General features: G+C 45.8%; 1 protein-coding gene across 1 annotated transcript; it reads left to right on the forward strand.

Moving 5' to 3' along the window:
• The first annotated feature begins 2921 nt into the window (after positions 1-2921).
• On the forward strand, positions 2922-103049 carry Rgs22 (regulator of G protein signaling 22). The gene is given in 28 exon segments (XM_035449663.1): positions 2922-3050; positions 4727-4939; positions 14764-14826; positions 26479-26700; positions 29272-29357; positions 29989-30157; positions 32909-33038; positions 34279-34882; positions 36416-36577; positions 41252-41426; positions 45750-45887; positions 46025-46029; positions 48453-48558; positions 50392-50517; positions 51152-51253; positions 70849-71043; positions 73133-73225; positions 75151-75320; positions 76591-76753; positions 78128-78286; positions 83525-83593; positions 86322-86483; positions 92112-92291; positions 96577-96732; positions 99902-99997; positions 101463-101556; positions 101672-101755; positions 103039-103049. Coding segments are annotated over 28 exon segments (4062 nt in total).
• The last annotated feature ends 21951 nt before the right edge of the window (positions 103050-125000 follow it).

A 125000-nucleotide genomic window follows, 5' to 3' on the forward strand; every position in this document is an offset into this window, starting at 1 on the left:
CCCACAATGGGCTTGGTCCATCCACATCAATCATTAATTTAGAAAATGCCCTACGAGCCTGCCTATAGCCTGATCATATGGAGGCATTTTCTCAATTAGGCTCCTTCCCCTCTATCGACTCTAGCTTGTGTCAAGTTGACAAAAAACTAGCCACTACACCATTTTAGAGCAAGGGCTTTGGAATGTAAAAAATGTATTAACAGGTGTCTGTGTAATTTTTTTTTCCCTTTCTAGATCTGTTTTCTAAACGAGAAACTGAGAACTATGCTGAGGTGCTGTGCTATTTGGGTTCTTGTTCAGGGCTCCCAGTCAGAGGGGGAAATCCATGAGGCACTGTCCCTGTTACACAGATTAAGTTACCAATGTGGCTGTTTGACCAGCATTAACAAGCAGGGCTGTTCGCAGAACACAGTGTAGGTGACTGCCATGAATAGGAGTCAACAAGTAGCCTCTCCACAGCAGGTCTGTGGTATGAGTGTGGAACATTGAGAGAGGCCGGCAGGTGATGCAGCCTCCAGTGTCTGGTGGTGCCACAAAGTGCATGATCCAGTGACTTTTTTTTTTAAAGATTTTATTTATTTATTTAAATGTATACAACAGTCTGTCTCCATGTATGCCTGCGCACCAGAGGAGGGCACCAGATCTCATTACCGATGGTTGTGAACCACCATATGGTTGCTGGGAATTGAACTCAGGTCCTCTGGAAGAGCAGCCAGTGCTCTTAACCTCTGAGCCATCTCTCCAGCCCGATCCAGTGACTTTAATGCTACTGCGGCTTTAAGGTGTGTGGGTTTGCATTCCTGATACAAGAGCAAGGGGGACGCCCAGGACAGGAGCCCAAGGGAACAGACCTATGGGAGGAATTGCTTCCCAGCTGAGCCTAGAAGAACGCTCCTGGTAAAGAAAAGGCCAGGAGGGTTTGCCTAAAAACAAACAAACAAAACCCCCAAAACATAAGCCTGTTTGTGTACTGACTCTCAAGTTGGTATCTCAACGTTTTTCAGTTCCATGTCAATTGTAAACTCAAAATCTTGGTTTGGGGACTTTTTTCACCGTGGCCCACCACGGCTAATGACAATAACCCTCTGTTTGTTCAAAGATCTCTGAGAATCGTTCCGAAACACCTCTTTCCCACATCTTCTGGGCTCCATTCTTTAATATTTCTGTGTATGTGCCTAGGTACTCGGGCTACACCCCATGCGGGAGTTAGTGGAGGCCAGAAGAGGTGCAGGATCCCCAGGAGCTGGGGTTCTGAGCCACCAAGGAGGTTCTGGGGGCTGCGGCGGCCAAGCCATCCCTCGTGCTCTCCCTCAGCTCCTACCTGCCTGAGCCGGAGCTGTCCACATCCTCTCAACCCTCTCAGCAGCCCCCCAAGTGGCACTTTGATCATAAAAGTTAACGGATAAAGTCTTGCTGGGTCCACACAGACTCTGAGGAACCCCACCCCGCCATCACTCTTCACCTCACTGTGCCCCCCTCCCTCCCTCGGTTTCATCTGGCTTTCTGGTTTTGTCTGGCAAGGGCAGGGTTTCACTCTTGTCCCTTTCCCATGTCATACTGGAAGAGCAATAAATACAACCAGGCGAGCAGGTGCCCCGGCTTCCTCATGGCACAGGCATCCATTGTCTTAAGGGCATACAAACATACAAACCCGCCCCACACCGAGGAGGCAAATGTGGGGCCACTGACGTTTTTTAAGTAGGTCAGATTTGCACTCAGATAGCTGGTTTTGCTTTCCGCATGGATAATGGATTTAAGGAGAACTCCTAGCTGGAAGCAAAGACTGGAAGAGGGACAAGTTAGGAGGCTTTCACGGCACACCAGATGGGAGCCAGGGCTAACTAGGGCTGTGTGTGACGGCTAGTGGGAGTGGAGAGGAGGCTCCAAAACTAGAAATACTTTAAGGTAGAATTGGCTGAATCCAATGCTTTGCCCGAATATGGGGTTTGGAGGGGAAAACGCTGGCTTGAGTCACTTGGGAGATGTATCATTTAATGGTCACTGGTGTTTCCGTTGAAACCAGGTCTTGAACTGTGTAAGGACTCAGGCATTATGCTGGTCCGCCCCTGTCACCGGGCAGAATGCACTGGGGCAGACCGGACTTTTCCTGTGTCCCCTCTTCTCCTCTGCTGGGATTACAGGCCTGTGTCACCACGCCCGGCCCTCTCCTTCTGTTTTCCAGAACACACATTACAGGATAATCATAATTTGTGGTCCCCTGTTGGATGGGGTAACTTGTAAAGGTCAGAGTTGATGGAAAACTCTGCCGCGGTCCTAACACGGAGCCCAGGGCATTACCTTTTGGCACAGGCGTCTGACCAGGCCCAGGCGTGTGGCTCTACTAAGAAAGCGGGGGCCCGGCTCTCGGGGTCCTTCCCGGTGGTGGCGGCAGCAGCATCCGCTTCGTCCCAACCACCTGTCCTCCTCCTCCTCGGGAGCGGACTGCTGCCGTCTCCACAGTAACGGCCATTCCCCGGGCCGCCATCCCCAGCCCGGCCCGGCATTGTCCAGCTCCATGGCAACTCGGGCGCGCGGGCTGCAGCCAGCGCGCAGCCCCAGGCCGGGCCGCCGGGCGCCAGACGCTCCCCAACAGCGGGGTCCAGCAGCGAGCGAGCGGGTGCCCCGACCCCCGACGGCGGCGGGCGGCGGCGGCGGCGGCGGCGGCATGCCGGAGAAGCGGCTCTTGGCTGGTAGGTGGGACAGCCGCACGGCTCCCGTCCCTGGGCTGTTCGGCCTTGCCAGAGCCTCCGTTTGCAGCCAGAGGGGCCTTAGTCTAGCTCCGGGGTCACCGGGGTCACCGTGGGTTCCCAGCCAGGGTCCAGAGGGGCCTTTCCTCCCCACCGCCACCTCGAACCCTAGTTTAAAATCTAATCCATGTGCGTGCCGGTCAATGGGCATTTTACTGAGCTCACCCGCAGGGCATGTACAGCAGGGCGAGCGCGATCAGAGAATTTCATTTAGTCCAAAAGGAAGTCAGATGGATCCGAGTGCGAAAAAATTTAACGTCTTGTCTCGTTTCAGACCCTCCAGATATCACAGAAGAAGAATTTGTAAGTACAACTTAGAGGGGCTACTCGGATTTTGTTCTCACAGGAGAGATTGGATGGTGGAAGAAGCGTGCGCTTTTCCTTTTCGCCATTTCAGTGAACTGCGTGGCGAGGGCAACGCACAGGCCTTTTCCATCTTCTGCTGATTGGTGTGTGGATGCTAATCACTGCCAAGGCTGTTTCCTGTAAAAGACTTTTAATTTCTCCGTACTCTCTGTCTCCACCAGGGCAGGCTTGTCTCCATGGTTTTGTTGTGATGTGTTGGAACAGTTCCTGGTTGCAGTAAACATTAGTACATGGCACTGAAGAACCCGGTGGTTCACATTTATGATCCCAGCATCCGAGATGGGGGCAGGAGGATTGAGAGAGTTCAGGGTCATTCTTTGTGACACAGCAAGTTCAAGGCTACATAAGACCCTGTCTTAAAACAAACAAACAAAAAACTAAAACCTGGGCATGGTGGCACTTTAATCCCAGCACTTGGAAGGCAGAGACAGGAGGCAGATTTCTGTGAGTTGGAGGCCAGCATGGTCTACAGAGCAAGTTCCAGGACAGCCAGGACCCTGACACAAATAAACAAACAATAACCTCAATAAATAACAAAAACCAAATAAACGAAAACCCTGAAAATATCCAGCCAAACAAGTAAAACTGGAAACTTATAATTAATTGTTTTAAATGTTTCTATACATGAGACTCAGGTCGGAACTTTTGGAGAAACTGAGCATCCTAAATACTTGGAAATACAGGCATCATTTGGGAAGAGTGCTGTCTTTGAGTATATCTGATATAGCCTATTGCATATTTGAGGAACTCTCCCCAGGGGACAGACAGATGGACAGGAGCAAAGCTTATTCCCACCAAGGTCAGAGTCAGAGCTCTGACCACTTCCATTATCTCACTTCTCTTGTTGGCAGGTATCTTACTCTTGGCTTTTCGTTCAGCAAACAAGAGTGATTGTATATTCAAAGTATTGTCCCACATGCTGGGGCTAAGTCTCAAGATGTTTGCAGTCCAGTGGGGGCTAAGAGAGGGGCCCCCAAAGAGCAACTCCAAACGTCTATGCACACCAACATGCAGGGAGGCAGAGCAGGTCAGAAGTGCTCCATCGGATTGGCAAAGCCCATTTAGTGGGAAATTTAAATTATTCCAGGCACCGAGCCTGAGGCCCAGTGCAGCTTCAGCGGAGCCGGGTTTTTGAGCCAGCTCCCCCTTCCCATCACAGCTCCTGCCTGGGCGTCTTAAGAACACATAACATACCATCAAAGACAATCTTGCCTGCTCTGTTGGCACCCACTGTCTTCCTGTCCTCAGATCTGTCGTCTTCCGGTTTTCAGATATGTCCTCTTCCCCCATCCGGCTTCTCTTTTCCCGATCTTGTGAAACCTTTGGGATGGATCTGTTCTCCAGGGTTTTTTTGGGTGAGCCCCTCTTTTGTCCACACACCCCCAGCCCAAATGCCGGGACCCCTTTTAAATCAGGGTCTCACTATAGAACCCGTGCTGGCCTGGAACTCGCTGTGTATGCAGCTCAGGGTAACGTCAGACTTTCCATCCAGCTGCTCCAGCCTCCCCGCTGCTGGGATGGATTACAGATGTGTGCGCTACCACACCTGGGTGCAGACACCACTTCCGAGGCGCCCACATATCCGCTGAACTATCAGGTCTCTTCCTCCACAGACGGCCTCCCCCCACTCTCCAGCGTCCAGCTCCGCGTTTCCCTTCCTGTCTTGTGTTTTGGTGACTGGTACGCTGGGCATCGAGTCATCCAAGTTTGTCTTCTTCACCCCTGGATGGCAAGCATCCCCCTCCCTCTCTTGCGGTGTCTTCCTCCGCCTGGGAACACCTTTGCTCTGCTCGGTTGTCCTCAGAGTTCACCTGAAGTCCCAGCTGGTACCACCACGTCAGCATTCCAACCCTCAGCCATGGCTTTTCTGTGTCTAAAACGTAAGGTGCAAACTTGTGTTCTTCAGTTGTAACTGGACATGTGTCTTATCGCTCATCCCGTGGCTGCCATACTGCTGTTAACTCTTTCCAAATTTACCATGTTACCCCGCTGTAAGAAACTTGATTAACAGTGGGTATCCTTGAATGCCGGCCACAGACTAATTTTAACCTGTGAGGTGGAGACCATTTCCTAAGTCGCGTAGAAGAGGAAGGGAAAGTTCACAGAAGTTAACTGCCACTGCGGCCGGCTACCCAGTAGCCCACAGAGCCATTCCGGCACCCAGTCTTCCTTAACCTGGCCTCCCGACCCGGCCCCCAAGATAAATGTCACATCCACCCTGTTTTGAGTTTGCAAAGTATTTCCACATGCCGGGCCGGCCGCTGGCCCCAGCTAAGCTGCCCTGCAGCCTCCTGCCTTTGCCTCACTTTGACTGGGTTGCCCTTCCCCACCCATTTCACAATCTGGCACATTCCTTCAGGCCCAGCTCATCCCCACCAAACCTTCCCAGCCTAACATCCTGCAGACTGCCTTGGCGCTCTGGGCAGCTTCCCATGGAAGCCAGTTTGTGACCAGATTCTCAAATGCACATGCTCAAACCAAGTGTTGGCTACCTGTGAAATAACAAGCCTGCCTCGGACATCTCGGACATACGTTTGGCCCGTGCGATGGAGGTGTGTGTGTGTGTGCTCCTCAGTAAACCACACATTCTTAGAAAATGTGTGACAGAGACCCCCCCCCCAGGCTGTTTTTTGTTTTGTTTTGTTTTTTGTCCCTCCTGCAGTTAGTTAAACACAGTCGTGTAACTGAGTTCTGGCTGGTAGGTCGTGAATAGCAGAAGTGCTATGTCTGCCTCGGGAGGTCTGATGTTTACAGAGGTCAAGTGCCTGACCCCTTCATCACAGGCTTGTTACTGTGGATGGGCCACATTCGGACGCTGGGTTGTAGAGATTCTAACATGTATGCAAGTGTGGAAAGGGCTGGAGCTGAAGCAGTTACCTGGGATCCTGGGATGGCATCCTGAGGACAGCAGATTCACGTGATCACAGGGGACCTCCGTGTGACAGCCAGCACACTGCTTGCGATTACACAGATAACTTGCTCTGTCTTTTAAGAAGTGGCGTTTTGGTGTTCCCGTGTTTGTAATAACTTCTTTGTTATTTTCTCAACCAGTAATCTAAAACTACATTGTTGTTGTAGATGTCCATACAAAGAGCTTAACCTTCCACATGGGGTCTTTCACTTTCAAGGCCTAGGGTAACACGTTTGGAATCAACTTCTTGTCTGCCAGAGACGGTGTCTATATTTAAATGTCTGTTTTTAGGTGGCAGACTTGTTTGGGGGGCAGAGTCTTGCTATGTGGGGACCTGGCTAGCTTGGAATACTATATGTAGACTATACTGACCTCGGACTTGGTATGTAGCTGGCAGATCCTCCTGCCTCGACCTCAGACATGCTGGGTGGTAGGCATGAGTCATCATGACCAACTATTTAAACATTTTATGTATAAAATCTGAAGTTCCCTAACACAGCTGTGGGCTGGAACTACCCGGGCATCCCTTTCTCCCAAAGCACATGGGAACACAGAACACGTTACTCAGAGGGTTAATTTGGTTCGGTGAATCGTTTATTTATTTTAATTTTTGAGATGGAGTGTCAGGTCATCTAGGCTGGCCTCTAACTCTGTAAACGAGGATGACCTTGAACTCTTACCCTCCAGTCTCTGCCTTCCACGTGCTGTAGTCATAGGCACCAGCCACCACAACACCCCACTTAGCATCTTTATTGTGTCTGGAGGGGATTTGATAATTTTCTTTGTGGAAAAGAGCACAAAAAATTAATGTATTTTATGTCCTTTGCGGAGCATAAATGATGCCTGAGTTCTTGCAGAGAAATGATACAGATAAGCGATTGCCTCCCTCTCTGCTTATAGTGCATCCTCAGCTCCACAACACAAATCTCCCCGGCAAAGGGAGGCCTGAGTTCACATTGTCTCACGATATACACAGTGCACACACTGAGTCAAGTTTATGAGAGTTGCTCCTGAGCCAGGCGTGGTGGTATAAACTGTTAGTCCCAGCACTCGGAAGGCAGAGGCAGGTGGATCTCTGTGAGTTCAAGGCCACCCTGAGCTACGTGAAATCGGCCCAGTCTAAAAGAGAAGCAGAGCTCACACAAAGGTGATCTCAGCACTTGGGATCCCTTTAATCCCAGCACCAGAGAGGAATGTAAGGCGGGAGGAGACAGGAGCTCAGTGCAGTCTGAGGTTTGGTGGAGACAGAGGCAGTCTGGAGATGCAGTCTGAGGACAGGATCCCCCCTTTGGTCTGAGCATTGGTAGAGGTGAGAACTCTCCAGTGCCTTGGCCGATTTGCTTCTCTGATCTTCAGCTTAAACCCCAATATCTTGTCTCTGGGTTTTTAATATCAATACCAATTAGAATTTGTGCTATATGACTGAGAAACTGAATCCAACGTCAACACTACGGTGGCTTAAACAAGACCCTCATAATGACAACACAAGTTGACACGCCAGCATGAATTGGGGGGATCTCACAAGGTCCTGGTCCTGGATGGCTGCCAAGAGGTGGGGATAGTTTTTTTTCAGGGACAAGCACCTGACAGGTTATCCAGGCCCAACTGGCCAACCCTAAACACATACATATGAGCAACACAAATGGACTGGGTAGGTTGTGTATCTGTGTGTGTGTGTTGTGTAATAATAATAATTGAAGAAAAGATGAGTTTGAGAGGGAGTAGGAGAGCACAGAAGGTGAGGTCACACGGGACAGGGAGATTAAAAAATTATGTGAATATAGGATTTATGAAGGAAATTCTAAAAAAAAATAATTTAAAAAGGGACTTTAGCTTCGAACAGTATAGCATTTACTTGTGAAAACTGACTTATAGCTTGGATGTAATTACAGTAAACAGAGATTTCCAAAGCTTGAAAATGTCATCAGTATTTGGGGGTGGTTTGAGAGAGAATGGCCCCCAAAGGGAGCGGCACTATTAGGAGGTGTGGCCTTGTTGGAGGAAGTGTGTCACTGTGGAAGCAGGCTTTGAGGTCTCATACGCTCAAGCCCAGGCCCAGTGTCTCAGACCACTTCCTGTTGCCTGCCGATCAAGATGTAAGAACTCTCAGCTCCAGCACCATGTCTGCCTTGATGCCACCATGTCCCACCCAATTGCATGTTTTTCTTTATAAGAGTTGCTGTGGTCATGGCCATGGTGTCTCTTCACGGCAATAGAAGCCCTAACGAAGACATTATTTGAATGATATCTATCATCTGATACATAATCCCAGCCCCCAGGAAGACGACTGCATGGAATAATCCCTTAGTGTTTGTTTTTCAAATGGAACGTGGTGGGTACCCTCGGACTGGTAATGAATGACGTCACTTGGAAACCATGGAGTGTAGAGCAGGAATTGCTGGTCCTGTCTCCCTTCATCCCTCATTTCCTGAAGCCAGTGCAGAGCTCGGAGCTAGAGTACTGTGGGAGAGGCTTCTGGAAACTGAGATGATCCCGAAGGGCCTTTGGAAAGTGTTGCTATTGGAGACCACCCATCCCCATGGAGGTCCATGCTCAGGACAGGGATTCATCTGTAATGCTTTTTGGAACTGCAGAAACTTCTAGAAGATCCATAAATAATGTAGTCAATGGCTGTACTGTGTCCTGGGGACACACATTACCAGTGGAGAGATCCAAAAAAACAGCATTCCCTCTGACTGGAGAGACAGCTGTGCTGGTCGGTGTGTGTGTGTGTGTGTGTGTGTGTGTGTGTGTGTGTGTGAATTTGACACATGCTAGAGTCATCTGGGAAGAGGGAACTCAGTTGAGAAAGTGCCCACATCAGATTAGCCTGTAGACGCAGCTATGGGCCATCTTTTTTTGATTGATATTGCGGTTGAGGAGCCTAGCCCACTGTGTGTGGTGCCACCCCTGCCTGGGCAGGTGGTTCTGGGGTGTATAAGACAGCAAACTGAGCAAGTCAGCAGGACCAAGCCAGTAAGCAGTGCTCTTCCATGGCCTCTGTCTGCTTCAGTTCCTGTCTCCAGGTTCCTGGCTTGAATTCCTGCCGTCATGATGGACTGTGTGCTGGGATGGACCTAGGAACTGTAAGCCGAAATAAACCCGTTCCTCCCTATGTTGTTTTTGATCAGTGTTTTATCACAACACTGAAACAAAGCAAAGACATTAATCTTTCCAGAGAAGCATCAGTATGATAAGCAATCCCATGAATGTGTTGATTGCGCGGTTAAGACTTGGAGTCCTGGCGTCTGCCTTTCCGCCTTTAAAAGACGGAGAAAGTGAGAGCCGCCATGCCTGGTGAATTAGAATATCAGGCCGGAAGGGCTTTTTTATGCAGGGAGAAAGCCTTGGATGCTTGGGTTTAATCGAGTAACTAAAGTCTGCTCGCATGATTTGAGATCAGAATTAAAGATGGGTGGGAAGGAAGGAAATGTAGCCAGGACCACTGAGCCGGCCAAGACCGACGCGAGTTTGGTCCCTCGAACCTACACGGTGGGGGCACTAACCCCGAAAGCTGTGCCCTGACCTACACACACTAGATAAGAAACAGAATTGTGATGGAGTGATGCAGAGACAGAAACAACACAATTGCTTCCATCAACAACAGCCACCGCCTCTGGCAAGTGTGCACGAACTCCCGGGTCCACCCCTCCTCCCATAAGAAGCTTGGCAAGCCTGGACTAAAATTGGACGCGCTGACTTCACTTTCATGGGGGGGGGTACCTGTCGTGAAAGGAGGACAGTATTGAAGAGTGGCAAGTACTCCCTAACTGTCTGCCTCCCTCCTCCCTCTCCCCTCTCCCTCCCGCCCTCTCCCTGCCCTCTCTTCCTTCCTCCCTCCCTCCACCTCATACCTTATGCTGAGTCCATACCTGTGGAATGACCGTAATGGAGGAATTGAGTGTAACTCAGTTTTCTTGTTATTCCTTTAACCATCAATTTTGCTGGGTATTCGGAAGATACCAACCTGACTTAGGAAATTTAATTAATTTAAAAATGTCCAAGTAATAGGATTGTGGAAACTTAATGAGAAAAGCAGAGCTGTTAAACCAGATTAAAGGCTTTCGGTTTTTGTTTTGTTTTTTTCTTTTATAATTCAGGGCTTTGGGAGTAAAAAGGTTCTCAGATCTTCATAGGTTTAGGGCTTAGAAATGCCTCTCTGTGGTACAATTCTTGCCCAGCATACACAAGATTCTGTGTCCAATCCCAGCACCACACACACACACACACACACACACACACACACACACACACACACACACCACAAACATGCAGGACTGCCTGCTGATGTGACTAAATGTTTCCACACTGAACTAGTAACTATGGTGGGAAATTCACTCATTTAGAGCCACTGACTCCTGCCAAATGCCATAAGGCCAGAGCAGGTAGCACTCACAGTCTACACTTTTTCCACATGTCATAGCTGCCCCAAATCATAGTATTCAATATCCATAAGCATTAAGACATAGTATCACAAAAGAAATGCCAATTTTGATGCATTTGAACTGTTAGACCCCTGGAAAACTCAGGCCTCCGGGGTCTCAGCCCAGGACGGTGGTCACCCCAATCACCAGGCAGATTCGAAAGCTTGATGCAAACTGCATGAGGCTTTATTGTTGTTTAACGAGCTAACCGCATGTTAGCTCAGGTCTTTCACCCACCCGCCATGGCAGATGGCTAGAAAGACAGCTCGAAGGGGCTCCAGAGCGATCTTGTAGGGCAGCGTAAGGGGAGTGTCTAGGGGTACACACAGGCTCAGGATTACTGTGCCTCCAGGCTTGGAGGGCTTGCCCTGTGTTGATTGGTCAACTGGTGGTTATGGCCCATAGGCCCTCCCAGGGTGGTTGCTATGCTCTCTACGTCATTGCTGTGTGCTTGTCTGTAAAGCACACCCAGAGCCCTAAAGCATAGCACCACCAGCTAACTTCTAATTGGTTCCTTGCCACGAGGCAGGCATCTGACCTCCTAGTGACCAAGGCAAGGTCATAGTGAGCACGTGTTACTGTCATGGCTGCCGAAATGGGGGGCTGGTCCCTTCATTACCAATTTGTAAGATTAATATAAAATGTACATTTCCCTCTCCATGGATTCATGATCCCATGGCATAGTATTATCAAATTTGGTAACTTTTTAAAAATGACTTAACAGAATTTAATAAAATAAATTCCACCCGAAAGACATGGTTGTTGTTTTAAAGTTTTATTTCATTTGGAATTTTACCGCCACTACCCAAATTCGGCTGCTCTTAGCGTAACACAAATGCCTTCTTGAATGACACTGAAAATTACTGTTAGGAAGTGTTTCTCAAGCGTTAACTTGGTCCTTCACTCAATAAAGTTCAGAAGCTTGGAAATCCGTAAAGTTATCGTTCCAGTTCGCATCTTGTCAACTTGACACAAGCTAGAGTTGTCTAAGAAGGGGGGCCCTCAACTGAGAAATACCAGCATCAGACTGGCATGTGAGAGCCAGCCTCACGGGTGTCCCCATTGTAACTGATGGCTGATGAGGGAGGGCCCTGCTAACTGTTCACAGTGCCACCCTGCGTTCTGTAAGAAAGCAGGCTGAACAAGGCATGGGGAGCAAGCCAGTAAGAATCTCCCCTCCATGGCCTCTGTGTCAGTTCCTGCCCTGACTTCCTTCATACTGGACTCTAAGCTATAAGATGAAATAAACTCTCTTCTCCCAAGTTATTTTTGGCCATGATCTGTTGGGCCTAAAAAAGGCCCAGACCCAAGGCCTAGTGGAACTTTCTGAGCCTGGCCAGAGTTTGGAGACCTGTCTCTGAGCAATCACTTCCGAATAGGAGTGACTCAGCAAAACTGCCTCTGCCTGCTGGCATGGTGAGATATTATTGACCCTTACACCTTACGCATCCTGAGGTCCCCACCCACTTTCTCAACTCTTGAAGTGACCAGTTGGACCAGCCCTTCCCACAGCCCTGACTGCCGGAGCTATGGTCTTGATTACAGCAGTAAAAGCCAAACCTGGACAGTTATTTACCTTACGGCTTCCCTGGTTGGTGTCCACCTTGCTCTTGCTTCACAGACCTTTGCTGACCAGAACTCGGAGCCATGCTGCATTTACAGAGCCCTTGGTCCATCTGTTTTAATCACTTGGGGGGTCTTAGCAGACTAAACCCTGTGTTGATTAGTTGAGAGTTCTAATTGAAGGGACCTTCTCCCCTTTCGGCAGCCATAACAGCCGAACACGTGCTTCTATGACCTTGTCCTAGACACTAGAAAGTCAGATGCCTGCCTCATGACAAGGAACCAATCAGAAGTTAGCTGGTGGCGCTATGCTTTAGGGCTCTGGGTGTGCTTTATGGACAAGCACACAGCAATGACGTAGAGAGCATAGCAACCACCCTGGGAGGGCCTATGAGTAATAACAACCAGTTGACCAATCAACACAGGGCAAGCCCTCCAAGCCTGGAGGCACACCAATTGTAAACCTGTGCGTACCCCTAGACACTCTCCTTACGCTGCCCTTTAAGATCTCTTGGGAGGCCCTAGGAGCTGTCTTTTCTAGCCATCAGCCATGGCGGGTGGGTGAAAGACCTGAGCTAACATGGGGTTAGCTCATTAAATTACAATAAAGCCTCGAGCAGTTTGCAGCAAGCTCTCGAATCCGCTTGGTGATTGGGGTGACCGCAGTCGTGGCCTGGGACCCGGGATACCTGAGTTTTCGGGGGTCTAACATAATGAGCTCCCTGATACGAATCTTGAACAAAACTATTTATAATTCTGTTAAGATACTGCAGTTACTTAAAATTACCAAAAGCAAATCTATTTTCCAAAGCAGCTTTCCCTAAACTTTGTGTGTAGACCTGCTTCTTCAGCTTCATTGTTGTCTTCTTTCCTTCTTTCTCCTCGTCTCCTCCCCCATCTCCCCTAGTGTACACGTACAAGCACACATGCAAGTGAGTGTAGACCAGAGGTCAGTCGTGGGTGGTGGTCCTCAGAAGTTACCCGCCATTTTTATTTTTTTTGCTTTTTGTTTTTCCCTCTCTGCTCCTCCTCTTGTCCCCTCTGCCCTCCCACTTGCTCCTCCTCCCCTCTTCCCCACTTTCACCCCTCCCCCACTGAGATCTGGGCTGATGAGGCTGGCTGGCCAGAGAGCCCCAGGGATCCTCCTGTCTCTGCCTCCCCAGAGTTGGTATTACAAGGGCACAACCACCACGACCGAGAAGCAAGTTGGGAAGGGAACGGTTTAGTTGGCTCACACTTCCGCATCGCTGTTCATCACTGAAGGAAGTCAGGACAGGAACTCAAGCAGGGCAGGAGCCTGGAGGCAGGAGCTGATGCAGAGGCCATGGAGGGGGGCTGCCGACTGGTTGGCTTTTTCCCATGGCTTGCTCAACCCACCATTTTATAGAACCCAGGACCGGCAGCCCAAGGATGGCATCACCCACCATGGGCTGGGCCCTCGCCCAGTGATCACTAAATGAGAAAATGGACCTCATGGGGGCATTTCCTCAGCTGAGGCTCCTTCCTCTGATAACTCTAGCTTTTGTCAAGTTGACACACAAACAGCCAATACACACAGCAAGCCCTTTACCAACTGAGCTGTCTCTCCAGCCACTAGTTCACTAATTTTTAAAAATTAGCCAATACTTCATTAAAAAGAAGTTTGTCAGCAATATGGAAACAATAGCATTGTGTCATGTTTCAGCTTTCGTGTTAGATTTCCAAAGCTGGAATATAATTATGAGTAACAGAGTCACCACATGTACCGTTCAGCAGAGTGTGCCGCGATGTGCTCTTGACACAATGGAAATGATGGCTAATAAAATAAGGTGTTTTATGATTGGGAGAGCAGTTGTCGGCGGTTACTCATTTTGCCAGTTTCAAAAGTGGCAAGTGTGTTGGTGGATAAGACAGTTATAGGAAAAAAAAAGTATGCAATCCGTGCACAGAATACACGCAGTGGTGAAAGTATCTATGTTCAAAACCAAGTAGGACCCAGATCCTAAAAAGTGAATCTCAGGCTTACAGAGAAGAAATTGAATATTATGCTTAGCTTGTCATTTTAATTGATCAGCAAAGAATTTCACATCCTTAATTCTTTTCTAACCCCTAAGGCTTGCTACTGTCTTTAATGACTCTGCCTTCATTTTCACATATTTTAAATTTGTATTATTATTATTGTTGTTGTTGTTGTTGTTGTTGTGTGCCAAGGTGCACACGTGGAAGTCAGTGGACAACTATGGAGTCTGTTCTCCTTCTATCCCTGCAGGGGCTATGGGGATTGAATTCAGGTTATCAGGTTTTCGTGGCAAGAGTATTTACCCGTTCGGCCACCTCGTGACCTTCTGCCTCTGTTTTTATGAAGTGTACATTTTAAAAGTCCGAGAGTTTGCATCTATTGGTACTGAATTCACACGTAGTGCAACATTCTTCACGCCCCATTTGCTAGCTAGCTCCGGTAGCAAGGGCTTCTGAGAGAACAGTCCATCCTGTTTTCTTTTTGTTGAGGATGGTGGTGGCTGAGGCGAGGCTGAGTTGTCCAGTTTACTTGGAACTTACTACATAGGTGAGACTGGCTTTGAGCTCTCAATTCTGGGCCTCCTGAGTGCTCAGCTCACGTTGTAGCCCATTTTCCTGTCTCTTCCAGAGACTGTGCAAGGTTTATAGTGAGGGCTCGACGTGTAACTGGCTTAGAAAGTCTCAAATACCTAAGTCATCCTAATACATGCATGCTCCAAAACATTGCCTTAATACGTTTTTATGTTTTTTGCAGGAAAATTATTTGGCAACAGATGGCTTCCTTGTGGATTACTTTAATGAGTTCTTAAGCCTTCCTGTGAGTATATTATGATATTCTATTGAGTATATTACTATAGCAAAGTATTTTAAAATGATTAGTGTGTGAGTGAGTGTATTGTATGTGAGTGTATGTGTGTATATGCATGTGTGTGGATGTGTGTGCATATGTGTATCTGTGTTCATATGTGTGCGTGTGCACGAGCGTGTGCATGTGTGTGTGTGTGTGTGTGAGCCTGTGTGTGTGTGTGCACGCGCGTGTGTATGTGTAAGCCTGTGTGTGTGTGTGTGTGTGTGTGTATGTATGAGTATCTGTGTTCCTATGTATGAGTGTGTGTGTGTGTGTGTGTGTGTGTGTGTGTGAGTGTGTGTGTGTGTGTGTGTGTGAGTGTGTGTGTGTGTGTGTGTGTGTGTGTGTGCATACATGCATATATGGAGGTCAAAGGACAGCATTGTGGAGTCAGTTTTTTTCTTTCCACCTTACGTGGAATCTGGCGATGGAACTTAAGTTGTCAGGCTTGAGCAGCAGGCACCTTTACCATGGAGCCACCGACCAGCCCAAAGCAAAAACACTTTGACCACTGAGCTATCTTATCAGACATATTTACCAAATACAGTTTTTCTTAGATAAACCAAAGGGCTAGGTGAGACGGGGTATGCCTTTAACCCCAGCGCTCCGGAGGCAAAGGCAGGTAGATCTCTCTGAGCTTGAAGCCAGCCTGGCCTACATTGAAAGTCTCCCGGCCAGCCAGGGCTACACGGTGAACTCTGGTCTCAAAAATAAAAATCAAGGTAAAGACCAATTGCAGTAAGCTGCGGGTGTGGTTGATCACACTCAAACCCTGATAACCCAGCACTTTAAAGCCCGAGGCGGGAGAAACTGACATAAATAAAAAAATAAAGATCAATTAAGAAATTTTGCTCAGCTTCTATGTCTTTATAGTTAAACATTTGGGCTTGAATCCCATGTAGAAACATTCCCAGTGGAGAGAGCCAGAGTTGCCCTGAGCATCAAAAGACATCTGTGCAAAGCCTGACCCAGCTGCATTTGGCAGGATGTTAGACTCTGGGCAGGCTGACAGGACAATATCAAAATCTCAAGAAACTGCTTTACCCTTTCACTCTAGGTCATTATCGGCATCTTCTTGGGAAGGTATTGAAGGCAACTAGAGTTTGTATGCGTAGTAAACAAGACCCAGGGCACATAGGTGTATGCAGCTAATAGAGTTTCAGTCCAATAGCAGTGATGGGCACAGTAGGCATTAGGAGATTTGGGAAACACAACATGACAGTTTCTGCAAGGTCTCCCATTGTCCTGCAGAAATAAAGTCAGTGACAAATGACACTTCAGAGGAAGTTAGCAGTGCTCGGTATGGTTCATAAAAACATGAAAATTTGCTTCATTCAAATTTTTTACAAGCAAAGGGCTGGGAATGTAGCTCAGTTGATAAGAATGTTTACCCACCATGTACAAAACCCTGGATTTGATTCCCAACATCACCAAAAACAGGCACGGTGTTGTTGTTGTTGTTGTTGTTGGTGGTGGTGGTGATGTCGGTGGTGTCGGTGGTGGTGGTGGTGTCGGTGGTGGTGGTGGTGGTGGTGGTTGCAAGCCTGTAAAGCCAGCATTTGGGAGGTGAGATCAGCAGGATCAGATGTGCAAAGTCATCCTTAGAACCTGTCTCAAAATGAACAAACAAAGAAAGAACTTTAACCAGGAAAAAAATGGAACATAGAGAAGTCACACATAATTTTGAAGACTGGGCCATAAACCATGTTAAAGCCCAACCACTGACTGTGCCTGTTGAAGGGGGAAGAGCTGAGTGTCACGTTCTTGCTAGGTCTGTACCAACGACACGGAGGTGCATAGTGAGTCTGGGGCCTGCCCGAGACACAGAGACACAGAGACCTTAGAAGAAGGGATGGGCCAGGATAGCTCAGTGTTAGCGTGCTCGCCTAGCATGCTCACAGCTCAGGGACACTTCCCAGCACCTCACAGACCCCCAACCCCAAACCAACCAACCAACCAACCAACCAACCAACCAAGAAACAACATTAAATCTTAAATTTCAGTTTCTCAGTATTTATGTATTGGTACCAAGATTAGGGACTGTCTTGGTGCTTATTTGATCCAGGAAGTAAATGGTTTCCCTGCTGCCTCCAGGAAGTAAATGGGGTCCCTGCTGCATCCAGGAAGTAAATGGGTTCCCTGCCACATTCAGAAAGTCTGTATTAAACTGTAGAAGTCAACACAACAGTGACAGAAAACCGAAGCCAAGCACGATGGCTCATACCTGTAATCCCAGCTTCTTGTAAGGGTGAGGCAGGAGGATTGCCCTAAATTTGAGGCCAGCCTGGGCTACATAGTTTCAGACCCTGCCTTAAAAAAAAGGAAAAAGAAAATTTATAAAATTTATGGAAAAATTTGGCCATAGTCCTAGTTTGTGTGTTTCTTTTCAGGCCTTAGGTCAAGTGGCAGTGTGACATCCAAGCCCCCTATGCTGTGGAGCTGTGCTTTCCACCCCTCCACACACACACACACACACACACACACACACACACACACACAGAGAGAGAGAGAGAGAGAGAGAGAGAGAGAGAGAGAGAGAGAGAGAGAGAGGTCAACCCTTATTGGGTCCCGTGCAGCAACCTACCTGTGCTCCGTTTTGTCTTTCTCATTCCTTCTGCCTTTCCACTCCCAGCCGTCTTCATTTCTTCAGCTCTATTTGCCTGTTTTATATCCCTTAGTCAACCTGTCGATTGACAAATGAAGGAAGAAGCAGTCACAGATTTTCAGAGAGGGTTTGAGGGCAGGAAGGAGAAGAAACATGGATTCTGAGAGCAAGGGCCTGGCAGAGTTCTAGACAAGACTAGTAATTAGTGATGTTTTGTTTATGAGCACTTGGATAAGAATTGGAAGCCAGCCTGGGTTTACCAAGAGAACTTGGGTCAGGTATTGGTATTTTAGGCTCCTGTAAATACAGTGTATTACGGCTTCAGTGCAGTATTATAAAAATAATAAATTGCTCTCAACCATACTCGAGGCAGGATTCGGCCTTTCCATTTCCTGATCTTTTGGGTCCTAATTCTTCTCCAGGTTAACCAGCCTTCTTTGTGTTTCTAAAAACTGAATACGCCAAGTGTGTTGGATAGTTTGTTAACACAAGCTTAAGTCATCTGAGAGGAGGGAACCTCAATTAAGAAAATGGCTCCATAAGATCTGGCAGCAGGCAGGCCTGTAGGGCGTTTTCTTAGCAATTGATGTGGTAGTGCCATCCCCTAGGTTCTTTAAGAAAGCAGACTGAGAAAGCCATGGGAAGCAAGGCGGTAAGTAGCTCCCCTCCATGGCCTTGCATTGGCTCTTGTCTCTAGGATCCTGCCCTGTGTGAGTTCCTGCCTTGGCTTTCCTCAATGCAATGTTGTTAGTATTTAGGCATCTGTACTGGCTTGCCCGTGGGGTCCTGTCAGGATACGCCTTCAGCTGCAGCCACTAAGAGCACCCCCTGTGCACATTCACTTTGTTCCCCTTTAAAAGGGCCACGCCCACCTCCCATCCCCTTCCTTCCTTCCTTCCTTCCTTCCTTCCTTCCTTTTTCTTTCCCTCTTTCGGTCTGTCTATTCCCCCCCCCTCTCTCTCTGCCCCTCTTTCCTCTCTTCTACTGCTCCTGTCCCCGGAGGCTGGTCTGCCCCCTTCCACCCCTCTGCCTGAACCCTGTCACATGGCATCTTTCTCCTGAGAGCCACTTTTCTTAAACTACAACAACTGAGGACTCAGGATGTGAGAGCCAAATAAACCCCTCCCTCCCCAAGTTGCTTTTGGTCATGGTGTTTCATCACGGCCAGAGAAACCCTAACTAAGACACCAAGTGCTCCAGCCTGGAGCACTCATTCTCTGAGATATTTGTATCATGTTCTCCTTACATCACTTCTCTTACCCTCTTGCCATCTCCATCTGAGAAAATACCCCCAGTACACACTGCCCATAGTCCTTTATTCGCATACAAACCCTCGTCACTATCCGTGAAATTAATTTTCAAATGTTTGAACTGATTAACTGATTATAACCTGTAGGTTAATTCTTAATAGCCACCAGGCTGAAGGGAACATTCCTGTAGTGTGGAATTCAAGACTTTTGCAGTGTGGCCTCAGCTTAGCCTTCCCACCCAGACCCCCTGCACAGTGTTTGTGTCCTGCTGCCTTCTGTGTCATTTAAGCCACCAAGCCACGGGGACTCCACAGAGGAGCCCTGCGCAGCCCTCCCTGTAGTTAGGAAGGGTGTGGAAGAGCTGTCATTATTTCTGGCCCCTCCATTCCTGGACTGCTGGAAATGCCATAGACTTAACCTTTGTGTTTCTCTCTCTAAACATCTTACAAGATCGCCATGGAGCGATGTAGTGTGTGTGTGTGTGTGTGTGTGTGTGTGTGTGTGTGTGTGTGTATGTGACATACTAGAGTTTATTTTTCCTTTAACCTCAGGGACTCACCTCCCGACCCTGAACTACAGGAGGCAATCAGTTTGGTTGACCTGATGGATCCACGTCAGCCTGGGGCACTCTGTCACATCACACAGATCTGTCACTGGTTTTGCCTTTCAGAAATTGTTTTTATTAGAGACTTGGATGAAAAATTATAACCAATATTTTTCCAGTTTAAGCTCACTCAGCTAGTAAATGACATGGCCTACCCAAGGCCACATGGTCAGAAAGCTTTGAGTGCCCAGCTGTAGAACTCGGGACAGAACATATAAACAGATCGTGTGGATAACAGGCTGAAGCCTTATGCTTATTCTGATACATAAATGAAGGAAAACAAACAAAGCTAATGTGTTCTTAGGCTACATTAGCTGAAGTTTTGCTCAGATCAAGAACAATATTAGTTTGGAGCATAGGAGGAGGCAATGGGCAGTTTTTCCGGGGGGGAGGAGGTGGAATTGTTAGACCACATTTGGAATATTGTGTTGCGATCTTGGTCCCATATGTTAAGAGTTGCTTTGCCAAGCCAGTCTCAGGGAGACTCAGCCTGTGAACACGCAGGAAACCATGTCAGACGAGAAAGGATTGAAAGATGTGTTTAACCAGGCTAGGCAGAGGGATGGAAAGGGGCAGCCCTTTCAAATGTCTAAAGATGAAATCAAGGGAAACAAACGGGCTCACATTCTGTGAACCCAGAGGCAGGGCAGTGCCCCACTTACGAGAACCCAGTTTTCAAACAAAAAACTCGGGAAGTCGTAAACCTTCGTGTGTGTGGAGGTATTTAGGTGGAGGAAATGTGAGTATTGCATTGGAAGAGAGGGAGGGGGTGAGGTGGGGAGATAATATTTTTTTTTCTGTAAAATTTTCCCTAGAGATTTCTTTTTTTCTTTTTGTTTTTTCAAGACAGGGTTTCTCTGTGGATTTGGAGCCTGTCCTGGAACTAGCTCTTGTAGACCAGGCTGGTCTCGAACGCAGAGATCTGCCTGCCTCTGCCTCCCGAGTGCTAGGACTAAAGGTGTGGGCCACCACTGCCCAACCTTCCCTAGAGATTTCTATGACAGACATAAGAAAATCATAATATTGATGGATGTGGGATGAGTCTTAGCCCACATTCTTATTGTATAGAAAAAGAGTGTCATGTATCTATGTATCTATGTATGTATCTATGTATGTATGTATCTATCTATCTACCTATCTATATCTATCTATCTATATATCTATCTATCTATATATCTATCTGTATCAATTTATAGTCTGTTGACTACTATGATGGAAGGCCAGATTTACCCAAATGAAAACATGTGAATGTCTATTTCATCTTTATAATCAATACTGCAAATCGGCAAGCCAGGCCTCTCCTGCAATCTCCCCAGACCCCTCCAGGGTCATTCCTCTTTTATTTCTACATCTTCCATGTAAAATCTTTGAAATAGAGAATCCTTCTAGTCTACTCTCTCGCTCCCCTTCCTCTCCTGCCCCTTACCACCTTATACACAACCACAACCTAAGCCCGAGAATAGTCTCAGTCACAGTCTCAGAGGGGTCTTAGGTCGATCTAGACTTCCAGACCTTCTGAGGCCCCACCCCACCCTTGCAGGGACAAAGCCCAAGGCAAAGATGGGCCTACAAGCCGAGCCGAGTCAGCCGTTGGCTCCTCTTACACTCCCTTCCATCACACCACCACACTCTTGGGACCGGTTTCGAGATCCAGAACCCATGGCTGGTAGCCCACGTTGCTTTTGATGAGGGAAGTCCAGGACAGTTGCCTCTGTTATAAATGATCCTATGGCACTTTCCAAATCTCAGCTTTCATAACTTCATTCCGTTTGTTCTCCAGCCAAGTTCACTTTCAGATATTGTTTTCATTTGGTGTCTGGGAGGGTTTTTTTTTTTTTTTTCTCCCTGTCAACTCTTTACGGACAAGTGTTTGCTCATTAGGTTGTCTTCTGTGCTGTTGTGTGAAAACATTCTTCCCTTTGGTTTTGTTTTGTGTGTTTTATGCGCGGTGACTGTTGTGGGATTGAGTAGATGAGCCCACATAGATTTAGGTTGGTCCTCTGTGGGTGGTTTCAAATGTTTGTGACATTTATGGTTTGCAGAAGCTGAAGGGGTGGCCTGTTCTATACCCTCCTTGCAAGGATAGGTATGTCATATGCTTGCCAGACCATGCTTAGCTATGCACTTTTGGAATTTTACCATAACTTTTTTTTGGCCTGATTCTCCACACTTTTTTTTTAATCTGTAAACTATTATAATTTCTTGCAGCTTTATGAGTTATATGCTAGAAGGACTGTTGGGTGAGGGGGGATAGAGAAAGAATATAAATCCAAGAAATGAGTGGGCTGAGGAGAGATGGAGGGCTTGGGTCTTCCCTTGCCAAAATTTAAATACTCGGAGATTGGCTTTCAAAGGCATGTTGATGGAACTCTAGGTGACTGTTTAGTTCAGGGTTTATACCTATGGGTATTTTGATAGACCCTTAGCGCTAACATAACACACTCACATTACCTACCGTAACTCGTTTTGTTAACTAAGGATATTCTGTACACTCCATGGGGCACACCACTCCTTCCACCCCCTTGCTGAATGTCTGGTAAACAATTTATAGTTCAGCATCTGAAACATCAATAAAAGCTAGCTGGAGAGGAGTTGTTATTGGTAACCAACTTGTTACACTCGAGTAGTCAGATGGTTTTTATCCGCTGTTGAGGACTCATGTTTGAAATGCAGGCTTGGAGCTCAATTAGTAGAGACAGAGTCGGAGCGGGGAGAGACATGTATTAAATTAACCTAGTCATTAGTTTTTAATTTAAATACTGTTCAGCTAAATAATTTGGCACCAGTGAGTTCCAGTGGTGCTGGGCTGGCAGTTTGAACACACCACTAATTATTTACAGGTTTTTTTTTTTCTTTTCTTTTCCTCCCCCCCTCTTCTTTCCAGAGAAATGTGGAACCCGCAATTTATTGTGGTAAAAAAAAAATATTTTCATGCACTTGCTTTTTCTGTGAAAATATTTTTCGCACATGGATGACTAGTACCACAAAGCTAGCTCTCACCACCTCCAGGTCAATCCATTTTAGAACATTCCGAAAAGCGACACCCTTGAAACGAGAAAAATAAGTCAGTAAAGGGGTAATTAGTCCACAGGAGCTTGTCTGGGTCTGAGGCGCAAACTGAAGACTTTCCCATTGCAGGATAGAGATCTGTGCATTGTCAAAATCAGCTTTTGGGCGAGAACACAGTCCCCCCACTCTCCGAGCCTCTCCCCCCACTCTCTGAGCCTCGTACTGTTATTTCTGAACTCACTTTAGTAGTTTTGTAGGTAAGTTTAGAAATGGAGTTGTACTGAAGGCTTGTGGCTCTTTGTTTATCAATGACCAGTACCCCCACATACACGATGCCTTAGGAGAGTCAGCACAAGGGAATGGACGCATGCGTAGCCTCTGGAGTTTGTCCTAGCCCAGATCCTACCCGGCTTTAGCTGAAAGCTCTTCAGTAGCACCCTGACCACCTAAAGCAAAGGCCCTTAGACTCGAGGATCATTACAACTGCCGAAGGGAGGCCTCGGCTCCATCCTGATTCCGGCTCTAGGGAGAGGCCTGAGAGCTGATGCAACTGGTCAAGGAACCGTCTGGACCACCAGGAACTGTGGACCACTTCTGTTGTGAAGGGCAGCCTGCCGGGTGTTCTGATGGAAGCTCCACCCCAGCCCCTGGCACTCACAGACCCAAAGAGTCTGGGATGATTAGGTGGAAGCCACACCCCTTTCTCCCCAGACCCTGCCCTACTCAGAAAGCCCGTGTCAAACGTGTCAAACAACGGTGGCCCCTCCACCCCATACCCCTCCCAGGGCATTTCAAAGCCCCCTCCTCCTGCGTGGTTTCCCCTCGAGGTTTAGTCCCCTTCCCCTGGGGCCACCTGGGAATGCTTTGCTCAGATCAAACCTGGATTCATTAATTTTGTCTGATTGGCTTATTATTACATCAGCGGCAGCAGATTTCCAATAACCGGGGATTCAAAACTTATCCGTGGGTCCTTGATGTACTGGGCTTCTGCCCGCCCTCCAGGTTTATGCCCAATATTCCTGGCACCTACTAAGCTCCAGCAACGCCTTGTTGCTTGCAGTTCGCCCAGACTGGCCTGTTCTTTTGTGCTCCTGTATCTCAGGGTACTGACTCTTCCTTCTGATGAGTTCTTTTTCCTTTTTGTCTATCCGATGATGACTGACAGTTCATTCCGGGCATCCCTGTGTGCTACACACACTTCTCTCATGCTTCTTATGGGTTAATGCGGCACTGGAGCATACATGCTATGGTTGAGGTGGCGGCGCTTACACCCAGAGCAAAGACAGCTTCAAGACAGAAGGTGATTGTGTGTGTGTGTGTTGTGCCATCCCGTGAACATGTCTTCCTAGAGAGGTTCGAGGAATGAGAGTCTGCCATTCCCCTGTGGACCTCATCTTCCTTGCTTCTTAAAAACTGTAACTGTCCCTTCTTACACCAGGGGAAAATACTAATCCACCACCAGGGGCCCCCTAGAGTGCAGAGGCCTCCTCATTGATGTCCATGTTCAGGGGTCTGGATCAGTCCCGTGCTGGCCTCCCAGACAGCAGTCTGGGGTCCATGTGCTCCCCCTGGTTCAGGCCAGCTGTTCCTGTGGGTTTCACCAGCCTGGTACTGACCCCTTTGATCTTCATTCCTCCCTCTCTGCATCTAAGTTCCAGAGTTCAGTTCAGTGCATATCTGTGGGTGTCTGCCTCTGCTTCCATCAGCCACTGGGTGAGGGCTCTAGGATGGCATATAAAGTAGTCATCAGTCTCATCATAGGGGAAGGGCATTTAGGTTATCCTCACTCTCATTGCCTAGATTGTCAGTTTGTGTCATCCTTGTAGGTCTCTGGAAATCTCCCTAGAGCCAGATCTCTCCTTGGACCTAAAATGGCTCCCTCTGATATGGTGTCTCTCATCCTGCTCTCCTCTATTCTTCCCCCAACTCAACATTTCTGGTCCTCCATTTCCTCTTCTCCTCTCCTCTTCTCCTCCTCTCATTCTGGCAGCTCCCTCTCCCCTACCCTCATGCTCCCAATTAGCTAATAGATCCTGCCCCTTCCCATTCTCTGGGGTCCATGCATTTTTCCCTTAGAGTCCTTCTTGTTTCCTAGTTTCTTCGGTGAAGAGGATTGTAGGCTGGTAATCCTTTGCTCTATGTCTAAAATTCATATATGAGTGACTGGGTTACCTCACTCAGAATGGTTTCTTCTAGTTCCATTCATTTGCCTGCGAATTTCAAGATTCCGTTGCTTTTTTCTGCCGAGTAGTACTCCATTGTATAAATGTACCACATTTTCTCTATCCATTCTTCAGTTGAGGGGCATCTAGGTTACTTCCAGGAAAATGTGCTGTCTTCGGAACCACTCAGGCTTGTCTGTCTGGCTCAGACCTATCACTTCATAGCTCTGAATCCACGAGCTCCTCCTCAGCCATCAGCTGCATCAGTTTTCTGTAAACAGCCGTCTCAGGGATCGAATCGAAGCCCGGGTGACAGAGCATTAAGGTGTTTGTCACAGACATGGTAGCTCCCCAGCAAGCAATAGTCCAACCATATCTTCCTAGTAGTACCAAGCATTGGTTGTATGTGGGCTCAGCATCAGCATTGTTTGGACATTTGATTTTTTTTTTTTAAAGCAGGGATTGTTTCTTTCTTCATTGTGCTAACTAATTGGCATCCTTTACTTTGGATTTATCCCATCTTTGTGTTCATTTGGCTGCTATATGTCCAGGTGGAGACAGAAAAAAGTAGAGGAAACAGGCCCAGGACAAACAGGCTCTCCTGTTGCACAGACACTCAGGACTGGAAGAAATTTTTCCCAGAGGACCCTTCTTGCTACAGAGGTTCATTGCCCCGCCCCTGTGAGCGTGATGTCCGTCCCTCCACACTTACTGCATTCCCTTCACTTAACCAGATGCTTCTTGTCTCTGGTATTACCACAGACTTGTACATCTCCCTAGTCCAAGGGTACCATATCAAGAAATGTATTTTTGATATTTGGGTCCATGTGGTCTGTTTGAATCCTGTATTCAGAAGACAAATATAATAGTCATGAATAAAATTAAAGACACCTTACAGGTGATTTCTGGATTGCTAAGACTTACCGAGTTAGTTGTCACGTGGGAGTCAAGCTCTAAGGTGGTTTAGACTGTAGACTGGTTGGTGTCTTATGTCTGTTGTCTATGCATTAAATACCGTAGGATGGGCAACACTCTGGACTCTTGAGATGCGATACCAAATGGCATATATAACATAATTTTAATTTTAGCTCAAAGTTTACAAAGATACCCTGCAATTTATTGCATTGGTACTGTATGTAGAATATTTAGCAGCACTTTACTGGGGCACTTAGTGATCCATAGAAAAGAGTTTGATCCCATCTACCACGGGGCTGAGTGTCTGCAAATTACATGAGTTCACGGTCAGTTCACTGACAGTACCCTTAAATAAATGAATAGTGCAGAAAAGGGGCCCGATCCTAGATTTAAAGGACAGAATCAGAGAAGACATCACCAGTGTACTGTCAGTTCTCATGGAAATAAATGACCTAAAAATCTTTAACAATTTTACCCAGGTCAGAGAGCTATTTACCGACAAACTAGCAGTCACACTCAAGGCTTGCGGTGGTTGTATATTAACTAGCTGCCTTTAGAGTGCTTGCCGAGAGAAGCTCAGAATGCTAGACTCCCTCTTGTTCTTTGCCACTGTGTGAGGGATGGCGCTGAAATGGTCTTAAATGAAGAACATATTGTAGTTAATTGTCCCCTCTCAGGAAAGAGAAATTGTTAGCTTTCACGACTCCCAGGGCTAAAAGACAATAAGACTATCACTTTTCTTTTCTTCCTTCACTCTCTCTCACCCACCTCCTCCCATGAAGGTAATATCGCCTCAGGGAAGCCACGTGTGGGTTTTTCCTCTAGTTTGAAAGAACCACAGAGGTAAGATAATAACAATAGGATTTCTACCATAGCAGCCCTGGCACTTCTTTCCCTGCATAAATTCCTGGTACAGAACCCTTCAGTGGATCCCCCGCCCTCTAGCCAGGGGATTTCCAGGATTCTGAAAGGGACAAGAGATGATTGGGAGGAGATGAAATATTGACATCAGGTCCTCCTAGAGACAACGGATTTCTGCGTTTTAAATTTAAACATTTCTCATACTTTATGTTACAGACCTTTTCAGAGGCAATTAGATTTAACGTGGACTACGGAGTGTTTGAAGTGGTTAACAATGCACCCCAGCTTCTAGAAAAGCAACTGAAAAGAATTCTGCAAAGTCAAAAGCCTCGAAATCCCATCTATGATGTCATAAGGAAAGGGAAAAGTGATGCTAAGCCCTTTCGAAAGAATGTCCCCCGTGAAGACGAGACCATTAACATCACCTACACTATCATGGTAAGCCAGAGTGTTTGAGTCTTGCAAGATGAAGGAAGCCTTTTGTGAGCCAGAGAGATGGCTGGCTCAGCAGCTAGGGGCACTTGCTGCTCTTCCAGAGGGCCTGGCCCCATTCCCAACACCCACATGTGGCTCTCAGCTGTCTGCAGCTCCAGTTCCAGGGAATCCAGTGTCCTCTTCTGGCCTCTGTGGCACCAGGCAGGCACCCGGTGCACACACACGCATTCAGGGAAAACACTCATACACAGAAAATGAAAATAAACACTCATACACAGGCAATAAAATATAATTTTTTAAAGGAAGCGCTTGGTGAAATTGACATGGCACCACACTTACACACAGTCTTTAGGCACCACGTTATCTGTTCACACATAATGGACAGTTTAGGTGTTTTGTTGATTTTTATCAACCAACACGAGCATGGTCATGTGATTTGCCTTGGATGTATAAAATGCCAAGTGCATTGATGATAGTATAGATATGCAAACTTTATGGTTTCGTTTCCTTCTAGGAAATGCGTGTAGAAAGGAAACTTATTTCTTCTGGAGTTTTTATTTATTTATTTATTTTTATAATATTTATCCATTTATTTATTATGTATACAACACTCTGCTTCCATGGATATCTGCACACCAGCAGAGGGCACCAAATCTCATAACGGATGGTTGTGAGCCACCATGTGGTTGCTGGGAATTGAACTCAGATCCTCTGGAAGAGCAGCCAGTGATCTTAACCTCTGAGCCATCTCTCCAGCCCCATCTTGTAGGGTTTTTAACCAATCCTATTTAGAGTTGGGAGCTGAGAAGCCCGGGAAGCCCCGAGGTATCCACACCTGCAACTGTATCAGTTCTGTTAACTTAAGGTTTCCATCTTCTGCTTCAGGTCAGCAAACCTATATCCAAACCAGCTAAACTCACTAGCTCTGCTTCCTTGAAAAAAAAAAATCACACGCACCTTCAGCCATGCCTCCAGTAACTACTCCTTAGACTTACTGTGTGGATCAGGGACAATGACGGTGATTATTTGAAAATGCTATTTCAGGATGAAAAATGTGCCTACTCGTAGCTTCAGACAGCTCTACACCAATTCTCCCGCTACTAATTCAGACACATTCCTCTCCCTTTAACTTCTATCATAGTCAATGCTGATAATAATTACACGAAAGCATTGTAAGAAATTTAATTATGTAAATACATTAGCTAAGAGTTTTCTAACTAGGTATGCAAATATTTAGTAGCAACAGTAATCAGTAACACATCACTAATTACATTAAACTTATGTAGTTTAATCATCCCAATTAAAAATTAGAGTCAGTAATCCCAGCAATCGGGAGGCAGAGGCAGGCGGATCTCTGTGAGTTCAAGACCAGCCTGGTTTCCAGAGCGAGTTCCAGGACAGCCTCCAAAGCCACAGAGAAACCCGGCCTCAAAAAAACAAACAAACAAAAAACCCAAACAAACAAACAAAAAATTAGAGTCAGATGGGATTAAAAAAGAAGGCTCAATTATTTGCTGTCTAAAACAAACCAACCTCAAATATCAAATAAACATATTAGAAGTAAGAAAGTATATGACATATAATTGCTAATTAAAAGAAAGCTAGGGTGATTATATTAGTACCAAAGTAGACTTCAGAACAAGGACCCCTGCTGTGGATAAAGAGGGATACTGCACACTATTAAAATGTCAGTTCATAGAAAAATACAACCAGCTTTAAATGTGTGTACCTAATAAGTGCTAATCAAACATAAGGAGGAAGTAGCCAAAACTGCAGTAAGGCTTGAGATCAAAACATTGCTGTTATAATCAGGAGAAACAGTGGATCCTAAGGACTCGAAAGTTCTGTATCTCACTAGCAGTGAAGCCAACCTGTTGATGCTGATGGAAACTTCGCCCCCCAAAGCCACAGGGCATGCTCTTAACCGAGTACACTTGGAGTGACGATCGAGACAGATGTTATTCTGGAATCAAGGTTATAATAACTAAAATATATGAAATTAGCAAAATACCATTGATCACCCCAGAATTAAACCACAAGTCAATAACAAAAATATGGAAAAATCTCTAAATACTTAAATAATTAGGCAACACACTTCTAAACATCCCATAAGTCAAAAGATAAGTCTCAAAGAAAACAAGAAACCAAACTGTCACAGTTTGGGATGCAGCTAAATTAGTCATTAGAAGGAGGTTTATAAATTAACTAATAGGAAATCAAAATAAAAATTCCAAGCATTGCTGTCAGTGATCTGTCTTCTACCATGGGAAACAAGGAAGAGAAAAGTTAACTGAGGCCCAAGGTAAAGAAGAAATAGAATAGTCATGAACTTCTGAGCCTCCTGTTCTGGACCACAGGCTTGCACATGCTGTGACTACAGCCATGCACCACCATGCACATGCTGTGACTACGGCCATGCACCACCATGCACATGCTGTGACTACAGCCATGCACCACCATGCACATGCCTGTGCTGGGAATTGAACCCAGGCTTTTGTGCATCCTAGGCAAGTACTCCACAAACTGTTGCAATGGCAACCTGAAAATGACTTTCTCCTTGTGTTTTCTTAATAGTGCCTCAACCGAGAGCAAGGTATTAAGTGGATCAAAAGAAAAAGACTTCCGGCATTTCTGGAAAGTGATTGCTACTTTGAATACAGGTATCACGCTGCCATCTGACTGTTTTTTTGTTTTTAATGCCTGTTTGCTTCACAGAAAGTTATTTTTTTTTATGATATTGATTAGAGTTTGGATACTATCTGCCATAGAATAGGAGTGATTGGCAAAGATCATACAACTTTTCTAAAGAAATTTCACAGTTGTATCTCTTTGATCATTTTACCTTAAAAATTAGCTGTCCCTCATAGTGGCATCTGTGTGAAAACAGAGGGAATGTTAGTGTAACACTAAAAACCAAATGTGGGGGACTAGAGAGACCTCAGCAGTTAGGAGCGCTTGTTCCTGCAGAAGACCCACACAGTGGTTCACAACCATCCCTGACTGCCGTCCCAGGGAATTTGATGGCCCCTCATGAACTCCACGGGTACCAGGCATGCACATGGCACATGTTCATATATACAGGCAAATATAAAAATAAATGAATCTTTAAAAACATTTTAAAACCACAGAACATCTGTGTGGGACTGAGGGTCCCCTTTTAAAGTGTAAACATGGAAACGTTTTACCAAAATTTGACTAAAATTCCAACTCTGGTTAGAAAAATACTTTTATATAAAACACAAATGGAAACAGAATACTTGCCTTTGTTAGTCTGTGATTTCTACAATCCAGGTTAGCCAAATTGATCTCTCAAGCAACGTGGAGCAGCTCAGGCATGAATTTCATAGTAGGCACAAGCATTCCCCCCTGGGCCCTGAGAAAACCACCTACTCCACCTCCTCCTAGCATCGAAGAGGAGAACATCCTGATCATGAAAAAGTTCTACGTTTCTCTCGGCCAGGTGAGATGACGCTTTTCATGACTCAGCACATAGAAACCTTTTGTCTCAGCGTCAAGAGAAATCGATTACTCTTGACGACCCCAAAGCAGAGTCAGGTTTTCTTATGGGTTTACGCTGACTCATTCGATGCGCAGAAATGCAAATGCAAATAGAAGACCTTTCCTTATGTATGGGGAGCAGCAAATGAGATTTGAGACGCTTGCTCCACACCACCTAAGAAGAAAGGGCACACACACTATATTCTGAATTTGTTATTATAGCAGTTCAACAAAGATGTCAAGCATTGTCTAGATAATACTTAGTTGTAAAAATGCATTGCTATTTAATTATTATCAGACACATTTCTCTCCCGTAATTGCTTAAGCGTGGGGGGGGGGCAGTCATTGTGAGTGATTTAAATAGACATGACTTATAATCAATTGTCCTTTAAGATTGTCCATAATACAGTGAGAATTTGCGTTTTATTTATTTATTTATTTATTTATTTATTTATTTATTTATTGCCTCCAATTACGAGATCTTTCCTCTTGCAATATGCCCAGGACACACAAGTGTATGTGAAATCTGGACTGGTAGGTGTGTGGCCCATGGGTGCCACTCTCTTATTCTTCGTCTATGTCAGACATTGCCAATCAGTTGTGGCCTTTTTTTTTTTTTTTTTTTTTACCTGCTGAGCTACAGTTAGGCTTCAATTTTTATCAACAGAGTGTTCTAGACCCCCAGTTAGAGAGATCAGATGGAGTTGGTGGTGCACACCTTCGATCCCAGCACTGGGGAGGCAGAGGCAGATGGATCTCTGTGAGTTTGAGGCCAGCCTGGTCTACAGAATGAGTTCCAGGACAAATCAAGCGTACACAGAGAAACCCTGTCTCGAAAAACAACAACAGACGGGAAGCCAGCTATTTAGCCTTCTATGCTGCAATAGATATGTCTACGTTGTTTGAACACACATTGTTCATTTTGCTCTGTCACACCTAGTCACTCTTGTAGTCTGGGCATTCCTATCCAGCAATATTTACCAAGTGCCAAGAAATACACCGGTTCCCGGTACCCTTTCTCTGCTGAACCATGCTTGATTATGTGTTAAAGACTCACTTTCTGTGGTACTCATTCTCAGTACATTATGGAAACGTCAGAGGTGCCATGAAATGTCTGTTGATAGAGCCAATGAACCTCCAAGGGGAACTCACTTTTTGACAAGGGAACAGCTTAGCACGTAGACAGTGAGAATCTGGGCTGATAAACGGTTCTCTCTCTTACAACTTCGACTGCAAATTATCCATCTGCAAATAAGACTGCAAATAAGATTTTGTTTATTTATTATGTATAGTTTTCTGCCTGCATGCCAGTAGAGGGCACCAGATCTCATAGCGGATTGTTGTGAGCCACCATGTGGTTGCTGGGAATTGAACTCAGGACCTCTGGAAGAACAGTCAGTGCTCCTAACCACTGAGCCATCTCTCCAGCCCTAGACCCATTTCTTAAAAGCACCAAGTGGGATAATCAGGCTGACTGCTCACTTCTTCCACCCTTTTAACAAATGGAATAGAGTAGGGGCTCAAGCTAATGTTGAATGAATTTGTAATTACTAACAATAAATGACTTGGATATGAGCGAGCTGTAGCAGCTCACCTGTATCCTACAACTTGGGATGCTGAGGTACGAGGATCTCAAGTTGAGTGTAAGGCCAGCCTGGGCTACCTCGTTAGTTTGGGACCATCCAGAGCAATATGTAGAGATCCACTATTTCACAAAATCCGTCAATAAAGAACCAAACAAAAGCGAGGGCGGCGGCGCTGCACTAGAGTCTTCTTCATGGTCTGGACCCTTACAGACACAGTGGCCACAGAAGCTTCCCCTCATTTCCTTCTCATGCTTTGTCTTGTTGTGTGGCCTGATTTGCCCCGTGGAAAGTGTACAATAGACAAGGGATCCTAGCTCCTTTATGTGAGCTGTGCCTTTCCTGTGTGTGGCAGACTGGAAAAAGGGGAAATGAGACGCATGCTGGGCAGCCCCTCTCCTTCCTGAGATCTCCTGAGAATGGTGGACTGCAGGACAGACAGAGAGAGTGATGGACAGAAGGACAGAGTGTGGTAGACAGAAGGACAGAGAGAGAGAGAGTGGTGGACGGGACAGAGAGAGAGAGTGGTGGACAGAAGGACAGAGAGAGAGTGTGGTGGACAGAAGGACAGAGTGTGGTGGACAGAAGGACAGAGAGAGAGAGGTGGACAGAAGGACAGAGAGAGAGAGAGGTGGACAGCAGGACAGACAGTGTGGTGGACAGCAGGACAGAGAGAGAGTGGTGGGCGTCTGGGCAGAGGAGTTGCGGTATGGAGGTGTCAGGCACAGGTGTGCAAATATGAAAAAGAATGAACTGATATTTATTTCCTCCCCACCCTGTCCTTAGGGTTTTTTATTGGTGTGTATATATGCATGTTTGTCTGTGTGCGTGTTTGTGGTGGAGTTGTTACAGGTGACTGGGAGCCGCTCTGTGTGCTAGGAACTGAATTTGGGTCTCTATAAGAACAGCCAGTCTTCTTCATGGCAGAGCTGCCTCTCCAGCCTCCATTCTCTAATCTGCCGAGTTTTTAGTACAATTTTCTTTTTTTTATAAAAGATCTTCCTTCAGACATTAGGTCCCACAAATTGAATTATAGAGTTTTTTTTTTTTTTTTTTTTTTTTTTTTTTTTTTTCAGTTTTGACTGTCAGAATCCCAGTAAGGTATTGTTAAGCTGTCTCTTTCTCCCTAGGCCTCCTGTACGCAAACAAAAGATTGGTTTACTCTGGCAAAGCAGAGTGAGAGGACAGTCATGAGTTTTTCGTTGCCCTGCTGTGTATCCCACCACAAAATTTCGCAACCAGGTCTTTCTTCCATCTCTGGTAAGCAACGACAAGGCCCCGTCTGCTGTAATCGTGCAGTTCAGAGTTGAGGGACCACCTCCCTTGCACTTCCTGTGGGGTTTTGTGTGTTTGTGTGTTGCTGCTTAGCTTGACTGTTGTTATTGTCGGTCGTTGTTTTTGAAGCTGAGTCTCCTCATGTAGCCCAGGCTGGTTTCAGACTCAATCCTGCTGCTTCAGTGTCCTAGGTACCAGGATTGCCGATGTATGCCTGGCTCGATTCTATTACTTCAAGACGTGGGCAGGATATTCAGAACCGAATTCCCGATATGTACTGGTCATGCAATTGTGTTTGCTGCGACAGGGTCACACTGTGCCCTCCAGGCTAACTGCAGACTCCCTAGGTGGCTCTGACTGGCTCTTAGCTGCATGGCAGGCCATGCACAACTCTCAGCTGCATGGCGGGCTTTCCTGAGCATGCACAGCTCTTAGCTGCAGGGTCCTTGTGGTAAGTCACTCCACTTGGAAACTTTGGAGTCGAGTGCTGGCATCCCTTCACACATTTACAGATGGGAGGTGGGGGGGAGTTGTTAAACCCATTTTCAATAAAAAATTCGTAATGTAAGGTTTTTAGTCCATGGAGATTTCAAATCCGGTGACAGAAAGTGGTCACCAAAGAGCTGTGGATTGGGCAGGATAGGAATGACACGTGAAACTTTCATATTTCCCTGAATTCTGAAAGAGAAAATGAGAACTAAAACTGTATTTTTTTGTGTGTAAGTGTGTGATCTTTTATAAGTCCTTACATTGTCACTTTAATGATAAGAATTAGATGCATGAGAGTTATTAAAGCCTTCTTATAAATATTTAGCCCAAGCTGGGCAGTGGTGGCACACGCCTTTAATCCACTTGGGAGGCAGAGGCAGGTGGATCTCTGGGAGTTCGAGGCCAGCCTTGTCTACAAAGCTAGACAGAGAAACACTGTCTTGATAAACCAAAAGAAGAAGAAGAAGAAGAAGAAGAAGAAGAAGAAGAAGAAGAAGAAGAAGAAGAAGAAGAAGAAGAAGAAGAAGAAGAAGAAGACGACGACAAATTTAGTCCATCTGCAGGAGGGCAAAGTTAAGTCCTGATGGCAGTTTTCCCCTCATGGCCTCCCAGCACGGCTTGAGAATCCTTCTGAAGCTACTGGTCCATGCGATCGCCCCATTTCCTATGGCACCCATCTAACACCAGAAGAGCGTGTGCCACAGCTGACCTATTATCCTTTTATAATTTAATACAGAGAGTTTAATCTACGAAGATGGAGTGCACCCCAGGACAATAAGGAGAACATCTAAAATGGGCCCCGAATCAGAAGAAGAAGAAGAAGGGTCCATCTCAATAAAAGACAGCCCTTCCCAAGCCCTTCTGAGGATATACCTAGAGAAGAGGGTCATCCAGGAGAAGACGTTGCACTTTGCCAACGTGGACGAGTTTCTCAACGCCTACATAATCTTCATCTTGAGAGAAGCCATGAAGAAAATCAGCGACCATTCCTTAAGCAGCACCTCGGACTACACCAACTTCTACAACATATCCCGGGTGGTATTTGACAAAACGGAGCCGGCGCCTAGCAAGAAGGCCGTAAGTTCACCCCCAAACGAAACAGCAGACCAAGTCTCAGAAGAGAAACTGGAAAAAGTAAGCTTGAGTTCCAAGAGCGAAAGCACTGCATCAGAGAGCAGGGCCGACTGGTGTATTTCCCACAGAACCTACGACATTGGCAACAGAAAGGAGTTTGAAAGATTTAAGAAGTTTCTAAAGGGGACATCAGGAGAAAGGTACTGGTGGTTGTGGATGGACATTGAGAGGCTGAAAGTTCTCAAGGACCAGGGAAGACATCAAAGGTATTTCCCTTTTTATCCTTTTCGATAGCTTTAAAAAGCAAATTGTAGAATATTTGTTTGAGTTACTCAAGCACAAATATTTAATATTAAAATTGTAGTTTATGTATCAGAAGGGATAAAAAACGCTATTTATGATGATAAACTTTTGATATCACAAGTTTTCTGATTTCATAGCTCAACGATACCAGGGCTGGGGAGGTGGCCCAGTGGTTAGAACTCTGGCTGTTCTTGCAAAGGACCCAGGTTCAGTTCCCAGCACCCACATGGTGGCTCATGACCACCCATAATTCCAATTCCAGGGGATCTGTTGCCTTCTTCTGAACAGTATGGGCACCAGACACAAGATGCCAGCCAAACACTCAAAACACATAAAATAAGTGAAACTAATAAATAAATAGGATAGCAATAATAGTTATTTGGGAATGATGTTTCTTCGCATAAGTTCCAGACCTGCTCTAAAATTATTCTACTTTTTATAGTGTCATAATTTTATAAAAATTTTATGCAACAAATAATTTATCAGCTGTATGACCACATTCATAGTAGACAGGTACAGATGTCAGTGTGTGGGCCTCTTGTCCTAGCAGCCTGCCTGGCTAACACATCCCGTGGTTTTAGGTCAGATGCCACGCGTCTGTCTGTCTGTCTGTCTGTCTGTCTGTCTGGAGTCTCTTCTGAAGGTATAATGGGGCTCAGCTCTGCATTCAGCTGGCTCCATATGCTTCGGGTTACTGTGAGCGTTCATCCCTACAGGACACCGCTTTAGGGAAGTCTGTATGCCTGTTGCTCCTGACCCAAGCTGAAGCACCTTAGACTGCATTTCATCTTAAGGGCTTGGTGGAGATCAACTAGTGACAGAGTTATTATAGTTGTTAGGATAACATTTAGGTCACAGAGCTTATGCTTTGAACAGGGCTCCACAATGGTTGATGCTATGAGCTGACTTGAGCCATGTTTGTAAGGCATATCAGGAGAGGCATAGGCAAGAAACCTTGGGATTTTCAGGACCAATCCCACAGACTTCCGTTGTCCCCATAATGAATCCCTCCCGAAGCAGCAGTTCTACTATGGCAATCTATTTCTTTGCATTTTCCAGTTTATGGAGGAGGTGGCCTGTGCTCCTTGGTTTATGGTCCCTTCCTCTATATTCAAAGCCAGCGGCATGGCATCTTAGCTCCTTTCTGATGTCTCCCTTATGTCTTCACGGCTCTGGCCTCACGGTGTCCCTTGGGGCTGTTGAGTCCCAGGGTGATTTCCCTCTAGTCCTCGCTTACCCACGTGTGCTGCTTTTTTTTCTTTTTACTATTACAGGTAACAAAGTTACAAATTTTAGAGATTTGGTGTGCACAACTCTACAAATCTATCCAGCTTTTTTGAGAAAAGCAAACACCCTGAAAAAAATCTATGTCTACAAAAACCCTTTAGTACTCTGTAATGAATGTCGGTCTGAGGTCTTTATTACTTGTCCAAAACATTTACATGTGGGAAATTAAACATTATATTGACATGTCTATAACTGTGCTTTCTCTTAAGACATCTTGAGAAAATGAAAAAATGCTACCTTTTGAGCAGTGGGGAGCTCTACCTTTCCACAGAAATCCTGTCAAAGTTTAAGCTGCTGCACGGATCCCTGTGGACAGAAGAACACTTGAAAAAAATCCAGATTGAGGTGCTAAAACCTCTTCTTCTGTATTGGTAAGGAAAATGATGTGAGTTAAAGTTATTTCTGTTTACTTTTCTTAGGCTAGTTAAATATAACACTATGGAAACTTAAAGTGATGAGTGTATCTTTGCTTTTCTTTGAAAAGTCTCTACCTTTTAGATGCTTCAGGTGCTGGTTTGAATGAGAATGGCCCCCCTAGGCTCATACATTTATATGCTTAGTCACCAGGAGTGAAACTATTCAAAAAGATTATAAGGATTAGGAGGTGTGGCCTAATCCTTGGAGGAAGTCAGGGTCAGACTCTTTCTCTCAGTCTGTGGATCATGAGGGAAACAGACTAACCTCTAACACTGTAAGTGAGCCGCCAACTAAATGCTTTCTTCTATAAAAGTTGCTGTGGTCATGGTGTGTCTTCACAGCAACGGAACATGACTAAGACAGACGTTGGTACCAGGAATGGGGGGTTTCTGTGATTGGCCCACTCTTGCTGCTTGCTGGTGGGCCGTTGAATGCTTTAAGCAGGGCTTAAGGGGCCATGCTAGTAGGAGTGTGGAAGACAGTGGTTCTGAGAGTGTAGATTGCGTAGACTAAGATGGCCCTGCCCAAGAGGGTTCAGAGAAGAAGAATATTAGTAAGTAGCCTAGAGACTGTTCTTGTGATATTTTTGGCAAAGAATGTGGCTGCTTTTTGTCCTTGTCCCAGAAATCTGCCTGAGGTCAAGTTGAAGAGTTTTGTATTACTGGTGTTGGTAGAGTAGGTTTCAAGGCAGCCCACTATTGACTGTGTCATGGATGTTAGCAATCACTTGTATGCAGATCTATAATGAGAAGGAGCAAGCTGAAGAAAGAGAAATACAAGACGTACAGTTTGAGGAGAGGGGGGGAACCAGAAAGTATAATGGAACAAAGTCCATGTTCAATGAGGTAAAAAGCTTAAAGAAAAGCCTGGTGCTAAATGGAATAAAGGGAGTGGTGACATCAGGGCAAGACCCCACCCATCTCAGCTTCCAACTTGTGAAAAAGAATTAAAGAACAATGTGAGCAATGAAGAAAACCAACAACAACAGAAAGCTAACGAAGACGTAGGTTCCACAGGGAAGGCCACGTCCCAGTCCCAGCAAGCAGCAGAACTCGGCAGCTCTGGCCTCATGGTTCTGGGTTAAGAGTTGAGGATTTAAGAAAAAGGGTTGTGGGATTTACCTCTGTAGCTAAGTGAAACCACTGAGGCCATGTGTGGAAGGGGTGTCCCCGCGTGGAGGCCTAGAGAGGCCATTGTGTGAAGCTGCGAAGGTGAATTCTGGGTTCTGTTTGAGACCCCCAAGATGTCATAGAAACCAGAGTCCTGGGACACTTGCTGAGGACAGTTTCAGACCGAGCGTAGAACCGGCACAAGAGAGAGAAACAGGCTGCAGTTATCAAAGCTGGGAAGCGTTGCAGACCTGAAGAGCCTTTTGGCGTAAGACACAGAGATGCAGAAAGTAGAATTTGTCCTGTGGTTTTCGGTCTTGCCTTGATCCAGTATTTCCTCCCTATGCTGCCTTCTCTTTCTTTTAGAATGGTAAAGTGTATCCCGTGGCGTTATATGCTTGAAGTACGCAATCTGCTTTTTTATTTTGATTTTACAGGGGATTACAGTTAAGAGATTGCATGAACTCCAGAAGAGACTGTGAAGTTTAAAACTGTGTTTAGACTGAGACAGACTCTGGGGACTTTTGGAGTTGCACTATGATCCGGCTACAAGCCTATGGGGGCCAGGGAGTGGACCTTGGTGGCTTGAGTAAGAATGGCCCCCGTGGGCTCTTATATTTGAATGCCTGACTAGCAGTTGAAAGGATTAGGATTTGGAGGTGTGACCTTGTCGGAGGAAGTGTGCCACTGGGGGTGTACACTTTGAGGTTTCCAAATCCCATGCTAGGCCCAGGCATTCCCCCCCACCCCCATTGATTAGTATGTAGCTCTCAAGGACCAGTTCTGCCTGCATGCTGCCATGCTTCCTGCCGTGATGGTAACGGACAGAGCCTCTGGCACTGTAAGCCAGCCCCCAATTAAGTGCCTTCCTTTATAAGAATTGCTGTGGTCATAATGTCTCTTCACAGCAATAGAAACCCTGACAAAGGTCCTTGGTGTGCTTGGGTGTCTCTAAATTCGTGGCAAGTTTCGCAGTGCTGTCAGCAGAGGGTGTGTGTGGCCCAGATTAAAGGTGGATCTTCCCATCCCTAAGGTCTGGATTGGAAGTGAGTCTTCACACTTCAAATGACTTAATTAGGAAAAAAATAATCTCACTTTCCTCTTGTGGCCACCACTGGATCAAAGCTGCCAAAATGACGTTCACCCCTTTGTGACTTCTGACCGAAGCTAGAACGGCAAACGGCATTGCGATGCATCTTCCCTGCTTTCCACAGAGCTGAGACAGAAGTGCCGCACTAGATCCGAGCCCATTCAAAAGGATTGCGAAGTTCAGATTGTCCAAGGGCACCGCAAAGGCCAACAGATAGGCAAAGTGCTCCAAGGGCACGGGAAGGAATATGTAGTCTACACTGAACAAGCGCAGGGAGCAAAGGCTAACGCCACAGCTGTCCGTGTGGGTATCAGGCCCAGCCAGGTGGTCATCACCAGCTAAAGCTGGACAAAGACAGAAAAGAGATACTGGGGGCAGAAGCCAGGACTCAGCAGCAGGAAAAGAGAAGGACACATACAAGGAAGAAATGAATGAGAAGATGCAGGGTTGGAGGGGGGTCTCACACACAACTTTAACACTGCTTAAGTAAAGAGCAAAACAAACAAACAAACAAACAAAAAAAAAAAACAAACCCTTACCGGTGTACCCACCCACCTGGGTATTAGTTCATTCCAGATGTAGCCAAGTCGACAACCAAAGAAGTACAGTATCAAAATGAGTAAAACCAACATTGGCGTGCCTAACTTTTCCACATCCCATGAATTTTACGGGCACCCATTTCTGCCTGTGCATTTAGTTTCTGCCAAAGTCAAGACATGGGACCTCCACAAGCACGCCTTGCACTGCCTGCCATCTCAGCACCCACACCAACCTCCCCAGCTCCCGGGAGCCATCAGTACAAACCGTCTAATGTGGAATCTTTGGGCGCAAGCTTTTCAGGTTCAACATCAACGTCTCAAGGTGTAGCCAAGCCGTGCGCATTAACAACGTTCTCTGCTTTCTCCTGAGTGGTTTATCCATTGTATGTCTGTCCAGCTACTCACTGAAAAACATTGGAGAGTTGTTTATGGTTTCACACACACACACACACACACACACACACACACACACACACACACACACACACGTCCACGAGCACACATAAAATCCTTGGATGTTATTTGTAAGTATCTTCTGATCACAAGACCTTAAGAACAAAGACATGTAAAACCAGCGTGCATGAGAGCTTGCATGATGATGGTGTCTTAAGTAACACAATACTGCTTTAGAACACACTGTCCTACTGTACTGGAGTTCATAGAGTGGCTGGCTCATCAAAGATCTCTGCTGGGAGTAGAATAAGAGCCAGTTACATGGTGAGGGCAGCAGAGGAGTGGACCCAAATGAATAGACTTTAATGTGAATCAAGAGATTAAGGTGTCTGGATTCCCTGGAGGCCGGAAGGGTCTCGTGGACCCACTCCCTGGGATGCTTAGACGAGATGCTTCCAGGTCCAAAGGTGCAAGTCCTGAAGCACACTGTGGAGTGGGCGTGCCCACACTGACTGCAGGGTTTTCCGCTCTTAAACCAAATGTGGCCTTTGGATTCTCTCCGCTCCTAACAGGTCCACCCCGGGAACACCTTCTCTCCTCCCATTTTAAAGGGAAGCCATTTTCCGTCAGTCTCCAGAATGTGAACTAGGAATTAGTCCTCAGGCTTGCCATCAGGTGAACCCTGGTCTAAAGAACAATTTAGCCATAGGCCTGACAGCTGGAGTTAGCCGTGATTACCACAAAGGGTTTTCACACTGACTGGCTACTAGGACATTCTTCCAACTGAGTACAAGCTCCGCCCTGTGCCAAATAGTCTTTCCCCTGGGTTTCTGATGCAGAGTCCATCTTTCATTTGTATAAATTGTTGTAAAATTAATTTAAAGTGTAAGACTTGAAAAATATGTAAATGTGCAGGATAGCCCACTTTAGTAGCTTTCTTGAACATTCTAAAATGCTTCTATTTTTAGCCAGACATGGTGGTGTATGCCTTTAATCCTGGCACTGGGGAGGCAGAAGAAGGTGGATCTTTTCAAGTTCCAGGACAACCTGGAATTTATAAAGAGACCTTGTCTCAAAAAAAAAAATTAAAACTAAAAAATAAAATGAGATGTTTATATATTTTTAAGCATTAACTTAATTTTACCAGTTTTTATTTGATATTATAGATAAATACCAAACTATCACAGCACATTTTATGTTATTTTTAAATCCCTTAATAGTTTTATGTATTCCTTTTTCTTACCAAGCAGATAATAATTTTAATATTATGAGCTTTCTAATGTGTATTACCTTTTTCTATAAGCGAATTAAATACAATGAAATAACATATAGAAAAATATTTTTTAAGATGAACCAGCAGAAAAAGAGAGAGTGACAGAAGGGACTAATAACCCTGATAACTATGGGGCTTGTAGGATTTTGATTGTGAGATTTATCATAGTTCCATCTTAACATATTGAATCTTCAGTCGTTTTTTTTTTTTTCCCCAATAAACAGGGCACCAAGATTTTGTGTGACTCATTCATCTTCAACAAAAAATGCTAGTGCTGAACTGAAATTCTGGCGCCTTCGGCAACAGAAACCAAGGGAAGATGTTGACCCTTTCCCGCAGATGGCAACCCTCCTGCCATTAAGGCCAAAGTCTTGCATCCCACAGGTCACCGAGGTCCAGGTAGGGTGTCCAGTGCACGAACCGGTCTTTATTCGCTACAGGGTTCATATCTCTCCTTGGGCCGTTTGTCAACTGCTGTGGTTCGAATGTGACCGGAACCCTACAGGGTTACATGTTTGAGTACTTTGTCCCCACTTGGCACTGTCTGGGAAGGTCAGGAAACCTTCGGAGGTGTGGCCACACCGTAGGAAGTGTGTCACTGGCGCTGGATCCTGAAGCCTTATGGCTTTCCGATCACACTCTGCTCCCCGGAGGCGGATGCAGTGTGATCAGCCGGCTGCCTGTTCCCACCACCACCACGAGGATGAAGTGAATCGCTCCGGAGGAGCCGTGAGACCGAACACAGCCTCCCCTTCCTTAAGTAGTAGCCATTATTAGCTTAATGCATCAGAACAATGCCAAGTGACCAAGGCGGCCACCGACCCTGGCACTCGTCACAAGCTCTTGCTGTCACAACGGCGGTATATACACCCCCCTCAGGTAGGAAGGAGGGGGAGAGAGATCCCTTTACACATACAACCGTGCCACCCACTTGTCTGCTGGAAGTTCTCCAGAGGCCTCCACCTCCACCAAGAACAGAATCTGAAAACCGGCAACGCCGTGGAGGCCCCTGCTAGCCTCGCCACCTCATTTCCCCAGATTCTCCTCTAATTTACTCCAAACCAGCCAGCCGCACTGGTTCCTTTGCTTGTCCTTGAACATGAAGTAGAACCACAGGACCTGTTCCCTGGGCTTGATGCAGCCAGCACCCGTCCCCACAGCCAGGCGCCCCACCTCTCACACCCCCTAGATGGCAGTGCAGCCATCACCTGGTGAGAGAGGCCGCGCCCCGCGTAAGCTCTCACACATAGAACAGTATACCGCCTTCCATCCTTATCGGTGCCCTTGGCTCTACCTTGCCCTGTCGTGTCTACAGCCACACGATTCACCCCTTGACTGCCTTTTACCCTCCTCCTAGACTAGAAGGGAATTCTCTGTGCTGAGTACGTAGCCCTAGAACAAGCTGGCGTAGAACAGTTGCTCAGTAAGCAGCACCCCAAAAACCAGAGGAAGGGAGCTGGGCACATGGCAGAGAATAAATAAGAGGGCAATTGAAGGAAATAGCAAGTAACCTCAGTGATAAAGCACCCCCCCCATACACCCATCTTCACCATGTAAGGGTCATGGCAGAATATTCTGTTATCGTCACACAAAACTGCCCCAGGACTGTTTGAGAGTCGGAATGTCTTGTTTCAAAGCTCAGCAAGTTACAGAAAACATCTTATATGTTTCACTTCCACGCACAGTAGTTCAGCACCGTCAGCACGGTCACGGTTTTTGTTTCCCTGTGGTTCCAGAACTCCGGGCACACCTCTAGCAATCTCCCCAAGAACTTGTAAAGTCGTACCAGGGCCTGGGCCCTTACTTCACAGGCTGATGTAACTGGCCTGGAGAAGTCTGGGTCCCTCTGAAACCAATGAGTTGGCTTAGGACCTACATCCCCAACCCCACGAGAACATGAGAATTAAATCCTGTGTTTTCATAAAATTCCAGGTGATGCAAGTGTTCAGCATTGCTGCTAACAGGTGGCTTTTAGTGTCACCTGTGCAGACAGAGATCCCTGGGTTTCACCACAGATCGAGATTCAGTGGGACTTGGGTTTCCAATTCCCTGTCCTGGCGATGTTCTCGCCACTAGACACCACACTCTCCACCATTTTCTTACCCATTTCATTGTTTTCTTAGCCAATTCCCCCCACCGCCTTTTTCTTGTTTTTCTTTTTCTGCTTTATCTTGACTTGCTTTGTGCCTCGAGGCCCTACCACACACCTGTATTCTGAGTGTCCGAGTCAACCCGTGCAGTTGGGGTAACCCCGGCTCTAGGTAAAGACGAGTCTTGGAGGCATAGTCCAGTGAGCATGCTGTCTGATGACTCAGATAAGCATTGTCAAATGGAGCGGCTGTGGAGGAGAAAGAAAAAAAAAACAAAAACAACAACAACAAAAAAACATGAGTGACAGGCGAAGAAACTCCAGTGAGTGAGCAGTGTCCGAGCAGTGGGCAGAGTTTGTTGTGTGTGAAATGTACACCAGGCTTGCCTGCCGCTCGATTCTCTATGCTCTTCCTGAGGTGAGCACCGTCACCACGTGGCGTGTCCTGATCCCGCCCGAAGTGCTCTGTCACTCCTTGGCAGGAAGGTCCCTGAGCGGTAGAACCTTTAAAACCAGAAAAATATGATCTCTTTTTAGTGTGTAGCCCTACACATTTGGCAGATACGGTGTGTGAGCCTAACACACTCAAAGTGAAGGGCGGGTCCTCTTCTGTGTTTAGTGTGGCTCATTAGTTTTCCTCCATCATTTACTCTGACTATTCTTTTCTTATTTAAATTACATTTGTTTGTTCGCTTTGTGTGTGTGTGTGTGTGTGTGTGTGTGTGTGAGAGAGAGAGAGAGAGAGAGAGAGTTGTGTGTGTGTGAGAGAGAGAGAGAGAGTTGTGTGTTTGTGTGTGTGTGTGTGAGAGAGAGTTGTGTGTGTGTGTGTGTGTGTGTGTGTGAGAGAGAGAGAGTTATGTGTGTGTGTGTGTGAGAGAGAGAGAGGGAGAGAGAGTTGTGTGTGTGTGTGTGTGTGTGTGTGTGTGTGTGTGTGTGTGTGCGCATGAACACACTTGTGCTCATGTAATGCCAAGGTGCACAGGTGGGGACGTCAGAGAACAACTTGGGGACTATGTGGGTCCCCAGGATGGAACTCAAGCTGGCCCTGAGTTGATGGAACTGTCAGGCCTGGCATAAGCACCCCTACCCGCTGAGCCATCCCTCTGACTTTTTACAGCTGTCAGTGAAGCAACAAAGCTCAATTTGAAAGACTTGAACTTATGGGCTGGAGCAACGGCTCAGTGATTAAGAGCACTGGCTGCTCTTCCAGAGGTCCTGGGTTCAGTTCTCAGTACCTAGCTCATAACTGTCTGTAACTCCAGCTTCTGACCTGACAGACCCGACCCGCCCCCCACACACACTTTAAAAAAAAAAAAAAAACGTATGGCCCAGACATGATGATGTATACCTTAAGTTCTAGCCTTTAGGAGACAGAGGCAGGTAGAAAACTCTATGAATTTGAGGCCAGCCTGATCTCCATAGTGAGTTCCAAAACAGTCAGGTCTACATGGCAAGACCCTGCCTCTAATAAGTGAATAAAAGCAATTCCATAGCATGGGGGCTACTCTGCCTCCCTCCTCCACCCCAGACCCTGGAAGCTACTGCTCTGTTTCCTGTTTCTATAAATTCAGGCATATTTATAGAATATACATGTAATTACAGTCTCATTAACAGTTGCTTAACACCTAAAACTGCGATGCTTTGTTTGAGACGGGGGACTCGCTGTGTAGCCCAGGCTGGCCTTGAACTTGTGACCTCCGTGCCTCAGTCTCCCGAGTGCTGGGACTACAGACAGGCACCAGCCTTAACCTGAGGCTCCACCAGCGAAGAGCATCTTTGCCCGTTTCCCAAGGCCCGGTCTCTTTCCCATCCCTGACTCATCCTCCCTTTTGTGAGTGGTCCCCTGCCACGCCCCACTCTGTATTCTCCCTCCAGGGTGTCTCTTGGGGCTTGCCCGAGAGCCCCCCAGCTGCCCTTGGTGCACAGTCTACCTTATACTTTTGTTGAAAAAAATACATTTGATTAATTTTGTATGTACGGTATTATGTTTGCATGTATGGTTGTGTACTATGGGCATGACCTCTCCCCACAGACACCAGAAGAGAGCTTCAAATCCCTTGGGACTAGAATTACAGACAGTTGCGAGCCACCACGTGGGTGCTGGGAATTGAACCTGCGCCCTCTGGAAGAGCAGTCAGTTAAGATCAGCTCATAACTATTGAGCTATCGTCTCTCCTGCTCCTACCATTAGAAACCTTTATGAAGAGGAAAAAAAATAACTATAACCATAAAATGTCCCTAAAAGGGCAGACACAGTACTATTAAGCCATAGAGCCCTTGTTCCAGCAAAGCAAACGTCTTTATTTTCTTTCCCTGCCCCACCTCTTTCTGGGGCTCTCCCTCACAGTCTTAAACCTATCCACGAGAAGGGATGGCTGCCAAGTTCCTTCCCCAGGAAGGAGTCTGCCTCCATGGTCCTGGAAGTAAGGACCTAGCCAGTCTCTGGCTCCTCATATAGCCTGAGTTGCTGTTGTATTTCACTCTGCCTGTCCCATAAAACCCTCGTGTGTTTTGGACGCTTAGTAGGCAGTAGAGTTCGGGTTAGATTAAAACTAGCTTGAGGTGTATGTGCGGAGCTTCATTCTCGGTTTCGCTTTGCCCATTTTCCATCTCATCGTCATCTCACTTTTTAGGGAGATGAAGTCAGTTTATTTCAACAAGCCAAATCTCCTAACAAATTGTCGAGAGTAAGCACGGGGACTCAAAAGATGGGGAAGAGCGAGCCATTGTATCGGATCCCTTCTAAGGACGACAGCCTTGAGAAAGGGTAGGTGCCCTCTTTTTAATGCCAAGTGCTTTGGGTCACTGGTTTGCAATATGAATTCCTAAGATTCAGTAACATGTGTCAAGGCTTGTGACTGACCTGCCTACTCTAAGTTAGAAGAATCCCAGATTAATACATCCAAAGAGGCGGTGCCTGGGTCCAGCCACAGGCAGGGCTTCTAACTGACCTCCTACTACGTGTTTGGCTCTGCTGTGATCCACTTCTTCTCAAGTCTGAGAACCCTTAAGACCCTGAAGAGCACTGGTGCCATCTAACACACACCGCACCGACTTTCTACTTTGTGTTTCCCTCTGCATATTGTTCTGGAGTTCCAGTGGGACTTTTTTTCCTTATTGTGAAGAATATCCTTGGATATCAGCTTTGGACAATTCTTTTAGTAATTTATCACTTGACATTTATTCTTTTATATAAACTGAAGTAAAATTCACATAACAATAAAGTTTAGCAACTTAAATGATGTCAAACAGATATGGATGCAGCCTGGTTTTCAGTGTATTTGGATGATTCCCATGAGAGCTGTCCAAGTCAATTCATGTATCCCACAAAGCTGTAATGCAGTGTAATACACCATAGGTTATTATTATTTTTTTTTGATTTGCACGCATTTCTGATTTGCATGAACCTGGGCACGGTGGCACATGCCTATAGTCCCAGCACTCAGGAGGATGGTAGGTTTTAAGCCAACGTGGGCTACGTGGTAAGACCTCATCTTAAACACTAAAAATGAGACATGGAGAGAGAAATAAGAGTAACAGGTCAGCGTTACACAGCTCCTTGCCATCTCAGAGGCTGACATGGGGTGGAGCCTGGATCTGAACCGGGCTGCTCGATACTTTGATTATAGAAGTTTCTCTTAGTCAGCACAGAGCCGCACAGCTGATGGAAGTGCTCAGCCCTACAGGGGATGTTTATCAACCCCCACCAGACACGAAGAACACCGGGAAGAGGAGGCAGAAGGGATGGGAGGCCTGGAGGGTGGGAAGGAGCACTGTAGTGCCTTCTTCTAGGCATGACCTGAACTCTCACCAGCAGTGGTCACATGATCAGGCCAGCCACAGTCCCCCCACATAGATGAAGGCCACAGTCACCTGATCACCCGTCTCAGCCTTTGTTGAGGAGCTATCATCAGTTGCAGCTGCTGGGGGAGAGAAAAATCTTCTTTGAAGGTGTAACCCCTGGTGGGTGTGGACGCCTCACACCCACATACAGAAGGGTAGCCCTAACCGGACTTAACGAGGGAAAACCAAGACGTGAGTAATGAGGGGGAGGACTCGGGGGAAGCTTAAGGAGATACATGGAAGGTGGGGATGACTTTCACCGTGTACAAGTATGAAGTTTGCAGAGTAAATACTTAATAAAATAGACTAAGGTTTTTGTTATTGATTAGTTCACCTCTCTGAGAATTATATACATTTACACTATTGGTTTCAGATTTGCTTGAGCACAGTAAAAGTGCTTTGTGACTAATTATTAGAGAGAGAGAGAGAGAGAGAGAGAGAGAGAGAGAGAGAGAGAGGAGAGAGACAGAGAGAGGAGAGAGACAGAGAGAGAGGAGAGAGACAGAGAGAGGAGAGAGAGAGAGAGAGAGAGAGAGAGAGAGAGAGAGAGAGAGAGAGAGAGGAAAGAGAAGGGAAAGAATAGCATGCCAGGTGTCACAGTGCACTCTGTGAGTTGGAGACCAGCCTAATGTACACAGAGAATTCTAGGCCAACCAAGACTACACAGTGAGACCCTGCCTCAAAGAAACAAACAAACAAAGCAAAAATGCTAAAAAGAGAACAATAGTCTAAAGTCACTGGATGTGGAGGTTTAGTTCAAGGTTTGATTTTCTTTTAAATTTTTTTTAAAGGCTATTTTGAATGAAATGTTTTGTTTTCGTTCTGGCCATTGGTTTTACTTATTTATTTTTGGTTTTTCAAGACAGGGTTTCTCTGTGTAGCTTTGGATCCTGTCCTGGCACTCACTCTGTAGACCAGGCTGGCCTCGAACTCACAGAGATCCGCCTGCCTCTGCCTCCCGAGTGCTGGGATTAAAGGTGTGTACCACCAATGCCACCCGGCTGTTCTAGCCATTGTTAGTGTGCAAAAATAACTTTTTAAAAATTTTTTTAGATTTATTTATTTATTTTACGTATATGAGTGCTCTGTCTATAGCATGATCCCGCTACAGATGGTTGTGAGGCACCAAGTGGTTGCTGGGAATTGAACTCAGGACCTCTGGAAGAGCAGCCGGTGCTCTTAACCTCTGAGCCATCTCTCCAGCCCAAAGATAACTGTTTTTTGTGAGTTTAGTTTATATCCTGTAGAGACTGTGTGTTATCTGAGAGGAAAAACATTTTTAACATTCCTTGTCGCCCCCCCCACAACCCCCAAGTGGAGACACCTTTTGTTTCTTTCCTCACTCTTGCTGTCCACAGTTTCCCCGTCAAGTCTGATATTGTCTATGTGTTTCTCATCCAGGCTTTAGCACTCAGAGGAAGTTCTCCGATGCCACAGATTGACAGCACTCATGCTTGCTAACTGACCCATTTATTCTCACACCTGTAACCTAGGTTAAAGTTGGGCAACACAGTTGTTCGCTTGACATCTTTCACTGACATCTCTGAATGTCTGAAACCCCAGCTGGAAAGAAGATATACTTACACAGAGGAGCCTAATGTAAGTGTTTTAAGGGCTGAATAACCATGTTCCTTATTTAATCAACCAATGCCCCTGATTTTAGAGTTTGGAAACACTTATTATACTTTTTTTCTCTATTAAACAACACCTTTTGTGGTTTTTAGTTGCAAAGGAATTTACCCACATCTCCCTCCCTTCTCTGCCTCTCTCTCTCCTCTCTCTCTCTCTCTCTCTTTCTCTCTCTTCTTTTGCTTTTTCATTACAATATTTTTCTGTGTAGCCCTGACTGTCTATAGACCAGGCTGGCTGCCTCTGCCTTGTAAGTGCTGGTGATCTCTCTTTTCAAAAATAGTTGTTATGACCTAGATTGATTCTATGATTCTACCTCAGACACAAAATAAGACCCTTTAGTATTCCTGTTCTGTTATTACAATAACTCTGGATGTCATGTCTTAGAAATCTCTCTCTCTCTCTCTCTCTTTTTTATGAAGGCAGAGCGTCTTAGTTAGGGTTTCTATTGCTGTGAAGAGACACTATGACCACAGCAACTCTTATCAAGGAAAACACTTAACTGGGGATGGCTTACAGTTTCAGAGGTTGAGTCCCTTATCATCATGGTGGGACATGGCGGCGTGCAGGCAGACACGGTGCTGGAGAAGGAGCTGCATCCTGATACACAGGCGACAGGAAGTAAACTGAGACACTGGGTGTGGCTTGAGCATATATGACACTTCAGAGCCCGCCCCCACAGTGACACACTTCTTCCAACAAAGTCACACCTCCCAATAGTGCCATTCCCTGAGCCTATGTGGGCCGTTACATTCAAACTACCACACTGGGGGTTCCAGAGTGTAGCTACTTTGACAGCAAGCATCTACCACAGGGGAATTAGATGAAGACTCAGATGAAGCTCTCATGTGCCCTGAGAATTCTACCGACATTATCTAAACACTCAGTTATGTTTTGCATACTTCTTTTATTTTAAGTAAATAGTTCTCTCTCTCTCTCTCTCTCTCTCTCTCTCTCTCTCTCTCTCTTTTTACCAGCTAAAATAAGGATATTTTAGTTTCAAATGCTTTTAGTTAGCCATTAAAAACAAACAAACAAACAGTATGTTCTCAGCTCAGAATTTTTTCTATCAGGCAGAGGCAGTGTGATGAAGAGAGTAAAAAAAGCCTCGCTTAAACCTGTCCCCTATGTGTTTGCCTGGGGAGCACAAAGAAGTCTGAGTCCCATAAAACAGCGCCGAGTTTGCATGAACGACCCATTCCTGGGCATATTCTGGAGTCACTTGTGTGACTGAGAAATAGCCAGCTCTCCGTGTGTCAATGCTGCTAACGTTGTTGGCAGAGAAGCCATAAACAGCCGGGTTTTATGAGAACTTCATTGCCATTTCCACTCTGAAGGCCATGACCTGTGTGGGTGAGACTGTCCAAAGAGCCCCCTCCCCCAGCACTGAGAGGCCTTGAGATGGTTCTTTTTATAACCCACTTGGAGTTAGAACAGCAGCACCTCAAGGCTAAAATAACAGTAAATATGTAGGAAACAGGCCACCAATGGAGACTTGGAAGGCTCCCCAACGGAGCCAATGCGCCCGCCCGAAACATGAAAGTAATTGAGGTCAGGGAGGCTACTCTTGACATCGTGCTTGGAATCGGGCGCTGGTTTATAACAGAACGGATTCTCCCGCCATGACTGAGTTCCACAAATGAATCTTACACGACAGTCAGATGCAAGCATTAATTACATATATGCTACACACATAAAAATGACAGCCCAGCTGCATCTCTGAAGCCCACTTGTACAGTGCTGTAAAGAATCACACTGTGTTCATGGGGATAATGAACTTTTGTCTCGTGTTTTGCTATCCAGGTTAAAGCTACGTTTGGTAGTAGAGCCTTGGGAGGCTTTAACATGGAAAACTTGTTACAGTCTTTGTATGTCGAAAATAGAGCTGGATTCTTCTTCACTAAGTTCTGCGAGAATTCAGGGAACAAGGTAGAGAATAATTATTTTAAGTCTGGATTTATTGTTTTACTTGATTTAAAGATAAGTGGCATTGAAATAACTTGGTGTTCATAATCTCAATTTACTATGCCATACTTAGTTTATTTCTATTAATGCTTGATTCTTAATAATTTTAACAACCATAAATTATAATGCATAGCGATAAAATGATTTTCAGTAATGTTTTTTAAATTACAACTGATATTTGTATGACCCAAATGAAGAGTGATTAATTGCCTTAGTAGTTAATATTTAGTTGTGATATGATACCCATTTGCCCATATGTTGATATGCCAGACTGTGCTGTCTGTCATGCCACAAATCCATGTTCTTTACCTGTCAACCAGAATGCTTGCACTTTTTGTATTCATCGCTATTTTTAAACATTTACTATTTTAATGACCAACTCTATGGGAGGGTTGCGTGCAAATAATACAGTGTTCAACTGACAACAGGCATAAATACCTTGCCCATTGCCAGTTTGCGGTAAAAGACTGAGACCAGCTTAAGCTGGATGTGATTTGTGGTAGCAGTAAGGACGTAGCGTGTATAGACATGTAGGGAATTAGAGCTCCAAGGGCCTCACTGACTGGCTGTGATGATTTCTGTACTTCTCCATCCGCAGCTGTGGAAGAACAGTGTGTACTTTTGGTTTGACCTACAGGCTTATCATCAGCTGTTCTACCAAGATACACTTCACCCTTTCAAAGTTTGCAAGCAAGCCCAAGTAAGTAGCAAATAGCACTGCTCTATGCAAAGCCGTGAGTACGCAGGAAAATAAAAATTGTGTCCGGGCCTCAGACTAGAGAGAGCTGGGTTGCTCAGGGCTCAGATCATTTCCCCAGGAATACTCCATGGTTTATAACCTGATCCATGCGTCTTCCGTTTTTATCTGTTTGATCTGGTCTGCTTTATCGTCTTTACCTGCCAACTACTTGTTCTTCCCATAAAAGAATGTCTGCTCTGCTCTCCTTCCCCCGCCAGCTAGCATACTTTTTGGGTTTGCCTGTCGGGGACTGTGAGGGGATGTGTAAGTGAGTCACTGTGGTGACCAGGAGCCACAGTCGTGGCTAGAGTTCCCTGAGCCCCCTGCGGATGTCAGCTGTTGGATGTGTGCTGGGCCGTGGCTGGCACGGGGCTGTGTGTGCATGTGCAGGCCCCATGTAGGCGTCTGGGCTTCCATCTACATGCCATGTGAGATAGACCCTCAGAGGGTGGAGGAGAGAGCATTTCAAGACCACCCTGAAGCAGGGTAGGGAAGGAGTAAAAAAAAAAAAAAAAAAAAAAAAAAAAAAAAAAAAAAAAAAAAAACTGGAAGAGAACGAACAGAAGATCTCTGCAAATGGGGACAGAGAGAGCAGCTTCTTGCAGGGGGCAGTGGCAGGAGGTAGAGATGGGAACAGAATTATGACTCGAGCTGGCTTTTTTGGGTTTTATTCTTAGGCTCTTCAGATCTTTTATGGAGTAAGGTCTCCCAGGATTAGACAACCGCAAACCACTTCTCTATCTGTTGATCACTTGGTGATTCTTATAACCCTAAATAACCCATCCCAGAGGATCCTACCGCCAAATGCTGCTCAGGGAGTTAGTTTCACCCTGTTATTTATTATCCCAGAGTCTTGCTCAGGACACCAGAGTGCACTGCTGGATGTCTGGCTGCTCCCACCCCACCCCCTCAAGTCCAGAGTGAGCAGCTCTGCTTTGTAGCCCCAGTGACAGCTTTGTTCTTCTTGCCGTGAGAATAAGGACCGCGGCGGCCCCAACATAGCCCAGATGTCTCCACGAAATCATGAAATGAATCTCTACTTTACCAGGACCCTTTTCTGAGACCACACAGCTCTGCTTGTTAACTCTCTACCTGTAATTCACTGTTGACCCTCCTCCCCTAACCCATTGCCCCCCCCCCCGTCTGCTGTGGGACCATCTGTTATTTTTATTATGTTTCCACTACTCAAAGAATCCTCCTCCCATAAAGACTACAGCTGCCCAGTGATGTGGGGTTGCTTGTGTGTTGATATTCAGCCAGACGTCGTATATGCATGAAGGAGGAGGTTCTGTTCTGGCTTCATAGGCTTCCTGGTTCTTGGCAATGCTGCCATCAGCTACCTCTACCTGGTTCGGAAACTGGACTGTTTGGGTTGTTTTAAAAACAGAACGCTCTATTTGGGGATTGCCAGGACCGAGAAGTTTCCCCCAAGGTAGTCAAGGCAGGAATTGGAAGAGCAGGACAGTGTAGAACACCCCGGGTACCTTTGGTTTTGAATAGGTGGAAACACAAGGAGAGAATTCTTTTTTTTTTTTTTTTAATGTATTTCAATCTTGTACCTATAGTTGTTTCACTGTTTTTATTCCCGGGGGGGGGGGGGGGAGAACTGCTATCTCAACCAGTTTGGGTTTTATTATGCAAAGCTTTTGTTCTTCCAGATACACGAATTGTCTGTGACATTATTGTATTATGCATTTGTTTTACAGTATGAACTATGACCCAGTTAATGACAATAGGAATATTGTATGGCTTTCTTCAAAGATTCATTTATAATATGGATCTTTGGAATGACAATGCCACCAAGGGAATATATTCATCTGCCAATACATGATGAATGTGTCATGAACTTGATTTTATATCCTTTTCCTGTGTCTGCCAAGTCACACACTAAGAGACTAAGAGTTGCTGCCAAAGGACCTGTGTGATCTTTTTCTGTATGCATAGCTTTATTATTCCAATTAGCAGTATAGGAACAGTAGTAGATAGATAGGGGAGAACCAATAATAAGGATTTAGCATGACTCATGAGCTCAAAAGTTCGAACTAATGTTTTGGGCATGCCGCTAGGATCTCCCTACTCAACTTCAAGAGAACATAGTCAACAATTAGAAAGGAACGGTGGTCATGGCATTGTTCAGGTACAACCCCTGCCTCTAGAGGGCCACACAGCACTGACTGGATTTGTTGACTAGAGCCTGCACTTTTCTTCACTTTGCATGCTTGCTTTAGTGAGAGGATTGACAACAGAGCACTGCCTCCTCCCTCGACTTGTCTTAAGTCTTTCTAAGGACATGTATGTTGCAATAAAAGCTGCACTTAGGATCTACTACCCTAGCTACTATCTAGCATAAATACTGATTTTTAAAAATATAACAAATACATATACGATAGATTCATATTAGATATGCTTATAAACATATATGCACGTTTACAATTCTAGAGGTGGGTGGGAGCTGGGAGAGTGGAGCAGATAAATGAGGCAGACTCAAGTCTCATGCAATGGTCAGCTTTATTCAGAGTATCAGACAGTTTGCACTCTGAGGGTTAAGAGGAGTCGCGTGAGTAAAGAGACTGATCCACAAGGACAAGCTACACGCAGCAAAAAACATGCTTTTTCCACAGAGGCATATAAACAAGTAACAATAGCCAGTTGTAATGAATAATATGAATTAAAAAAATCACTCCTATCTGTTACAGCAGGGAGGGACAAGAAAGCAAATCCAAGACCAATTCCACGTGTTTGAAGAAACTGAGGTCACAAGTCCCTTGTCTTGGTTTCTCAGAGTTTTCTCCACAAGCTCTCAGAAGTCACCTCACACAGCTTCATTCGTGGACAAAGTTCCGACACATACACACCAACACACATTAGATTCAGGAAAATAAGAAACGGGAGCTGGGAATTTGGCTCACTGGCGAGTGCTTGCCCAGCATGTGTGAGACCTGGGTTCAGTCTCCAGCACTATAATCAATATGTAAAACTTAAGTTTGTAGAATCAGAAAAGAAGGCAGTTAAAGTAAAATCACAGATTTCATTTGCCTGCAAGTGTCCATTTTATCCTGACGACTTAGCTCCCTATGGGCTTAAAGACTTGATGGTTTTGTCTGCCGTCGGCACATACTGATTCTATAATAACAGACGTAACTGTGACATTTCCGTAAGTGTGTATCATGTATTTTGACCCTATCCACCCCCACTGCCCTGTCTTGTCCCCTCCGTCTCCAGTGGTTCCCTCCTCCTTCCCCACCACAGACTGTTTCCTGTCAGCCCCGGGAAGGTGTCACAGTGTTCAGTTGCGGTGCTAAAGGATCTGCTGCTGCTGTTGTTGTAGGGTGGAGGACGCCTTTTCCTACTTACTACCTTACAGCCTTTCCCCCGACTTTAGCGCTCGGGGTTTGACCGTAGTGTGTTCACCGCCATGCTCTGTCTTAGGCTTCAGTTGCTTCTGACATCTCAGGAATCTTGTCTTTGCAAGTTCTGCACTGTCCTCACTGACAGGTCTTGCAGTGTTTACACCTGGGCGTTTTCTGCTGTTGTGGATCCCCCACCCGAACCCTGCTCATAAAACATGTTGTTTTCGTTTTTTGCTATGCAACCCACCCATTGAGTTAGATTACGTTTTTCATTCATAAGGCTTTTTTGTTGTTGTTGTTGTTTATTTGGGTGTTATTGCTTGTTTGTTTGTTTTTGAGACCATATAGTCTTAGCTGGCCTATAACTTACTATGTAGAACTCTTAAGAGATCTGCCCCCCTCCGCCTGGGATTAAAAGCTGGTGCCGCCATGCCCAGCTATGATTTTTATTCTTAAACGTTATATTTGTGTGTTATAATTCTTCCCGGTATTTCCTTTTGTTCCATGCACTTTTAAATTTCTTTGTCTCGTCTTTAATCATTAGTCTCTAGCTGTATTAGTTATTCCTGAATGATGGCTTTACCACAAACTCCGTGGCTCAGAAAAATCACACATTTGTTCTATCAGTTTTTGTGGGCCAGGTGCCGTTAATCCCAGCTCTGAGAAGCAGAGGTAGGTGGATCTCTGTGAGTTCAAGGCCAAAATGGTCTACAGAGTGAGTTCTAGCAGAACTGAACTACATAATGGGACCTTATCTCAAAAGTGAGAAGGGGGCGGTGGGAGGGGAGGGAAAGCGTGGGTATCAAGAGCCACTGTGTTTCTAGGGGCCACCCTAGAGGCTGGCTGCCACACTGCTCAACGATTCTATGACCTGCAGTTCTTGGAAGAACTAATTTTTAGTTCTGCTGACACAGTGGATTCTTCCCTTGTATGTTTAGTAATTTTGAAGCATGAGCTCTTTAGAGTGTGTGTGTGTGTGTGTGTGTGTGTGTGTGTGTGTGTGTGTGTGTGTGTGTGTGTGTGTGTGTGTGTGTGTGTGTGTGTGTGTGTGTTTCTTCTGCTGGGCACATTTCAAATGCTAATTTCTTATCTTGGAGAGATGTGAACGCAGACAATGTGTCAATTGGAAAACCAGGCTCAGGCCAGGGTAAACAGTAACAAGTTCTCAGGGAAGGCGATTGCTTTTCTCTTTCAGAAAGCAAGGTGGAGCCGGGCGCTTCTGTTTTGTTTCCTAGGCTCAGTAGATACAAAGAATCTTGTACGAGGGGCTTGCTGTGGCTACTAAAAAAGAAAACGTGTGACTTGTCCTTCTGAGACTCTTTTTGGCATGCTGGCAGCTCAGATGACTTGAAAAGCCTCCAGAAAATGTAACAAACACGCATGGCAGAAATAGCAAGTGAGAAAGTCTCCCAGGCAGAGGGAAGGGGTACATTGAAAACCTGGCAATTAGCGTGAGTGGACAATAAGATAGTACAAACCCAGAGCCACAGGACACGGGGCAGGTGACACTGCTTACTACCTTAGCCTCTGCTACAACTTGTTCTGAGTTAGGATACAGTGTGATGGAAACACACTCTGTTAAGAGTCTCTCTCGGGGCATTTCCTGTGAGACCCTGTCTCCTTGTAATGTCAGAAGCTACACCCGAAAAGTCTCACCAACACGACTGCCTAAACACAAGCAGAACAAGGACAATAACAATATGTTTGCCAAGGGGACTACACAAAGAACTACAGGGCACTAACGAATGCCAAGAGCTGCAAACGCAGTGCTCCCCAGGGAAGAACACATCAACTGGTCATCTAATACCAGAGTCAGCCCTGAAACGTACATTCGAGTAGCCTTATACAGACTGGGCAGGGTGGAGTTGTGTATCTAAGAATACATATGTATGTACATTGTACATATACATAGCTGTATTTAACAACAATTAAGATGAATAAAGAGACCATGAATTTGAAACCGAGTAAAGATATATGCCCACATGGGAGGGTCTGGAGAGAGAAAAGAGATGGTGTGGAGGGGGAAATGATGTATTTATATTATTATAATTTTTTTAAAGAGTAAAAGGGAGTGTTTCACACTCGGGGGTCCTCCCAATACAAGAATGAGAACCTTGTTCTTGGGGACGCTTGCTCTCTCAGGAGGCAGCGGCTGCTGAAGTAATCTGGTTGTGTTGGAAACAAACCTGACACAGCGGAGTAAGCGGGGAGAGGAGATAATTCTCTTCCTTTACTGGTAGGTAACAGTTGGTGATTTTAAAACACTTTAATAATTTTTAAAATAAGTCTTCGGGAACACATCAGGAATGAGGGACCTATTTCACGTTCTCTAATTTCTGAGCCAGACACGCCTCTCCTTTTAGTCGTATTTAGCACAAAATAAATCTCTCTCTTGATGACAACCCCTTACACACACACACACACACACACACACAAAACCAGTTCTTTTCCATTTAGCTCATAGGAACAGCTCCGGAACAGCTTCTTTCCGACCACAACTAGGTTCCATCTTGATAACTGGAAGTCCCACCCCTGACACTTCCCTCCATCCACCGATGTGACAGCACTCTCTGGCCCAGTTGTGTGGCAAGAAATTGACTTGCTGCTGTTCCACACTTTCCTTCAACGATGTCCCTTAAGAGACCCAGTAAACAGGTCAGTGCACAGGACTCTGGGGTTCAGAACACTGTCTTCAACTCTGAGCGAGGAGGACTAGGTTGGAGTTGGCTGTCTTCCTTCATCTCTTCCCCTACGTCACCTTTCGAGACAGGGCCTCTCACTGAACTTGAAGACCCCCGGTTAGCTACCAGGATCTGACCATCCGCATACCCCAGCGCTGGAATTATGGATGTTTGCTGTCACAATGGGCACTGGGATCTGAACACAGGTCTTCAAGGCCCCGTGATGTGAATTTCGCTGACGGCCACCTCCCCCCCCCCCAGCTGTACCTCCACCCATTTGTGTTTTCAACATTCACGAGAGAAAGGAAACAAAAGCGGAGTGGATAAATGTCACGAGACCTACATGCATGCGCTGGTGACCTTAGGAATCCTTAGTTGTGACACAGCTCGGAAATTGTGTACTGCCATTTTTATATCATTTCCCATGGGTGTCGTGAGACAGTATGGATCCAATGGCCACACTTGATTGCACAGTGTAACCTGCCTGGGGATTCCTCAAGTGTTCATGTGTCTGTCCCCACTGCTCTGCTCCCACTCTCCAACTGCAGCAACAGGTGACCAAGACAAACGGAAGAGTGGAGTGATGTCTTGTTTATGCTCTAACAAATAAAGCTTGCCTGAAGATCAGAGGGCGAAGCTAGCCACTAGTTAACCATAGAGGTCTGGAGGTCTGTACAGACAGACAGGCAGGCATATGTCTGGGCAGAGAGAGGAAGTGATAAGGCAGCAGGAGACAGGAGCTCAGTCTCTTCCCGGCTGGAAGCTGAGTAGCTGAGATGGCTGTGGTTTTGCTCCTCCATCTCTCTGATCTCTCAGCATTTTCCCCTATATCTGACTCTGGGCTTTTATAGTAATTACGATTAGAACTCGTGCTACAGAATAACAAATTAGACCAGCAGTTGCATGCGTCATTCCTAGCCTAGAAACTTATACTGGTGTGCCCACAAATACCTACTTTTAGCCGGGCTCTGGCCTGAGCAGGGAACCAGTGGGTGAACGAAGCAGGCACCGCTGCCAGACCCCAGACCTCTCTGCCCCTTCTAGTTTTCAGGGAGACATTGAAAGTTCAGAGAAGAGGACCAGGCCGACCTTTTCCTCTTAAAGCTTGCATCGTCCTGGCAACATTTTCCAGGGACATACTAGCTAACTTCACGTTTTACCCAAACCTTGGGTGCCCCTAACCACAAACTCATTTGGAAATTTTTTTTTTTAAAAAAGGTGACGTAAGAGGGGCTGTATGGAAGATGAGCCTCCACTGCTCCCCACCATCCATTAGGGTAATTGTTTAACTCCCCTAGGTGTTTACAGGACTTAGACACTTCCGGGTGGTCCCCATGCGTTCATTAAAGAGCTATGAGCTAAGTGCTCCTCTAGGCAGGCCTGTATTTCCAGGTGCGCAAGCAGCAATTGCCAAGCTTCCCGGTCTCCAAGATGGATGGACAGGGGCGAGGTGTAGGCGAAGCTGTAGCCACGCCTACTTAGGGGCTGGCTACAGGTGTGCCTGACCACGCCCTCGGGCTGTAGCCATCCTCCTTAGAGCTTTATGGTCAATTTCAGTGTCTCTCCCTAGTGCTGCTGGGCAATTACTCTCGAGCTTTGTTACACTGCTTGTTTTAGTTACAGAGAGAAGGGATCCCACTGAAGCAGGCAGGTTGGCTCCTGGACACTGTGAACCACTGAGCAGAGTCAGAGGGTTCTTGGTTTACCTCTTTTTTTTTTTTTTTTTTTTTTTTTTTTTTTGCTGGTGAAGTGGCTTCAGGCCGAGCGTGTACAGCCACCAGCCCTGTGTCTCACAGTCACCACTCATTTCCCAGTCATCCTGCGGGTGTTTGTACCAGCGGCCTAAGTTGCAGCCTGAAGATCCCACACACATTATAGATCAGAAAAACCAACCCGCATCCCAAAGAGTTTCTCTAACCTTCTTATCCAAGGAAGGCCAGGACCTAAACTTCTCCTTCTCTGGACCCTAGATGTCAGTTACATGTGTCAGCTATGTAAATGCTTACTGCCTCTTAGGTTCTATGATAATAGCTGATTTAATTCTTGACAAACCCGAGAGGTGGTTTCTTTGGTGCCCCCTCCCCCCGCCCCAGTCCTGTAGATTAGAAAACTAAGACTTTCCTAAGGGCATTCCCTAGCAGTTGGTAATCCTGGAATTAGAACTGTTAGGACTCCAGATACTTCTTATACTGACTGTACTGTTTTACTGTTGTTATTTTTATTATTAATTTCCTCTGCAAAGATGTCTACTGTCCTGCTTAACCTTTCACTTTAACGTTCTAAAAAATATCCTTGTGAATAATTAAGTGTTAAATTTCACCACTGAGGTTTTCCCCATTAGACCCGTGAGTCTGTGAAGATAATCCCATTCTCTGTATCTACCTTGGATGGTCGGAACTATAAGTGGCTTGTGTTAATAAGTGAGATAATCTATTGGCATGCTTGCATTTTCAGCAACATGCTATGTATTTTTCTATGAATATCACTGCCCATTTTTCAACAACTTTTTTTTTTTTTTTTTTTTTTTGTAAAACGGTTTAATGATCTGTCATATCCCACCACCCACCTTCAACAGCCGTCCCCAGCCTGGCCTTCCAGATGCCACATTTCTACTCCAAGTCTGACCCTAACGAGTTGATGGGAACAATAGTGACATCCCACCCGTCCATTCTCATCTCACTTTGAAACATAGACCATATATAATAATTCAAAATGACTATGAGAGGTTGTCTAGAGATAGGATAGTCTCACTGGCTGCCTCTGACCAACTGTCCCAGAGCATCTAAGAAAGGACATTGCAGTCAAGAGGAGACTGGGCTAGCAGTGACATCCCCCAAAGGAAAATGTCACAGAAGCAGAGCTTGACTGTGTGTGTCCCCAGCTCACCGGCCTGAGACCTCTGCTACTCAGCCTGACCCACTGACCGGAGAGAATATCCCTAGGGCTCTCCAATGGACAGGCAAACTGCTGCGTGCACGTTTGCGCTCTGAGGTTGTCAACACAGCTGCTCGATGACAGCTTTTCTCGTCATGGCCGCTTGGTAGCTTGGTAGTCTGCTGTCCTGTATTGGTCTAGCGCTTTGCTAGGATGGATCGAAACAAGTTTTTTGTAGTTTTTTTTTTTTTTTTAACAACAACAAAAAGTGACTATAATCATGTTCTTTTTTTATCATTTTTTAATTTGAATTAGAAACAAGATTGTTTTACATGACAATCCCAGTTCCCTTCTCCCTCCCCTCCTCCCCTACCACCACCCCCACTAAAACCCTACCTATCCCATACCCTTTCTTCTATTCTTCCCCTGACTCAGCCTTTCTGCTCCCTCATGACCTCTGCATCCTTCCTCTTCCCCCCTTCTCATTCTCGTAGCTCCCTCCCCCCTCTTCCCGTGCTCTCAATTTGCTCAGGGGATCTTGGCCCTTTCCCCTTCTCCAGGGGACCATGTATGTCTCTCTTAGGGTCTTCCTTGTTTACTAGTTTCTCTTATAATCATGTTCTTAATGAATTACTCTTCACTGATTTCTATATTTATTTTTAGAGGTTAAGTATCTCCCCTAAATACATTCTGCTTTTGTTAAAGTTTTTTTTTTTAAGATTTATTTATGTATTATGTATACAGTGTTCTGTCGGCATGTACCCCTGCAGGCCAGAAGAGGGTGCCAGATCTCATTACAGTTGGTTGTGAGCCACCATGTGGTTGCTGGGAATTGAACTCAGGACCTCTGAAAGAGCAGCCAGTGCTCTTAACCTCTGAACCATCTCTCCAGCCCCATTAAAGTTATTTTTAATAAAAAAAATTGAGATGATAAAATCCTTGGGAGGTTTAGATTGCCCTTGACTGGTGGGAATTTTCTTAGCTGTTCATCTATTTTACTCCATTGTGTACTTGATTAATCGGTTCTGCTCAAAACGTCTTAAGCAATGACCGGTCAGTTTTAAAACTCCAATCCATTTTGTCCCTGGAGTTTATGGTTTGTTTCTGGCTTTCTTAACATGTTCTGATTTTTTTTCACTCTGTCCAAACTGGTTCAAGCTAGTGTCTGTCTGAAGGCCTATTGGCACTTTCTGAAATTCTGCGGCTCTGAGTTCTCGTTAGGAAGGGCTGGGCAGTGGCCAGGGACTCTCAGTGAGTTGTCGTCACGCTGTCATCTCTGGGTGAGATCCTGTCAGGCAGCAGTTGGCCTCTCGGGCGCAGTATGTTGCAACCCCCAGATGCCCATCCTCGGGATTCCTAAGTGAACAGTGCAGAGCTCTTCTCATGCGAGCCCATCTGTACAAAGCTTCATGTGCAACTTATCCTCTGGGTGGCACGGCCTCTTGGTAATGTCTCTGAGCTCCTAGTAGGATTTGAGAAGTCATTAAAAACCATCATTTTTTCCTCCTTTTGCAGAAGAAAAAAAAAAAGATTGGATGGCTTGGATCTGCTTGTTGTTTTCTTTCTCCGCCTCATATGAGCTCAGACCACAAGACGCTGTGTCCACTAGAGCTGCGGATGGTTCTAAAAGCAGACTTCTCTCTTGCCCTGTTTTGTGGTTTCTGGAAGGAAGCATCCAGCATGGGGCATTCATGTCCCTGATATAAACATCCCCAGGGACGCCTTTTGCCTTTAGCTTTGGAGAACTGTTTCACCTCAGGGTTTTATGTAAGTTCCAAGAGCAGAGTTATCGAGCCCCGTCGAGAGGTTCCTGGTTCCCCTGCCGTTGGTCCTCGAGCACAGCTGTGTGTTTGGCTGTCACAGTTGAGCACAAAAGCTGCAGTGAAGTGACTTGGATCTCTAGGCAAGCCGAGCTCCGAGCTAAGACCCAATAATATGAGTTTTATTTCTCCACATGTGTTGCTGTTTCCTCTTCAGAGCTGTTCCTTATACTTCCTCAGGAGGACAAACTGACAAGTGCACCCCCCTGAACATCCTGACCCCCTGACTCATCTATCACACTCTAGTCATGTTCCCCGTGTCAAGTTCAGCCTGGCCCTTCTGAACACTGCTCAGAATGTGAAGACAAATTTAAAGCAACACTCATTAGCTTTCCTGCAGACAGCTTCGCTCTGATGAAACTAAGAGGAATGTATTTGTATTCCATACTTTCAAAACTGGGTGGGGGGGGGGTTAATCAAACAGCCCATGAGGAAAATGTTATAGATTGGCGTGTGCCTGTGGGATATTCTAGCTTTGTGGCTTTGCCTCCAGTAAACATAAGAGCTAGCTGACGTCACCGGCTGTCTGCACCCCCAACCCCATCTTATCCCTTGTAGTGGTCATGGTAGAAAAAGAGAATCTTTGCGTTTTAGTCAGGGTGTCACGGTGAATGTTTAGCAGCAAAGTGTGGAGGGTAGTCCCGGTCTGTAGCACGTGCTAATCTCTGGGTGGAAATAACTCTCAGCGCAGGCGATTCTGAGCTCCTGATATGACAGGGTAGAATAGAGCTGGGCAGAGACGGGCAGTCGCCACCATCACATAGTGTTTCCACCAGCTAGTGCTGCACCAGTAAATGACATTGCAGTCCTGAACGTCATCGAGACAGCATCGCTGGGAAGCATTCAGTTTTAAGTGTTCATCTTCCTTGATTTTAATATAATTTCTATAATTAGGAAGTTATATAATTTAACTTTTGACAATGACTAAATTTCATAGGTCGTTCACAAAATTTCCGACCGTTTGTTGTTTAGCTCCCATGAGCTAGGACAGGGCAGCATACGTTCTGATGATGGAGAGAGAGAACAATGGAGAAGTGTCATCCTTGTCTTCTCCGTGGTAAGTTTCGACAACATTGGAACTGAAAGCCCCTACCCTCCACCTTCAGAATTTCTCCCGAATTTTAGAAACTGCTCAGATCCCCCTTGCTTGTACCTCTCAAAGACGGCATCTTACCTCTGCTCCAGAATTAGAAAGTCCCCCATAGTTTGCTTAGTTTAAACTTGAAAAGAAGCTGATTTAAAAAAAAATCAAAACTGTGCAAACAATCTTTGTACATTCCCACAGCCCAGAGGTTCCCCTTCTTTTATCTTTACAGTACAGGAAGAGGTAGCTCGGGCTTTGAAGGTGCCTCCTTTCCTCTGGGGACTGGTAGGTTCGGTCGACACTGCCTTGCCAGTCTGTCTGGCAAACCCCAGTGGACCTGCCTAGCAAATGGAAAAGCAACTGCAGACAGACCTTTATTTCTGATATGCCTTTTGGTAGGTAGTTATCTTGGAAAACTCCTAGAAGAATGTGGAAGGTACATGTTAAAATGCCTTCTGCTGACCTTATTATAGTCAAGTAACTGAGCCAAGAAAAAAATGGGCCTTCCCATGTGACAACATGCTGAAACATAAATGGTTCCTCCTAACCTCTGAATCACTTCAGCTGATTATGCTGAAAATCTGTTGGCTATTACTTTTTAAGTCAGCACCCCGTAACTCTACGTGTTTATGGGTACATGGTGATTTGATGTGTGCATACCTAATGTATTGAACAAAGCGGGCTAATAAGTGTGCCCATCATCTCACACCCTTACCATCAAAGGACAGTCTACGTAAGTGTAAGTGTCCTCATGCCCGCCTGCCCGGCTCATCCACCAGATGTCCCATAAGCCGGCATCAAGGTCTCCCAGTATGTAGTTCTGGAAGCGTCTTCCAGTTTTCAATTTTTCTAGTTCCTTCTCTCACTTCCAGTCCCGGCCTGGTGGTGACAGTCAAACATCAGGCAAGGAGTGCAGCCAGGCAGTCTCATCAAGACCCACACACCCCGTCATTAAATGAACACATCAAAAGGAAACACTTTTTGCGAAGCCAACAGCTGCATCGTAGCAGGGCGAACCCGCACATGTGTTACCGTGCTTGGTGGTATTCTTGACTTTTGCCTTTTAAGGCCGCACAGAAATTGTTGTTGTTTTCATTGGAACGCAGATGAGCGCCTGGCTGCAGCTCATCAGGCAGCCCGAGCTTATGGGAAGTTTCCTTCCCAAGGACTGTTCACCTTCCGCACACTCCATGCTCCATTCGTGTGCACATAGCCCACGCCTAGAGCGTCACTGGAGACTCACTCCACAGCTGTCATCAGCTAGTAGTTGGTACAAACAAAAACCCAGCTATCACAGACCACTGTGGAATGTCACACAGTTTCTTTGCTATTCACATTGTTAAAGAAAAGGAAAAGGGACATGTTCAGAAAGCCCGGCACTCTCGTCTGCCAGGTGTGCTTGTCCAGGCTTGAAGGTCTAAGGAGAAAAGGCTGGTGTGGTGAAGACAAGTCTTTGTGTGTTATGGTGTATTGATCCAGGGCCTTACAAATGGCAGGCAAATACCACATCCACAGAACCAAAAATTTTCAGTTGGTGATACTTCATCTAGCATGCAAAATGTCACAGGCTCAGAAAAGTTCACCGGCAGGTGTCGTCATTTGCTTGCTCCATCTCCCATGTAGTGCACTGTTGAGGGTACAGAGTGTCATCTCCAGCGAAGACCTGAGATTTCCTTAGCCAGAAATGCAAACATTTCTCTTTATGTATGATGCCAAAATAAGGAACGCATATGAAATAATTTAAATTAAATGGGTGCAGTGGGTGTACCCTTACTTATTCAGCACCCAGGAAGCAGAGACAGGAGATTGTAAATTCAAGGCCAGCCTGGGCTGCGCAGTGAGGTCTTTTCTCATCACCCCCAAAGTAAGTTAAATATAATTTTCATTTATTGCCCATTAAAAAGCAAAAATAACTTATCAAACATTGTTTGTGTCTTCCACGCCCTTTTTTAAAAAATTGGTTTTGGTCTTTGTTTCTTTGGGTTCTCCTTGCCACCCCTCTTCCTCCTCTCTTGAGTTCTTCTTCTGCGTCCTTGTCCTGTTGGCAGCGAAACAGTCTTATTAAGAGTTCACTCAACAAGGCAAGAAAATAGACTGCCAGAATTTCCAAACTGTGAAAGGTTTTTTCTCCCCCCCCCCCACCTCGTCCCATTTGATATACTCGCCAAGAAAGTGAGTCAGAGATGCAGGTGTCCAGAGGTGTGGGCAGGCCGCCCGGCCTGTGCTTCCTGATTATATAACCTCTGAGGGCCTCCAAGAGAGATGGAGCTGAGGGCTGTGCTGTGTGCAGTGCCAGGCAGCCAGACCACAGACAGGCGATGCTTGTATCCCTCCTGGCCCGGGGAAAGCATCGTACGCTAATGTTTAAATTGGAATCATGTCTGCCACAGGTGTGTGTGTGTGTGTGTGTGTGTGTGTGTGTGTGTGTGTGTGTGAATCTCTGCTTTACGGTTGACGAGAGTGGCCTCGAAAGAACACGAAGGGAGCATTTTCTCTCTGACAGGAGCTGTGTTGTTATTTATTCTGTGGTTAAAAAAGAGTCAGGAGGCCAGAGAAGCAGCAAACGGCCCGAGATACTGTAATAACGTCTCTAACTCACAAGTAAATAAGGTGTTCCAGGAAATACCTTGTATTTCATCAAATTGTTAGGTAGCATCAACTTCAAGCTATTTCATCTACAAAATATATGAAGGTGCTTAACTTTTTTTTATTATGTATGTTGTTTTATCATATATATCTATATATGAGTATCCTATATTTGTTATATGTCATCAAGTTGTTCCTTGGTTATTAGAAAGACATTTTACGATTTTTTTAAAGATTTTATTTATTTATTATGTATACAACATTCTGCTTCCATGCATATCTGCACACCAGAAGAGGGCGCCAGATCTCATAACGGATGGTTGTGAGCCACCATGTGGTTGCTGGGAATTGAACTCAGGATCTCTGGAAGAGCAGTCGGTGCTCTTAACCTCTGAGCCATCTCTCCAGCCCCCGACAATTTTAATTTTTTAAAAGGTCCATTTCCTTTTGTGTTTACGAATGCTTGTTTGCATGATGCGTGAGCACCACACGCACTCCTGGGGCTCTCGGAGGGCAGAAGAGGGTGCTGGATATGAGGTGCCATGTAGGTGCTGGGGACCGAACTCGGCTCCTCCAAAGAGCAACAATCGGTTTTAACCATCGAGCCATCTCTCCAGCCTGGTAGTCCGATCTTAACGCTGGAAGTCAGCCAGAGTTACCGTTAAGTTTACTTCGTTTCCTGAGGTTGTGGAACACTTTCCCTAGAGCGTAACATGGCCGTTGTTACCTCGCATTATGGCTGTGACTGCGGCCTTGATCAGGCCTGTGAACGTACCCTGGTGGGAGGAGGAGGAGTAAAGGAGGGTCATTAGACTCTAACCTGAAATTCTAGCCGCTCCCTCCTGACCCTCCCGGCAATGTGCAACGCTCCCCCAATTATATGAGGCTTTGGGAAGTGCTGCATTTTATATAGGAGGTGGAAAATTAGCTAAAGGGGCGGGGGCTCTACATACGCAGCTTCCGGGAGGTAGGAGTCACCCATGTTGGCAGGGGACTTTGCAGTGACATGAGGTCAACCACACACCTGTGAGTGATCCCTCACCTACTCTCCAGTAAGTAGGCCCAATAACAGTGGCTGCCAAGCTGGACCTGGGCACGATCGTCCCTCTTCTGCCTGCCATTGGCACGCTCATCTAGAATGAGTATGCATTTCCTTATTTCTCCCCCAGGAAAACTAATGCCCTGCCCTTTAAGCATTGACAACCGAGTCCTTGTCTTCATCCCCTTGTCGGCCTTTGCCTCCATCACCGTGGAGAGCTGAGGAAGCACAGGGACAGCTCCGCAGAAGACAGTAAACGTGTTGACCATGACTTGGGAGCAGGTGCCAGGAGGTGGGTGGCCTCTTTAAGGCCCTGCCCTAACACCTAACACCCTCTACTTGCTTGATTCTAAAACAAAGATACAAAGAATCAAGGAGCCGGAGTGAACCTTGCTGCTCTTGAGAGGATTATCCTGTTCATCATAGGCGCTGATACTTGAACAAGGCGAATAATAAAACTGTATCCTGAGGTCCCAGTTAGGAAAGGAAGAGGGAGGGAGAATAAGTACCCCCGGTAGGAGCCGTCTTCCAGCAGAGACGCCTCTCACAGTCTTTCTGTCGTCTTCCAATGTCTGCCTTAATCTCTTCCTTCCCTGTTTTATAAAGTTTCAATTACAGAAGTCTTTGACATCCTTGGCTAGGGATATTAAAGGGCATTGTTAGGCTATTCTGAATAAGATTGCTTTCCCGATGAAGTCTAAGAGCTCTTCTGTGCTGGTCTGCACTCTGTCACTTTGCTGAGAATGTAATAGGTTCTGAGAGTCCTCTGGTGAAACCTTTAGCATCTCTGAGACATCTCACCCAAGTCCATGTGATCGGCGATCTCAATTAATTGAGGTATTTCTCTGTTTTTTGATGGGATGGCTGGTCAGTTGGTGAGAGTGATGACCCAGGACTTTTGTGCTCGGGTCAGTCTGTGACTTGACTTCTAGTAGTGTTTTTGTTTCTTATGGAACTGACAGCATTAGTGTTTTATGCATGTCTGTTAGACTTATAGTGTCCTCTCCATCCCCACTCAGTCACGAGTAGGGACCCTTCGTCTTTTCTCACCTGCTTTGAAGTCTGTGTTGTTGGACTTGGTTCCTAGGTCTGTTTGCTTGGAAACCTTTTTTCCATCCATTTATTCTAAGGTAGTGTCTGTCTTTTGTGATGAGGTGCATTTCTTGGAGGCAACAAAAGAGATGGCTCCCAATTTTCGACCTTATCTCCTAGTGCCTTTTGACTGAGAAATCAAGACCATTAGTATTCAGAACTATTACTAAAAGGTATGCATTAATTCCTGTCAGATTTTTGGTTTTATAGTATTGGGCTTTTTTTTTCCCCTCTTGCTTTACTATTATTCTAGTGTGGTGTGTGGTTTATTTTTTCCTACAGCTTCCTGGATGGATGTTTTTTCTCTTAATTATGTAGGATTCCTTTTAGTATCGTTAGTATAGCTGGCTAAGTGGTCATACACTTTTTTTTTTTTTGATCATTGAAAGTTGTTATTTTTCCTTCAGCTGTGATGGATTTGCCTGGTATAGCTGTCTGTGTAGGCAGTTGCCTTTAGAACTTGAGTTCCACCTGTCCAGACTCTCTGAGCTTTGGAAGTTTCAGTCAACGAATGTACTGTTATTTGGATGGACTTGCCTTTGTGTGTGTGATGTGGTGTTTCTCTTGCAACTTTTAACCATATTCTCTTTGTTCTGTATATTCAAGACTTTGGTTATAATATGAGGAGGGAGGTGTTGCTTTGTTTGTTTGTTTGTTTGTTTGTTTGTTTTGCCTTATCTCTTTGCTGTCCTAACTGTCTCCAGTACTAGACTGGCATCTCTCTTCGTACTGGGATATCATCTGTTTCAAAACATCTTTGAAAATGTTTTCTCTGCCCTCAGAGCAAGATTCTCCTTCTGTGCTCAGTTTGTAGATATTTTCAGAGACCCTGTATGTCTAGACATTTGCACAGATGCCCTCTTTTTCCTTTGTCTTTGTCTGCATTGTGACAATCCCCTTCTTCCCCTTTGCTTTCAGGCTTGGGTATTCTGACCTCCTTGGCCTGTTCTGCTGCTGTGACCTCCCAGATGCCTGTTGACCTCCTGCTTTTTACTTCCAGCATTTCGGGTTGGTTTTTCTTCATCATTTCTGTCTCTTTGCTGAATTCTTCTTTTCAATCATCCACCACCGTTTGCATCTTTGCACATATCTATAATAATTTTTAGCTCTGTCTGGGATATCATCTAACTCTCCCCCACCCCCAGATGCCACCGCTGTGGGGCTAATAATTTTGGGGAGAGTTATACTGACTTGGTTTTTCATGTCTCTTATGCTCCTGTGTTGGGATTTACACATGAGGTCCTTATTTTGTTGCCTGCTTTATGTTTTCATCAGCTATATTTTTTTCTGTTGAAGTATTTACAATGTTCACATGGGACTTGGCCGTTGGTGGTGTGTCCTTCAGAAAATAAATTGCTTAGTTGAGGAGCTCAGGGTGTCTGGTGTAAGCTTTATATCATTCCCCATGTAGGATAGCTGGGAAGGCAACCACAGCTTCTTGTTAGCTCAGCTGTGTGGATATTGTACTAGCCGGTTAGCAAGTGTGGCCCCTTTGACGTAAGCCACTGTTGGAGGCAAACACTCAAGGATAGTGTGGAGTGGGCTTGGGTTCTAGTCACTGACTTGAGTGGTAGGAGAGCAAGGTGGCCAAGCGTGAGGACCAAGGATTGACTCTGAAAAAGAATTGAGTTGGGTAAAGTTGGAGGGAGGTAGAAGCTGGGACACTCTTAGGGCCAAAGATTTAGAGACTGTTAAGTCTCTGGCAGGTACAACTAGGAAAAAAGTGGAGGGGTAAGAATTAAAGAAGGAAGAAAAGACTTAGGAATAAGAGCTGGGTCTGTGAGGTGGCCGGTGAGTATGGTAAAGAATGCCTTATAGCCAACAAGGTGGAGAACATGAGCAGCTGTCATAAAGCCTGACTGAGCAACATGCGAGCAAAAGCAAAATCGCCATGAGAAATGAATGCAAGAAAGAGTGGAAATTGGATAGTAGAAAATAAGGAATAAAAATACTTCCAGTGTTAACTGTTGTCAGCTCTGCTGAGGTGGAATTTCTCGGTTCCCTCTGGATCTCTGGCAGGTTCCAAGTGGTGCCATGTGGGGGACAGGAGAGGAGGAGCCATTGGTCTCTGCAGCCCCAGAGTTCCTGGGGTTCTGCATGAGAAGGGGTGAGGCCGGATGGATGTCCTTTCCTGGCAGTTGCCCTTGGATTCCTGTACCTCTTCTGGCCTCTTCTAATTCTGCTGCCTGAGGTGTAGGTCAGTGGCAGAATGCTCGCCTAGCATGCAGGATTCATTCTGTAAGAAACCCGAGGAAAGTCCAGCACTGTCAAGGGTGATTTCAGTTGTTGTGGCCCGGCATGTTTCAGCCTCAAACCACTGCGTGGGGGAGCATGGACTTGGGGATTCCTAGTAACCCCATGTCGATAAAGACCAGACACAGGCATCTTGTCATCTTTAGAGAGCTCTCAGTCCCATGCTGCAAAACTGGAGTCTCTTCTTTATTCAGCATCTTCCCAGTTGTTTCCTAACTGTGCTTCCCTGACCCTGAGACCGCTTCTCTTCCATCTTGCTAGACCCTATCAGTAGATCTCTCTCAATGGTTCCCCCCCCCCCCGCCAGATACCTCCTCACTCTCTCTATCCTCACTTGTCCCGTATACTTAGCCCTCAGCCTTGGTGCAGGCCTCTTCAAATGCTTAGTTCTGTAGAGACCCAAAACTATGGGACATTCTCCGCTGAGGCTATGTCATTCAATAGCAGATTAGCTAGCATCTGCAACAATTGTAGACCGGAGCTCCCAGGTTACCATAACTGGAGGTTTGGACCTCCAGAAATCCTCTAATGGAATTTTCCTGGCTCCCGACAGTCAGTCAATCATAGCGTATCTTTACACTCTTGTTATCTGTGTGTGTGGGGGGGGGGGGATGACTAGTTGTCAATTTTTTGCAAAAAAAAAAAAAAAAAAGGAGAGCATTCTTTTGGACAAATAAGTTACCATACCATGTGTAGTGTTTGCCATCTTTGCCGATGAGTTTGCTAACTGTTGTGGCTTCTCACAACACCCTCTCTGTCCCACCCTCTCTCTCTCAGTATCTTTTTGCCACTTACATTGCTCCGTCAGCCACCCTCGACATAGGACTTGACCCGGAAGAGAGGAAGGACATTTACCTAAGGATACAGCCACCATTCGAGGACCTTTTTGACACAGCGGAAGAATATATCCTCCTCATCCTTCTGGAACCCTGGACACAGATGGTGATGTCAGACCAAGTGGCTTATGCACAGGTACCACAGCCCGGAGGACATTGCTTGCAGGAGAGGGCTCAAGCATGGCCTACGGCCCCGGGTGGGCCAGGGCTCTGCAGTCAGGATTGGGGAAGACCCCAGGCACAGGCAGGGCAAATGCCTATTAACCCCGTTCATTTTTTTATCTTCCTCGTTTTGTTTCTTGTCAGTTTCCCTATTGTCTTCTAACAAAAGCCTTGATCTCTGCCTCTCTCGGCTCTCTGTAAAAATGTGTCAGAAGAGAAATGTGAGCTTTTACTTTGTGCAAGCAGCCAGATTGGTGTCATCCTTTACTGACATTTCCCAGCAGTGGTCTTAAGGCAAATGGGAAAAACCCATTTTATTTTCTGCTGGATGGGTTACAGGAAGTATCTCCCACCTCCACCCCGTAGAAAATCTAACTGCTTCCCATGTATCATGAAAAGCTGACCCACTGACTTCAGCGTTTCTATCTAAAGTACCAGGTGTTCATCAGATCGTAACATTTGACTGGATAAGTTTGTACACAGCATTTGACATTCCAAAAAAATGTCATTTTAAACCTCAGCACTGGGATATTTTCATGATTATCATTGATGGTTAGAGGAAATCTCTTTAGATATTTCTTTTGAATCACAAATAAAAACTGTCCCTGGGTATTTTTTTTTTTCATTAGGTAAAAATGCATGTAAGGCCACTGTTGGGGTCAGAGGCCACTGCTGAATTCCTGTTTTTTATTAATATCTACCCAAGGACTTGAGCTGTCTACCAAGAAGGGTCAATTAAACAATTATGATAAAATTAACACAGAAACACTTTGCATAGACTCACCTCATTGGAGTGTGACTGAAACAATTCTATAACCCAAATAAATTCTTAGTTCCCTTCATTCCTTAATTCTTGCAGGTCTAAAAAAATTAGCATACTATCCTTTCTACTATAGAAATGTAGAGATTACACTAGAAAAATTAGAATATCGTGTGATATTTTAAAAGCCTCTCTCAACTTACATTTGCAATATATAACACACTTCTCAGAAGAAATGTGAAGTCTGCAATGCGATCCTGTAATTGCAAAACAAATTTGGAAGTATAATTGCCCTGAACCAAAACATTTTGGCACTAGCCAATGAATCTTATAAAAACATGTAAGACGGCTTATATACTGTTGGTTCTAACAATTAAAGGGAAAGCATTCATCTTAGTTCTAGAATATTTCTTACCTTCGATCCAGAGGGTTATTCTAAAAGCCTGGCTGACTGAACGATGTGAACTCGTTCCCCAGAAGGACTTCCAAGCAGACTATCAAAGCTAGCTAGCCGCTAAATACGGAAAGTTCCCAGGCACCTAGCCAGCCAAACTTGACTGGTTTTTCCCTGCCATAGAGAATTGGAGAGTGTTTTTATTCTCCTGTCTGTAGAGAGTGAGGATTTATATGTCAGGAAGACAGACCTGCTATGAGCAGTAATTTGACGGACTGCTTCCTCTTTTTTTTTTTTTTTTTTTTTTTTTTAAGATTTCATTTATTTATAGTGTATACAACATTCTGCCTCCATGTATGCCTGCATGCCAGAAGAGGGCACCAGATCTCATTCAAGGTGGTTGTGAGCCACCATGTGGTTGCTGGGAATTGAACACGGGACCTCTGGAAGAGCAACCAATGCTCTTAACCTCTGAGCCACCTCTCCAGCCCTGCTTCCTCTTTTGCTATAGCAATAAAAAACACTTAGGAACACCAGTAAACAACGCTGCCCCTTCTTGTTCTCCTGCTAAGTATTTGGTTCCTACACTGACTGGCAGCCTCTGTGACTCACTCTCTTAGGTTGATCAGAAACTGAAAATGTGGTCAACATAGTTACATTGTCTGTGTGTGCCCAGGGAGGGGCGTGGTGTGCACTGACCGCAACCGTGTCATTAAATACAAAGTATTCATTCTTTGTTGTATACATCCATCCCCCGTCACTTCATTGTGGCCAATCTCGTGACTTCATTGTGGCTAATGTTTTAAGTGAAGCAGGGCTTTCTGCTCCCACCTCAAAAGCCATTTGGCTCTGTCCCCCATTTTTCATATAGTGCCTTCTACTAGTATCGTAAGCTTTGCTGGTTTTTAGGTGGAACTACAAGAAGAGACTCGGCAGCTGGATTCCACATACTTCAGAAAGCTGCACGCTTTGCATAAAGAAGCAGTTCTCAAGAAGGGTGAGGTAAGGTGTTCCGTGTTTAGAAAATCGCCAGTTAGAATCCCAGAGACAGTCACCGCCCTGCACACTGCTGGTAAGCCATCGAGATGTATATTAGTTAAACAGGCACCACCCTGCTGCCCCTCCCTCTGGCGTGCTCGCTACACTTGACAGGCCGGGGTGTTATAACGACACATTCAACATCGCTGGAAAAACCAGGTTGGTAAATCGACAGAGGGACTTTCCTAAGACCGGAAACTTAAGCCTTAAACCGCATGGCGATCCCTTAATTGGTACCCATCATTTTCTGCATGTCGGTAACTGTATTTGTCCTCAAATTACAGGAGTTCAGTTGCATGTTCTAAACAGAAACTGCCATGCCTGTAGCAACAGATTTTTAAAAATAAGGAAAATAATTGCAAATGTCAGTAAAGAGATCATAGGGTTGGTTAGGGTATTGACTCTTATTTTTACTTGCAAAATTATGAAATTTATTTGTTGGTTGGTTGGTTGGTTTTGAGACAGTCCGCTGTAAACCACAGTGGCTTTCACCTAGTGTGTTGCTGAGGAGGGCCTTGCTCTCATCCTCCTCTTGACACTGCCTCTCGTATGTGCCTCCACGCCCAGCTCAGATTTTCAAGTTTGTATTGATTAGATAAATCTTGATCGTCCCATAAAAACCATAAAATTAATGTATGCATCTACGTGAAAGTTGCAGTTAATTGACCTATTCAGGACATACAGTTATATAAAAATATATGGAAGAAAACCACTAATGTCAAGCTGGGCGTTGGTGGCGCAACCTCCTAACGTTAATCCCAGCACACGGGAGGCAGAGGCAGGCCGATCTCTGGTCTGAGACCAGCCCGGTCGACAGAGTGAGTTCCAGGACAGCCAGGGCCACAAAAACACAGCCCGTGACAAAGCAAAAACCAACCCTCCAACTCATAACCTGTGATCTTACTTAGGTAACATTACATATATGCACATACGTGTACAAGTGCAAAAAGAGTTCACCAAACTGAGAGAGACAGACAGGAGAGAGAGAGTTATGAACAGTGGGTTTTGGGTTATTTTTAGTTTCTTTTTTTGTGTTTAACTGAAGGTTTTACTTTTATATAAATGTTTCTCAAAAACAATAGTTTTTTTCTTTTTTCTTTTTGGTTTTTCGAGACAGGGTTTCTCTGTGTAGCTTTGGAGCCTGTCCTGGCACTCGCTCTGGAGACCAGGCTGGCCTCGAACTCACAGAGATCCGCCTGCCTCTGCCTCCCCAGTGCTGGGATTAAAGGCGTGCACCACACATATGTAGTTTATTTACATGTGTGAACTTATATAAATGTACATATAATTTATATGTAAATGTTATACACAGAGAGACTGAGAGACTCTATATGGTGATGGTAGTTATCTCTTGGTGGTAATATCATTTTATGATTTTGTTTTTATTACAAAAGGCATTTCCCCTTCATTAAGAAATCAAAGTAATGTTTTGAAAGCAAATATTTTGTACACCCAGGCAGCCATGTGAACTTGCGCTCATACACAGTTGCACATAGAGTACTTTGCTCATGTCTATCAATGTTTACTAGCATTCATTAAAAAGGGATGGAGTAACTGAGCTCTGAAATATACTTTTGGGTTACTTCAGTGTGTTTGACAAGACTCCTTGGTATTTCTATCAAACAAATGACTTTCATATTGCTGCAACAATCTTAGGAACTACTCAAAATTCTCTGGAAAAGGCAAAAAAAAAAAAAAAAAAGATGGTGGAGTAAAAAGAAAGAGGAGAAAATTTGAGAGTCCGAGAATGAACATCCAGTGTGTTTATCCAATTCTACCCGTTGTTAACTGGCCTAGGCCCAGGAGATAATTCTTATTTCAGTTCTCTGTTTAAAACTGTAGACAATTTGTTGCATTTAAGAGAGTCTTGTGAAGTGTTTTGTCACCAGGACACCACTGGATCTGTGGCTGGTATGCTGTCACTGTCTGAAATCTCTAAACACATGGAGTACTGGAGTAACGTCCCCGAGGAATACAAGAATTTCACCTTTAACGACCTACTGAACAACAAACTGGAATTTGAGCATTTCCGCCAGTTTTTAGAGTCTCATTCTTCAAGGTGAGGAAAAAGCTCGTTTTAAATATATTTCTCAATTTTTAAAAAAATCCCCTTTTAATACTGGTTTTGATCTATGCTATATTAGTGGCTTAGTATTAGGTCTTTACCTATGTCAGTGAGAGCTGAAGAACAAAAATCTGCTTAGATGATTCTCACGACACGAAGCTGCGTTAACACCCTCTCCCCCTACACACAGATACACACACAGACACACACACACACAGACACACACACACACACAGACACACACACACAAACACACACACAGACACACACACACATACACACACACATACAGACACACAGACACACACACAGACATACACACACATACAGACACACAGACACACACACACACAGACATACACACACACAGACACATACACACACACAGACACACACACACAGACACATACACACACACAGACACACACACACAGACACACACACACAGACACACAGACACACACACAGACACACACACAGACACACACACAGACACACACAGAACACACACACACACACACACACAGACACACACACACAGACACACACACACACACACACAGACACACACACACAGACACACACACAGACACACAGACACACACACCCTGGTGTTACTTTCAGCAATCATGCAATGTTTGTTGATGTTTTTAGCGCTAGCTAGCTTGAAACACTTTTTATGCTTTTCTTTTCCTGCTGCTCCCATTAGCATTTCTGGGAAGTGTCTCTTATATTTCACTAATTATTGTAAGAGTTTACAATCTTACTAACTAATATATAAATCACACATTGTAACTTTGGAAATTTGTGTTCCATAAACTAAAATATTGATCATATTTTTCTCTCTCACATTCAAAGAAACTGGTCTGAACTCAGGGCCAAACTGCACCACTTCTCCTCATCTTGGTGAGGAGTATTCTAAATTTGTCTCATCGTTAAATAACCATGATATATATATATATATGTGGGACTTTCCCCATATTTGAAATCGGAGCTACTAGTCCAACGTTAAATGACAGCTCTGAGACACCACCAGTAAAGAGATGCATTTGCGACCCTGGTACCCCATGCCTGATGTTGTTTGTTTAGAAGGATTAAGACTGTATCGACAGTGGAGCCCGCTTCACACTGGGCTTAGAGTGAGGGTGTCATGCAGTCGCTAGTCCTCCATCTGACCAGACAGCCATGTCCTGACTGTCAACAGCTTGGCTGGTGTCTAATTGAATTTAGAGGAATAACTAAGAAGGAGTGTGCTTTCTTCCAGCATGGACCTCTCTTGTTGGGTAGATATTGAGCAGTTCCGAAGAATCCTTTTTAAAGACCAAAGGCAAAGAGAGGCAAAATCTATATACATTAAAAACAAATACCTTAATAAGAAATATTTCTTCGGCCCCAAAAGCCCAGCTTCTTTGAACCAGCAGAACCAGGTATGTGCTTCTTTGAAATGTAAAAGCAATCTTGTCTCTTGGCCAACAGCGTGGCATTCTCTTTTTGGGTAGACACTTTGGTTTAGATATTTGTGAGTGTCTATAGGCATCTAAAGTTCACTCAAGTATTACATGTCCTAAAATATATTATTTTAAAAGTTACTTTATTGGCTAAGATGTCATTCATCTAGGTTGGTAATTAGGGGCAGTGTTCATAAGTTTGGGGGTACAATCACGGCTTCACACATGCCGTTAGTATGTCACACACTGTTTTAGGTGCTCAGGACCAAGTGTGAAACCATGTGGACAAGGGCCTTACATCTTCCAGCAGTAGAAAACAGTCGTTATCCACCAATGAGCCTAACCGATACCTCTGATTTCTTCCCTCCGCTGCCGTTACTCAAAAGGATTTTGTTCTCAGAAAACACTGTTCATGATTACATCACCCTAGAATAGTTGTTTTTTTCTTTGTTTTTGTTTTTGTTTTTGTTTTCTCAGACAATGTCTCTCTCCATAGCCCTGGCTGTCCTGGAACTCACTCTGTAGACCAGGCTGGTCTCGAACTCACAGAGATCGCCTGCCTCTGCCTCCCGAGTCCTGGGATTAAAGGCATGCGGCCACCGAGGCCTGGCTTATTTTCACAATTCTATTGATCAAAGGTTGACTAAGTAAAGAGGGCTCATCCCAGTGAGCAGAGCATCGATGGCACACAGAAACAGGTGGAGACCCCAATGATTTGCTGCCAGCAGCAGCCGTGGTTGAGGCTCTCGGCTGCCACGGGAAGACTCAGGCCACTGACTCATGTTTTGTCGGCACGGCACGGCTGGCTGTACAAGCCAGGAGAGATTAGTCCTCCCTCCAGCTGCCGCCTCCTCTGTGCTCTGTGTGTCGTCAGGAGCACCTGTGAGGCAGTCACCCGGCCGGCTGCCACCTGCCCTGTGCAGGCCCAGCAACCCGTCAGCCTAGGGTCTGGGTCAGGATCCCGCTAACTAATGCCTCGCCTACAAAAAGAAAGACGTTTCCACACTCGGGTGATAAAGAACATTAGGTATAGAGTAGAACTCGGAAGAGCAGCACCCACCACCCCGTGTCACGGCCACCCAGGCCGTGGAGGGAAACAGGCTTCGTGCCTGGGAGCCAGGGTGGAGCTCGGGGGCACGGAAAAGAAACCAGCACAAAACTGAAGTCAGCCTCACTCACTCCTGTGCTTTCCTCAATATCCCACAGGAAGGAAAACCACACGCTAGCCACCCGCCCCCCCCCCCCCCCAGCTTAGGCATGACACAGAACGGCGGCGGCACCTGCCCAGTCCGAACAAGTGACTGTTAGCGGTTAAAAGCCTGTGGCCCCCCCGTCCTGTCTTTGCACTCCTAGATCATGCTGCTGAGCGGCGGCTGGGGGAGTATCCTGCATGAGCAGCTGGAGGCGTCTGTGCTGGTGGAAATCCAGAAGCACGTTCTCAACAGGCTGGAAAACGTGTGGCTGCCCCTGTTTCTCACAAGTGAGGAGTTCGCCTCCCGTCAGAAGGTGAAGGTAGGTGTCAGCCGCCGGCAGGGCCCGGCCAAACCTGCACCAAACCTGCACCGCCAGTGAGTATGATTGTGAGTGTTAAAAGCCGCTCCCCGGGCTCCCCCGGCTCCCCTTCCTCCTCCCCCTCCTCCCCCTCTTCCTCCTCCTCTTATGCCTCCTCCTCCTCATCTGAGTTTGATTAGTTTCCTCGTTGTAGAAATAAAAAAAAAACTGTCAGCCGCAGCTGCACGAGGCCTCGCGTGGCAGCGTCTGCCGTAATCCCGTGCTCTGGAGGTGGAGGCAGGGGGATTGCTGCAAGTCACAGGCCCAGATGCAACTACAGAACGACGCCACGCACTGCGGCAACAGCAGCACTAACGTGTGCCTGGTCTCTTAGCGTGGCCCCCGGCAAGGAGAACAGACTTACACATCACCTCGAGTGCACACGGGTTCTGTTTGTGTTGTTGTTTGGTTTGGGTTTTTTGTCGTTCAGTTTTTTATTTTTGTTTTTGTTTTAGAAGCAGGGTCTTTGTACACACCCCTGGAACTCACAGTCTTGTACCGCCATGCCTGGCCGACAGCTGGTGTCTTTCATGTTATTAAGTTTTCACGCAGATGAATAAGAATATACCAAGAGCACTCACTACAGTGTCACGTGGGAGAATAGTTAAACACGTTAACAGTGACTCCGTTCTATGGAGAGCTCTTCAGAATTCCACATAAAATAAGATAATAAATGGGATTTTGATATAGAAATGAGTTGCCCATATGTACTGACATGTCCACGTGTATGGCAGATGTCCATATGTACTGACAGATGTCCACATGTATGACAGATGTCCACATATATGACAGATGCCCACACACACTGACAGATGTCCACACGCACTGACAGATGTCCACACGCACTGACAGATGTCCACACGCACTGACAGATGTCCACATATATGACAGATGCCCACACACACTGACAGATGTCCACACGCACTGACAGATGTCCACACGCACTGACATGTCCACACGCACTGACAGATGTCCACATGCACTGACAGATGTCCACACGCACTGACAGATGTCCACATGCACTGACAGATGCCCACATGTATGACAGATGTCCACATATATGACAGATGCCCACACACACTGACAGATGTCCACACGCACTGACAGATGTCCACACGCACTGACATGTCCACACGCACTGACAGATGTCCACATGCACTGACAGATGCCCACATGCACTGACAGATGTCCACACGCACTGACAGATGTCCACATGTATGACAGATGTCCACACGCACTGACAGATGTCCACATGCACTGACAGATGTCCACACGCACTGACATGTCCACACGCACTGACAGATGTCCACACGCACTGACAGATGTCCACATGCACTGACAGATGCCCACATGTATGACAGATGTCCACACGCACTGACAGATGTCCACACGCACTGACAGATGTCCACACGCACTGACAGATGCCCACATGCAATGACAGATGTCTACATGCACTGACAGATGTCCACACGCACTGACAGATGTCCACATGCACTGACAGATGCCCACATGTATGACAGATGTCCACACGCACTGACAGATGTCCACACGCACTGACAGATGTCCACACGCACTGACAGATGTCCACACGCACTGACAGATGTCCACATGTATGACAGATGTCCACACGCACTGACAGATGCCCACATGCAATGACAGATGTCTACATGCACTGACAGATGTCCACACGCACTGACAGATGTCCACATGCACTGACAGATGCCCACATGTATGACAGATGTCCACACGCACTGACAGATGTCCACACGCACTGACAGATGTCCACACGCACTGACAGATGTCCACATGTATGACAGATGTCCACACGCACTGACAGATGCCCACATGCAATGACAGATGTCTACATGCACTGACAGATGTCCACACGCACTGACAGATGCCCACATGCAATGACAGATGTCTACATGCACTGACAGATGTCCACACGCACTGACAGATGTCCACACGCACTGACAGATGTCCACACGCACTGACAGATGTCCACACGCACTGACAGATGTCCACACGCACTGACAGATGCCCACATGCAATGACAGATGTCTACATGCACTGACAGATGTCCACACGCACTGACAGATGTCCACATGCACTGACAGATGCCCACATGTATGACAGATGTCCACACGCACTGACAGATGTCCACACGCACTGACAGATGTCCACACGCACTGACAGATGTCCACATGTATGACAGATGTCCACACGCACTGACAGATGCCCACATGCAATGACAGATGTCTACATGCACTGACAGATGTCCACACGCACTGACTTGTTCACATGCACTGACAGATGTCCACACGCACTGACAGATGTCCACACACACTGACAGATGTCCACATGTATGACAGATGTCCACACGCACTGACAGATGTCCACACGCACTGACAGATGTCCACACGCACTGACAGATGTCCACACGCACTGACAGATGTCCACACACACTGACAGATGCCCACACGCACTGACAGATGTCCACATGCACTGACAGATGCCCACATGTATGACAGATGTCCACACGCACTGACAGATGTCCACACGCACTGACAGATGTCCACACGCACTGACAGATGTCCACATGTATGACAGATGTCCACACGCACTGACAGATGCCCACATGCAATGACAGATGTCTACATGCACTGACAGATGTCCACACGCACTGACAGATGTCCACATGCACTGACAGATGCCCACATGTATGACAGATGTCCACACGCACTGACAGATGTCCACACGCACTGACAGATGTCCACATGTATGACAGATGTCCACACGCACTGACAGATGCCCACATGCAATGACAGATGTCTACATGCACTGACAGATGTCCACACGCACTGACTTGTTCACATGCACTGACAGATGTCCACACGCACTGACAGATGTCCACACACACTGACAGATGTCCACATGTATGACAGATGTCCACACGCACTGACAGATGTCCACACGCACTGACAGATGTCCACACGCACTGACAGATGTCCACACGCACTGACAGATGCCCACATGCACTGACAGATGTCCACACGCACTGACAGATGTCCACACGCACTGACAGATGTCCACACTCACTGACAGATGTCCAGACGCACTGACAGATGTCCACATGCACTGACAGATGTCCACACGCACTGACATGTCCACACGCACTGACAGATGTCCACACGCACTGACAGATGTCCACATGCACTGACAGATGCCCACATGCACTGACAGATGTCCACATGCACTGACAGATGTCCACATGTATGACAGATGTCCACACGCACTGACAGATGCCCACATGCAATGACAGATGTCTACATGCACTGACAGATGTCCACACGCACTGACTTGTTCACATGCACTGACAGATGTCCACACGCACTGACTTGTTCACATGCACTGACAGATGTCCACACGCACTGACAGATGTCCACACGCACTGACATGTCCACACACACTGACAGATGTCCACACGCACTGACAGATGTCCACACGCACTGACATGCCCGCATGTATGACAGGTGTTCCTTAGTGAGGACTAAGAAGGTGCAGGCAGTGTGTAGGACATGAGTGTGCTATGTCCACTTCTGCAGGAACATCTTCATACACATAGCTATGCACAACCATGTGCCGCAGCTGTGGATGTCTGTGTGTGTGACAAAATGTCCGGGAAGATCCCCCTCCCGAAGAACACGTCTGGGAAGTGAGGACTTTTACCTGGTCACCTGCTCTGCTTTGATTTTATTTGTACAAAGCACGTATGACTTAGGCAGTCATAGGTTGGCTGCCTAAGAAGAGGTTGGCCGGTCACGTGTAGTTTTAATTTTCAAACATGAATACTAATCAGGAAAAAAACGAAAAATATTCCTCTGTGTCCCTCTCGGTCTGTCAAGCTCTTTGGGGCCTATTGATCTGGACATGGCCTGGGTCTTTCTAGCCGAGCACTTTAGGGGGAAACAGTGTCGTTAGAACACGGTTCATAGCCCAGGGATGAGCTAACTCGATAAGCTTTGGGGAGACACAGCAAACCGATTCCAGCAGTGAGAACCCTGAACACACGAGGCTGGCATTTGTTTCTCACACACTCGAGGGAGGAACTGACATCTGAGCTCTGGGAACCGAGTGGGAAAAACCGGGTCTCCTTCCCCTGACACGGGCATGGCCTGAGCTCCATGCAGAGCTTGCCTGGCACACAGGGGGCCCCGGGTTCAGATGTAGCTGGTTTGGTTTCCACACCCCGCCCTTTCAGATGAGCTGCTGGGAAACGAACAAAACACACAGCACAGATGGGGCAGGAGTTGCTCCCCAGAGAGGGCGACATCACGACAACCCCAACCACAGCTGTCCCTTGGTGTCCAGAGAGGACCCAGAGACTAAAAACCTGAATGCTGTAAACTGAGGCTGTATTTACATATGGCTGCACACATTTCTCCAGCTACTTTATTTCATCATTAGATTACTCATGAAATCGTGATGCAATTAAATGCTAAATAAATCTAGAATAATAAACATAAGGGAAGCTGCCTGTTCGTACTCGGCACAGATGCAGTTTTTCTTTTTCTTTTCTTTTTTTCTTTTCTTTCTTTCTTTCTTTTTTTTCTTTTTCTTTTTCTTTTTCTTTTTTTTTTTTGGTTTTTTGAGACAGGGTTTCTCTGTGTAGCTTTGGAGCCTATCCTGGCACTCGCTCTGGAGACCAGGCTGGCCTCGAACTCATAGAGATCCACCTGCCTCTGCCTCCCGAGTGCTGGGATTAAAGGCGTGCGCCGCCAACACCTGGCTGAGATGCAGTTTTCTCATATGAATATTTTGCATCTCAGGTTAGTGGAATCCACAGGTGAAGAACCAGCAGATAGGGAAGGCAGCCGTACCTTCTGTATTCCTGCAAATTATGGGTCTCTTCTGAAATCACTTATGGAAAATGGAAAATGGCTAGAAAACAGCACAACGCCTGTGAGGCTGTCACTAACTCCACAGTGTCAGTTCTCACGCAAGCCCACGTGACACTGTCACCTCCATTTGGAGCAGCGCGGTTAGGTGGCGGTGCAGCTGAGGAAACTGCAGGGTTTAGCTTCTCCAGAGCGACACTTGGCTACCTAAGCTGACCTTTGCCTTAAGCTGCTAAAAACTAAACAGTTCACACTTTGTCTGCTCTGGATACATTGATAAAGTAATTGATTCTGCTTTTAGATACAGATGAAGGACATAGCGGACGAACTTTTGCTGCAGAGGCCTGACAGGAAAATTGGAGTTTGGAAGGCAAGTAATTATATTCTCTCTCATAAATCCTTCTCTGTCAAAGTAGCACACACACACACACACACACACACACACACACACGCGCGCGCGCGCGCGCGCACGCGCACGCGCACACACACACAGACACTGTCTCTCATATACACACACATTCATGTACACACTCTCACACACACACTTATACATACACTCATACACTCACACACACATACACACACACTGATATACACACTCATTCTCACACACATGCTCTCTCGTACACACTCATGTATTACAAGCTATAATTTTCATACACAATTACATTACACACTCACATATATACTCTCTCTCTCTCTCTCTCTCACACACACACACACACACACACTAACAGTCATATACTAACTCACCCTCACATTCTCTCTCTCTGTCGTTCCTGACCCTCACTCTTTAAACCTCCGACTGATGGCCGTTGTGTTCCCATTGGTAGATGGAACTTGAGGGAAAGGGCAACCCCGCAGAGCTCCTGACCTCTCAGCCGTGGAGCACACAATTGACCTTAAAACACTCACTTTCTGCCCTGAGGCCCTAGGTTTGGTCCCCAACACTGGTGTGGATGGACAGACACACACCTATTTAATTGTATGTGTCGTGTTGGACAAGCTGTGCTTACAGAGTTTGGGGGTCTAGTGTCAGGAGAGTGGATCACACAGAAGGGATGAGCCGCAAGAAGCAAGACCGGCAGGCTAAGTCACCCTTCATTACCCCTGTGCTCCAAACTGCAGCTGAGCTTGGAAGCAACTGTGATTTTGGAGATTATTACAATCTCTGTAATGCGATGCTTTAGTAGATGGTACATTATGCTTCTTAGCAAGTGCAGCAAGCACATTCCTGTTAGTGAGTCTATAAGTTCCTGAGGATTTAGCCTCTGGAGGCCATGAAAATCGAGACCCAGGTAACCCCTCCAAATTAGCGAGCAAAGTGTAAAGGTTTATCCGCATATCAGAGGAATTTGTTGGGGAGCCGACTTCTTCGTCTTCCTCTCTCAAAGGGAGGCGCTCTTTTGAAAGGTTTGTTTTTGTCATTTTTTTTTATTGAAGTACTAAGTACAATGAGCTTATAGTTTATATTACTGTGAATTATATTTTGCATTATTTTCTATTTATTTAATTTACAGGTTTTGGTTAAATGGCTAAGTTTTAGTGTCTTAAGAAGCAGGTCTTAAAACAGTCTTTGTTGAGTGGGTTTTAAATAAACATCCCACTCTAATCCATGGTTGTTCCTGTTTATAGGGTTGTAATCTTAATGTGGACCAGATGTTGAGAGCCTTGAGTTTTTGTCCAGAGAATGTGGCATGTGCCTCCCTAAACAGTGATAGGCATCTGTGTCCTGTGTCTGGGAGAGTGCCACCACCCAGACTGCCTGGACTTGCCATCTTTCGGTCCCAGCTCAGGGCCCTTCTCGGTCCAGGCTGCCCCACTCCAGGCAGAATTCATTACTCTTGCCTTGGTGTTCCCAGGGCATTTCTTGCAAAAACTCTCTCAAACATTCATATCATATGCAGGGTCACATGTGATTTGTTTCAAGCAACTTATTTAGGCCTTGTCAGTAGTGGCATTTACTCATTGGTGCAATTTGTACGTTGGCCTAAAACGTTGCCTTTGGAACGATGCTTCCTTGTATGGTTATCTACTGACATCAGGATCGAAATCTATCTTCAATATATAAATTTGGCAAATTTAATAAAAATCTATTTATACTTTTTGAATCTGAGGGAGCAAAAGAGATTGAGTGTGTGACTTTAAATGGGCAAAATATTTTCAAAAGTTTATTTTAAAATTGTTACAATTTAAAATGGATGTAGATAAAATACCTTTAAGCATTATTAAAAACATCATGGGTAGCTCTAGATTTTATGATATGTAAAGTAAATAATCAGGAGAATTTCATTATTTAAAAACAAACAAACAAACAAACAAACAAACAAACACAATCCCAGCACTCAGGAGGCAGAGGCAGGCAAACCTCTGTGAAGGTGAAGCCAGCCTGGGCTTCCTAGTGAGTTCCTGGCTAGTCAGGGCTGCATGGTGAGGCTCTGTGTCAAAATAAGAAAAAGAATTATTAGTAGTCTCAGTCAGAGTAAAGTTCAATAGTAGAGCACTTGCCTTGCATGCACGAGGCCCTGGTATCCATCCCTAACAGCTTAACATTAATATTTTAATAAGTAATAATCATTAATTGCTATTGTAAATTAGTGTAATTGTTCATTAGAATTCATAGTTTACTGAAATGGTTTAAAAGCATGTCATATAAAAACATGATCTCACCAGGATAGAATTAGAGTAAAGTTTCAACTTAAATTATAGAATTACTTGACTTTTCTTAAAAATATTATAATCTGGAAGAATAAAAAGAAATAATTAAAATTATGCATTAATCATAATCATAGCATTATAATTACTCTGTTCTCCCCCCCCCCACTGGTCACGAGCAAAGTGTAATGGCCGTTAAAATGTTCTAACAATATTGTTACGTGTAAATCACTCAGTAATTTCTTCTTTCTAGTTTCTAAAACTAATGGAGCCATTTAAAAAGAGACAACAGAGTCAGAGGGGAAAGCTGTCAGAATCTATTATAGCCACACCACAAATTTCAGTAGCCAAATCAAAAGAAATGGAAGTTGTTGGTTTTAGTCTAATTAACGACTTGATGGCTGCTTTTGGAACACGCCTGATTTCCTGTATTGTTTGGACAGCCTGTGGAGAGTAAGTGGCTATCTTCATCCTGTGAGATTATTGCCTTCCGAAAAGCGTTACTGAATCCAATCACTGCAAGGCAGTTCCAGCGATTTGTGGCCCTGAAAGGAGATTTACTGGAAAATGGAGTACTTTTTTGGCAAGAAGTACAAAAGTTTAAGGTATTGTATTGGGAACTGGAGAAAACCACTTTGGCTCAAAAAGACGGAGCATTAAGATAGGAGGTGCATGTCTGTATCATATGGATTTGTATAATATCTTCCAGTATCGCCAGTGTCCTTCCTGTGATGTTCAAACATTGACATACTCACTGTCCACTGTCTAGAGACACTTCCTGCTACATAACAAAGAGTATGGATGAGCCCCCCCCCATGATATTATTTGTGCTTTGGAGAGCAGGCCGTGTGTCTGGTACATTTCTGAAGAGTGTTTTAACTACACCTCTCCACCTCATGCATCTGTCAATGCAACACACACGTTTTCCCCCCTCTGGAGACGTTCCTAGTTGCTATATCCATAGAACAAAGACCTTCTTACAAGAATTCTTCCTAATCAAGTGTACAGTGATAATAACTAAGTTTACTGCTTTACTGGTGGAGTGGCAGGGACAAGCGAAGCTCTTCTAGAAACAGCGGCCACATTCAGAGCCAAAGAGGTAAAGGGCCGGCTTAGGTATAGAGGAAGCTTAGTTTCAGGCTTGGAAGTCTCCATTTAATCACATAGAATATGTGCCTTGGATAAGAGAAGGAGACTTCCTTCGTTTTACTGTCTAGACATGCCTGGGTGGTATCCAGCCCCTACCTAAATACTTCCAGGGGTGGGGGCTGCTTTCCCAGCAAGCAGTTTATTCTATCTCACTGCAAAAGTGCGTAAAAAGAATACATTTAATTGGGACAATGATTTCTGTTGGCTCATTGTGTCTTGAGCAACACTAATGAGTTATTCAATGAATGTTTAGTTGTTCCGTAAAAATCCAAGTTTTCTCCAGTGTACCGTGAACTTAGCCTTGTTGTTCCTGTTCTCCATTTTATATCTCTTCTGCAATATAGCTGCAAACTCGTGGTGATGTTCCTCCTTCAGCCTTGGGTGGTTTGAATAAGAACGGCCCACATAGGCTCATACATTTGAATGCTTTAGTCACCAGGAAGTTATGTTACCTGAGAAGGATTAGAAGGTGTGACCTCCAGCAAGGTACAGCCTTGCTGGAGGAAGTGTGTCACTAAGAGTGGGTTCTGAGGTTTCAAAAACCCATGCCAGGCTCAGGGTCTCCCCCACCGGCTCTTTGCTTGAGGATCAGGATGTAGCTCTCAGCTATTGCTCCAGTGCCTGCCTGCCTGCCTGCCTGCCATTTTCCATACTGTGATGAGAATGAACTAAAGAAACTGTAATCAAGCCCCCAACCAGTGCTTTCTTTTGTAAGAGTTGCCTTGCTCGTGGTGTCTCTGTAGAGTCACTGGATTAAGACAGAACTTGGTACCAGGATTGGGGTATTGCTGTGACAGCCTGACCACACTCACTGCCTGTTGGCTGAACGCAAACTTCGCAACTTTAGATTATCAAAGTAGTTTAATGCTGTAAGTGGGGGCTAATGGTCATGCTAGTAGGAGCATGGAAGACAGGGGTGCCGAGAGCAGTGTGGATGGTGATGGCCCCATTCAAGAGGTTTCAGAAGAGACAAACATTAGCAAGTAGCCTAGAGTCCATTTTGTGTGTGTGTGTGTGTGTGTGTGTGTGTGTGTGTGTGTGTGTGTGTGTGGTATTTTTGCCAAGAATGTGGCTGCTTTCTGCCCTTGTCCAAAAAAAAAATCTGCCTTAGACTAAATTGAAGAGTTTTGTATTAATGGCATTGACAGAGGAGATTTCAAGACAGCCTAGTATTGACTGTGTCATGCGGTTATCAGTGGCCAGTCTTATGCAGATCTGCAATGACAAGGAACACCAGGCAGTGTAACAGAGGCCTGACTCATGAATTCCAGAGGGAGGCTTGAGAGTCACTTAAAAGACTCTTCTTAGGGTCATTTGCTCTCTGAGTTGAGGATCTGTGGTTCTGGTCAGCTGAGGCTAACAAGTCAGCTGTTAGTAACAAGAGACCTGAACCGAAGTGAAACCTTTGCTTTACTGGAACAATTGAGGATGGTCAGCTGGGGATGATACACTAGAGGGCTTAAGAGACTGGGATCGCTGAGGAAAAGTCTTCTGGGAAGTGTTTCCTCAGAGTCAGCATTCAGAAACTGTGTTGTTGTGATGGCCACCAAACTTGGTAGTGTAAGCGTCACCCAGATGGTACTGGCTTTGAAGGCGTGAAGGAGTTTGGCGCTGTGTGATGGGGCTGGAGTGCCTGAAGAGAGCCTACGAGGGGCTATTGGTGAAACTGCAGCCCATTTTCAACAGAAGACTCCAGCGTTTTGGAGATGCTACTACCAAGGGATGACAACCAAGAAAAGCTGTAGGTACGGAGTAGAGCCAGATGGAACTCGGAAGACAAGCTGTGTGTGATGTAGAGAGTGGAGCCAGCTGTGAGGTTAACAGTCGTGCCCTGACTTTTATGTCAGCATGACCAAAAACACTTGAGGGAGCATCTTAGCGAGAGAGTGGGCCCCATCCTCACCACCTCCCAGTAATGGCTTTGTACTCTGGATCCACAAGGCTGCTGCCCTCACGATCTAAGTATCTTTGGGACAACTGTCACAGACACCCAGAGCTCTCCTTTAGCAATCAATCCCTTAGGTGTTTCTCAGTCCAATCAAGTTGACAGAACTAATTGTCACAAGGACTATAAATTTTCTCACCCCCGAAAAGCACAACTATCAAGTGTGCCAGGCATTATGCTCTTATTATAGGAGTAAAAACGTGAGTGGTGTGCACTCACCTTCCTGGGGGCAGTGGCACCTGTGGAAACAATACTAGGAAGGAGTGTTAGTTACGACCATGTTCTGATGCTGTGAGGTTTCAGCTCAGGGTAGGCGATGGCTGAGATGGAGAGACGGTAGGTCTCAGGAAGGCCTCAGCGGAAGTGCCGGTGTCTGCATCAGGTCTTGAGGGAGTGAGACAGCTCAAATGTCTTGCTGGACTAACTCTTAAATAGCTGCCTTTGAAAACATGTTTGGAGGTCCTAGCAGGGCAGTGCAACTAATCTTATGCCCTTGATGGAAGAATGACCGTCTTCCACAAAGGACCACACAGCTTTGGGAGAGACACATGGAGTAATCGTGGAGGAAAGGGATGTTCCTCACCCCCACCCCCAACCAGCCAGACCTGCCAAATCAACCCCGGCAGTCAGTGGGGTGACGGATATCACAGTCAGGTTGCCTTGACACCCGAGGCTTACTCTTGGTGTTTCCCATCTGCCAGGGGTCATTTTAATGCTTTTCTTGTGGCCATGGGTTGATTATTCACAAGAAGCCTATGATATCAAGGGTGTTATAGTTAGCATTTTACAGGTGAAGATGCTAAAACACAGAGAAGCTAAGAAACTTCCACTAGGAGGTAGCTTGTGTAGTGTTAGATCTGGAATTTCAGCCCAGCGGCTGTGTTTCTGAAGCCCACGCCATTCGCCACAAAGCTGTGCTGCGTCCAAGTAGTGGCATTGGAAACAGGCAAAGAGACAGCTCAGGTAATCTTGGCCAAACGGTGTTCTAGATGGTGAAAAATCAGAAAGAACCAAGTCTACAACAGGATATTGGGCACTCAATGGAGATGCTGATTCATCTCTATAGTCAATGGAAACCATTTAGGAGAATGATTAGTGATGTAAAACGCTGTTTATCTATTGATTTCTCTAAAGCTAGTAACTGAGCAACAATATGACTCTAGACAAAATTTGTGTTTATGTGACTATCTGTAGAGAAAAGAGTTGGAAGGATGTATTCCAGTCTCTCAAGTTTTTTGGTTGACTCCATCTCTTGACACAAGGGCTAAGCTGAAGGCTAAGGGTACAACAATGACCAAACAAACAGTGTTCCCTCTCAGACCCACAGTGTCTAAAGAGAGACAGATGATTGGATAGACAGGACACTTTCAAGGCCCAGGATGTTAGGGAAGAGAGTAAGATGATGACATGTCTATTGGCTAAGGGGTCACAGAAAGCTTACTAACAGGAAGCATTCTTAACCCTAGTAATAGGTGAGAGTTAACGGGGCAGGAGCCTTTATTCCCAGCACTCGGGAGGCAGAGGCAGGGGAATCTCTGTGAGTTTGAGGCCGGCATGGTCTACAGAGTGAGTTCCAGCACAGCCAGGGCTACATAGTAAGATCCTGTCTCAGAAAAAAAAAAAAAAGGAAATTGGGAAAAATCAATTATGATTCTAACTTCTATCCCATTAGTTAGAATTAATATTCTGTAACATTGCAATTTTGTTTTTACTTCACAAGCTTATATTCCATAATTATAATCAAGTTCACCAAGTGACTATACAGTAACCTTACAAGTAATGGTGAACAGTGAATATTTGGTAATATTCCAGATTTATGCAGTTTGAATATAAGCAGCAGAGTATGTTGCTTAAAATGTAATATTAATATCAAGCTTTTTTCCCCCTACATAATATATGGTAAACCCTACATAACATTTCACATAACTGGTGCCAAAGGTTTTCTTTCTTTAATATCCCAAGACATCTCTTTCAACGATCCGTGTTCACTGAGCCAATGTTAGCTCATCTCTGGCCTACAGTTAGAAGTTTCCAAAATTTGTTTGCTTTCAGCTGATTTACAGAGCAAAAATTCTGGCACACACACACACACACACACACACACACACACACACACACACACACAAATGCTGTAATTCAAGCCAAGCTGTCTATTTAAAAAGTACTGTCTCCAACTGTGACTTTAAAACTAGAATACTTTAGTGTACTATCACTACTTTTAAAACCCTTCTAAAAGGAATGGTGTGGTGACGTTATGGTTGAAACATGGAATACCCCCCAGGGGCTTGTGTGGCATGTGTGACTACTTGGTCATGGGGGGACGGGGGGGGGGGCGGCATGACCTTGAAGGACACATGCCTCAACCCTGGTCCCCCTTCCTCTTGCTTCCCATCCTCCAAGAGGTGAGAAAACTCGGTCACATGCTCTGCCTACAGGAGGGTCTGCTTCCCTGGCACCCCCAGAATCCACCCAGCCAAGGGTTATAGTCTGGAACCTCTGGAGCTATGCACCAAATAGAGGCACCCTCCCCCCCACCCACACACACACCCCGTACACAGCAAAGTTGCTTTTCCCCGGATTTGTTAACAGTGACTTAAGAGCAACTCATGCAGATGGGATGACTGGAGCACTATGGATCCTAAGTCACTGTAGGGGCAGCAGGCAGGCTTCCGCCAGCCTTCAGTGGCAGCGGGCAGTGGGGGGAAGCTTTCACACCCACCTGTGACCTGGTAGGTGCAGATCCTCAGGGTCCAGCTAGGATTCCGTCACAGCATCCGAGCAACAGGCTTTCATGTGTGTCTCCTCTAGGGAGGCTGACCCCGGCCCGGCTCAGCGCCTGGCGTGTAGCAGGTACCCAATGTGCGGCTTAGCTGCTGACGAATCATACCAGGTGTCAACACTGCCCGTGACTAGGGAAACAAACGACAGAATTAAACGAAAGCGAGGCACACGCACCAACACGTTAGGCTCCCAGAGTCTAAAGGAAAGGGTCTTTATTAAAGATAGTTCTGACATGTCGCTGTGCCCTCACAAGCCCAAGCTGAGGGGTATATACTGTAAAATGCTCTGAAAAATCACCAATTGCATCCTGCGTTGTCCCTCCTCCCCCCTCCTCTTCCTCCTCTTCCTCCTCCTCCAGGACTTGTGCCACTCACACTGTGATGAATCCATCATCCAGCAAAAGATCACGACCATCATCAATTGTTTCATCAACTCCTGCATCCCGCCAGCCCTGCAGATAGACATCCCAATCGAGCAGGCCCAGAAGATAATTGAACACAGGAAGGAGCTGGGACCATACGTGTTCCGAGAGGCACAGGTAATAGCCAAGGGCGACGGCTGAGCACGTGTGGAAACACTCCAGCAGTCAAGGTATTCTTTAACGCTTTTGCGTCGCTGGTGTGTGGCAAGATTTTAATCTCCCCAGTACTAGGATTTGCTCTCTCTAATGTAGATGTCTTTTGCCTACGCCACTAAAATACACGCAACCAGTAACTTAGAGAAACGAACTAAACGATACACTCTGACTTCTCTCACAGCTCCTCTTCTTATCTACAAATTGTAAAACTACTCCAGGTAATTCCTCCTTCCTTCCCCACCATTCACGATCCCCCCTTTAAAACATCTGCTACCACAAAAAACGTGTAAGATACGTGTGTCTTAAAATCTGTGTGCTTTTAAAGACTGAAGTATTCGCATCGCCCATAAAGTAAGTGAGAGGAGATTTAAGCGCTCAGCCGGCGGATAGTGGAACACTCGTGAAAGGAAAACCTGCCTCTTTGTACCTGCTCAAGTTACTTCTCCTTAAGTTAAAATAATAGAAAACATTGGCTTGGTGGGCATAACTTATTTGCATTTTGAAAAACCCTTTTAGTGATGTTGTTCCTAAAAAAAAAAAAAAAAAGAAGAACGATTAAGAAAAATAAGTTACAATAGGGGTAACGAGAAAGGGCCATGTCACAGACTAAGTGACATGAAACGGATCTGGGGTGTGATTGCCCCGGAGCATGGAAAGAGGTCATGATCCCTAGCATCCATTTATATAAGCCAGCTGTGTCCGAGCCCTCTGAGGGACTGAAAGTGGACTCACCATCCAAACTACTTGTTAAGACAGGCAGAGGGGCGACTGAGGGTGTGCAAGAGAGAAACAGAAAGCACAGCCCCCAAACTGTAGCCTCTGCTAAGATCTCAGGACTTCGCCTCGCCGCCGTGCAGTCCTCACAGACCAGAACAAGACTTTTGCGTGTCCCATCCGGGGTGTGAGTGTAGGGATCCAGAGCGGGACCCGTGTCCTCAGGCTTACAATGTCTGTCTCAGAGGTTAGAACATCTGAAAACACACAAGGAGTCTTCGTGTGAGGTCCCCTTTCCTCGAATCCGTAATTGTTCTTGTTTACCGAGGGGCAGGCCTGAGAGTGGCATCCCTTACTCCACAGATGCGAGCCCGAGGTCTGGTTGGTCATCCTCATGGCCTTCCTCTCCTTCACTGCTTTAGCTTAACATTGAGCGATCCTTAAAACTTAGTCATGAGTCTCCCCTGGGTGACATACTACCAATTTCCTCACCTCCTTGCCACCTCAGATCTGCAAAACCTCCCGTGTGTGGGCTGTCTCCAGCCAACATGCTGCACGCAAAGCGCTGTCCCCAAGATCACACAATATCTACCCCCTGCTTGAAGTGCTCTGCTGGCTCCCTGCCGCCCGTGGAGCGAAGTCAGTTTGCTACACACCTGTAGCTACATCTCTTACCTCCCCTCCTCTCTTCCCCAGGGTCTCTGAAACAGCTGCAGTTCCACAAGTGGCCCTTTCTGTCTTCAGTCCTGAGCAGTGCCATCCTCTCCCCTTGTGTTTGTCCCCGTCAAAAGACGGATAACACTAAATACAAAGTAGATTGTATGTTTCTTATTCATCTTTGTGGTCCCAATGGCCCGAGTAGGTATTTCTGACCTTACGGGTGTGGGATTTGTCATGACTGAAGAGGGTAAAGTCAGCTTGGAAATGAGAGCAAAGTGGCACCAAAGGGCCGAAGTCATGCACTAAAAGCTGCTCTTCTACCTTGCATCAGTCTGGCCTGTCTGTCCCCACACCCACTGCCAGCAGCCTTATGGTTTCCCCATCTGCTGGCAGTAAGCATGGTAGTCCTATATACATTAACATATCTTCAAATCTCTACATCTTTCAATTTCTGCAGGTACAGGGGAATGTGTATTAATAACCAATACTAGCTTCAAATATCAACTGTGTGTTGGGGGATTATAGCACTTTTAATACCCTCCACTGAAAGCCTGGGTCCTGCTAGAGTAACATTCACAAGAAATGCTACTGTATGACATGCACATATCTGAGGTGAGAGAATGCCTCGGGTTTTACAGAGACAACGTGAGAAGCGGTGTCAGCAGATGCCAACTACTAAGACAAGCGTTCAAGCTGAAGAGACTCACAACATGCATCATATCTACACACACGCACACACACACACCCACACCCACACACGCACGCACGCACACACACGCACGCACACACACACACACACACACACACACACACACACACACCTCATACAACATGCTTTTATCATATTCGCAAACTCCCTCAACTCTTTTGAGATCCAGCCCCCTTGTCTATCCACCCAACATCTCTCTCTCTCTCTCTCTCTCTCTCTCTCTCTCTCTCTCTCTCTCTCTCAGCCCATCCTGACCAAATTTGTGTTGCCCAAACGATCTGGGTGTATGGCCCTCAGCTGAAGTACGGTCACATTAGAAGTCACTCCCTTCTTAGAGAAAGCTGGCTCCCCCCTCCAGGAGATGACAGCTGCCAATAGCTCCATCTCCTGGGGCGGGATTGTGCCTGAATTTGGTCTGGCCTGGGCTCACACAGATGCTGTGTGCGCTTGTCACAACTGACGTGAGTTCACCCTTGCCTGCTCTGTCCAGAAGACGCCGTTCACTTGTGATCATCACGGCCTCTGGCTGTCGTATTCTTTCTGCCCCCTTTGTAGGAGGCGGTGTGGCATGTATGTTCCACTTAGGGGTATGCATTCTAGAGTTTCTTACTCTCTGCACCTTGGACGGTTTTGGATTTGGTGCCAATCACCACCCCACCGCAAATAGAAGCTCCCATGACGAGGCTTGGGAGAGGCAAGAATCCATGGGTTTAAAGATGTCGTTCAGAATCAGTTTAGTACTTTGTCCCTAAGGCATCCATGGACGTGGGTTTCCAAATTTTTATATTCGTGCTCCCAAGAAGCTACAGAATGCAGTAACATTTTACATTTTAAAAGGAGTGAACAGTAGCCGGGCGTTGGTGATTGTACACCTTTGATCCCAGCACTTGGAAAGCAGAGGCAGGTGGATCTCTGTGAGTTTGAGACCAGCCTGGTCTACAGAGTGAGTTCCAGGGCAGCCTCCAAAGCTACACAGAGAAACCCTGTCTAGAAAAACCAAAACAAAACTAAAAACAAAACAAAAAACACTCTTTGCTAGGTGGTGGTGCATGCCTTGGCCAGCCTGGAAAACAAAGCAACTTCTAGGACACCCAGGACTGTTACACAGACAAACCCTGTCTTGAAAAAGAAAAAGAGTAAAAGAATGAATAATAGCTGGGGGTGGCAGTAGCACTGGCCTTTAATCCCAGCACAGAGGCAGGCCCATCTCTGTGAGTTCAAGGCCAGCCTGGTCTACAGAGTGAGTTCCAGGACATCCATTCCAGGATACAGAAGAACCAAAATAAAGAAAAAGAAAAGAAGTAGTGAATAAGAAATTACACTCATGCCTAGAAAACATGAGTAGTGACTTTTGCTAAATCAGGATTCAAGCATTAACTTTGGGGAAAAAAATATCGTCTTTTACCCTAAGAGTTGGCTTGGAGCCTAATGGGATGGCTCATTTTTTTCCAAGGCATTCGGTAAAAGCCACTCTCAGCCATAAGATGTTGGGCTTGATTTGATGTGGCAGGTCCTGCCTTCTCGGAAGTAATGTATGCCTCTGGAGCTAATGTAAAACCTCGGCATGGGAATTACAGCAGCTACTCGTATCTCCATAAATATCACAATTAATCACTTAACGTGCAGTGTCCTCATGGTGGGGGGGGGGGAGAGTCTGGGATGCCACATTGCTTTTTAAAGGTTACGTCTTCTTGCTCTCACATAAAAGAGATTGTATCATTTAAAAGTCTCTCAAGATTTATTTTTAGATCTGCAGCTCTGTTTAAGAGCCTTTCCGGAGGCAAAATGCTATTTCCTTTCTCCAAAAAGACGGAGAAGGGCTCGGGGGAGTTTCCCTTGAAGAACTGAGTACTGGGACAGTTAACATAAGACTTACAGAGCACGGTCGACCAAGCAGGGCAGACTAAAAAGAAAACACGGACTTCTTAGTGAAAAGACCTAATGGGGTCTTTCTGAATGCGATCAGTTGGTCAGGGAAACATAATGATACAGTCACTTTTCAGGGGACCCTGTGGGCGTTTTAAAGGACTTGACATTGGTGCACGAAGCCTGCAGACAATAAGGCGGAGGGGTTGCGGCGTGTATTAAGGTTGCAGAAGTTAAATCAATTCGCTACATTTGTAGAAAATTGTCATCTGAGGCACACTCTTCTTTTTAACGCAGATGACGATTTTCGGGGTTCTGTTTAAGTTCTGGCCGCAGTTCTGTGAGTTTCGGAAGAATCTAACAGATGAAAAAATCATGAGCGTTTTAGAGAGAAGACAAGAATATAAGCAGAAAAAGAAATTGTCAGAGACAGACGAGGACAAGATCGGGAAGGTAAGACCGAATCCACTCTAGACGCAGTCGCACTTGTAAAAGATAAGGTGGCATGCATGACTTCTAGAAGAATGTGGGCCGGGGAATCGAAAGAGGAGTTATGGACACAGGCTTTAGTGACTTAAAGCTTCTCAGACAGTTGGTGAGTTTCCCAAAATTGACGTCAGACAGTTCCCTTCTTCATGAAGGCTTTCTTAATGCCTCTAGACAACACCGGCAGCTTCCATCCACTGGAGTGATGCTCCTCTTGTGTGTGTGTGTGTGTGTGTGTGTGTGTGTTATGTATGCATATGTGTGTGGAGGGTGCCTGTGTGTGCGAGAGAGACAGAGGCATATGTGTGTGCTGTGTGTATATGTATGTGTGTGTGTGGGGGTGCCTGTGTGAGAGACAGAGAGAGGCACATGTGTGTGACGTATGCATATGTGTGAAGGAGATGCCTGTGCACACACATGCAGACTCCAGAGCAGGAACTCCTGTCCTTCTCCATCTCTCTGTGCTCTGTGACCAAGGGACAGGATTCCTCAGTGAACCTGGAAGTAGCCTGGCCCAGTGATCCTCTGGTCCCCATGCCCACAGCTCTGGGGTTACAGGGGACCTGACCACAGCCATCTTTTAGGCCACAGTGTGCACGTGGAGATCAGAGGACAACTTGTGAGAATAGGCTCTCTCCTCCCACTATGTGAGCCCCAAAGGTCAAATTCAAGAAAGTGATCGGGCCTGGCAGCCAGGGCCTTCACCCACTGAGAAAGTTCACTTCTTCCATTTTTTTTTAAAGATTTTATTTATTTATTATGTATACAACATTCTGCTTCCATGTATATCTGCACACCAGAAGAGGGCACCAGATCTCATAACGGATGGTTGTGAGCCACCATGTGGTTGCTGGGAATTGAACTCAGGACCTCTGGAAGAGCAGTCAGTGCTCTTAACCTCTGAGCCATCTCTCCAGCCCCCACTTCTTCCATTTTTATAAGAGCTCAAACTCGTTACCAGGCTTGTGTGGCAAGAAAATTTACCTGCTAAGCCAGCTCTCCAGCCCCCCCACCCCTGCTTCCTTTAAATACTCATATACGGTAAATACATTGTTACCACTTACTAGTAACCGCAAACTTCACACTGGTATTTTTTTTTTAATAAGAAGAAACTAAAGGTATTAATAAAAAGGAAGACCAACGTAGTAGCAGATATTTGTTTCAAATTCTTACCACCAATGAAGGCAGATGAGTAAATGCTAGAAAAGTGAGTATAGGTGGCCTATGACTTTTTGTAATGTGAAATGGTACACTGAAAATAATCTGCTACTTTGCAATAGATAAAAGACTTTTCTGTGGGCATGACTCCCAACCTTTAATGTCAACTTCACCTATCAACTAGTAGTAATAGTATCTGTCTTAAAAAAAATTAGTATTTGTCTTACGTGACTCGAGGGAAACTAATTGGCATGGTATGTGTGAAAGGCCATTCAACCGTGTAATCATCAGGTATTATTTGCTCATTTGAGACCACACAGCCCAGTAGGTAAGGAGCCTTCGGCAGGACTAACTGGCTTCGACTCCTAGCTCTATTGTTCGTTCTAGTCCCTTTAGGTGTATCTTCTTTTAATTATTATTTAAAAAAAATTTATGTGTATGTTTGTGTGTGTGTGTGTATGCCACGTGTGTGTGCAGGTCCCTGTGAAGACTGGAAAAGAGATTTGCAATCCCTGGTGCTGGGGTTACAGTCTATTCTGAGCCACCTGCCATGGGTGCTGGGAACTGAAGCTGGGTCTCTTGAAGAGCACCAAGTGCCACTCCTCCGGCCCCAGCTCCGCTGCCTTAAGCAAAGCAGTTTACTTTCCCAACTTTTCATCTTGTCAGCAAATGGAGACAGTCACAACACTTGCATCAAAGAGGCTTGAAAGGTTATATGCAGCCCAGTAAATCACACATAAAGACCGGCCGTCTTAATATGCACTGTGATCTTTATATCAAAATGGCCTCAACTGTATCTCCCATTTTCTCGAGAGAAGTTAAATTGAGAGAGACCACCGGGAGAATGTGATGGAAGAAGACTTAAAAAAAAAAAAAGTTGTGTTGAGCTTAACATCCAATTTAACACCAAGATCATAAAAACAGTGCCACATCAATTTGTAACTAAATACAAACTTGAAGCTTTGGGGCCAGGCACGATGGCCCAGCCAGTGACGTTCTGCTGTGAGTTCAGTCCCCAGCTCCATGTGAATAAGCAAGGCATGGTGCCATGGACTTTTGTAACCCAGCGCTGGGATTCAGAGACGGGAGGGTCCCCAGGGCTCACTGGGCAGCCACCTACTCTACCTTATAAATGAAAGACCCTGTCCCACAAAATGGCGTGTTGAGAAGCAGCACCCCCGGCTGCTCTCTGGCCTCCGTATCCAGGTGTATCCACATCCTTATGAACACACTCCTACACAGATAACGTGTCTCTAGGAAACTACTATACGTGAGAGAAATCATCATCAAAATGAACACAGCTATTGATTACTGATTGGTTTCTAAAGTACCAAGTTGGAAACAACCTTAGTTCCCACCCAAAAGGATGAAGGTAGACGTCAGGCACCCTCTACTCATCCATTGAATGTGACGGCATAGTTATTGTTTACGTTGCCGTGCAGCAACTATCCGAGGGCGTGGGACCGTTCAGCCACTGTAATATATTCAATGTATTCATTTTGCCACACAACAAATGCCTCAGTGCTGCCTGTGACAGACACTGTTCTGCAAACACATAGTGGTAAGCAATGCGAGGCCTATCCTGTATTCTATGTATTTCTTCATATTGGGACATTTCCCCGGTGTATCTACACGAAAAAAAGAAAAGCGGGGGGCACACACCGCTTGATTCCATTTGTATGTGGATTATAATTTTATGCCCATGCATTTTCCCCAGCGGAAAATCTGGCTGCATGTTCTCGAGAACTAGACTCCTCTTTTGCCGCTTGGATTTTTGTATTCTACCTTCCTTATCCGTCCCGTTCAGTTTTAAATGTTTTTTTTACAGTGACGTGGCGAAATGAAAGATCACAGCCACCGGCTTGAAACTACAAGAGCAGTACTCACAGCGAACCAATTTCTTTGTGCAATACTATAACTTCGTAAGGTCTCGTTCTTTTCCGTTTTGGGATAACTTAGTTTTGTTTTTTCCTCACAGGCTGGACTCAAGCAGTACACTAGCACTACAGGCTCCCTAACCAAAGTTCCTATCACCAGCGAGTCCTTTCTAGGCCTGCATGCCTATGGCCGACAGGTGAGACGCCAGGGCCCACCTCCTCTCCAGAGCAGTGGCCACAGTGACTCGGTCACTCAGCAGCGGGAGGTTGCATGTGTGACGGGCTAAAGGTGGGCTCCAAGAGTAGGGCTGGCCAGCGTACGGTATAGGCATGGAAATGGGCTACAATAGGTAACCCTGGAAACCAGTGTCCTCCAGCCTTCAGAGAACATGCAGGCTACCGGGTCATGAACAGTATAATGAAGGAGAGCTGTGTTCCTACGGGTTTTGGAAGTTTCCCCCTCAGAGCATGCTGGGAATTGAAGTCCTGGGCCCAGTATGTACTAGGCACGTGGTCCCCCACTGAGTCCTTCCTCAGCTCACAAGGGTTTAACTTGAAGACAGCCAAGTGACAGTCCTCCTGGAGAGAAGGATATGTATGTGACAACCACCATAGATGAGTGTGTTGAGTTCGTATATGGCCGAGAACGCTAACCGCTTAGTCAGTTTATTAATTCTGTGTAGTGCGCACCCACCACCTAGTATCTTTGCATTCTTATGTTTGCCGCCAGTGCCTTCATATCAACTCCCGAAACACGAGTTTAGTTTGTATCCACTTTCAATGACTTGTATTCAAAAATGTTTGCACTAACTCATAAAACAGTCTTTCCTACATGTAGAAATGCCACATGAGTCATTGCCCCACCGAGATAACTGATAGGCTATAAAACTCACGGAAGAAGAGAAATGGCTGCTCTTGTAGAGAGGTGTGCTGGTAGCTCCGTCCGACATGGACAATACTCAGTACACACATCAGCGAATGATGGGCATGGCCTTTTGGAAGAGCAATATAAGCTCAAATGAGGGATGTAGACAGACAGGCTTTGCCCTGAGCTCTGTCCGCATCAAAGTATTTGCTCAGCTGCATGAATGGGACAAAGAGTCCCCTGTGAGCAGAGAGAGAAAGGGTGAATGCCAGGATAATACTCATGTCCTGTAGTAGCTTCAGAGTTCTGTAGGAAACCGCACAGCTTCTGCGTGCCAGAGGCACCTTAAAAACACACATATTTACTATTGGCTTTGGCTTTTTTAGGTCTGCACGCTGACACTCTAGAAGCTAGGGAACAATGATAAATTATTGCTATTCAGTAGTCAGTCTAAATTCAGAATTATCACCACCAAAATAAACTTGGGTGTATTGTAAGAACCTAAGCTCATAATTAATATGGCGATAACGGAGTCACTGTAACTGTACCCATTAGCTCTTGTGTCTTTTTTCACTGGTCAACAGTATCGTAAGTTCAAAATTAATATGAAGATAACTGAATCACTGTAACTTTGCATAGGCTCTTTTGACATTGTTCACTGGTCAACAGTATTGTAAGGTCCAACAGGCCATTAAACAGTTTAAATAAAGGAATAGTATTTATTTTACCTCCAGTTTGTTTCCTGAGGGAAATTGGCAAAATTTTTAATAACTAAGTTTGAAAATTATTTTTTTTAGCCAACCTGGTGCTATTCAAAGTACATAGAAGCCTTGGAACAAGAGCGAATTCTTCTGAAAATTCAAGAAGAAGTGGAGAGGAAAATGTTCACAGGTGACTTTTGCCTCTTGTCTTGTGTACAGAGTTGCTGTGTGGTCGTCTAGCATGAATTTTAGGAGTTTGCACCCATCACGTCACTGTTTGTCCTCTTTCTTGTATCTGTATACAGGTGCATCATCTTTCACAAACTTGCTTAAACTTCCCACTGTTTCCATTATGTCCTTGAAGAACCTGTCTCTCCACAGCATTCAGAGTCAGTTCCCGAGATCATCTTCAGCTCTTGTCTTCTCTCTGCTCGTTTCCCAACCTTCCAGAACCAGAGGCCCCGACTCTCCCCACCACCAACCTCCCACTTAGGAGAATGTTCGTTCTCTCTACGTGTCTCTAGAATTTCTCCTCCTCCACCGAGGAGCCAAGGAGGAGCCCTAGAGACCCATGTCTAATGCATCTCCTGTTTTCCAGGGTAGCAACATTCAAGCCCTTGTTCACATTCTGCTGCTGATGGTGTGAGGTAAGCTGAGTGGGAGACTTCCTTGTACTGCACATCCTGCCACACAGGCAAATCCTGCCACACAGACCCAAACCCCATGCCCACTCAGACACACCACTCACACACTCATGACTCGCTACCAAACCAAAGGGTAGGAGCAGCTAGTCTTCTGATTGATGGCACCATCTCCCAAGATAAGATTCCTGCAGGGGAGAAGGGCTTCTGTTTACTACTCGCCAAACCTCGTCCATCAAGAACCTGGGAAGGCTTGCTAATGAATAGTGTATATATTTGCTCCTATTCTATTGTGTTTATACCATAAGCTGCCTACCATTCTCCAGTTAATTGTATGCATATTGGCTTTTGGTAACTTAGGAACTTGCCTTAGTTTATACTTCATAATATTCTTCGACATGGTCACTACAGAATATTACTTTTAATCCTAATGAAGATTGGATATATTACTTACTTGATAGCATTAATAAACTTTAAGAAAGCTAAAAGAGAGAGAGAGAACCTGGGAAGGCAAGTGGGCACTGGCTCAGGCTTCCTAAGCATCCTTACACTGGGAGTATTGTGAAAGACTGAAAACCAAACCCAAGTCCCTCTCCATCCAGATACTGATGAACCTGTAGGTTTGGTTGGACTCGAATGTTAGCGTTACCAAGCCCTTTCTTTCCACAGCAGTCTAGCACAGAATGTGGTGTTCGTGTAGACAGCCGGGCCAGATACTCAAAGTAGCCAGTGAAGGCTCCTACCTCTCTTACCCTTAGCTGTTTTCCAGCTGGTTTTCCTGCTCTTGAGGGTTGGGGTAAGGGGTGGGCCTAATGTTCTCAGGCTACTGATGTTGTTTGCCTTCTGGTTGGTCTCCACACTGCACCTCCCAGGCCACCACCTCTTAGGTTAACTTCATAAGGCCCTGAACATCAAGGGTGTCGCCACATTCGTTTGTTTTCAGTGGCAGCTCTTTTAAATTTGTATCATTATTGTTTGGGTTTATTTTCTATACAACTTTGTTTCATGTGGTTGTTTTTTTCCTTTTGCAGGATTTCTTTAAGCCAACTTGATCTAACATGAGAAGCTGAATTCCCAAGTTTTTCCATAGTCTGCCATTACTTTGGGATATTATCTACTGTGTAGGTTAGGAGAATTAAAATTGTTAGCCTGCCATAGTCCTTGAGGAAAAAGCAATATTATAGCCCCCTTGTGTGACCTTTCAACCAATGTTCTTTGCAGGCTTAGTTCAGTTAGCAGATCTATTCGTTGAGCGGCTAGGGGTGTTATTCTTCCTAGTATAGTTGGCCCAAAAGATGAAGAGCCCTCCGCTCCCATCCCCAGCTGTGATGAGGCTGTGCCAAAGCAGTGACTTTTACAGAGCCGTGTACACAAGACTCACATGACCTGGGCTAGCATTTCAGGCTCCACAGGCCACTCCCTGTAAACCCCATCGCCTGGCATCTGGAACTTAGTTTATCTCTTTCTTTTGCATGGCCACCTTCCATGTCTTCAGGGAACTCTCTAAAAGCAAACATGATATTCCCCGGGCAAAATGCCCTGCTGAGATGAGGGCTGATACACAGGCCTCTTACTTGGCATAACCACTGAGGCGCTGCCTCCTGATACTGGTCAGATCTGGCGATACAGACACAAACCACCTCACAGCCACAGAAGCCACTGTCTTCCCCTCCGTGGCTGTTCATTGCATGACAGCAGCCTTAGCCGCAGCTCAGACATGACTGTTTATTTTATTCTGGTACCATACATAGAACATCTAAAAAAAAAAAAAACAGATGTTCAATAAACAATTGTTGGGGGGGGGAGCGGGAAAGGAAATGGCTTTAGTATTAAATCCCTAGAAGGTAAACAGCACTGTTCATCTAAAAAGTTTAAAATAGCCATGTGCTGCTTAGTGAACCATCTACTTGACACAGCCCACAACCACCCAAGAATCTCCCTTGCCCTGTGTGCGTGGGCGTGGGAATGTCTCGCCTTCTGTGTGGGTTAGGAGAAGCTGGAGAAGGCAGCACAGACCCATTTGCTCCTCTCTGTGGATGTGAGTTAGCTGCTGGAGTTCCTGCCTCTGCTTCCCCCAAAGCAAGGGCTGTAACCTGGAATTGTAAGCCAAATAAACCCTTTCTCCTCTAAGCCAGTTCTTGCATTTGATATGGAGATGCTATATTTTAGGCAGCCTTAACTGTCTTTAAGTCTGACTTGAGTGTGTACAGATGACTAAATAAATTCTAACTGTGCTATAACTGGGCTTTTGATGAAATATTCTTGGTTTTAATGAGTTTTCTTAAAAAAAAAAACACCTCACCTTTGTCAGCTGCAGGTATTGAGTGAACTAATGTACGTCATGCCAACCTATGCAGTAGAGAACATGGGGGTCCTTGAGCTCATAGTTTTGTTACATTATTTGAGGTAAATACAAATATTGTGAAGGAAATTTAGTAGAAGTAACCCAAAATATTCTGGCCAGTTAAAGAGATATTTGTGCTATATTTCTTCTTCTTCTTCTTCTTCTTCTTCTTCTTCTTCTTCTTCTTCTTCTTCTTCTTCTTCCTTTTCCTCTTCCTCTTCCTCTTCCCTTCCTTCCTTCCTTCCTTCCTTCTTCATTGTGGTCATCATTATCCTCCTCCTCTTCCTCCTTCATTTTTTTCAGATAGGGTTTCCCTGTGTAGCCCACAATGTCCTGGAACTCACTCTGTAGACCAGGCTGGCCTCAAACTCAAGGATCCTCCTGCCTCTGCCTCCCAAATGATGGAATTAAAGGTATGAAGTTTGTGCTACCACTGCCTGGCTGAGACAGGGTCTCTTTATGTGGTCCTGGCTGTCCTGGAACTCACTGTGTAGGCCAGGCTGGCCTCACTCACCAGCCTCACCTCTGCTGGTATTAAAGGCATGGGCTACCACATCTGCTGTGATATTTTAATTAAACACATATCTTTTTATTCGTCATATAGTTGAAAAATACAGCATATAAACAGTATACATTTTTTCCTAATTGTCATTCTGTTTACAATGAAATTCCTGTCTACAAAAATACATACAATGAAGGCGGGGCCGCAGCTCAGGAGAGCACCTGCTTGGTGTGTAGGAGGCCCTGGCACCAGGCAAAACAACAAACCATCCAGACTCAGCAAAAATTAGGTCAAGCTCTGAATCTGTTTCTCTCTCTCTCTCTCTCTCTCTCTCTCTCTCTCTCTCTCTGTGTGTGTGTGTGTGTGTGTGTGTGTTTTGAGACAGGGTTTCTCTGTGAAGCTTTGTAGACCAGGCTGGTGTCAAACTCACAGAGATCCACCTGCCTCTGCCTCCTGAGTGCTGGGATTAAAGGTGTGCGCCACCAACACCCGGCCCTGTTTCTCTGTCTTATGTGCAGCAATTTATTTAATCTCTTTGAATCTCTGTTTAGTCATTCATAAAGCACTCAGAATCTTTTATAGCTCTAACCGGTGAGTGTAACAGGCAAGCTTTCTATTGATTAAATTTGTTCTTTGACGATGTCCTTGGTGTGGATAGGGCATTCTGTTTAGTTTCAGCCTCCACCTGTGGTCTCCCTCCTGAAATACCCACGAAGAGGTACTTTCGTAGAAGGAGACCCGCACCCAGGAATCAGCGAGTCCACGAACTTGGATGCAAAAAGCAAGAGGCTTTATTAGTGGCTCGGGTACCCGGGGGCTTAGCTTCTGTTAGGCCAAGCCCCGAGCCCCGGAAGGGGGGTCCTTATATAGGAGTAAAAGCACAGTACAGAAGCGAAAAGCATCAAATCAGCATTTTCTCAAGGTCTAGTAGTCAGGTGAACCGGCCTTTATCTTCTGCCGCATCCAGATGGCTGACCTTAGGACGGAGCGATCCCCGTCAAGCGGGGGGGGGGGGAGCCGGCAGCCGGTTGTGCGCTCATGGGCTGCTGGCTGATTTGGGCCCGGCGGGGGCCCGCCTTGCGCGGTGGTGGAGATCAGGGGTCGGGGAGTGCAGGGGAGGATGCATTCCCCGCGGGCTCCGCCAGCTGCCGACCGGAGGAGGAGGCAAACTTAAAAGAAAAAGCTAAGGGGCGGGAGGGGGTCTTTCACTCCCACCACCAAGCCCACCCACCTCTTCCCCGTAAGCAAGCCTCTTTCCCATCCACAGTTGTTTCTGACTTGGATCACCTGTGTGACCGTGGGTTTAAACCTATCCATTGGAGCCATTTAGCACACACTAGACAATGACTATCCCTCCTGCAGAATCTACCAGCTGCCCAGGGTCCAGTAGGGGCAGCAGGGCCCCATGAGCCCCTCCCCTATCTGTGATTGGCTGTTGGCAGACTCCAACGCAAGCAATCACAAAGGCTGCGAGAGCCCATTTTCAGCGGCTGCCGAGTCCTGAAGGTGTCGGTGCTGTGTGATATTTTGTTTGTGCTCTGACAAGTAAAGCTTGCCTGAAGATCAGAGGGCTGAGCGACCCACTGGCTAACCATAGAGGTCTGGAGGTCTGTACAGAGAGGAGACAGGAAGTGACAACATGGGGCAGAGACAGGAAGTGATCAGGAGTAGACAGGAGCTCGGCCCTTTCAGTAGCGAGGATTCAGAAAGGTAAGAGGCGACTGTGGCGGCTCCTTTGTTTCTCTGATCTTTCAGCTTTTACCCTGATACCTGACTCTGGGTTTTTTATTGTTAAGACTAATTAGGATCCCGATTCATCCCAGCCTGTCTTCCTACCTCCTGGCTTCGGCTCTTTCTGTCCCCTCTTCCACAGTGACACTGGAACCTTCTAATGGGTCTTCGAGGTTTTGGTCTACCCCTCAGAGAGAATTTATTTCTGCATTTCAAATTAGGACCTTAGATCTAAAGATGAAAAAAAATCAACAAGGGTTAAGTGCTGTTGGAGAAAGCTCCCTGAAGTTGTGGTAATTCCAAGTCGGATCTTTGTAGAGCAGAACACGGCTTCACGCTGTTCCTTTGAAAACGATGACACCAAGCAGGCAAGGCAGCTCTTGATTTGTCAGTTACACGAAGCTGTCTGCTTGATAATCAGCTGGCAGACTCTTCCCCACGCAGAACCACAGCAGTAGCTCAGGAACATAACCCAGCACCCGCCCAGGTAGTCTGGAAATCTAGTTCGGCTGGCAGAGTACTTGCCTGGCATACAAGAAGCTTTGCATTCAGTCTCCGCCCTGCACAAGCCTGGTGTATTGGTGTATGCCTGTAATCCCAGCACATGGGAGATGGGGGCAGGAGGATCCGCAGTTCAAGCCCAGCCTCAGCTGCAAGGTGAGATGGGGGCTAGTATGGGTTTAATGAGACTCTGGCTCAAAAGGAAGCGCTCTCTCTCTCTCTCTCTCTCTCTCTCTCTCTCTCTCTGTGTGTGTGTGTGTGTGTGTGTGTGTGTGAGTGTGTGTGTGTGTGTGTGTGTGTCTGTGTGTGTGTCTGTGTGTGTGTCTGTGTGTGTGTGTGTGTGTGTGTGAGTGTGTGTCTGTGTGTGTGTGTGTCTGTGTGTGTGTGTGTGTGTGTGTAATCTAAACATTTGGGAGACTGAAACAGGAAGATGAAGAATTTGAGATCAGTTTGTTCATCATAACAAGACCTTACCTCAAAAACAACAAAACCATAGGCTGCTCAAGGAGATTCCACGAAGCCACTGAATCCCAGAGACTGAGAAGCTGCCATTGCTGTATAGAACCACTTCCATGGCTACTGTAGTGTGACCCATCCATGGCCATGGCTGCCCCTGCAGTGTGACCCATCCATGGCCATGGCTGCCCCCTGCAGTGTGAACCACTGCAATCACCATGGCTGCCTCTGCAGTGTGAACCACTGCAATTGCCTTGGCCCCATTCCAAACACAGCTTCTGGGAACTGCCCCATAGACCCTCTAACAGTTGCAGAAATCATACCTTGACCATAATGCCTCCAGATGGACTTAGATGACCTGGTCTACAGCCACCATGGACCTTTTTTGCAGTAGTGCTCAATCTGTCTGTGTGGGCAGATTACCTCCTGACTCACGACAGTTGGGTCTGATGTACCCATGAATTCTCTAAGCAGTCTAAGGGAGCTCCTTCCTATGCAGCCTCCCCCGATGCTGTGGCCAAGACCCCTGTAAAACTTCGTTTAGTCGCTCTGTTGCCTACTTGTAGTCTTTGTCATAGGTTGAATAGCTGGCCTGGTACTGAGAGCAGGCATCTTTCAGTGCTGCCCATCACAAACACACCCAGCAGCAGCTTTGGGGGTGTGGCTGGGAAAGCGGCTGTGGCAGATTGCTGAGAGCTTCAAGCTCTGGCTGCAGGGAAGCTGCAATGCTAAGAAATGAGGGTTCTAACACTCCAAGCCTGGAGCTGTTAACACTAAGAAACAAGGGTCCCAACACTATAAGCTCAGAGCTCTGACTAACTCCTGTGTGCTGGGTCACTGGCACAGTCCAGAGCTGACACACTGGGTGCAGTCCTGACAGAGTAGGCTGAAGTTGCTGACACAGAGGGAGCCATATTTTGCCTGTTGACAATTCCCATCTGAACAGCAAAAGAGTTCTCTGCTGACTGGGTCAGCTCACACAGAACTAACATACTCAGTACAGGGCACAATTAAGTGGGGTCTGTTTCCGACATCTCTCCTCATTCCTCTTAGTTGTGGAATTCCCGTAACTACGAAATGGATTTCACCATCACGTCTCAGTCTACTTCAGGGGTGGATGTTAAAGAGCAAAATAGCCGCCATCGTCGTCGTCGTCATCGTCATCATCACACAAGGTTGCCTGCTGGCAACAGCTGGGCTTGTTGACTGTTGACGTTCCCTCAGGACCAGGCAGAGAAGATCACTGGACACACATTGGCGTTTCCAGTAACTCCTCTCAGCCATTTGTATACAGTTCTGCCTTAATTGCATATGGTCTCCAGAGTACAAACTGGAGGAGACTGACAGAAGGAGCCCCACTTATGCAGCCATCATCCACGATGAGCACAAGCCCTTGGATTTTTTTTCCATATTTTTTCATGTTTTTCTTTTTACTGAAAATAGATATTTTTCTCACCCCATATGTCCTAATTATAGTTTATGCCCTTCCCCCCCCACTCCTCCCGGCTGTTCCCCACCTCCCCTCCAGATCAACCCCCTTTGTCTCTTATTAGAAAAGAGCGGGCTTCTAAGAGATAACAGCCAAATGTGACAAGGTAGAGTATAAATAAGATGAAACGAAAAACCATCACATCAAAATTGGAGAAGGGAGAGCGTCACCAGAGCAGGCACGAGAAGCTCTCACTCTGGAGCCCCATAAAAAATGCTAAGCTGAAAGCTGTAACATACATGCAGAGGGCCCGGTGCAGACCCGAGTAGTCCCTGCCCTTGCTGGTTCATAGGCACCTGATCGCTGATTCCGAGGGCCTTGTCCTCCCATCCCTGGCTCTTAAAATATTTCCTCCTCCTCCTCCTCCTCCTCCTCCTCCTCCTCCTCCTCCTCCTCCTCTTCTTCCTCCCCCCTCCCCCCGCTCCATGGAGTTCCCTGAGCTCTGAGGGGAGGGATTTGATGAAGACCTCACATTTAGACTCTCACGCCACACAATGTCTGGCTGTGTGTCTCTGCACCTGTTCCCATCTGCTGCTGGAGGAAGCCTCTCTGATGATGACTGGTAAGGCTCTGATCTGTGACTATAGGAGAATATCATTAGGAGTCAATTTATTGATACTTTTTTTTTTTTTTTAGACCTGTCGTGTTTGGTTTTACCCTAAGTCTCTGGGCTATCTAGTCTCTGGTTCTCAGTTACCCAAGCAAGTGTCTGTTACGGGTCCTTCTTGTGAGTGGGCCTTAAGTCAAATCAGACATAAGTTGGTTATTCCCACAAGTTCTATGCCACCACTGAGCCCAAGTCTTCTAAGATCTGCTGCTTTAGAGTCACCCATGATCCTGCCAATAAACTCCTCACCCGTGATCTATAAGCAGGGCTAATATACTCGTTCATTTCCCAGGGTGAACTTAGATGGAATTGAACGTTGGTTTGTCCTTGGGACCTCAGGAGGAGAGGGGTTGACTGTTGTCTAGCTACCCTTAGGGAAGGGATTTTTTTGCAACTGTAGATATGGCTATTTGAACAAGTCCAAGCCCAGAGGATGTGTACAGAAGTTTGTGGTATTCATTCAAGTCTTCCTGTGAGCCAGGTAACAGTTGTTCTGGCTGGGAAATTTGCACACATAGATAGAACCCCTGTGGAATTAGAGTTGCCTCACTATGAACAATTATATGGGAGAAAACTGCCATATTTTTAAATCACTTCCTTTCATGCCTTTTTGTTATAGCAGCTTATCTAGACCTCAACTAATGCAAAATTACTACTAGGGGTAGGGTAACAATAGCCCACAACGGAAGGTCGACCAATCAGCCAGTGTACGCCACCCATCTCAGGCAGGAAAAGTGGCAAGTCTTCTAATACGGCAAAATAGTTGGTGAAACCGGTGCCTCAGATGACTTAGAGGGTGAATGATGTGCAGGCTGCATCCAGAGCTCCTGAAGGGGTTGGTGTCTGTGCATTTGGTGATCTTTGGTTTTTAACAAGGTATGGTGAGAAGGCACTGAGCAGAAGTGAACCCACTCACTAGTAGATGTGAAAAGAAACAGTTTCTTCCTTTCTGGCCGAAAGGCACATGCTCTGTGTCTTATAATTAAACACTAATTAGTGTGAAACCCGATGACTTCAATCCTCCAATTTCAGAAAGTCAACTATGCGGGACCTCCCCTTTTCAAAAGTGTCTGAGGCTTTACATTTAGGTGGTAGTAGCCCCCCCACAACCAAGGCCCAGGTAAAGGTGGGGCAGGAGTTGAGGAAGGGCTCATGGCAGATCACCAACCATGTGTCTACAACCCTGACTGAATGAGTAACACCTGACTACTTCTCTGGTCCTGCTGGGGGCATGAGAAGCGCATGTAGACTCCTTGCTGGCTTACCAATGACGTACTAAAAAAAAAAAAAAAAATGACCAATCTCAGTAAAGATAATTTCAGTCTCAATTCCTGCCATAAGACCCATACAAGAGGGCTGGAGAAATGGCTCAGCCGTTAACGGTTAGGTTCACAGACAGACAAGACCCTTAAAAGACCCCTGGGCAAAGCAACGCGGCTGCGTTTCCCCCTTGGAACCCTTCCTGCTCTTGGGGTTCCTTCACATTCTTTCCTTAATCTACATTCATTCAAGCCACTGGCTCAGGATGGCTCTAGTGACCGGCGACCCTCAGGCACACAGGCCTTGAGTCAAGCCGACCAAGAACCCAAAAAGGCGCCCTCACTCTCTCAACCTCCACCTCAGAGTGACTACCATTTTTTTCTTCTAACCAATTATTTCAGAAGGCCTTAAAATAGACACAATTAAAACAAGGGGGAGCTGCGCTGAGCACAGAAATGTACGGGCCCAGTGCAGGCTGGTAAACACTATAATCAGAAGAGATTTTCACTTGGAACTGATACTAACTAGACTGAAAAGCTAAAATTTTGATGGGATTGTATTCCCAACAAAACCACTAACCTGGCTAGAAAACGCTATAATTTTTCAATTTCTGAAACAACCCACTAGGCCCCCAAACTTGCATCAGAAACAAGCTATGAAATTTGTATAACCCCCATGCAAGGCCTCTGTGATGCCAACTTTAGATGTGGTCCAGAAGCTAAAAGGATGAGGAAAATATTCCTAGAAGTCAAGGCCAAATGCCCAGAGGACAAGGCATGAGCCAGGAGGACTCTTCGGGGCTCCTGGACACAGGTTTTTGATAACCGTGTGTGTGTGTGTGTATGTGTGTGTGTGTGTGTGTGTGTGTGTGTGTGTGTGTGTGTCTGTGTCTGTGTGTCTGTGTGTCTGTGTGTGTGTGTGTGTGTGTCTGTGTGTCTGTGTGTCTGTCTGTGTGTCTGTGTGTCTGTGTGTCTGTGTGTCTGTGTGTCTGTGTGTCTGTGTGTCTGTGTGTGATCCACCATTCAGCCTCTCAGACCCTCCTCTGATTGGGTGTCAGTGTCATCTCCATCCTCTGCCTCACACTCGCCAAGTCTTTGGTGCACTCACGGCTCCCTCTCCCATGTTCAACACGAAGACCTCCTCCTCTTTGGCTTCTCATCCTACCTGTGAGATTTTAAGAGCGGGTATACAATGAGGCATATAGTTTGACATCCAATGTGGGGCTCCTAGAAAGTATTTTTTTATTGCAGAATTGCTAAATAGGGTGGCACTTCATCTCACAAGAAAGAAAGAAAGAAAGAAAGAAAGAAAGAAAGAAAGAAAGAAAGAAGAACATTGAAAACTCCCACCAAAGAATTCTATGCACTGACTCAAGGAAACATTCCTTAACCTTAATACAAATAGCCTACAGCCCATGCCATTTTGAACTAATGTTGTTTACACACACACACACACACACACACACGCACGCACGCACGCACGCACGCACGCACGCACGCACACCACCCAGCTACCTTAATGTAACAGTTCTACTTGTCTGGGGTAGTTGTTCTGCTCCTGGAGAGGTTGTTATTTTGTCCAGGATTGTTGTGAAAACTGGAATAACACATGTACAATTGTAAAAAATAAAATAAAATACAGGAAGGCCAACCTCACACTTAGACTGAGGTTCTGTCATTCATCAGGCAGGCCGTAAACCGTCAGACAAACCACAAAGATAACGAAATCTATGACGAGACAGCCACGGTGGTCGTTGGTAAACTTTCACATGTTCCTGGTGGGTGAGCGTTATGAAGAGTTTCCGACCCTTGAAAATGGGCCCACGGCACACTTTGATAACTCCTGGACTTGCCACCCACGGCTCCAGCAGCCCATGCGGTCTTGTGCCTGTCCATCAGCCTGGGAATCCCTTCTTTCATCATTTCCAAACTCAAACTCAGAGACTCGTGTAGGGGACACCGTAACCACACCTGCTCGGGGCTGGCTACAGGTGCGCCTGACCACGCCTGCGAGGTCAGGGTCACGTGGGGAAGGTTTAAGAGTGAGGGGCGCACACGTGGAGGCCCCTTCTTCCTCTTCGTCATCGTCTTGCTGTACTTACTCCGTGCCCTGCCGGCTGGCTAGGTCGCTCTCTAAGTAAGGCATCTCCCTAGTAAATACCCTAATATCTTTACCTGATTCCGTATTGGTAATTCCCTCATTAGACTCGCTTTAAAAACTGTCCCTTTAGTACTCTTCCTATTTAACCCCTCCACTAAGCTGGCTTTGTTTTCTTGTCTTGCCATGTGCCTCAGCAGTATTTATCCACCACACTGCAGTGTGGGTAGCATGTCTGACTAGGTGCTCAGTAGTTTGAGAAGGTGCATATAAATTAACCCCAGAAAACCATGGCAACGGCGACTCTTTTCTTACTTCTGTGGGCTGCCGTGTTTGAACGTGACAGTACTGCCGTCAGGTGACCTTACACCGTGTGTGGCATAGTTCAGCCCTATGAAGTTGCATTTCTTAGTTAAACCACTTTGTTTATTGCTGGTGTATATTCTATAAAGAAATATTGATGACTTCCTATCCAGTTAGCGTCATAATGGTACTAAGATGATAGCATTGCCAGCCAAAGCTGTTTTGCCTTTTTTGTTTTGTTTTTTTGTTTGTTTGTTTGTTTTTCGAACAGGGTTTCTCTGTGTAGCTTTGGATCCTGTCCTGGCACTCGCTCTGGAGACCAGGGTGGTCTCGAGCTCACAGAGATCCGCCTGCCTCTGCCTCCCGAGTGCTGGAATTAAAGGCGTGCGCCACTAACGCCCGGCCTGTTTTGCCTTTTTTAAGTTAAAGTACTATTTACTGGATTTTCCTGTGTGTCATCAAAAGAAGATGAATGTCTTTCAAAGGGTGGCACTTCATAGCTAAGGAGTATGGGACCCATGTGTAGTCTCAGGTGTCTGGAGGCAGGAGCAGAAGGGTTGCTGTTTGAGGTTAACCTGGGCTGCTTATGAGATCTTGTCTCCAAAAACACAACAGTAGAGGGAGGGAGAGAGGGAGAGACACAGACAGAGAGAGACAGACAGACAGACAGAGACAGAGACACACACAGAGAGAGAGAGAGAGAGAGAGAGAGAGAGAGAGAGAGAGAGAGGTAAGGAGGGAGGGAGACTATAACAACACTCAAGGATTTTAAATGGATTATTATAAAAAAAAATCACTATGCACTTTCATCTTATAAGCTATTTACTTTTAAGGCTTGTCAGCACAAGAAAGATACACTTACTGAGATGTGCTTTTAACTGAATACATTTTGTCCATCACGGGCATGGGCTTTTTGATACCATGTGTGTGTTTGAAATCCCCTCCCACTAGAAATATCTTTTCTCTCTCTCTCTCTCTCTCTCTCTCTCTCTCTCTCTCTCTCTCTCTCTCTCTTTTCCAAATCAAGGCAATTATCTCTTCTCAGAAAAAAAATATTCTTGTGCACAGAAAAGCAATCATCCCATTAACTGGAATGTGAAATGTGACAAATGACGGGACAAACAAGGAACAAACATGTTGTCACACAGGAAGAATGCCCTCGCGTGCAAGAGTTGATGCATTACTGCTGTTGAAGAGAAAGGGGCTCACGGAGTAGCAGCGCATACCGCCCGCCCGTCCGTGTGAAGCCTTTCATACACACGTGTGGGGAGGTGTGAGTCGGGAGGGCAGCTTTTCTCCTTGGTGAGTCTCTACCAACATATTTCATCCCGGGGAGAACGACTGTTTTCATTCAAACGTAGCTCTGCGAAGGCCTCTGCGTAATCACCGCAGCCATCAGTGGACTGATTCATGTGCAGCCTGGTCCAGAAGTTACAAAAGCTGTTTCTGAGTCCTTGTTTGTACCCACCATCTTAAGATTACATCAGAACTCAGGCATGCGGGGCTTGAACAGACTTCAAAGACTGAGCTGAGACTTCAGCTAGCTTAACGTTTTTTTTTTTTTTTCTTCTTTTATTGCTTCATGGTTTTCATTTGGGCTCCCATATCCTGTTCTAGCTTGATGCTCCTTCTAGAATTTCTCCCACAAACCTTGCAGCTTTGGTTGCTGAAACACACCAATTAATAATACAGCTGTGGAGGCTGAGGACTTTAGCAACCTCATGCCCCCTGCTTGGAAAAATTAAATATCTGCTGCTTTTTTTTTTTCCTAGCCATGTCTAGCACCATATTGAACATGGCAGAGCGCATCTTACATGGAGGTCTAGATGCATTTAACCAAGAAACATCTGTGGGGGGCTGTTGACACTGCTATCTGTGGCCAATATAGTTAATCACCCAGTGCGAGCCTTTCAATGCAACAGAAATAGGAGATCTATGTTTTCCTAATTAGTTTTTCTCCCAGTAAAACAATAAAGTAAAAATAGACCATTTTGAGACTTCTAAAAGTCCCAAATAGTGCATAATACAATAGCATTGTGGCTTAAAAAAAGAAAAAAGTTATATGCTTCTGTGGATCTTTGTGACAATACTAAGGAATGGTAACATTTGGTTCAGACCTGTATAGAAACCCTGTGGAGACAAAGTTTACATCTGTAGTTGTTTTGCTGGCAGACACTATGTCTAGGAAGAACTCAGTAAATTTAGGTCGGTGGTATGATGCGGCCGTCATTTCAGTTAAGATGAAATGAACGGAAAATTACCTGTGCTCATTCACCTACCGAGCTCATAGCAGGTCCATATGTTGCTGCGGCATTTTGATTGATCCTAAGGTTCTCGTCCCTAAGGGTTGTCTTGTGTTAATGCCAGTGGATGTCAATTCAGCGTCTTGGTGCCACATACTCAGCCCTGACTTTCAGTGGGCTTTAAACTTTGGAAAAGCTGGTTGAGTGATTCTCTTAAGTTCTGAAAATTGTAGGCTACGGGGTGCAGTGAGATCAAGCCTCCAGACCTCACGTAGCAGGATTTTTACACCCAGACTGCAGAAGGTGGGGAAAGCACTGTGTGGGTCTGTGCCATGCACTCAAAACATGTGAAGCAGTAATTGCCCCCCCTTCTCTATCTTAACCCCCATCTGCTTGGAAGTCCAACACTCACCTTAAGACCTTCCTTGGCATCATGTAATTCTACCATACTTCCAAGAACATGGCGATACTTCATTAGGCAGCAAAAAAGGTAATTTTGGTGTATTAGATACTCACTGTCGGTGTTTGTCCAACACACACGAGTGATAAGTTTGCTTCAAAACAATTTGTTAAAGTAAATTGGAAAAGCCCATGTGTGGTTCACTCAAGTCTGCTGCCTTCACAGTTCTCAAAAATCTTTCCCAAGGTGTCATGGTCTGGCTTTTCTAGCATTTAATTGAAAACTACTTGAAAAATAAAACCTTAACTCAAAATTCTATTCCTCTGGTCCCCCACCCCTGCCCTGTGTGTGTGTGCTGGGGCTGTGTTCACGTGCTGGTGTTTGCACCCGTGTGTGCTCTTTCGGAATCCAGAACAGGACGGCATTTGTCTTCTTTTGATCTCTACCTTGTTTCCTTGAGCCAGAGTCTCTCCCTGAGCTGGGAGCTTATCCTTTTGCTTGTCTCTGCTTCCCAAAGCTGGGGTTATAGGTGTGCACAACCATGCCACTCTCACTTGGGTGCCTCAGAGTCAGACTCCAGGCCCTGCGTATCCGCTGAACTGTGCCAACAGCACCTTCGTGGCTTCTTTGTAAGCACCGACTATAGCTTTCAGGTTCCTTAGCATGTGTGTCACCAATAACCACACTCTCACTTCACTAAAGGGAGTTGAGGGAAAGGTCCCAGATGATAAAAAATTGTTATTTATATTCTTTTTCATGTTCTTATAGAATGTGACTGGCATAGCTGTGGTCAGAACTAATAACACCTACATCTCTTTACTGGAGTGTGGTGATGTTGATCGTGATGTTAACTGATCCTTATCGATACCTTGATTTAACTTAGATCCCTCTTGGAGATTGGTGAGGCACCGTTCTCGGAGTGTATACGAGGGCTTTTCCAGATAGTGTTAACTGAGGGGAAAAGACACACCCTCAAGGTCTCAGGGACTGAGACCCCTGCCAGAGTAAAGGAAGAAAAGAGAGAAAGTCAGCATTCCCCGCCTCCCTTTTTTTTTCTGGCTTCCATGCCCTCTCTGCCGTGCTGGACTACTGGACTCCCTGAAACTGTCAACTAAATCTTTTCCCCCCTAATTTGTTCTGTTCGATAGTTTTTACACAGTAATGAAGGAAGGGCTGGCATTCGTTACATAGTTTTCATGTGATGTATCATTCCAAGTATTCCTCCAAGTAAAAATCACCTTACAGACTAGGTAATTGGGATGCAAAGGGTTAAATAATTTGTCCACAGCTTACATCATCAAACCAGGATTCTCTCCATCCTTAATTCTCCTTCGATCCTGTCAAAGACCAAAGTGAGAGACTGCTGAGTAACAGGTACCGATCTCATACCTCTGTGGGAAACAGTAAAATCTTTACAAGTGTTTGGCTTTTGTAAGATGCAAGGTTTGGCTTTAGTTTTAAATATGTGAATGCTCGGTCACCAGGGTGTGGCACTATTTGAAAGGATTAGGAGATGTGGCCTTGTTGGAGTGGCTTAGCCTTGTTGTGTGTCCTTGGAGGGGGGATGAGCTTTGAGGTTTTAAAAGCCCATGCTACCATGCCTGTGGCTAAACATGATGACAATGGACTGATGGTTCAAAACTCAAGCAAGCCCTCAGCTAAATGCTTTCTTTCATAGGAGTTGCCTTGGCCATGGTGACTCTTCACAACAATAGAACAGTGACTAAGACAAGTAGGGACTCCGCTCAGGGCCCCTCCTCTAAGAGGAAGATGGTCCCACCTATGAGGGAACTGTTTGCCCACTCTGCTTCATTTCCTCAGAAATTGTCTCATTGTTAGAAGACGCATCCAGCCGTTTGTCCTTGTGGTAAACAAAGTGTAAACAGCGCAGACGTATAGCTTGGGCAACGGTTGGCATGTGGGGGGTTTGTGACTGTTGAATACATGAATGAACAAATGATCTCTGTCTTATCTTTAATTATTTCCATCTTGTTTGTCCCTGAGCTCTAGCCTCTGGTCTTGGTGCTCACAAATCTTCCTTAATAAAATCCTTAGCTGCTGGAGAGAAGGGTGGGAGCTGCATAGCTCTTTCCCCTTTCACAAGAGGGCAAGCACAGGCGCAGAGGCAGAAGCAGCTGCCCTGTGAGTGCCCGATGAAGTATAGTGGTGCCATCCGGTTAGCTAATTCTCGAAAAAGGTGGAAATCACACAGTCTGCCCTTTGTGGGCTGTGATCTTAAGTCCAGAGAAGGCACAGGTCACCGTGAAGAGGGAAGGTACAAAAAGGGCCAGGTCTACCCATTTTTCTTGTGTGTTGATGAACGTGATCTTTTCTGAAAAGTTTACCCAAGGGCCTAGATTTTAATTTTTTTTAAATGTATGTGTGTTTTGCCAGCGCGTATGTCCATGCACTGTGCGTATTCAGTGCCTGTAGAGGCCAGAAGAAGGATCTGGAGTTACAAATGGCTGTGAGTCTCGGGAATCTGAACCTGTGTCCTCTGCAAGAGCAGTAAGTGCTCTTAACCACTGAGCCGTCTCCCCAGGCCCAGGCCCCGGGTTTTAAATGCAGCAGTGTCAGTGTGAGTGTGCATTCCTCTCACAACCGTGTTAACCGTGTGCCGCTGGCACACAGAGACCGTCTACCCTGCAGAACATCTGGTAACTAAAGATACCCGTGTTTATTGGATTTGATTAGTTCACCATGTCCATAAATTAAAATAAACAAGAGTTCAAAGTGGGATTCTGAGGTAACTACCAAGAGATCCATTTTTTTCAAGTCAATTAAAAGGTCGTTATCAAGTGTCCTATCTTAGATAATTTATATCTTTTGGCTTTATTGCGTCCTCTTGGAATGAAAATAAAGATGCTATTTCTTCCCCTCCTCTTGGTTGCTTTTTTTTCTAACCCAGTAAACTTTGATTCTTTTGCACTCTCTCTCTCTCTCTCTGTCTCTCTCTCTCTCTCCTTAATGTAGCTAAGTTGAACATGACTCTTACATTTAATGACTTCACTTCATAAGCGCCTTTATCGGGCTGGACCATCTGTGCACGGCTTCTGTGATTGATAGCGGACTGACCCTGGGAAAACGGCTTTAATTACCACCAGCTCTGAAATGCCCAAAGGAACCCCAGGCTTCACCACAGCGAGCCTGAGCAACCTCTTGATTTTCTAAGTAGGACTTAGAAGGGCATATCTGTCCAATTAAAATAGACTTGGGAGGGTGTCCTTCTGGCTACTTGGGATGATAACTCCCAGCCATTAGCAACAACATAGAGTATACAGCAGGTGCCCAATAAGCCATCGTCATAGGCAATGAAGGCTGGCAGAGAGGATTTGCTTTTCTTTCTTCTTAAGACATGCATGGGCTTTCAGGTGCTTGTAGAGGCCAGAAGAGATGTTGGGTTCCTTTTAAGTGGTGGTGTGGAGGAGTGTGAGCTGCCTGGTGTGGGAGCCGAGAATTGGATTCCGGTCCTCTGTGGGTGCTCTTAACCACTGAGTCAGCCTAGACTTGTGTTTCTGGAGGTTCTATCCACAGCTCTTGTATAGCAGGACATCTCTCAAGCCTGGCACCCTTGTTTCTAATTCTGCTTCTAATTCTGTCTTCCTACCCTTCATCCCTCTGTCCATCTCAGATAACAGGAATCCATGCTCCTCTCACGGGGTCATCGAGAGGCTGCAATGAGAATGTGCGTGTTTTACAAACTAGTAGGGGCTGCCTGGAGTTTGTAAGCAGAGGAGGCAGTGGCTTAGCCCTTTTGGTAACCAAAGAGCATTGTCCCCGAGCCACACGCAAACTTTAGGGGAGGTCTGGAGAGATGGCTCAGCAGTTTAGAGCACTGCCTGATCTTCCAAAGGTTCTGAGTTCAATTCCCAGCAACCACATGGTGTCTCACTACCATCTGTAGTGAGATCAGGCGCCCTCTTCTGGCATGCATGGATACATGCAGGCAGAACACTGTATACATAATAAATAAATCTTTAAAAAAATAAAAAAACCCGCTTTAGGGGAGTGATGGGGGTGTCCTTCTATATGCTGTGAACATGTTTCTCTTATTAGTTGATGAATAAATGCTGATTGGCCAGTAGCCAAGCAGGAATTATAAGTGGGGCTACCAGATTAGGAGAAGGCTGGGAAGAGGAAGGTAGAGAAGAGTTGCCAGGGAGACTCCATGAAGCCGCCCAAGGAGTAAAACATGCCGGAGCATTAACGGTAAGCCACAGCTTCATGGCAATACATAGTTTAATAGAAATGGGTTAATAATTAAGAGAGAGCTAGCCAATAAAAAGCCTGAGCCATTGGTCAAACAGTTTATAACTAATATAAGCCTCTGTGTGCTTATTTGGGTCCACGCAGGACAGAAAACTTCATGGTCAGGGTAGTCCTCTGTCCCATCAGAGATGTTGGAGCTGAGATTGCTGATACCTCAACACCTAAAGGTGCCCAAACATGTACGGTTTCTTAGAGACATACATGCAGATCTTGTAAGCAGGCTCAATTTGAAGACTCAGGCCTCTTCGAAGCTCCTCTGGAGGCCAGAGCTAGGCCTTGGGAGATCATTAATCCAGGGCAAGAGGTCCAAACTTCTGTCTTTAACCTGGAAGATTAAATGCTCAACAAAATACAATTCTAGTGTGTCTGTAAGCCCTTGCTTACCCATTATTATTGAATTTTCTCTTATTTTATGTCTCAGCATCCACACAACACAGGCACCTGTTAACCTTGGGATAGTCAAGGCTGAGCTCAGCCAATCATTGTCTCCCTTCCACTGCTGTTACAAACCCACTTACAAGGAGGACAGTCACTGAAGCTAATGGGCTCAGAGATTTAGGTCCCTGGTCACCGGGCTCTGATGCTTTGGGACCTGTGCTGAGGTGATGGCTATTCTTGATTGTCGCTTGACTACATCTGGAATGAACTAGAACCCAAATATGGAGGGCACACCTGTGAGGGATTTTCAATTGATTTGAAGTAGGAAGACCAACTTTGATCCAGATCTTGAGTTGGGAGACTCGCCTCTAACCTGGGTCACACCCTCTGCCGGGAGCCTATATAAGGACATGGTAGAAGCTAGTGCACGAATAAGCTTTGAGAGCCCATTCCCCACCGGGGGGACACTCTCTCGGCCTAGACACACAGGGGAGGGCCTAGGCCCTGCTCCAAATCCCCTCCAAATTAGGTTTTGATGATCCCTCCTGGGAGGCCTCACCCTCCCTGAGGAGTGGATGGGGGATTGACGGGGGGCACGGGAGGACGGGAGGGAGAGCAAACTGGCATTGGTCTGTAAAATAAGATTGCTTTTAATTTAAATAAAATTTGTTTTAAAAAAAGGGACATGGAATAAGGAAGCTTTTGTTCTCCACCTTCCTGCCGGCTCCTCACTAACACCAGGTCCTCCACTGGCATGACAGCCTACGTTTTCAGGATTCCAGCATCTGCTGAAGGCCAGCTGAGATTTCCAGCCCCGTGGACTGAGAAACTGCTGGATTCACGGACCTCCCATTCACAGCCAGCCATTGTTGGATTAGCTGGACCGAAGCCTGTAAGTCATTCCAGTGACTTTCCGTATCTATCGAGAGACCCCTTCCTTACATCCCACTGCCTTAGAGAACTCTGACTAATACATCACGACTGAGAATATTCTGTAGAGGAAACAGGGGTCCCGATGTCCCCTTCAAGGCCACACCTCAACGACCCACTTTCTTCCTGGTCCTCACCTCCTGAAGATCCCACATCCCAAGCCTTCCCAAGCCTTTACCCTATGACCTTTGGGCACATTCACGTTTTTTCGTAAATTGTCCTCTGTTGCTGTGATAAAAACGCGCTAAAACTGTGGGAAGAAAGGAATGATTTGGTTTATATTTGCAGATCACAATCCATCACCCAGCAAAGCCGGGGCAGGTGCTGTAGGAAGGGACCTGGAGCAGGACCTGAGGAGGGAGTCTGAGTGCTGGCTTGCTCCCTGGCTCATGCTCAGCTTGCTCTCTTACACAGCCCAGACGCACCCGTCCTGGGGTTGCTGCTGCCCACAGTGGGCTGGGTCCTCCTGTATTAATTAAGAGTCAAGACAATCTGAGTCGTGCCAATATGATGTAGATGAATCCTCGGCTGAGGCTTTCTCTTAGATGCCAGCCTGCTCTACAGAGCCAGTTTTAGGAGAGCCAGGACTACACAGAGAAACTGTGTCTCAAAATACAAAACAAACAAACAAAAGCCCAAAACAACCCCCAAAACCAAATATTTACAAGTTTTGAGAGGACTTACAATTATCACTTTTGCATACAAACACATACATGCAGATGTTTGGCTTTCAGCCTGCCTTTTTAAAAACAAGACAATCTTTATTATTTTATTTATTGTTTATTTTAAATTTGTGGGTATGAGTGTTTTACCTGCATGTAATTCTATGTACCACACGGGTGCCTGGTGCCCATGGAGACCAGAAGAGGGCATCAGAGCCCCTAGGACTGGAGTTACAGATGGTGTGAGCCACCATGTGGGTGCTGGGAATCCAACCTGTTGGATTTAAAAAGTAGCGCTCGCTCGAGAGAAAGATGCCATGAGAGAGCTTGGGTGGAGGTTTTTTTTTGGGGGGGGTGAATGGGAAAAGGGGGAAGGGGAGAGTTGCCTCTGGGGACAAGAGCAATAGGAGAAGAGAGAGGCAGAGAGGGGAGACGGGGTAGGGAGGGAGGGGAGAGGAGGGTAAGAGAGACAGAGGAGGTGGGCGGGGCCCTTTTAAAAGGGAACATAGTGAATGTGCACAGGTGGTGCTCTTAGTGGCTGCAGCTGAGGGTGTGTCCTGTCAGGACCCCAAGGACAGGTCAGTACAGAGGCCTGAACACTAGTACTTACCAAATATAAATGAATCAAAATAATTTTTGTAATTTGTCAGTTTGTAGAGAGACTGAAAATCAATAGCCAGAGAAACTACAGAAATGATGTAAGTACATGGAGACCAAACTCTGTACGCTGATGGAACATTGGGTCTTTTAAATCAGGGAGGTAATTAGAAAAAGAATTCTAGAGTCAAATGATGAGAGCGCAAATGACAAGAACCTTTAGATACAGCCAAAGGCAATTAATTCTAAGAGAAAAGTCTGTCGCTGTGAGTGCTTATGTTAAAGAGAAAGGCTGGGCAAAGTGGTGGCGCAGGCCTTTAACCCCAGCTCCTGGGAGGCAGAGGCAGGCGGATCTCTAGGAGTTCAGGAAATGCCAGGGCTGCAGAGACCCCACCTCAAAAACAAACAAACTACAGAAAGATCTCACACAACCTAATGCTGCATTTCAGGGTTCTGTCTGTTTGTTTTGGGGGGTGGGGAAGGGCAGGGATTAATAAGATAGAGACTGAAAGAACTACACATAGAATCAATGGAAGAGTTAGTCTTTGAAAATAAACACGATTGGCAAAACCTGTAAAGGCTAAAGGTTCAGCTCTCAGCCCCTACCCAGGGTTCCTCAGAGAAATGATTCCCAGGATACGGGGGTGGGGGGAGATTTCTACAATAACGTCACACAGTCCCACAGCGTCTGCGGGTCCCTTTCTTCATTCTTCTTAGTCCAGAGTCTCTTGTCCTAATTGTCCATAATTTCTTATTCTCTGTCCCAGTTCTTCATCCTTCTACTTTCTACATTCTTCCAATCTTACTTCTCAGTCTTATTTCTTCTGCCCTTACAAATCCCCAAGCTCGTACACACACACACACCACATACATAGAAACACACACACACACACACACACACACACACACACACACAACCCACACACCACATACATACCCACCACACACACACACCACATACATACCCACCACACACACACACACACACACACACACACCACATACAGACACATACACACACACACACCACATACATAGAAACACACACACACCACATACATACATACATACATACATACATACATACGCACACACACACACACACACACACACACCACATATACACTACATACACACACACACACTCCACATACATACATACATACACACACACACACACACACACACACACACACACACACACACACCCATTCATTAACAACTTGTTAGTAATAACTACAAGGAAGATTCTCAGGGACACAGGCACCCTTTGAAGATTTGTAACAAAACTTATCAGCTGGTTTGTAGCCAACTGCAGCTGCAGCTGTGAGGAGCTCCCAGCCATCTCTTAAAAGGGGCCGCTACAAGTTACAAAGGGAAGAAACTGAACCAATGCTAGACCTAAGGAGGAGGCAAAGAATGCATGTATTGTTTCGCATTTCTTATAATATCTGGACATGGTTAGTCTGTTATCAGCCTTTCTTATCACCTGAATCTCAGTACTGGAACAAAAACAGTTTCCTGCAAGAAAAGCTGGTACAAAGTGTTAATTGCTATTTTGAATCAGAGCAGGGAGGTGCGGATGGAGGAAGCTTAGAGCAACATAGGTGCTACTGATCTCTTGAAGGACTGTGATATATATAATAAGGACAGACGCCTGTACTATATCATTCCAGTTCGCCAAGTCTTCTGAAGGACTTAGATCCTACGAGGCCAAACACCTGCAGTTTCGTATGTAAAACCTGTGACAGTTCCCTCTGCCATCTGCCCCGGAGGACACATGTGGCCAACTTGCTCTGTCACTAAGGATAATGATAGAAAACAGGCTTCTATGAGGAGAACATAGTGTAGAGAGAAGCCTCCTTCTGACCACCCATAAATATGTGTGCCCATGAGACAGATGTCATCATGAGATTACACGTACACATTGCATGAAAACATGGCAATGGGGAGCTATCGTAGCTGTTACTGCACAAGCAAAATTACAGATGAAAGCAACAGTTTTCAGAGTCTGATCGTAACCCTTGCTGACGGGTTGACATCTGAATTATCGATTGCTATGAGCTGGAATTGTGTCATGGCCCATAATAGCTCATGATAAACATTCCTGACCCAAAAAATAAATAAGACAAAAACAAAAACAAAAAAACCAAAACAAACAAAAAACCAACCAAACCTACTGAAAAGAAAACAAGAAGACCCAAATGAACAAATTAAAGATGAA

This window comes from Cricetulus griseus, chromosome 10, assembly GCF_003668045.3.
Source record: "Cricetulus griseus strain 17A/GY chromosome 10, alternate assembly CriGri-PICRH-1.0, whole genome shotgun sequence".
Classification (NCBI taxonomy): Eukaryota; Metazoa; Chordata; class Mammalia; order Rodentia; family Cricetidae; genus Cricetulus; species Cricetulus griseus.